Genomic DNA, 121896 nt, shown 5'->3' with positions numbered 1-121896 from the left:
GTGGGCCAAGATAACTCCACAGACCTGTGCCGGCCTGATCAGGTCTTATAAAAGACGATTATTAGCTGTAATTGCAAACAAGGGTTATTCCACAAAATATTAAACATAGGGGTTGTATAATAATTGACCCACACTTTTCTGTTTAAAATTTAATAAAATTCAACTGAGCAACATAACTTTTTGGTTTGTAAGATTTATGCTGCTGTTCATAAAACCTACTCTCGTTTGCAGTTTGAAGGCTCTAACTTATTTGCATCTTATCAAACCAGCTAAATCTGCAGGGGGTTGAATACTACTTGTAGGCACTGTATATACAGTTATATGAAAAAGTTTGGGCACCCCTATTAATCTTAAGCTTAATGTTTTATAAAAAGTGGTGTTTTTGCAACAGCTATTTCAGTTTGATCTATGTAATAACTGTTGGACACAGTAATGTTTCTGCCTTGAAATGAGGTTTATTGTACTAACAGAAAATGTGCAATCTGCATTTAAACAACATTTGACAGGTGCATAAGTATGGGCACCTCACCAGAAAAGTGACATTAATATTTAGTAGATCCTCCTTTTGCAAAAATAACAGCCTCTAGTCGCTTCCTGTAGCTTTTAATGAGTTCCTGGATCCTGGATGAAGGTATTTTTGACCATTCCTCTTTACAAAACAATTCCAGTTCAGTTAAGTTTGATGGTCGCCGAGCATGGACAGCCCTCTTCAAATGATCCCACAGATGTTCAATGATATTCAGGTCTGGGGACTGGGATGGCCATTCAAGAACATTGTAATTGTTCCTCTGCATGAATGCCTGAGTAGATTTGGAGCGGTGTTTTGGATCATTGTCTTGCTGAAAGATCCATCCCCAGCGTAACTTCAACTTTATCACTGGTTCTTGAACATTATTGTCAAAAATCTGCTGATACTGAGTGGAATCCATGCGTCCCTCAACTTTAACAAGATTCCCGGTGCCGGCATTGGCCACACAGCCCCAAAGCATGATGGAACCTCCACCAAATTTTACTGTGGGTAGCAAGTGTTTTTCTTGGAATACTGTGTTTTTTTGACGCCATGCATAACGCCTTTTTGTATGACCAAACAACTCAATCTTGGTTTCATCAGTCCACAGGACCTTCTTCCAAAAAGAAATTGGCTTCTCCAAATGTGCTTTTGCATACCTCAGCCGACTCTGTTTGTGGCGTGTTTGCAGAAACGGCTTCTTTCGCATCACTCTCCCATACAGCTTCTCCTTGTGCAAAGTGCGTTGTATAGTTGACCGATGCACAGTGACACCATCTGCAGCAAGTTGATGCTGCAGCTCTCTGGAGGTGGTCTGAGGATTGTTCTTGACTGATCTCACCATTCTTCTTCTCTGCTTTGCTGATGTTTTTCTTGGCCTGCCACTTCTGGCCTTAACAAGAACTGTCCCTGTGTTCTTCCATTTCCTTACTATGTTCCTCACAGTGGAAACTGACAGGTTAAATCTCTGAGACAGCTTTTTGTATCCTTCCCCTGAACAACTATGTTGAATAATCTTTGTTTTCAGATCATTTGACAGTTGTTTTGAGGAGCCCATGATGCCACTCTTCAGAGGAGATTCAAACAGGAGAACAACTTGCAAGTGGCCACTTTAAGTAGCTTTTCTCATGATTGCATACATCTGGCTATGAAGTTCAAAGCTCAATGAGGTTACAAAACAAAAAAAAGTGCTTTAGTAAGTCAGTAAAAAGTAGGTAGGAGTATTTAAAACAAGAAAATGATAAACGTGCCCATACTTATGCACCTGTCAAATCTTGTTTGAATGCAGATTGCACATTTTCTGTTAGTACAATAAACCTCATTTCAAGGCAGAAACATTACTCTGTCCAACAGTTATTACATATATCAAACTGAAATAGCTGGTGCAAAAACGCCAATTTTTATAAAACTTTAAGCTTAAGATTAATAGGGGTGCCCAAACTTTTTCATATAACTGTATATATATATATATATATCTATATATCTATATATATATCTATATATATATATATATATCTATGTATATATATATATATATATATATATCATGCAACGTTAAAAGTGTTCTAACCTCCCATAAAGGGAAGATTGTTTTCATGTTTACAAAAACTTTTAAAAATTGAATGTCTGTACCAACTTTTTACTCTATTGCAGCCCGCGGACGTGCTGTGTTTCACCGGGGGGGAATGTAGCGCCCCTGAGGGTTCAGTCGCCATAGGGGTACCTCACCTCAGCCCGAGGTGTGGTATCTCCTCTTCCAGGTAAGGATGGAGCATCTCTCAGGACACCACTTCACCATTCAACACTACACCGCTCCTGTCCTGTAGGGGGCCTAAATGCACCAGGGTGCTGCTCCGGCCTGGGATAGAGGAGATGGGGGGAACCAAAGATAGGGGGAACCATGTAGTGGGTGAGGGTGGAGGACACACTTTTAAGAAACACTTATTCATTCATATTTAATCTACGGCCATCTTAAGTTCAAGGTCTTTGATTGTGATCTTCGTCTTTGATTGTGGTCTTCTGCCAGGGTCCAGCAAAAGTCTGCAGCTGACTGAAGATACACGGTCCTCGTACACTGGCCTTGAGACGAGGAGTGGGTCAGAGTTAACCACTGTCTCTACCCGGTCAAGGTCCTGACCTAAGAAGGCCTTGGAGGGGAGTGGAGGAGATAGGCTCCACACGCAAAAGGATCCCAGGGGATTGAGACGGAGCGGCCTACGCCACCTGTATTCCATATTCTGGCCTAGTCAGAGGGATTCCTGCTGCAAGAGGGGTGACCGGCCCCCGATATCTGACTTTGTTACTTCAGGTCTCAGTCAGCGGGGTCTCGATAGATGCTCCTGATCTACCTGGGAAGTGCTGGACCCCCTTCCTGGTGGCCGCAGTACGCCGTGAGTAGCAGAGGGAAGCTTTGCGGCTAAAGTTCATCTGAATGTGAGTAAAAACCCTGGATGACTTCACACACCGCCTCAGCCTGTTATTTCCTGCGCGGCACTGCACCCACCATTCCTTCCTCACACTGCCCTGAGGCCTGCTCCACCTGCGGGGAGCCGTCCCATCTTAGCTGCCCGTAACACCGGCCTCTGTGGACTGAAGCAGCGCCGGTGCCCATCACCGGAAACCGCAGGGGGCGTAGTCGGAAAATACCACTCTTACTTGAAAGCCCATATATTTTTATGTGACGGCCCTGGGCACGGAACGGGTCCAGGCCACGACTGCCTTCCCCGCTACCCCTACACCGACCCAGCTCTGAGTAACCCCATTTCCCAGGGAGGGCTGTGAGCGTCACAATAACGTGCAGCAGCTCCTCCAGGTATGATGATGCCGGAGATCAGACCCGATCCCCCAGCGGCATCACCCTTTTTCCTTTATAGGCTTCATCTTCCTTTCACCTGACACCAATCACAAGCCGTCACCAGGGCAGATAAGCTAACCTGCCCCTGCGACGGCCACCTGACTGGCCAGCACCATCCACCAATCCAGATGTGTAAACATCTGGTGGACCTGCAGGGACAAAAATGTGGCACCCCAGGGGTCTGGTTGCCACAGTAATAGAAATATTATGTCTGAGAGCAAGTGGGAGGTTTCTCTGGTCAGGAGCCCTAAGCATGCAACACGGCCCACCCAGACCTGGGAGGGGAGGAATCTGCCCTTATAAACTGGGTCTGGGGCGGGATTAGGTGAGACAGAGCCTGCAGAACAAGCAGAGCAGTCAGAGCCTAGAGTGAAGTCCCAGACAGAGACGCAGTCAGGTCTGGAGGACAGCAGACAGAGGGAAAGCAAGAACTAGGAGCTCTGTAGGAGCAGGAGCGAGTGCCAGAGGATGGAAGCTAGATAGCTCGCCTTGGCTGAAGACACTAAACCCGGACACGGAGTCCCAGGCTGTGGGGACATCCAGGTCCAGCAGCAGAATCCAACCGGCAGGGGATTCCATGTCCTCTGGCCTTAGAAGCCCGGAGGCACGGTCACAAGCTAGGGACCAGCACCGCCATCGTGAAGCGGAGGCTAACGGAAGGCCCCAAGTCACCGGCCATACGGGTGAGCACCACACGGTATACTCAGGGACGTGGGCTACTTCTACCCGCATAGAGCAAGGTAGCCAGGAAAGAGTGCAGATAGTCGGGGAGGCCTACAACTCCACCTGGCCAGGGGAGATCCTACTTGCTTACAGACTGACCAGGCCCCTACTGCTAACCAGTACTCCTGGGGGGGTCTGCGTTATTCCATCAGTAAAAACCCTGAACTGCACCACACGTCTCTGTGTTTCATCGCCGCACCAGCACCATCAGTACTGGGACGCTCACACCATCACTCCCATCATCTACACTAGCTGCCCTGAGGCAATACTTCTCCCGTGGGGAGTTATCCCATACTTGGCTGCGCATACAACATCAGCCTCATCGGTCTGCAGTGCAGCGGCGGTCCCCACTGACCGCAATCCACGGGTGGCGTAGTCGGACATTTGTTATCACACTCAGACTGTCACTGGTTTGACCGCCCTGGGCACGGACCGGGTCACAGCCACGGAGGACTACAACCCCCAGCGATCCGGCTCCGGGTATCCCCTGCACAGCACAGGCCCAGGGGGCGCGTCAAAAACAGCGGGAAAAAACTTTTCCTGCCATTTAACCCCTTCAAGAGATAAAGCAGATATACTGGTAATGCCATGAGTCTCCCCCTAAGTGTCCGGCGCACACCATTAAACATTTCCTCTGACTGTTCCACTCCTGGTTTTGGCTTACAAATACTGAGGTAAGAAACTCACCAAATAGTTGACGTGTGCACATGGCCACTCTACTGGCATAACTTACTCCAGAAATGTACTCCGGAGGCAGTGCATGCCATTTAAGCTACAGTATGTGCCTAATTCACTAATTGGCATGCACCTCGTAAAGAATTAGGTGCATCATACTCCAGCGGGCCCGTTTATTATGGCGTGTGCAAGGCTAGTCTTAATGAATCGGCCCCATAATATTTCTTATGGGATGTGTGCCTTAACTTAATTAATTTCTATATTGCAAAAATAAACATGACCAACATTTGCTGTGTTTTAACATGAAACAAGAAAGTCTCTTGCACCTGGTAATTTTTCCAACATGATACTGAATGTACCAACAAGGCTATTTGCAGGACCCCAAAGTGTGAGACAGAACACAGAGCTGCACTATCCATATCCATTGATCTGAATGGTCACAAAGTCATACCTTTTTCCTGCAGCCACAGCTTGGAAACTGCTTTCCTTGGCAAACTCATTGGTATATCACTGGTGTCTGGTGAATGAGGCCGCTGACATAAGGAGCAAGGTATGGTAGGATTGTGCACGTCATTTAGGCTCCGACTGTTATGTTGATGTATCCTTTATTTTTTATGCTTTATTATATAGGGCTAACATATTCCACAGTTCTTAACATACATTGTCATCACTCACTGTCCCCATTGGCTATAGTATTGGAAGGGGCTGGGAAGTGCCCTGAACAGGTCAAAACTAATACATGTTTAAATGGTGCTCTGTATAAAGCAAATTTCTTCGGTTTGGCATAAAGACCATGTAGTGTGTCATAAAATATTTTTTTTGTGTTGGTTGGAGAGGAAGTGCCCCTTAGGGCTTATTCATGTGTCAGTATTTGGTCAGTATTTTTCATCAGTGTTTGTAAGCCAAATTTAGGAACTTGCAGAGAGAAACTGTATTTGACACCCATGTGTTTTGTAGACACTCCTGGTTTTGGCATACAAATACTGATGAAGAACTGATCAAAAAATACTGATGTCTGAATTAAGCGATAGAACAGTGAATAAAAGCAAGTTTCCTATGACATGAGGTCAGTCATACAGGCAAGTGAGTGAGTCGAGGTGATGTGACCTTGGTGCTAAGCATAGAGAGAGTTTGGCAATTGATAGTTCACCTCAGCTGACAAATTGTCTTGGGCTTGGAACTAGAGAAACCACAGATGGAATAAATCAAATACCCGCCTATGTATGAAAGTGGGGGTGAGGGACCCTGTGAATGCATCAAGAGTGAAAGGCAACAGGAGGCAGAAAAGTCCCATGTCGGCAGTGTGAGGACGTAGAGGGGAGCACACGGGGCCGTTACCATCAAGCTGTGTGCCAAAACTCTATTCCCTTCGCCCAATGCCCCCTCTATTATTAAGGATCGAGACAGCAGTGTGTGCTGCACCAAAGGATTTACTGTACTCGCTGTTACACCGTCCATGGGACTGGAACCGACTTCAAACAAGACAGGAGATTGTAGATCCGGGTTAACAGACTCACTTTTACTCTGCAATTCCTCCATACACGGCTGCCGTATACAGATCAAGACAAGTTCTTTGGTTAGTGAGATACCTTTGGTTATGTGCCTTTCCAGTGTTCGTTCTTGTCCTGTTATGAGACCCAACATCAACCACTTCTTCTGCGACCCAGCTGAGAATCTCCCCTGAAGGGATATGGAGGCCTCGCCTTGAGCACCTCTAACAGGATGTGAGCCTAGGACTGTGCTGGTGTCCAGATTCAGTATCAAATGTGCCCTCATTCTGTTCTGACAACTTGCACCATTAAAACATTAACTGCTATTGGAGTCTGTTTTCCTGTCTGCTCAGTCTTCCTCCAACACTCTGCTCTTTCTCTAGTACGGAACAGGACCTACACCGGTCCTGTGCATTCGGGTCGTGAACCCTAAACTGGGGTGGCCTTGCCACAGACCTCCCCTATTGGCAGTCTCATTGCCTAAGTCTCTCTGACTAACTCTCCACCCGACTGTCTGTTTTCTGTAAAAACTGTTCTAAGCCCCTCTCAGTTGATGATGTAACCCCTGAATTAACTCTCTAGTGTCTAAGCAGTGTAGTGTAACTGAATCCTTATCTATTGTATGGTTCCCCTCTGGGCAGATCTCCCGCATCCCAGGGACAGCCTTAGGCAGAGCCTATGGAGAACCGGCATAACGGCCATAAGGATTACACACAGCAAACATTTCTTTCTCATATAAATAACACAAAGACATAACAAATATGAAACAAACTTAGTAACCCACTTGTTGACTCGGCGTCTACTTCACCCGCCACCCTCCTACAAGGGATGTGAGAACACCGCCAACTGGTGAGAATACCTAGCGATGTGAGTCAGGTCAGAAGGACTATACTGCCTTAGAATTTTGTTGGATTAAAATAAAAAAAAACGGACTACTCGGGAGCTGTGGGAATAAAATAAGAACAGGACCTGGCCACTTTAGGCCTGGTGACAGGTCCTCTTTAAAGAATGAAGTGGTCTGTATTGTTTCACTACACAGTGCCGCCCCAGATGACTCCGGTTTTCTTTATATTTTTTTGGTAGTCTGGTCTTTACCATCTTGGCTTGAATTACAATACCAGGAATGCAGAGGGCATAACTACAAAAGGTGCTGGGGTTGCAATCGCTCCTGGGCCATGGAGCCTAAGGGGTCCCAAAAGTCTCTGTGACCTATATGAAAAGACCAATACTATTAAAAATTTGCAATAATTGGGGGCTCCATTAAAGCCTTTGCATTGGAGCTCATGAGTTTCAAGTTACGTCACTGCAGGAATGTAATGTTTTGGAACATTGTTTTCTTGTGTTGTACTCTAGAAAAAAAAAGGCAGAACATTCAGTTAATATATAACATACCAGTGATCAGTGATTTGCTAATAATCTTCATCTCGAAAATGAACCCTTAGATATAGAGAGATCACAAACCAGTAGATATACATATTTATCACCTGCAGATATATAATGTGCACTAGTGCACAATATACTGTATATACATGTAATATAAATATGAGACTTTGACTTTTTACAGGTGCCTCTTGAACAGGGGTTAAATATTAATTTCTATCTGCTTGTCTTGTGTTTTTCATGACTTTGAATCAGATGACAATGACGGACTTTGGTGAAATCCTAAAAAATGTTGGGGAATTTGGTCGTTTTCAGAAATTTTTGGTTTTCATGTTGTGTTTCCTTAGTTTTTTCAATGCCTTCCACATGTTTGGGCAAGTGTTTATGGCAATCTCTGTACCTCACCACTGCAACACCAGCTGGATCCTGGAAAACAGCCCCAATATCACCGAGGAGGACCAGCTGAATTTAACTATCCCACGTAATGAACTTGGAAGATACGAACAATGTGTCATGTACACTCCTGTGGATTGGGATATAGAATCTATTCAGACGTATGGACTAAACGACTCGGAGGATTGCCAGAATGGATGGGTGTACGACACGTCACAGCAAAAGTCAACACTGGTCACGGAGGTCTGTAAATTTTTCATTAATTTGCCAAAATGCTGATCACATGTAATCCATAACCTCCTTTGATATAATGCCAAACTAAGTTATTTTGAAGGCACATCGCATGTACAGACAACCTTTGTCACTCTGTTTGCTGGGGCTGAACTATAACTTCAGCTTGCTGAGTCACATAGATCCTTTATTATATTCTACGCTTAATACAGAAGCAATAATAGAAATATATTGTATCCATATACAGTACAGACCAAAAGTTTGGACACACCTCATTTAAAGATTTTTCTGTATTTTCATGACTATGAAAATTGTACATTCACACTGAAGGCATCAAAACTATGAATTAACACATGTGGAATTATATACTTAACAAAAAAGTGTGAAACAACTGAAAATATGTCTTATATTCTAGGTTTTTCAAAGTAGCCACCTTTTGCTTTGATGACTGCTTTGCACACTCTTGCCATTCTCTTGATGAGCTTCAAGAGGTAGTCACCGGAAATGGTTTTCACTTCACAGTTGTGCCCTGTCAGATTTAATAAGTGGGATTTCTTGCCTTATAAATGGGGTTGGGACCATCAGTTGTGTTGTGCAGAAGTCTGGTGGATACACAGCTGATAGTCCTACTGAATAGACTGTTAGAATTTGTGTTATGGCAAGAAAAAAGCAGCGAAGCAAAGAAAAACGAGTGGCCATCTTTACTTTAAGAAATGAAGGTCAGTCAGTGCGAAAAATTGGGAAAACTTTGAAAGTGTCCCCAAGTGCGGTTGCAAAAACCATCAAGCGCTACAAAGAAACAGGCTCACATGAGGAAAGCCCCAGGAAAGGAAGACCAAGAGTCACCTCTGCTTCTGAGGATAAGTTTATCCGAGTCACCAGCCTCAGAAATCGCAGGTTAACAGCAGCTCAGATTAGAGACCAGGTCAATGCCACACAGAGTTCTATCAGCAGACACATCTCTTCAACAACTGTTAAGAGGAGACTTTGTGCAGCAGGCCTTCATGGTAAAATAGCTGCTAGGAAACCACTGTTAAGGACAGGCAACAAGCAGAAGAGACTTGTTTGGGCTAAAGAACACAAGGAATGGACATTAGACCAGTGGAAATCTGTGCTTTGGTCTGATGAGTCCAAATATGAGATCTTTGGTTCCAACCACAGTGTCTTTGTGCGAGGCAGAAAAGGTGAACGGATGGACTCTACATGCCTGGTTCCCATCGTGAAGCATGGAGGAGGAGGTGTGATGGTGTGGGGGTGCTTTTCTGGTGACACTGTTGGGGATTTATTCAAAATTGAAGGCATACTGAACCAGCATGGCTACCACAGCATCTTGCAGCGGCATATCATTCCATCCGGTTTGCGTTTAGTTGGACCATCATTTATTTTTCAACAGGACAATGACCCCAAACACACCTCCAGGCTGTGTAAGGGGTATTTGACCAAGGAGGAGAGTGATGGGGTGCTATGCCAGATGACCTGGCCTCCACAGTCACCAGACCTGAACCCAATCGAGATGGTTTGGGATGAGCTGGACCGCAGAGTGAAGGCAAAAGGGCCAACAAGTGCTAAGCATCTCTGGGAACTCCTTAAAGATTGTTGGAAGACCATTTCCGGTGACTACTTCTTGAAGCTCATCAAGAGAATGCCAAGAGTGTGCAAAGCAGTCATCAAAGCAAAAGGTGGCTACTTTGAAGAACCTAGAATATAAGACATATTTTCAGTTGTTTCACATTTTTTTGTTAAGTATATAATTCCACATGTGGTAATTCAAAGTTTTGATGCCTTCAGTGTGAATGTACAATTTTCATAGTCATGAAAATACAGAAAAATCTTTAAATGAGAAGGTGTGTCCAAACTTTTGGTCTGTACTGTATGTCAGTGTAAATGCAGGGATTGAAGATGTAAAAATAATTCTACAATCTGATGATGTTATTTTTTAGACTGTTCATTTAAACATTCTGATCACAAGTTCTATGTGAACGGAGAAAAGTAAGAGTATCTTCACATGTGTCAGACTCATCATTGAAATGTCACCATTTCCTTATATGATTGCGGTTGTTTCAAACGAGTTTCTGCAAGTTCCAATAACCCCTTCTCGACATATGACATAATAATAAGTCCTATGTGGGGCGCTGGGGTACAGAGCGGACTCAGGAACTAAAGAAGCAGGGGCCAGCTGCCAGGATCTGCCTGAGGCTCGGGTCAGACGGCCGTAGATACCCTGATCTGAGAGAATTGGGCCAATTATATAAATTACACTCTGATCAAACTCTGACCAGAGTTTGATCAGAGTGTGAGCATAGTGCGATTCTCTCAAATGAGGAGATGGAGAATAAAATTTCTCTATCTTCCCCATTCTGTGAGTGCGCGGAAATCAGACAGCACTCAAATGTCATCCAAGTGCAGTCCGATGTTTTCCACGCACTCATTGACTTGCATGGCCGAGTGTGATCCGAATATCCGAACATGCTGCAATTTTTTCCTTGGACCGGCTCGACTAACATTGGTCCTATATTTTATTAGATCGCATTAGAATGGATATTAAGGTGGTGTGAGCGAGTCCTAAAACAGAAGTGGCTGGAGCTTGCATTAATTGCAGCTGTTTAACCGTTTACATGTTGATGCTGCATGTGATTCTCTGGGTGCCCATTGCCCACTCCTATCCCACCGCAAAACTGTATGGTGCAAATGGGAATCACAGCCTACTGAAGGCTCTAGCAATAGCTAACTTTGTACTATCATGAAGCCCAGATATAAAGCAATCCCAAACTCAAGTCCCCTAGGGGGACTAAAAAAATATATGAAAATGAATAAAGTTTTTAAAAATATAAGAAAACTGAATAAAACATGTAAAAGTTAGAATCACCCCCTTTTCCTAATATAAGATATAGAAAATTAAATTGGAAAATCCCAATTTACAAATTGTTATAGCTGGCTAGGACCAACCTTGTATGATAGCCTATAGTAATTATGTCATGCTCTGCTACGTACAGCCTTAGGCCACGTTCACACGTTCAGTATTTTACATCAGTATTTATAAGCCAAAACCAGCAGTGGGTGATAAATTCAGAAGTGGTGACGTGTTTCTATTATACTTTTCCTCTGATTGTGCCACTCCTGATTTTGGCTTATAAATACTGAGGTAAAATACGACCAAATACTGATAGTGTGCACGTGGACTAACTCTTCTGCTCATACAGGGTCATGAGCAGATTACCCCTGACTAAACAACAATGGCAGAAGTGTCATATTATTCTGGATGTCACTATGATTGGGAAAGGTAGCTATGCAGGCGAGAGCAGTACCCACCATCCTTAGTACAGATCATTGGGCTTCTATGAAATCTGTATAATATACTGCTCGTCTATCTCATGTCACATCACTCTTCCTCCTGCTAATCTTTGTTCCACTAAATATGATAGATTTTTCATGTTGTATTAATAATGATTCAATATGTCTTTTTGTGTTTGCTTTAAGTTTGACCTGGTATGTCACAGGAAAGAGCAGACAGAATTATGTCAGTCCATTTATATGCTTGGGCTCCTTCTTGGATCTATTATATTTGGTCATTTAGGAGACAGGTAAGAAGGAATACTTTATAGTAATTACTGTGCATGAAATGACAAAACTTGCGTAATTCCCCGGTGGCCCTCTGAGCAGGAGTAGACCTCCCAACCCCTATATGAGCAGTGTTTGGCACAATACACTTAAAGTTTGTCTAGTCTCCTGTGACTGCAGACTTGTAGTTTTAGACCGGACAAGCCCTTCAAAGAGTGGCCATAACTGTTTTATTGATGGCCTTTCCTTAAGATAGGTCATCAATATCTGACCAGTGGGGGTGCAACACCCGGCAACCCTGACAATAACCTGGTATCGGCGGTGGTGTCGGAGCTACTGTGTTGCGGCAGCATCCAAGAACTTCCCGATGTCGCTGATAACAGCTGATCGGCAGGGTTGCCGGGTGTCGCACCCCCACTGGTCAGATGTTGATGACTTATCTTAAGGAAAGGTCATCAATAAAACAGTAGTGGTTAACCCCTTTAATGCAGCAATCAATACAATCATATACAAATTTGTCAATGAGGGTAATGTAGTATTTGCATACAGCTAAACAATGGCCCCCCCATAATCCAGGTCAATGGTGGGCCCTTGGCACCTCAGTCCGACACTGCTTAGGAATAATATTTTAAGGTTAGTGTAATAATTAATACTTATAGCATGAATTTACCATCAGGATCCTTTTAAAATGAAATATATGCAAGTGATGTAGTAAAATTAGAAAAATGGGAAATCGTAGTTTTAGAGAACCATATGTTGGGGATCACTGATCTAGCTAAAAAAATTGAATATACTGATCTGTTATCTGCTCCTCTTGATGATTATACATATTTTTTCTCATATGCCAAGATGTAAATGACCATTCCTCAATTATGCGATAATAATTCCTAACAATATGCCATGGGATAGATACGGCTACATGTTGCCTATATTGCAACTTTTAAAAATATTATTTAATTAAAGGAGTAATAACATCGTAAGACTTTATGGCATATCCATAACATATTCATGGAGCATACGTGTAATTGGTAAAGAAAAGTAAAAATCCAATGTTATATGTAGAGGTGCTGTAAATCTTCATGAATGCAGTTTGCAAGTAAATGAATATTTGTATCACTGACCTTAATTCTTACCAATGTAATAATTATATCTTTCGTTAATTTTTAAAGGATTGGGAGGCGTCCAGTTATATTAATCTCCACTTTATTGATGTTGGCTTTTGGTCTTGGAGCCGCATTTGTTGCAGATTTTTATGTATTTATGGTGCTGAGATGTTTTGTGGGAATCGCTATGGCTGGGGTCCTGATTAACAATGTAGTACTAGGTAATATATTTCAGAAACTTTATAACAGTAGTAATTATTCAGAGATTTTTTTTTTTCAAGCATCGCCTTTCTGTTAACACAAAAGCAATTTCTTACATTGTATCTCACACTTGTGATATCTTTTGTGATTGAGAACTTATGTTTTTTTTTATAAATTTATCTTTATTAAATGGCAACATTTTTTAACAAACTTTGGATTTTTTTTCACCACTTAAATAAAAAAGAGCCTATACATGTTTGGTATTTACGAACTTGTAATGACCTGGAGAATCGTAATTGCAGTTCAGTTTTAGCATTTAGTGAACATGGTAAAAAAAAGCAAACCCAAAAACTGTGTACTTTTTTTGCTATTTCACCGAAGTTGGATTTTTTTTTCCCGTTTTCCACTACACGATATGGTAAAACCAATAGTGTCGTTCAAAAGTACAACTTGTATCGCAAAAAATAAGCCCTTACACTGCCATATTGACCAAAAAATAAAAAAGTTAAGGCTTTGGGAAGACGAGGAGCAAAAAACGAAATCGTAAAAATGGAAAAGGGCTGTGGTGTGAAGGGGTTAAACTTAGAGTTATTACATAATCAGATAAATTAACGAGGTGGATGAGAAAAAAAAAAGAGAAAAAGTAGAAGATGGAGCTGAACCATAAACACACAAAGAAAAAGGAATGGAGGGAAGGCAAGTACAGGAAAGAGGGTAAGGGGAACATATATTTCAACTATAATGTCGAGGCAGTCAGCAGAGGATCTAAACTCCAGCCAATAGAACCATATTTTGTAGAATATGTCATAGGAGTTGTTAATCGTGGCGGTAAGTTCCTCCATTAGCATAATCTCATTTATTTTGGAAAACCAAAGCGAGATTGTCGAAGTGGACTATTTTTTCCATAACAGAGGAATGCATGCTCTAGCAGACGCAATTAGGTGTCTCAGTATCAAGTTTTTGTAAGCTTTTAAAGGGATATCACTGTGATGGCGAAGGACGAGAGCTGTGTAAATATCTGAGACAAGATCAGTGAATTTACGTATCACTAGTTATACTTTTTCCCAGAAAGGTGAAAGACATTTGCAAAATCAAAAAATATGTAATAGGACACCTTCTTCTTCCCCGCATCTCCAACACATGGGATTGACATCTGGAAATATAGAGTGTAGGTGAGTTGGGACCTGATGCCAACTGGCCTCCCAAAATTGAGAGCTGATGGAAGAGTTATGTGTTAGGGTGAAGACACCCCTCCACTGATCCCAAACGTCTATGTTTTTCAAAAAATCCTCATGTCATTAGTCTCCCTGCCCTGATCCCCTATAATGAGACATCTCGTACTGTACTATACACACATAGGGAGAGACTTGTCAGTCTAACGGAGCAGGGCATGGAGAAGCCACCAAGGACCTGCCAGCAATAATGCAGCCAGAGTCTGAAACATGTTGCTTGTGGTACGGGTAGCATGAATCTCAGGTTCCTTTTAATGTCTTAAAATGTCCACAAGTTCCAAAGTTTTATCAATTGAAGAGCTTCTTATTGTCACCCCACTAGGTATGATGTGCCTAAAATTCTAGATTAAAGGTAAAATTTTAAATTAATGATCATATTAAATAGCAATTATTAGATTTTAGGCTCATTAATTTCTAAGACATAACATAAGAGAAAAACTCAATGTCCCAATACATTATTTGAATTTTCAAATATTAATAGGTAATATTTAGAGATGACCAAAAAGATTTTGAATTACCCTGTGGCACCCAGACCAAGGCAGTGATCAATTCTGTGCTGGAAATCCTCTGCTGGCATTGTGGGCACCTCTGCCACTCACTAAAACCCCTGCGACATTCTTACTCACCTGTCCTGGGTATTTGGGGCTCTGTTTCCTTCTCCTGGGTCTGCTGCCCTCTGCTGTGCTTCACATCGGGTTTTGCATGTTGTTCAGAGTGGATATATGACATCAACACCCTGGGTACATGTGCCCACTCAGACCTGAGGCTTAAAGGATCCAGCTCACCTAGTGAACCTAACAGAGATTATAATGCTGTGGCACAATCCACATCATTGTCTGATGTGATTGTAAGGGGGAAGACCAGGGTGTGAGTGCTTTCAGAGCAAGGGATCCGGAACTGCCGGGCCGTACCTCTTGTTGCAGGGGGAAGACAGACTGCAAGCAAAGGAGTCATGTGACAGAGAAGCAGGGGGTGTGTCGAGACAGAGAGCTGGGAGGTCAGGTGACAGGGGAACTCCTGGTGTGACAGAAGAGAGGAAGAGACGAGTTTTGCGTGGGAAAGCGGAGCTGGATCCGGCTCAGCAGAGCAGCGTGAGAGGGTCCAGGTTCCTGGCTCCAGGACTGGGAGCAAGAGCCGAGTGCAGTGGACCGGAGGAGTCAGGCCGACTAGAGAAGAGATGCCGGGTCGGTGGAGCTGGGCACGTGAGGTGCCATGTTATGGACTAGGGGCTCAGCTGGTAAAACCGGAGACCGCCCGCTGCCGCCCGAAGACAGAGCATTGTTTGGGCGGGGACGCCTGAAAAATCAACACCGGCATCAGCTGGCAACTGCCTTGTGAGGAGCGAGAGTCAGCTAAAGTGAAAAAAACTATTGATTCTGCTACATCCAGTTAAACTGTGAACTGTCAGTGATAGACTTTGACCTGCTTTTCCCTTGTTTTTCCCCCATATTTTCCCCTGATACTCCCTGTGTGGAGATTTACCCTGTTATTATAAACTTCCCCTGTTTATTAACCCCGTATTGGTTGCTCTGTGTTTCTGTGTCGCTGCATCTAAAGTACCTGTGTTACATGATTACTTCATGGGAGCTTAGCATGCGGCAGAGGTGCTCAGGATGGCATGCGGAGGATTGTCGGCATAGAAGTTCATGCTGCCCGAGTCCAGCTGCCATGGAACATTTTATCTACATTTGAACCAGGGTAGGTTGAATCTTTTTGCTCATGTCTAGCAACTCTAATTCAAAGGGGACAATCCCTTTCAGTTTGTTCTTGCCTCAGCGATCAGCTGCTCTTTTACAGGTACAACTCTTGGCAAGCCTTGTCCAGCCATTAGAGGGGAAATATAAAGGGCAATGACATTACATTGCAAGGCAGACAATCGGATGGCTCAAATCGCTCTTACCCCTTTACAGGCCTGACATACTGAGATAGATATCTTTAGAAGTCAAAAATAAATTACTGTTTTACTACATACTATATACATGAATATTTACATGGTGACCATTAAAATGAATAGGTGCCTGTGAATTACATTGTAATTTTGAGTCTACAAAAGTGTTAACTGGTCCTTGCAGTGGCCCTCCTCCTGGAATCTGAAGGGGGGTACTTTTGCTAACAGAATATTCATTTTACAATGGTCACATTTTTAGGTTACAGTAGTGAAGGGGGGCACAGGGCCGGTTGCTGTTGGCCGGAACTGAGTTCTCTTTGCCCTGAAACCCCTGTGTTAAACAGGGCTCTGACTTGTGTGTATTGTGCTGTGGGATTCATTCTGTACTCACTTGTTGTTCGGGAGTCCTTGTTACATGGGACTGGATACAGCTGCACACATGACATTAGATCTTAGGTCCGATTTAACAGGTTGAACTTTAATGTGCAATTCTGATACATGCGATTGCTGCACACAGAGTGATACAGAATCCCCTCCGGATGATGTTCCCTCTGTCCAGTGTACTATCAGTCCTTGCCTCCATTCTGCCCAACCTGCCCCCATCTCAACAGCTCCGGTTGGTACCAGGGACCGTCTATCCAGCATAACAGCTTCTCTGAGGCCTACCATCTTTCCCTCTTGCTGTGACCCAAGGCCTGAGACTGCCTCGGGATCTGTGCGAAACTTCTGATGTGTCCTCATACTGCTTTGGAGACTTGGCACTGACAGGACCCTGACGCGCCCCCAGGGCCGTGGGGGTACTCGGTGCCGGGCCGGTGGACGCTGAGAAAAGGGATATGTCACGGCGGCTGGCCGGGTCCGTGGCCCAGGGCGGTCAACAAAAAGGGGAATGTTATTTATATGGGGTTTGTAGTTTTATAAAGTGTTTGTGACGCCACCTGTGGTACCTGGTAAGGATTACCAGCGCTGCTGCAGTCCTCCGGGGGTGATGGGATGGCAGCTGGGATGTTTCTGCTCCCCACAGGCGGAGCGGGCCCCCGGGGCAGTGTAGGTGCAGATGGTGGTGATGCTGGGCGTTGTAGTGCAGAGGGAGAGATGGTGCAGCTGAAATAACTGATGGAGGCAGTGCAGTGCAGTCATCTGAGTTTTTACTCACAGTTCTCATGTAAGTTCCACAGATACACTGCGCGGGTGCCAGCCTCCCACGTCGCGCTGCGTCTACCAGAACAGGGGTTCAGCTCTTCCTCAGATAGGTCAGGAGCACTTGACGGAACCGCGCTTTCTTATGTTCCTCACTAGACTGACTTCTCACGCTGGGTCTTCTCCCTCCTGCCCTGAGCTTCCCCATACGCAGTCCCGATCAGGTGCTCTGAAGTCCCTCTGGGCAACTTGGAGTTCCCGGACCTACTTGACCCTCACGGTGACTAAGATGAGGCTGTGGCAACTGCACCATAAAAGTCAGAAGCCTCCGGTTTTTCCAGCCGAGACCTGGAGTAACACGGCTGGTCCAGAGGCCAGTCCCCTTCTTGCGGCCTGATCCCTCTGACACCTGGAAGATTCGGGGCGTACGGGTGCCGTCCTGCACTCGCCGTACCCCCTGGGATCCCTTCTATAGAATGGAGCCTTTCTCCTCTGCTCCCCTCCTGGGCCTCTATCACTAGGCCCCACTTGTGGAGCAGAGCTCCTGACGATACTCTGCTCCCTGACTGACTGTCCTCTCTCACTCATTGAACTGTTCTGCCACCCTAAGATGGCTTCCCTTTATATACCTCCTACAATGGTGCTCCCCTACTCTACTTCCTCCACCCACACCCACTACTGGTTCCCCCTACCTTTGGTTCCCCCCACTCCAGCCAGGGACAGGGCTCAGCAGGAAACACATTGCATCTTGCCCTTCCAGCTGGCCTGGAGCAGTGTAGTGTTGAATGAGGGTGTTGGGGTTTCGGGCAGCACTCCCTCCTTACCTGAGAGAAGGAGACACCACACCTCTGGGTGAGGTGCAGTACCTCTGTGGCGACTGAACCCTCAGGGGCGCCACAACCCTTCACCGCTGCTGCATCCACTGTTATGGAACCTGTCAAACACTGTCACTGTCTAGCACTTGTTTTGACTGAACTTCGCTAGCACGTTACTCTGCACTTGACTGAACTCTCCTCAACTGACTAGGAGCAGGAAGTGCTTCCCTTATTATCTGATCTACCCCTCCCATGTATGGGCTAATCCCAAGTTATTAACTATATACTATGCTGAGTGAAGCAAACTGAATCCCTATTCCTTGGAATGGTTCCCCTAGTGGACAGACCACCCCAATCCCTGGGAACGGCCTTGAGGTAGAACCTCCAGGAAAGCCGAGACACAAACCGGCCATGAGGATAAAATGCAACTCTTTATAAAAACATGTAGCCATAAAAAAAATTCATATTCATTCCTGTTCACATTAACTTTTCTTGACCTGATGTCTTCTTCTACCTCACTACAGCAGGATTAGGGCAGGACCGACATCAGCGTTAGAAAAGCCTGACAGAGGTAAATTCTCCCATGCCTGTCATTAATAGGATTGGGTAGACATGGGGAGTCACGGTGATGATGCTGCCATAGAGCCTACATATACCCAGGGAACTATCTCAGGATTAGGGTCATGCAAGATTTAAAAGTTTCATGGAACTTTTGGGATTTACTATGGTAAAGAAAATGGTTACCACTTATAATTATTACAAAAGTCTCCAGCATGGTATTTGTGTCTGTGGACTATTTGCTTTTTCTAATTTCCTGCAAAGTGATCAGCAAATATGTGGAAAGCAGGATATATTGATAGACATATTCTTTTCTTTCAGTTGCTGAATGGGTGGGACCATCACAACGTGCTTTTGCCACTATCACTGGCCATGTATGCTTCGCAATAGGACTGATGGTGCTGGCTGGAATTGGATATGCTATACGGAACTGGAGGTTACTACAGATCGCTTGCGCTGCACCCACAGCTTTATTGGTCTTTTATATTTGGTAAGTAGAATCCACTCCGGCTGTGCACCCGGGACCGGCCACCTGCCCACAAAGTCCATCGACCTCGTGATGTCAGAAGGCCAGGTCTGCTCCTTAGTACTTGGCCTGAGCCCTAGGCTCTGGATGCTTTAGGAATATCCATCGGGGAACTATACTTGGCCTCCCACTGCCTCGAACAGTTGGCCCATGCTGCCCCTTTCAACCCACCACACCTGAACTTGACCTTCACTATGCACTTCTCTAACTAACACTGAACTCCCTCTAACCAGGAAGTGCCCCCCTTTTATTGACACTAGTGCCCACCCACTGGGCTAGTTCTATTCTTAACTATTTCCTATCTTGTATGCTAAACCTATTATCCTTATTCTAAATCTTATGCTATCCTCACATTATGCATTGACAATTTACATACTGTACATCACCATAATACATTACATTAGACACACATTACTTTTACATATAAAACAGCACAACAGTATTCACATGGCGTGTTTGTTGTCTTCAGGGGCAGGAACAGGGTAAGACAGTCCACATCCCTACAGACACACCCACAGGCGGATTATAATGAGGGCAATCTGGGCTACCGCCCGGGGCTCCAGTGGGCCCAGGGCTCCGGTGGGACCATGGCCAGATTGCCCTCATTATAATATGTGCAGCGCCGCGGCACATACCGGCAGTCAGAGGTGGGGGGGGGCCCCGGACCGCTCCCCCAGCAGCGGCGCATGGCCGCTACTTCTTCTTCGGCCGGGCCAGCACTGCACCTGTTAACTTCCCTGTGTGCTGGCCCGGCCACGTCACTGTTAGGAGACACGGCCCTGTGCGCGGCCGTGTCTGCTAGTGCAACGTCACACAGTGCGTGCTACACTGCTGCACCGGAAAGGAGCTGGAGGACTGGAGAGGAGCTGGAGGACTGGAGCCGAGCCAGGGGATGGTGAGTGTGTGTGTGTGTGTGTGAGTGAGTGATTGAGTGAGTGAGTGTGTGTGTGCAGGCAGATATCATTGTGTGATTATCTGTTTATATGTATTTTTGTGTTTCAAATGTGTTTATGCGTGTATGTATATGTCTGTATATGTTTGTGTGTGTGTGTGACTGCGTGCGGCCTCCCACTGTGTATAGATGGCACCATGCGGCCTCCTGCTGTGTATAGATGGCGCCGTGCGGCCTCCTGCTGTGTATAGATGGCTACATATGGCCTCCTGCTGTGTATAGATGGCTACGTGCGGCCTCCCGCTGTATATAGATGGCTACGTGCAGCCTCCTTCTGTGTATAGATGGCTACGTGCGGCCTCCTGCTGTGTATAGGTGGCTACGTGCGGCCCCCTGCTGTGTATAGGTGGCTACGTGCGGCCTCCTGCTGTGTATAGATGGCTACGTGCGGCCTCCTGCTGTGTATAGATGGCTACGTGCGGCCTCCTGCTGTGTATAGATGGCTACGTGCGGCCTCCTGCTGTGTATAGATGGCTACGTGCGGCCTCCTGCTGTGTATAGATGGCTACGTGCGGCCTCCTGCTGTGTATAGATGGCTACGTGCGGCCTCCTGCCTCTTATAGATGGCTACGTGCAGCCTCCTGCTGTGTATAGATGGCACCATGAGGCTTCCTGCTGTGTATAGATGGCTACGTGCGGCCTCCCGCTGTGTATAGATGGCTACGTGCGGCCTCCCGCTGTGTATATATGGCTACGTGCGGCCTCCCGCTGTGTATAGAAGACTACGTGCGGCCTCATGCTGTGTATAGATGGCTATGTGCGGCCTCTCGCTGTGTATAGATGGCTATGTGCGGCCTCCCGCTGTGTATATGCGACGCCCTCCCTGAGCTGTGGGGTACTCTGTGCCGGGCCAATGTAGGGCGGTGGTGCGGGGTGTCGTCGTGGCTGTGACCCGGTCCGTGCCCAGGGCTGTCACATGAAAATAATGGGCTTTAGGATGAGTGGTTGATCGACTACGCCACCTGCGGTTTCTGGTGAAGGCCACCAGCGCTGCAACAGTCCTCTGAGGCTGGTGTTCTGGCAGCACAGTTGGTACTACTCCCCACAGAAGGAGAAGGCCCCAGGGCAGTGTTTGGAGGGACTACGTGGAAATATGGTGGGTGCAGTGCCGCGCAGGAATAAACAAGCAGAGGTGGTGAATGAAGTCATCCGGGTCTGTACTCACTTTAGATTAACTTTCAGCTGCAAAGCTTCTCTCTGCTACACACTGCGTACTGCGGCCACCGGGAAGGGGGTTCAGCACTTCCCAGGTAGATCAGGAGCACCTGCCGAGACCCCGCTGGTGTGTGTTCCTCTCCTTTGTAAGTTCTCCCAATAAGTCTCTTCCTGACTGTGTGTGGTACGAACGTGGTGTAAGGCCGGGTCCCACTGGATAAACGCAGTTTGAGAGATACAGGTGGCGACTCCGCTCCGTCCGTATCACCTTGGGATCCACTAAGCCTCCGGGCTTTTCTGACTGAGACTTGAAGTGACAAAGTCAGATATCGGGGGCCGGTTCCCCTCTTACAGCAGGAATCCCTCTGGCTAAGCCAGAGTAGAGAATACAGGTGGCGACTCCACTCCGTCCGTATTCCCCTGGGATCCTTTTGCCTGTGGAGCCTATCTCCTCTGCTCCCCTCCAAGGCCTTCTTAGAACAGGACCCTGACCGGGTAGAAAAAGCAGTTAACTCTAACCCGCTCCTCGTCTCAAGCCAGAGTACGATGACCACGAATCTTCAGCCAGCTACAGACTCTTGCCCGACCCTGACAGAAGACCACAATCAAAGACCTTGAACTTAAGATGGCTGTAGATTATATATCAATCAATAAGTGCTTCCTAAAAGCGTGTCCTCCACCCTCACCCACTGCATGGTTCCCCCTATCTTTGGTTCCCCCCATCTCCTCTATCCCGGGCCGGGGCAGCACCCTGGTGCATTTAGGCCCTCTACAGGACAGGAGTGGTGTAGTGTTGAGTGTAAAGTGGGGTTCTGAGTGATGCTCCATCCTTACCTGGAAGAGGAGATACCACACCTCAATCTGAGGTGCAGTACCCCTGTGGCGACTGAACCCTCATGGGCGCCACATATATATGGCTACGTGCGGCCTCCCGCTGTGTATAGAAGACTACGTGCGGCCTCCCGCTGTGTACAGATGGCACCGTGCGGCCTCCTGCTGTGTATAGATGGCAACGTGAGGCTTCCTGCTGTGCATTAATGGCACCGTGTGGCCTCCTGCTGTGTATAGATGGCTACGTGTGCTCAATATTAAGCCATACAATTAATGTAAGGCTATGTGCCCACGATGCAGAAATGCTCTGGATATTTTTGGAGCGTTTCTGCATCTCCCTGGCAGAAAAAGTGCATGTGGATTGTACATGCGTTTTTCCTGCCAGGGACAAGCGGATGTGAAGCGTTCTTCACATGCATTTCCGCATGCGGGTTGATAAGCGCTTTTCAAGCGATTTTAGCATCACTTGGAAAAGTACTTGACAACTTGGTCACACTATATAAATCCATGCAACCGGCACGGTCCGTAGCCCAGGGCGGTCAACAAAAAGAAAGGGGTTTTTGGGTTTATATGGGGTTTTGGAATAGTTCTTGACACCACCTGTGGAATGCGGCCAAAGGGAGCCGCTGCTGCGGAGCAGTCCTCTGAAGCTGATGTTACTGCAGCAGGGATGGTATGGCTCTCCACAGGAAGAGCTAGCTCCAGGGCAGTGTAGGGGTTGTTGGTTGCGCTGGGTGTTGTAATGCAGGGAGAAAGATGACGCAGATGAAATAATGGATGGAGGCAGTGCGGTGCAGTCATCCGAGTCTTTACTCACAGTCATTAAGTTCCTCAGGTTGCACTGTCCAGCTTACAGCCTCCCACGTCGCGCTGCGTTCACCGGAACGAGGGTTCAGCTCTTCCTCAAGTAATTTGGGAGTACCTGACGGAACCCCGCTTTCTTGTGTTCCTCTCTCTAGACCGTCTTCATGCTGCGTCTTCTCCCTCCTGCCCTGCGCTTCCCCACTCTCAGTCCCGCTCGGGTGCTCTGAAGTCCCTCCTGTCTCACTGGAGTTCCCAGACCTGCTTGACCCTCACGGTGATTGGAATGAGGCTTTGGCAACTGGACTATGAAAGCCAGAAGCCTCCGGTTTTTCCAGCCGAGACCTGGAGTAACACGGCTGGTCCAGGGGCCGGTCCCCTTCTTGTGGCCTACGATCCCTCTGTCTTCTGACAGATTCGGGGCGTACGGGTGCCGTCCTGCACTCGCCGTACCCCCTGGGATCCCTTTAACAGAACGGAGCCTACTCCTCTGCTCCCCTCCTGGGCCTCTAGGACTGGGCCCACTTGTGGAGCAGAGCTCCTAAAGAGTCTCTGCTCCCAGACAGTCTTCACTCTCTCCTCTGAACTAACCTCCTGCCACCCTAAGATGGCTTCCCTTTTTATACCTCCTTCTATGGCGCTCCCCTAAACTGCTTCCTCCACCCACACCCACTACTGGTTCCCCCTACCTTTGGGTTCCCCCCACTCCAGCCAGGGACAGTGCTCAGCACTGCGCATACATCTTGCCCTTCCAGCCGGCCTGGAGTAGTGTAGTGTTAAATGTGAGTGTTGGGGTTCCGAGCTGCACTCCCTCCTTACCTGAGAGAAGGAGACACCACACCTCTGGGTGAGGTGCAGTACCTCTGTGGCGACTGAACCCTCAGGGGCGCCACAGAGTCTCCTCTTCTCCAGACCCGGGTACCATCCACACATTGAAATGCTTGGATTCCGCATGTGCAGATGCAGTGATGCGGATTCCATGCGTTCCAATGCAAGTCAATGGCGGCGAAAACGCCGCGCTTCCACAAAATAATTGGTAGTGCTGCGGATTTTTCCGCAGCATGTGCACAGCACATGCGGATTATCATTGGGGAACATGGCAGACCTTCTACCAAGCGTTTTTTAAGCGTTTCTGCAGCGGAATTTCACGTGAACTATCACATGATCTATCACAGGGGATCATGTGACATGTGATACATCAGGTGTAGGTGTGTGTGTGTGTGTGGGGGGGGGGGGGGCGCCTTGCTACTATTAATCCACCCCTGGACACACCAATAATACAATCTTACCTAGTACAAATAAGACTACCTAATAAACTAGGGTCATTATTGTGGGCACAAGTGTGGGATTATGGATAGAAGTACCGAGTGCCAGGTCATTAAAACCAGTGGCATTCCCTTCATTAATGACCTGTTATAGTTTGTATGATTGCACAAGTCACACACCCCTATGGTTGGCCTCTGTACTGTCCCCATACAACTTTAGAATCAACAGTATTTCCATCTTGAAGGCAGTCATGTAATGATAGTCTCAGAAGGGATTATACTTATTTCAGCTTTTCATGGGACTAACTCTTTAAGGGGCACATAAATGTATTGCTGTCCTGTTTCTGCCCCAGTGATGCTCCTTCATGTGTTGTCCACCACTTGTATTGTCTGGCAGGCCGCTGTATGCAGTGACTTGCTGAAGGAGCTGCCCATTGTCAGCTAAGGCCCATGCTGGCCTAATGCTAACATTGGGTTGCAATGTTATAGCACATACTGTTGTTCCACGAAGTTGTGGGGAAAGAAAAGTCCAATAGAAGTTGGGAATGCATGAGTAACTGTATATAGTGCTTGTTTCTTACACATTCCTCACATGTATTAAAGCTGTCAAACAGTCGTAAATCATGCACACGGGAGTGATTCAAACATATCACCGAGCACGCTGAAGATACTTGGTACTCACACAAGTATACTCACCGAAAGGGTTAACTGAACATACTTGCTCATCAATAGGTGTAGGAGCTGCGAGAACCTGTAAATATGCTGAGCCATTCCCAGGCAAAGTGGCTGATGCAACTCCATGAGTGGCCAATTGAGAGTAGCAGAGACCCATAGTGGAAAAGTAGGTGGAGATGAAAGTCACACTGGTGAAACACAGCTTAGTGGGACCTCCCGGAGAGTGTGAGGTGCCACTATTGTAAAAATAAAATATTTGCTCCAAGCAATTGCATGTGGGCGTCTTACACACATGTTGAGAAAATAATTACCCTTCTATTGATTTTATATGTGCTGTAGATTTATTGGATCTATTTGCATTTTTTCCTATCCCCTATTACACCATCCATATTACAATACCACAAAGGTTTCTTCCAGAATCTCCCCGTTGGCTTCTAACTAAAGGCAAAAATGAAGAAGCCAAAGATCTCCTCCAGAAAGCTGCGCACATGAACAAACGAGAGTTACCGGAACATATACTGAAGCAGGTAAAGCAGTCACTGTCATCCAATGAATCCACCTATTTATAATTCACTTTTGTTAATGTGTGGCCCAAAATCTATCGTCCCAAGATGTAAAGGTGACTATATAGTGCTTGGCAACGTTTCCAGGTGACAGGAGTCTGGGACGAGTTTCCTTATGGCAAGCAAAGTAGATCGACAAAAATGAGCATTTCATTTTGCAGGACATGTGCCTCCAAGCCCTATTTACTACAATTAGATGCCGGGGCTCTTTCTAATGAGAAACTTTGCAGAACCAATGGTTTTAGGGATGTTTTGGGAGCCTTGGAGATTTGACAACTTTTCCAGGAGTCTGGGAGGTCTTCCAGTTTTTCTTGGGCCTCTAGGACATCCTTAGGGAGTTGGGAATTATACTATAAATCATTATATATTTTTTATCCTCTTTAATACATTTAATGCAGTATTTTGGATACTGTATGTCATAAAGTCAGTTGAATAAGTTGCACGGGAATCCTTGCAGAGAGTGCCCACTGGCTAGGTTCTATCATTACCCTTTCTTGTCACTAATATCAAACACATATTGTTAAAGGGGTTATTCAGGACTATATTTTTTTAACTATGCGCCTAAAAACTAAGAGGCAGGTAGTTGCTATCTACCTGCCTATTGTGCCTGGCTCCGATCTCTGCTGGCACAGAGCAGTCAGAGAGCGCTCCTGTCGACGATTCAACTGCTTCCACAGATCTCATGTCAACAGAACAGCGGCTTTTCTTGTGCTCTGCTGACGGGGTGTGACTGCCAACATCATGCTGATTGACAGCCAGCTCCCCGCTGCCCAACTGCAGCGGTCCAGAAGAGGAAGCAGCCCGGAAGAGGAACAGTTGATCTGCTGATGTTGAGTAGCTGAATCACCAGCAGTAGCAGTCGGTGACAACTGCTTTGTGCCGGTGCCGAGTAGCACAGTTAACAACTACATGCCTGTTAGATTTTAGGCCCATACCAAAAAAAAATAGTCTTGGTTAAACCCTTTAAGTACTTGGATTAGTTTTGGGTTATTGATACATATTGCATTACTACATTCCCTTGTTATTTTCTATTCTTTCTTTTTTAAGTTACAAGAAGAAAAACGGGCAAAATCTGGCAACATAATCGATCTGTTTAGGACTCCAACTCTCAGAAAAAGAACACTCATTATGTGTTTGGTATGGTAAGTTCCAATAGTAGTGTCCTAGAGATAGCCAAAAGACAATTGTAAAAACCTCTTATATACAGCATTGATCTATAGACCTATAGAGGTGCTGAAGGGTATTGGGTCTGATGTTTTAGACAATACCTTGACACCAGCTCATCTCTACGTACTTGCAAGAATTGGCATTTCAATTCATGCTAAAAACATAAAATAATACAATTTTACTTTATAGGGGGAAAAGTTATAAGGTAAAGAAATTGAACATACATGGACATGAGGTGGATTCATTCACTGAAGGGAATGTACTCCATATATCCGTCTTAAATAGGAGACTGTTGGAGTAGGAAATGCCAAGACGCACCTGACTCAATAAATTTAGAACATTTTTGGATGACCGCAGTTGGCCAAGCTGCCACCTCTTAGCCCTGCTAACTTTTTAGAAATGTGGCATAGTAAAATCAAAAAAAGAAGAAGCACACTTTGCTCAAAACAGGTGTGCACCAAAATGTGCAATTATTTTCACTAGAAAATTGCTACAAATAACTTACTAAATGTTCGCTAATACTTCCTATGAGAATCAAGCATATTGTAATAGCATAGAACAAACATTACAAGGTCTACTGACTAACGAGATCATGAAAATACCCAATCCTTAAAGAATAACCTTGTTTTAATTTTTATTTCATAAATCAATAGTACACATGAAAATAAGCAACTATATAATAGACAAAATTTCTTCTTTTGCTTCTTAGAATGATCTTTCACTCTCAATTCATGGATACAATCTATATTCAGTGAATACAGAAATTCTGAATCCTGAGATAGATGACAGTTTGTTTCTATGAGGAGCTAGAGGCAGACACCGACGTTAAACTGTAAATTATCCCGAAACAACAGTTACAGTTCTCCATAGAACTTTAAGAGCACCAACTGCCGTCTCCTATCTCAGTAATGGGAAAATCTGTGTTCACTTAAGACAGATTTTACTCGAGAATTGAAAATTTTGAGAATGAATGATCGGTCCTTGAGGAGAAAGAATCACATTTATCTGATAAGATATATTACAAAGTGGCTTATTTTCATGAGTACTCTGGATTTTAAAAAAAAAACAACGGTTACTGTTTAAACTAAACTTTTTTAAATCTTTTATCTAATAAAGCAAATTTAAACATAATGAAATGTTTTTGTGTGAAGTTTTTACTTCAATTATGTTCACAAGGGACAAATACGCTGCAGATTTTTCATTTATATTTTCCAAGCAGAAAATTCCTAGCATATTACAGTAGAAGAGTAAAAATCCATCTGTAATCTGAATGGATATTGACCTATAGTGCAGATGTTAAATACTCACATTGTTAATTTATGCTGAAAATTTTTACGACAGATTTGCATAGGGCAGATCCATATAATATGTGAATTACAGCAGAAAAAATCCACTGCAGATTTTGCAAAATTTGCACTGCAAAATCTGCTGCATAAATTGACTTTCTGTAGATTTTAAATTTGTACCACTGGTCAATTTTTGTACAGATTCCTACTTTAATATGCTGCCGATCTTCCACCTATAGACTACAGACAGAAAATCCTTTCATCTTCCCTATATTAGTATGAATTATTGTGAAATCCATTGCAGATTTGCAGTAACTTGTGTGGATTTTGCCATGTATTAATCAAATATTTTTTTCTGCTCAATTTACTTCCTGAGTGGATGTATTCTTAAAAGGGGATGTCTCATCATATGCAACTAAATGCAATCAGCTGATCATGCCGCAGCCACTATAGGGGTAATGAAGCATTACATGCCGCCATTTAAATGACAAAGTCCTTCTAAGCTAGACCCATTGCCCATCAACCAAGTTCCTGTCTCATGAAGGCTGCATGTCTTTGCATAAACCAAATAGTCCATTCAGCTTGCTATAAAATACACTTGTGTAATCTCATAAAAATGGCTTAAAGGTAAACTTTCTCTGTTTTCAACATTTTTTCCTAGGTTTGCGAACAGTTTAGTGTATTATGGCCTCAGTCTCAATGTCGGAAGCTTTGGGCTCAACATTTATCTTACTCAGCTCATATTCGGAGCTGTAGAAATTCCTGCTCGTATTGGATCTATGTTCGCCGCACAATTTTTTGGAAGAAGGTTGAGTCAATCATTGTTTCTTTTATTGGGAGGAACTGCTTGTCTCATTGTCACTGCAATACCAAAAGGTATTGATTGACCCATGTCCATTTGTTTTTTTATAAATATATTTTGCATTAATTTATGTTCTCGCCAGTCTTGATGAGGAGGCGTGCTGGAGTCAGTTGCTCATGATTCATGGAAAAGTGCACACCTCCTCATGAATCTGGAGCATCTGATGAGTAGTGCGCGCCTCTGTGTGCTACATCAGAAATCTCACTCCACTCAGGTACTGGAGTGAGTTTACTGGCGTAAGGAACACCACAGCTGGTCATGAATTAGTCGGTCTGTGGCATCCTGCCAGGTCTCATCCTGCTCCAGTTCTGCCCATTTTGGTGGAGCTGAAAGAAACTTGTTGTGAAGATGCCAAAAGTCACAAAATTAAGGTGCAACTCTGAGTTGCGCCTAATTCTTAAGACTTTTTAAAGCTTTTATGACAGAATTCTGGCATGAAAGCTTTGATGAATCGGGCTCTGTGGGTTTGTACCAGAACATGAAGGGGAGACCCCCTTGAAGCCATGGTATCGGTCCATGTTCACAAAGAAACCTTGTTTATAATAATGTTTAACTGTAGTTATCTTCATCAAAGGGAACCTGACAGCTGACACATGCTGCCCGATCCACAAGCAGTATGAATCAGGTACTGGCTGTACGATTTCAACCATATATGTTTGACTCTTTGCAGCGTTTCAGAGAAAAGCATACTTAAAAAGCTGGTGGGGACTGAACTGCATGGGAGACTAGTCGGACAAGCAGGTCCTTTACAGCATCTTTCTGCCTGCTCCCCTTGAGTGACCGGTCTCTCCCTGAGTCTATGTATAAGGATAGACCTATCAGTCATTGGCAGCGGATGTGGAGAAGCCGCCGGCGACTCGTCTATCTGACTATTAAATAATGTTTTTATTGGCTGAAATCATTCAACCAGTGTCTGATACAATTGAAACCAGAAGTTTACATACACTATATAAAAAGACACATATGCATTTCTCAATATCTGACATGAAATCAGAATAAACCTTTCCCGTTTTAGGTCAATTAGGATTACCATCATTTTTAATATTTGCAAAATGCCAGAATAATAAGAGAGAGAGAAAGTTTTAAGGCATTTTTATTACTTAGTATTTGGTACCATTGCCCTTAAACTGAATGACTTGGGTGAAACGTTTGGGATATCCTTCCACAAGCTTCTCACAATAGTTGGTCGGAATTTGGGCCCATTCCTCCTGACAAAACTGGTGTAACTGATCCAGGTTTGTAGGTTGCCTTGCTCGCACCTGCCTTTTCAGCCTTGCCCATAAATTTTCAATAGGATTGAAATCAGGGCTTTGTGATGGTCACTCCAAAACATTTACTTTGTTATCCATAAGCCCCTTTGTTACCATTTTGGCAGTATGCTTCAGGTCATTGTCCATTTGGAAGAACCATTTCTGCCCAAACTTTAACTTCCTGGCTGATGTCTTGAGATGTTGCTTCAGTATTGCCACATAATCTTCTTTTCTCATTATGTCATCTATTTTGTGAAGTGCTCCAGTCCTTCCTGCAGCAAAACAACCCCACAACATGATGCTGCCACCCCCGTGTTTCACAGTTGGGATGGTGTTTTTAGGTTTCCAAGCTTCTTCCTTTTTCCTCCAAACGTAACTATGGTCATTATGCCCAAAAAGTTCAATTTTAGTTTCATCAGACCACAGGACATGTCTCCAAAAATTAAGGTCTTTGTTCCTGTGTGCATTTGCAAACATTAATCTGGCTTTTTTATGTTTCTTTTGGAGTAATGGCTTCTTCCTGGCAGAGTGACCTTTCAGCCCATGTTGATACAGCACTCGTTTCATTGTAGATATTGACGCAATCTTACCAGCTTCCGCCATAATCTTCACAAGGTCTTTTGCTTTTGTCCTTGGGTTGATATGCGCATGTCGGACCAAAGCACGTTCATATCTGGGACACAGAACCCGTCTCCTTCCTGAGCGGTATGATGGCTGAACATTCCCATCGATGTTTATACAGATGAATGAGGCGCCTTCAGGTATCTTGAAATTGTACCTAAGGATGAGCCAGACTTGTGCAAGTCCACAATTCTCTTCCTGTTTATCCTGGCTGATTTCTTTAGACTTTCCAATGATGCTACACAAAGAAGCAGTGTGTTTCAGGTGTGCATTAAAATACATCCACAGGAGTGTCTCTAACTCAGATGTTGTAAAAAAAACCTATCAGAAGCTTCCAGACACATGATATCATCATATGGGCAGTCCAGAATTGGTTAAAGGAATAGTAATCTTAGGGTATGTAAATTTTTGACTTTGCAGTAATTAATAAAAATGCCTTAAAACATTCTCTCTCATTATTCTGGCATTTGGCAAATATTAAAAGTTATGGTAATCCTAATTGACCTAAAACGAGAAAAGTTTATTTTGATTTCATGTCAGATATTGAGAAAAATATGCATGTGTGTCTTTTTATATAGTGTATGTAAACTTCTGGTTTCAACTGTACATGCTGCCTGTGGATCAAGCATCATGTACCAGCTGTCAAGTTCTCTTTAAATAAAAAATATTGAATGGGTTTAAAAAAGGTTCATTTCGTTGGATGTGCTGCCTCACTGTCCATTTTTCTTGATTGTTGGTGACTGTTGGATCAAGTCCATAGAGGTGTGCACCCCCTCTGTCACAATGCCAGTGCTGCAGCTGTTAGTTATGTGTATTCATGTACAGCTTCATACACTGTGTATACAGTTTCAATCAAAACGATACATTCCCCAATGCAAGTTAAGTTGATTAATCTCGTTTACAACGTACAATCTTTCAGCTGTTTGCTATAAACAAATCAAACAAGAACAATTGAAATATCTCTTAACAATGTGTGGTTTCTAAAAATTCAACATAAAATGCACATTTTACTGACTACTGCAAGCTCAGAACTATTCAACCACTTAATGACAAGTGTCTTTAGTACTTTAGGGCAGCACGGTGGCTCAGTGGTTAGCACTGGAGTTTGTATGTTCTCCCTGTGTTTGCATGGATTTCCTCCCACATTCTAAAGACATACTGATAGGGAATTTAACTTTGTTCTTCCAACTGTATCTTTAGGGACTTTGAATGTCATTGTTATTTTTTTGGAAATTTTTTTCTTGTTTTTATAAAGCAATGGTCTCTTCTCTTTTAACTTTTTGGGCCTCTCTCCTGCCATATTTCTAATATGCTATCAAACGTCTCAGTCAAAAAAACCCTAGTCCAAGTGTTTGATGTCTTTTATGAAGCCCTTGATTGGTTGCATCGTTCTATGATAATTTTGGGACTGCAGTAATCATAAAAGGGTATTTTATGTGAAATTTGGAGAAACTACTTGTTATATTTATTGTGTTGAGGTATCTAAATTGTTCCTTCCGGAAAACAGCAGAAGGTTTTCTAAATTGTAATAATAAATCTAAATTGCAATGGGGGATGAATAATTTTGATTGCAACTGAGAAGAAGGACAGACAGTAGCAAAATATTCCCCTGCCATAGTGTTTTTTCCACACAGGACAGATTGTTTGATGCTTCTTTTGCTCCTCTAATCTTTCCCTAGATCTTAGGGTCACCTCCTTTTCCCCTCACTCTTTCTTACAAGTAATGCCGTTCCTAAGGAGAGAGGGGTCTCACAGCTGTCACCTCACTGCAAACACATGGTCGGCCTCTATGGAATGAATGACCTCACTCATTGAGAACCCCTTAAGCCCCAGCTGATTATATGTAGCTCACTGATGAAACAATACATGGGTAAAGATACGATTTCCAAATTAACTTTAATGCTGTGTTTGCCTTTAATGTGCTCTCAATATAAAGGCAGTCTAATGAATATCACTCTGTGACATTTTCAGAGTTATCTGTTGGGATCACAGTGCTGGCAGTAATTGGAAAATTTGCAACTGCGTCTTCCTACTCAATTTGTTATATATATGCTGCTGAGTTATTCCCCACAATCATCAGGTGAGATGTCTGTAGGCAAAGAAACGCATTATTAAGGCTTTCTTACCCTAGGGCTTATGCACATGGTCGTATCACATGTCTATATTGTACTGATTTGTAATATGGAAACCATATCCCTGCTGCCGGGTCATACATTACCTCTATGTTTCTACAAGTTTACAGTCATGTGATGGTATCTTAATTTAGATTCCATGAGAATCTTTGACTAAAAAATCATGGCCGCTCCAGTACATGCAATGATATGGAGCCATCCTCCTCTTGTACCATTACTTCTAGCAGTGAACATGGTGCCTCATGGATGAGCGGATCGATTCGTGGGACCCTGGTCCATCGGCTTGGTCTGTAGTCTCTATATGCTAGATAGCAGGCTTGTGAATCTCTTACCTTCCGGAATCCCCAAAGCGGCTTTTGATTAGCCGGGTTGTCGCAATGTCATCTATGTGTCATGCTGCAATGATGACGTCCTACCAGCCCGGCTAATCTAAAGCCACGCCGATGATCCCTGAAGGGAAGAGATTTGTGAACTTCCTATCCTGCGGCTTTACTGAAACACTTTTCAGTAATCCTACTCACAGTTGATGAGAGAATATTTAGGAAGGAAGGAACAAAGGTCCTTGTGACTTGTTACAATGTTGGCGTCATATTTCAGGACCACACTGGAATCCATAAGCTTTTTAGAATGACCCATTCTTTCACAAATGTTTGAAAAGGCAGACGGCATGGTGAGGGGCTGGATTTTATACACCTGTGGTTATGGGACTGAATGATAATCCTGAATTCAGTGATTTAGAGGGAAGTCCCAATACTTTCGTCCATATAGTGTATGTTTAACATTATGATTGTTTAGCTCAACACCAAAAGAAAATCCACACTTACCAGCTCCCCTTCGATCCATTTCTGTGGTGCAGTTTTTTAGAAGAAGGCAGTCACTATATCTTTTGAAGAGCTCATGTAAATCCAAGCAGGTTATGGATGCCACAACCCCAGTTCTCAAGGCAGCATAGCACTATGTACCCAAGTACATTTTTATGTTGTTTATCATTATTTCATCATAAAATACTATTGTATATTTTTGCTGTAGTTTTTTTGTTTCTATATTCCAGGCAGAATGGAGTGGGACTTTGCTCTATGACAGCTCGGTTAGCTGGGATCATAGCACCACTCATTAGTCTTCTGGATAAATATCACTCGGCTATACCAATGGCCATTTATGGAAGTGTGCCGATCATCGGAGGTCTTTTTTGCTTCCTTTTACCAGAGACACTGGGCAAGAATCTTCAGGATCATACATTTGAAGTCAATAGTATTCCAAGGTAAATTTTTCCTATAGATATAAACTATTTTAGATTTGACAATAATGAATGTTTTGCTCTGTATGTCAGAGATTTACTAGAATGGCATCAACAATGTTAATAATATTCTACTTTGCTGATCACTGCATGAATGGATGTAGAATTGGGGACCCCGGGACTGAATTTTACCAGTGATACACCAATATCAGGCTTTATGTTCATAGATTTATTTTGCTGTGTTCTCTAATGAAAGCAAATGTTTTCTTTCAGGTCAGACAGTTTGTCAAAGGACAACTTAAGTAATTCACACACACTGCATGGTGAACCGGATGAGAAGAGCACGAAATTGTAAAGAACAAATATCTCCATATCTTTATGTAGTGAGAAGTATTTCTTCTACAAGGACCCAATAACTCCACTAATAACATTAATGGAAGAATTGTATTTAGAATCCATTCTATAAGTTTTCCCTGTGAAAAACGAATCTGCTAAATGGCAAAGTCAACGCAACTACTGTACATTTGAAGGGTGTTTGTAAAGGACCTATTAAATAAAAAACGCTACACAAATATACAGCCTGGATGGAATTAAATATTATATGAAACTTGGGCTCTGTTCATACTTTTTGTTTACCTGTTCTTTTTTTAACAAACAATTGCAGAACTTTTTCTTCCGTTCTAAAAATAAACACGCGAACGTAAAAGAGACAGTCCCCATATAAATCAATGGGGCCTCTTTGCTTCTGTATGAAGCAGGAGTTCACAGGATCCTAATTCTGCTTATATGTCTCATTTGTCTTTTTAAACCGGAGCCGACAAATTGAGAGGATAAACGGATGTGTGAACTGAGCCTTAGGGTGTACTTACAGGTGCATCTCGCTAAGTTAGAATATCATCAAAAAACTTAATTTATTTCAGTTCTTCAATACAAAAAGTGAAACTCATATATTATATAGAGTCATTACAAACAGTGATCTATTTCAAGTGTTTATTTCTGTTAATGTTGATGATTATGGCTTACAGCCAATAAAAACAGAAAGTCATTATCTCAGTAAATTAGAATACTTTATAACAACAGCTTGAAAAAGGATTTTAAAATTCAAAATATTGGCCTACTGAAATGTATGTTCAGTAAATGCACTCAATACTTGGTCGGGGCTCCGATGCATCAATTACTGCATCAATGCGGCGTGGCATGGAGGCGCTCAGCCTGTGGCACTGCTGAGGTGTTATGGAAGCCCAGGTTGCTTTGATAGCAGCCTTCAGCTCGTCTGCATTGTTGGATCTGGTGCCTCTCATATTCCTCTTGACAATACCCCGTAGTTTGCTGGCCAATCAAGCACAGTGATACTGTTGTTTTTAACCAGGTATTGGTACTTTTGGCAGTGTGGACAGGTGCCAAGTCCTGCTGGAGAATGAAATTTCCATCTCCAAAAAGCTTGTCGGCAGAGGGAAGCATGAAGTGCGCTAAAATTTCCTGGTAGACGGCTGCACTGACTTTGGTCTTGATAAAACACAGTGGACCTACACTAGCAGATGACATGGCTCCCCAAACCATCACTGATTGTGGAAGCTTCACACTAGACCTCAAGCAGCTTGGATTGTGGCCTCTTCTCTCTTCCTCCAGACTCAGGGACCTTGATTTCCAAATGAAAATTGTAACTTTGGGACCTTGTGGAGTGTGTCAATGACTGCCTTCTGGACATCTGTCAAGTCAGCAGTGTTCCCCATGATTGTGGAGCCTACTGAAATAGACTAAGTGACATTTTTAAACGCTTAGGAAGCCTTTGCAGATGTTTTTTTGTTAATTATTTTCCTTTACTGAGACTTTTGTGTTTTCATTGGCTGTAAGCCATAATCATTAATATTGACAGAAATAAACAGTTGAAATAGATCACTCTGTTTGTAATGACTCTATATAATATATGAGTTTCACTTTTTGTATTGAAGAACTGAAACAAATTAACTTTTTGATGATATTCTAATTTTGTGAGATGCACCTGTAGTTACGCTTGCGTCCGAACCCCCCTGCAAAATGGGATTCGCACACATGTGCCGACAGGGCCATAAAGTATAATGGTGATGGTCATCTCTGTTATGTCTAGCAATTTTACTCAGTTGCATTGTATAAGTAAAATGCAATGATTTATTTATAAAAGGGGTTATGCACTTAAATTAAACTGGTCACAAAGTGCTTGCTAATGAAATGCACCTACTTTGGATCAAGGTGTTTTCTTTCTCTGCAAGAGAGAACATTTTCATCTAGACTTTAACTTGTCCACTTCCACATTTTTCTAATGCTTCAGAATGGGTTAAACTAATTTAAGAAGCAATACCGACCTCACCAGTTTCATGCCACTTCTGATCCAGGGCTGCAAAGTCCCTACAGTGATGACGTCCCATCTCAGGGACTGTTGGCCAGCTGCAACAAGTCATTGGCTGAGGTGGGTCACTGTTGCGATCAGCTGAGGGATCATTGGAGAGGGAATAGGAAGTACAGAATAGTTTCGCACTTGGGAAGCACTAGATTGGGAACAGCAAAGTGAGTAGTGCTCTTTTTTATGATATTCTTACAATTTTTTTTAAATTTCCGAAATGGAAAACCTCTTTATTAGTAGTGGACGCGGGATATACATGGATCCAATGTAGCCACTGATCAACCAATAAACACTATAGTATTTTCTTTGCTTTCAGGACATGGATCGACAACAGGGCATGAAAGGTGACAAAAAATAAAGACTTGGCATAATGGAATAAGTCATTTTTGTTTATGGTACATTAAGCTAGAGGATGATGCCCACTTTAAAAGCATTGCTCTTTACTTTTACCAGGAAATCCCCTTTTTAAATGAAGCAAACTTTGTAAAAAGTAAAAAAAAGTATTGGGCATATGCACTCTTACTTCCATTGCATTAATGTTGTCCAAACACAATAAGTGAGAGTGCAGCAGCCCAATAGTGTCTGATGATTGGCTTCAGGACTCATGTGGCATAACAATGTTATGCGAACCCCGGCATACCGGGCACCAACATATCCAGAACAGCGCCAGGGCGTGAGGTGAGTATATTTTATTTTTATTTTACAAGATCTACAGTACTTCATTTAAAATCATCCAGGTTGTGGCCAACCCATTTTAATTCTGTTCATTGAGGATATCTTTTAAGAAAGGTTACAAAGCAAAATCGCCAATTACTCTTTTGACCAGAATATGAAAATGCCAAGCTGTACTAGATCAGGACACTTCTACATTGACTTGATCTGGTCAGGACAAAAACATTGAATACAGATGTAATGCAAATACATATTTATTACGCAACATTAAAAACAAAGGCCTTATCACAGACAGAGATGTATAAGATTTATAAAAGACTTTCATGAGGGAAGAATTACAATACAAAGGTAATATATTGATAGATTTCACATTTTATGCATAAATTCTAAAAAAAAAAAAAAAAAAAAATTTTACAAATAATAAATTACAATGTTGAATATTTTAAAATTCTAAAATCTGTTAAGAAATGCATAGAAAATCTTATAGATTAAGAAAGAAATATAATCAGTGTTGTATCTTTTTCAAGATCTTTCAGTTATAAGACACCATCATGTGCTCTAAAAAACATTCTATGGGCAAATTCCACCCAATTTAAATCCACTGTGACCCATTAATAGCTGGGTTAAGCTGGCCATAACATAAAATTTGTCAGCGCCTGGCCATTTTCGTGGAAGTGGTTAATAATCTCTGCCTCCCTATGGCAGATTTCAGAGGTTTTTTAACATGGCTGTTCCATGCCTCCAATGGGTGATACAATAAGCCACTGCCAAGAGATTCTTCCCCTTGGCCAAGTGTGCACGTTTATATTAGAGGCTAGCTATTTTATACTTACTTATAGTGACTGAAACAGTTGAAATTTAGCACTAGCACATTATTTTTTTTCATTTTGTTCCTTTACTTGCACTTTTTTAGTGCCTAAGATGATTTTACCAATGCTCTGGCCAAGAGACATTCATAGAACAGGTCATGGAGACAGTACATGTGTAGTGAGATTTCATTGATCTATATTGTTGGCCTTTATAATGCAGGCTGACTTTGCATTATTACAGGAGACACTTAAGGAAATAATCATTTCTGAGTTGGTTTTGAATTACCAAAAGTGACAAATACCACACCCGTTTCATTTCCTTTGTTATTGGAGTTGTCTACAGATGAGATCACATGTCTTCTAAGAAGAGGAGAAGCAGTCACCTCATAATGAGGAGGAGCAGATACAAACTGAAATGTTGAAGAACTTTGAGTGTCAGATTGTTTAGTAACCGTTGTAGATGTCTTGGACCTGACAATTTTGTTGCCGTACTGATCAGATTCTTCATATTTCTCAGTAACTATTGTTGTTCCAATTAGTTTGGGACCTTCTTGCCCAGTTTTCAACTCTAAGACACTTTTTTGCCTTTGAGAATTGGGACTTGGTGGCTGGTTGGAGTTTTGTTCACAAACCGCTGGAATGTTGAGTGATTCAGATGACAATGATTGTCCATTGTCACATGCACTCCACTTAAGAAAAGGATCTACACACTCTAGAGAATTTATTCCATTCTGGTCTTTACCACCAACACCTTGTTTGTGCAAATTTTGAGGCATGTCTCCATTCTGGTTTGAAATTAAGGCTGATGGCAAAGAACTACTGTTTTGCTGAGAAGTCTTTCTGGCAGCAGACTCTATGGTAATGAAGGAAGGAGATGTTGGAGAAAGTCGGCTGGAGACACCAGTAGTCACATCCAGTTCTGATTTTTTGTTTTCTGTTTTTTCTTGATTTACAACTTCTCTATTCTTTTGTTCAAAAAGTTGTGTTGGTTTTTCTGCTTTTGCTTTACTAGAAACAATACTAATTTTTCTTATGTTGTTCGAAGTGTTGGTAGATGTTCCTAAAGATTCACGGAATAGACTTGAAAGACTTACAATGTCAGAATCTGATTTTAAGTTGGAAACAGCATAAAGTGCTTTCTTAATTGTTTCTTCGATTTCTAAAATTTTTGTTAGGGTTTGCTCTTTTAAATGTTTGATTTCTGCACTTGCCCTTTCAAGGTCCTCAAAAGCAAGTTCCACTGATGAGACACTTTCAGAATCTTCCTTCTTGAGCTGAAATTTTTCATCCTTTTGACTTTCTTCTTCCTTGGGAAGAGAAGAGGCATTTTCTTTTGAGTTTACCACCCAATCTGGAACAGTTTGAAATAATCCCCTCATGGATTTTACATCAACTGTGTGGGTGTTTTCTTCAAATTCTTCTACTTTTTTCAAAATCTTCTCCAACTCATCTTGTTTTCTCAAATTTTCAAAAATATCTGTTGCAGTCTTTACATTGTCCTTCATTATTTCATCCATATGAATTGATAACCGTTGGCGTTTTGCATCTTCTGATTCCTTTTTTCGCTTGATCCTCATGACTACATTCTTGTTATCGAAATGACTAACATTCGTTCTTGATTGTTCTAAATCAACTGAGTTTTTTAATGACGTGTCTGCACCATGTAAATTTTCAAATAGTCTCTGTTTGTTTATGTCTCGTTCAGAAATTGAGCTTAAATGATCTTCTGGCATTGTATACATTGTCAGGTTAGGATCTGAATAAGCACTGCATTCATTTAATATGTCTTCTTTCTTTTTCTGATGAAGTTTTATCACACTTTCTTCCTGGCAGGTCTGATCTTTACTTGTAATTAGATAGTTTTGGCTGCATAATTTGGAGTCTTTGTGAAGAAGCATTTCCTTCTCAGATTCAGGATTTATATTTGTAGAAGGATACATGCAAGCATCTAGGACATTGCTTGGAGCTTGGATGAGCATTGTCATATTGGTTGGTTCTAGTGTACCTTTAAAACTACATTGATCAGATCGAGTTGAAGGGTTAAAAATTGAAGATGATGGTGTAGTTAAGGAGGCCTTGTTTTTCGGTCTAGGTGGTGGGCGTACACCTGGTAACAAGTGTTTAGGTTTTGGTGGCAGTGCTGGCTTTTTTCTTTGTATTACTTGGCTAACTTGAGAGACATTAGCATTTTTTTCTACTGTATCTTCACAGGCCTTTTCAATGAAACCTATAGTATTTGTCATGGGATTATTCTGCTTTTCCAAGTCATCTTTTGTTGCTTCTACATCACTTGGGCTGGGAACTTGGCACCTTTCTTGTTCGGTCACAGGAGCTGGAGAAGGAGGAGAGTCATTATCAGATGATTGTATTGACTTTGCCATATCCTGATCTTTTCTGTTCTGAACATCAGAATTCCTTTTACATGCAGCATAGGATTGCCCTGCATTTCGGTATATCATAGCGGCTTTAAAGTCACCCTTTGATACATTTACATTAGACTTTTGGAGAGATTCAAGGGTGGATGTTAAATTACCTTTTATAACTTCCTCCTTTTCTATTTCTCTCTGCTCTTTTGAAGCATTCTGCAATGCTCTAATAGCTGCCTTTACATCTCCCCTGACAATATCTTGATCCCTTTCTTCTTGTACTATGTGTGCCTTATAGTCACAATCATTAAAGGGATTTAAATAGTTTTTTTCTTGTTTGGGGGGCTCAACATCATCTTTAATGTTGCTAGTTTCTGCTCTAGTGATTTCTTTATTCTCACATGAAGTTTTATCTTCCTCAGAAACACTGACCTTTTTCGTAGATGTGTGAAGACTCGCATAGGATGTCCGTTTGTCTTTAACAGTGGTTGCGACGCTTGCCATTTGCTTTACTGCTGCATGTTCTTCCTGAAATGCTGCTTGGACTGGTTGGATGATAGTGCTTTCAGCTTCTTTGTTGGTAACTTGGATTTGTTGAGGATTGTTTTGTATCTTGCATTGTACTTGTTTTTGGATAGTCCTAGCTTCAGCTGTCACCTGTCTCAGATCCAGCAATGCAGACTGTAGATCGGTGCTAGTGGCACTGTTATTTTGCAATGTATTAGAGTTGGAACCCACAGCAAAAAATCTTTTATCCAACGTAGAGGTATCCTGTTCTTCAGATGTTTGCTTAGTGTCTGTGCTCTTCTTAACTGTTGTATTGCTTTCTATAGCACTACTCAGACTTATGTTTCTTTTTTCTATGTTGCATCCAGATAAAGGTTTCTGGGCATCTGAGCCTGTTATGGTTTCATCCACAGCACAATCTTTCACACTCTTATGAAGTTGTACAGGGTGGAACACAGGAGTAGACGTAACAAACACACATTCTGACCCTGCTTTGCTTTCATCAGTTGACTGCTTACATTGCTTGGTAGTAACCTTTTGCTGTATAGATTCACTCTGAGAATTTGTAAGAGGATCTAATTCTGATTCTACTTGAAGACTTTTTAAGTATCCAAGATCACCTTTTTCAATGCAGCTTGTGAACAACTGGACGTTTCCTTTTTCATTCTGCTCCCGAGTCACTGAGGTTTTTAATTTGTTTTCTTTGCCACATGCAAGGAGATTCCCAATTGTGGATTTGACATTTCCTTTGAGAATATCCTGCTGTACCATATTAAATTGACAGTGTACTGACAGAGCATAGATAATAATTTTTACTGAACCACTTTCTGATTCCTCCATAATGATACCAGTTTTTGTAGAAGCATCTTCATTTAGCAAAATTTTAAGGGCTTTGGCTACATCATCTCTGACACTTTCTTCCTCCTGTTCTGCTGACTGGACAGGGTTCAGAAGATTGAATTTAGTTGCAATGATTTGTCCGCTTCTGCTTTCTTCAACCAATAGACCATGAGCTTCTACATCAGTTCGGTGGAGAAGCTGTAACAGGATTCTTTGAAGGTTACCTCCAACAATTTCTTCCTTTTGAATTTCTATCGTTGTCTGTGTTGCTAACTGATATTTTATCATCTTCACATGCCCACCATTATTATTTTCAATGACTATTCCTTTATGCTGAATTATATTATGGGAAAGGAAAGCATCAAGTGTGTCTTTTACATTTATCTTTTTCTGTTCCATGTTAGATGAGTGTTCGAAGTCAAATTTATCTAGCGGTGTCCTTTCAAATAGCCAGGTTGTACTCTTCACATTGGCTTTGGGAATTCCTTCTGTAGCTTGAGCAGCTACTGGGCTTTCTTTCAGGCTGTCTAAGGGTTGAGATTCAAATAACCATGTACAACGCTTAACATCACCTTTTTGATTGTCTTCTCTTTGTACTTTTACAATACCGCAATGTTCTTGATCATCTCCTTTCAAGCAATCGATTGGTTGGTTTTCAAAGAGCCAAGTAGAAGTTCTAACATTTCCCTTCTGTGCATCACTGACACTAACTAATCTAACATATTTCTTCTGGTTGGCTTCTTGTGATTCAAATCGTTGCTTATTAAATTTGACATCACCCTTATGTACATCATCAACTGTTCTAGATGGGCACTTTTCAGTGTCAGTAATAGAATCCAACGGTTCCGTCTCAAACCTCCACCTGGCAGCCTTGACACAGCCTTTTTCAATATCTTCTTGTGTAACAGCTCTAATGACAAAAACTTCTTCATCCCTCTTGATCATGTCAAGTGGTTTTGTTTCGAATAGCCATTTTGCACCCCTGACATCTCCTTTTTGAACTTCTTCCTTCTTTACTGATTTTACTTCATGGTACATCCCTCCTTTGTCTTGGATTGCATATAATGGCTTGGTTTCAAAAAGCATAGTACAGGACTTTACATCTCCTCTTGTAACAGTTTCTTGCACCTTGTTTATTTCTTTCTCATCAGAATCCTTGTGGATCTGATCTAAAGAATATGTTTCAAAGATAAATTTTTTCCCTCCAACATCTCCGCCTTCTATATCTTTTTCAGGAGGTAATTCTTGAATCCCATCTTCTTGACTTGTCATAGAGTCAATTGGACAATTTTCAAAAAGCCAAGTGAATTTATTTACTGAACCGACTGGTATATTTTCTTCTACAGAAGTTTTCGTGTTTTGGAATGGGGCGCACACATTTTGCTTTGACTCAAAAATCTCTTTCACCCTCGAGACTTCACCTGATTGAATTTCAACACGACTAGAATATCTTATCATTTTTTTCTGTTCATTAGTAGAAGAAAGACTATCTAAATGTTCTGTCTCAAATAAATGCCTGGCTGTTTTTACATTAACACCTTCCAGATTGTCTGGGGAAGCAGTGCTTACAATTATATGACGCTCTTTAGAGTCTGTGATAGAGTCAAGTGGTTGAGTTTCAAACATCCAAGTGTAAGAGTTAACATCACCTTGAATGGGAGGTTCCTTCTCATGCCTTTTCTCTGATTTATCATATAACATGTCAATAGGCTGGGTCTCAAAGAGCCATCGACATTTGGTAACATCACCTTTTTGTGGGTCTTCTTTCTGGGCTGTGAACTGTTCATTTTTCACATTGTTATCCGGATGAATGACGTCAACAGGTTGTGTTTCAAACATCCATCTTGCTGTTTCCACATCACCAGACATAATTTCTTGTTTTGTGATGCCCTTAATGATATCTACCTTTTGGTTACTTTCACTAAACTGATCCAATGGTTTTGTTTCAAACATCCACTTGTAATTTTTAAAGTCACCACTTATTACTTGTTCCCGACTGACAGATGTGACTTCGTGGTAATTGCCCAAACTATCTTCTATGGCATAAAGTGGTGTGCTTTCAAACAAGGCTTGATTTGTTTTCACATTCCCTAACTTAATTTCATCCTGACTGGAGACTTCAACACTTTGACGGTTTCTATTACTCTCATGTGGAAGTGTTTCAAATAGGTTTTTGAACGACTTCACATCTCCCTTTATAATTTCCTCTGTGCTGGTTACATATTGTTCTGTTGACTTCTCTTTTTTGGTAATTTTGTCTAGAGAACATGTCTCGAAAGCATGTTTCCTTTGTAGAACATCTCCTTTTTCTTCATTTAGTAGCTCAACTTTTTTTAATTGTCCAACTTCTAAGCTGCCTTTTAGTGCGTCTATTGGTTGTGTTTCAAAGAGCCATAGTGTTGACTTCACATCTCCAGGCAATATTTCTTCTGTGGCAGCTAATTTACGGTCGGTGTTATCATTTATGGAATCAAGAGTTTGCTTTTCAAAGATACTGCACTGTTTGCCAACATCTACCCCTTGAACAGCATCTTCAGAGGGATGAAATAGTCCTTCTACAATGTTCTCTTTTATTGTATCTAATGGTTGAGTTTCAAATATCCATTTGGTTGCATTCACACCTCCTTTCGCTATTTCTTCCAATGATATTCCTCTAATAACCTTAACTGTAGACGTATCCTTATGAATTGTGTCCAAAGGTTGAGTTTCAAACAACCACCTGGCTGTTTTTACGTCATTGTTCTGAGTTTCTTCCCTACAAATAGATTTAATTTCATGAACATTTCCATTTTTATCTCTTATTGCACACAAGGGCTCAGTCTGAAAATATTTGATTGTTTTATTCACTTCTCCTTTCAGTTCTTGTATTTCAGACTTAAGCTGAAGAATATTATGTTCTTCTATAGAGTTGCAGCGACCAACTTCATCTAGTGACTGTGTCTCAAAGAGAATTTTGGTTCCACTCACATCACCTTTTTCAACTGGGTCTTTTAAAACTGCTTGCTGGACATCGGCATCTTCAGGAAATATTTTATTTAATGAGTCAAGTGGTTGTGTTTCAAATAACCACAAAGCTGTTTTCACGTCTCCCTTAGTCTGATCTTCTCTGATTGGGGCAGATGAGGACCGTTTACCACCATTGCTTGTCTGGCCTTGAAATTTCAAAGATGTGTTTTTAACATTGCCACCAAGTACAGCTTCTTCTTCTGTCAGTCTTCGGTTACCCTGGTGATCTCCAATGGTATCCAAATTCCAGTTTTCAAAGATCCAGCGCATGGACTGTACCTCTCCTGGTAAAACTGCATCTAGGCTAACTGAAGCCTGTTGATTTGGCTCATCAGTAGTTAACAGTTCGGAAATGTCTCTGGATACAGCATGCTCCAAGTTCTTTCTTAGCTCTGGATGCATATGGCGATAGAGTCTTTTTAGCTCATTTACTTGTCTCAGTTCATAGAACTTGGAAAATGACTCTTTCGGTGGTGGCGGAGGCATGAAAGATTGCTCTTGTACTCCAGGCACTGTAACAGAAAGATGTGCTGTGTCGGGAGGTGGTGGTAAAGGTAGTTCAGCCTCATGTTTCTTTTCGGTAACAGCATCCATTGATAATTTCTTGATATTATCTGCCATCTTAAATAGTAATAATAAGAAAATAATTTAAGCAACGATTTTGGCTATAAATTTCTCATTTTTAACCAGATTAAAGTGAGCCTCGTGGAAAAAGCAAAACATCAAGCTGTGGCCTTATGTGGATGCATCTATAATAAGTCCAAAGTTTACTTTCCAGATTTTTATTGATTTAGTGATTCATGAGGGTTTCTCTCCAAGCCACTTCTGCAGTGTGTTTATAGTACACAAATAGATACCAAGAGCCTATGTGGGCCTTGACATCATCTTCTTTCAACTTGAGCACTTCACAAGATTGCAGGCATTCAATAAAACCCCAATGGATCTCCAGATCAGTGCAGTCGAGGTTGTGTAACTTTGGATTGTATGTTTTAGCTTTTGCCTGGAAGTTCACTTTAAATTAATTACGATATGTAGGGTAATACCTAATATGCTATAGATAACATTGATAAAACTCATGATGTAATAAGAGACCAAAATATAAATTACCTAAATATACATAATTAATCAAATTAATCTTTATTTTAACAATAAAAGCCTAAAGGGGTATTTATTTTCCCATCTTTTCATGGTTGAGACAGGAATAACTTCATACAGGCTCTGACTACTGTAAGTGGATCTACAAAAACAGCTCAGAGCGGCTAATCTTTGCTGTTTCTGTGACTTCTATTCCTTTGGGAACATTTTATACCAGTAGCGTATGAGCAGCAAAATGTCCCCACAATATGCTAACCTATTTATGGCTAAACTAGAGAAGGAGTTTTTGCAATCTTGCTCTATTAAACCTCTAGCATACTTCCGCTATATTGATGAGCTGCTAATAATCTGGACAGGCTCAAAAGATGATCTGCTGACCTTCCATGATAACTTCAACATGTTCCACCCAACCATCAAGCTCACCCTCAACTTCTCACAGTCCCAAATACATTTTCTGGGCACGAACATAAACATCAAAGACAACACCATAAAAACATCAATTTACCATAAGCCCACAGGATGTCCGGTGTATCTTAGATGGAACAGCTTTCATCCAAGACACACAAAAAAAATCCATCATCTACAGTCAAGCCTTGAGGTACATTTGAATCTGTTCAGACACTAAGGACAGAAAACTACAGCTGTTATCACTGAGGAATACATTCCTACAGCAAGGATACCATCTATTGATAATAGATGAACAGACCCACAAAGCAACAAGTATCCCAAGAAGCAGCCTCCTGGATTACAAACAGATGGAGGACAACAACAGGGTGCTTCTTGTGGTCACATACAACCCCCACATGAGCATCCTAAGGAAAATCGGTGCTGATCTCAAACCCATATCCACAGAGACCTCAAACTGAAAGAAATATTCCCAGAACTACCACTTCTTTCCTACAAACAGCCCCCTAACTTAAGGAATCTCCTTGTCAGAAGTGTCCTCTCATCACCATCAGTGACGGCACATTCCCATATAACAATAAAAAATGCAAAACTTGTACCCACATAATACCAACAAATACAGTCTGCATACCAAGGACTATAAAATCATGGATTTCTTTTCATGTACATCCTCCAATGTGGTGTACATGATACAATGTACAAGGTGCCCTGGAGGTATCTATATTGGGGAAACCATGCAAAAACTACAAACAAGGATGAATCTACACAGACACACAATTAAGAATGAACTGGACATGCATGTAGGAAAACATTTCTCTGGACCTGGACACTGTATGACAGATTTAAAAGTCTTAATACTAAAAGGTCATTTTAAGGACGACAGACAGAGAAGAACTTGGGAATTCAAACTGATAAGGATTTTCAATTCTTTGATAATATGACTCAATTTAACACCTGGATTTATGACTCACTACATGAGTACAATTCACACCTTCACCAGACGGACTCTAGATAACTAAGAGAACATTCCCACTGCCTCTCCATTTGTAACAAAATCCCTAACTTGGTTTCCTTGGCTTATTTTTAAGAGGCATCACCCCTTCCACCTAATGAACAAATTTCTTGTTGCAATATATCTTAAATGTTGTGCTCTTATCTTATTAATTCATTTTTAATCCCGCCTGAAGAAGGAGCCCGTGTGCTCTGAAAGCTTGCAAATATATATTTTGTTCTGGTTAGCCAATAAAGGTATCACTCCAAGAATACTTTTGCCATCTTTGGGCATAAAAAGTATTTACAAACAATGTGACTTCTATAGAAATTAAATAGAAGTTAAGGAAAGGAGAGGTGGTGAGTTCTCCTTCAATGGAAGTCTTCAAGCAGAGGCTGGACAGACATCTGTCTGAGATGGTTTAGTGAATCCAGCAATGAGCAGGGGTTTCAACACGATGACCCTGAGGTCCCTTGCAACTTTAACATTCTTTGATTCTATGAATCAATTTAGCAAGTGACATTTGCTCTCTTCTTAAATCTTAAGTTAATTTTGTTCATGTAGCTTCACAGTGTGTGGTCAGAGCCTGGAAAGAGTTATTATCTACTGAGCCGTGAAAGGATAAGATAGGAATAACCCTAAAAAAAAAAAAAGGAATCGCTTTAAGTCAGGCTTTCCACTGTCTAACTATTTTGGCAACAGACTTCCAGCTTCTGAACAGAGAGATACCACTGTGAGGGTGGAAACAAGAGGGATCTGTGCTGCTGTATTATTCGATATTGGATATAATCATATTAGCAGGAATGTTAGATGGATTCCTGTGTATTATTGATCACCAGGAGGAGAAGGCTAGAATCAGCATTAACAGAGATATTCCCTGTGACATCCTTCTTCTCAGTGTGGTATGGCTGCCACTGCCTCTGTGTGTATGTAGTGAGAGACCCTTATTAACCTTTTAGAAACAGCTGTGTACACCTATAACAGATTAACCCTTCATATGCATCAGTGTCTTTATTCTACCTTCAATAAATTAGTTCTGTAGAAGCAGCTTTGTCCTCCTCTTGCAAATTAGAGAAGCACTCCCATCAAAAATTTTATCCTTTTACTATATTGCAATCATCATATTACATAGCACTGTGTACTTACAATTGCTCATTTTGCCTTTCTACCCAACTAATTCTTCTATTTTCCATTAGGTCTATGACATCACGTGATTAAAAACTGACTAGCTGAATCCTTCTAGGCTTTATGTAGAAACAGGAGGTCAATTTTCTCTGCACAAGTCATGAGTCACTGGAAAAGTCTATGGCAGGGGGGAGGGAGCAGCTGGGTCACAAATTGAAGAGGGGGATGAGTCACACAGGGACAAGAGACTTACAGTTTCTACATAGAGCAAAGAAAACAGTAGAGTACCTGGCAGAAACGCAAAATGACCAATTGTAAGTACACAGTGCCATATAATATGATGATTGCAATATATTAAAAGGATAAAAACTTTGATGGGAGGAGGAGGAGTGCTTCTTTAATTATTTATAAGCAGATGTATTTTCCTTTTTTTATCCGGGCTGCATAATGCACAGTGGCAACATATTACATAGCTAATAAATAATATTCTATATGTGGTAATGTTTAGGTTGCTGGCAGGAAGTGAGGAAAATGTTCACCTGATTTGCTTTTTGATGATTTGTTTTGAGTCGAAATGCATTGGTAAATTAATGTACTAAATTTGTAATTCACATTTTGCTAATTTATAAGAAGAAAGGTGAATAGATTCTCTTATAGTCTGTGGACCAGCAATTCCACGCAAATATTTTAAATTCCTTAGATCTTAAAACTCTATTTACCATGTTACCATTCAGATGTATGTATAAAATCAATTCTACCCTTACAGATGGTACCTCCCAGAGAGGATCAAAGTCTCACTTAGCTTAAATGAAAGTAAAACCTGCATCCCTTTTAATAATGATGGAAATTATGAGATTTGCTAATGATATCTATTTAAGAAAAAGCTTACAATTTGATTTACTGTCACTTTATGTGCTTTGCATAAAATACATACTTTTTTTTAATAGTTAATGTGCTCATTGCCTGCAGATGTCACTTATGGGGATATGGAGCTTACTGCATAATATACACTGCTCAAAAAACCAATGGAGGCCTGGAATTGGAGTCACCCGGAAAATTAAAGTGGAAAAGCACACTACAGGCTGATCCAACTTTGATGTAATGTCCTTAAAACACGTCAAAATGAGTCTCAGTATTGTGTGTGGCCTCCACTTGCCTGTATGACCTCCCTACAATACCTGGACATAGTCCTGATGTTGTTGCGGATGGTCTCCTGTGGGATCTCCTCCCAGACCTGGACTAAAGCATCCGCCAACTCCTGGACAGTCTGTGGTGCAACGTGACGTTGGTGGATGGAGCGAGACATGATGTCCCAGATGTGCTCAATCGGATTCAGGTCTGAGGAACGGGCGGGCCAGTCCATAGCTTCAATGCCTTCATCTTGCAGGAACTGCTGACACACTCCAGCCACATGAGGTCTGGCATTGTCCTGCATTAGGAGGAACCCAGGGCCAACCGCACCAGCATATGGTCTCACAAGGGGTCTGAGGATCTCACCTCGGTACCTAATAGCAGTCAGGCTACCTCTGGCGAGCACATGAAGGGCTGTGCGGCCCTCCAAAGAAATGCCACCCCACACCATTACTGACCCACTGCCAAACCGTTCATGCTGAAGGATGTTGCAGGCAGCAGATCGCTCTCCACGGCGTCTCCAGACTCTGTCACGTCTGTCACATGTGCTCAGTGTGAACCTGCTTTCATCTGTGAAAAGCACAGGGCGTCAGTGGCGACTTTGCCAATCCTGGTGTTCTGTGGCAAATGCCAAGCGTCCTGCACGGTGTTGGGCTGTGAGCACAACCCCCGTTTGTGGGGGTTGGGCCCTCATACCGCCCTCATGGAGTCAGTTTCTAACCGTTTGTGCAGAGACAGGCACATTTGTGGCCTGCTGGAGGTCATTTTTCAGGGCTCTGGCAGTGCTCCTCCTGTTCCTCCTTGCACAAAGACGAAGGTAGTGGTCCTGCTGCTGGGTTGTTGCCCTCCTAAGGCCCCCTCCACATCTCCTGGTATACTGGCCTGTCTCCTGGTAGTGCCTCCAGCCTCTGGACACTATGCTGACAGACTCAGCAAACCTTCTTGCCACAGCTCACATTGATGTGCCATCCTGGATAAACTGCACTACCTGAGCAACTTCTGTGGGTTGTAGTGTCCGTCTCATGCTACCACGAGTGTGAAAGCACAACCAACATTCAAAAGTGACCAAAACATCAGCCAGAAAGCACTGGTACGGAGATGTGGTCTGTGGTCCCCACCTGCAGAACCACTCCTTTATTGAGGGTGTCTTGATAATTGCCAATAATTTCCATCTATTGTCTATTTCATTTGCACAACAGCATGTGAAATTGATTGTCAATCAGTGTTGCTTCCTAAGTGGACAGTTTGATTTCACAGAAGTTTGATTTACTTGGAGTTATATTCTGTTGTTTAAGTGTTCCCTTTATTTTTTTGAGCAGTGTATTAGTTGTTCAATGGATAGAAATACCTAGTAAGAGCTCCCTTGCTTCTTCTAGTGACAGCTGCAGGTAGGCAGTAAGTGATTTAAAGGGAAGCTATCATCAGAAAATTACCCACTGTTTAAATGTGTTCAATATATTTTTTTAAGTAAATGTTTATTTTCCAAGCCACAATTTTAATTAAAAATAAAAAATAGAAATATTGATATTTTCCCACTGGCCACTGGAACTTTTTTTTAGATATTAAAGGGGTTTTCCCACAAATAAAGTTAATTTTAACCAACATTTTAATCAATAGATCTTTGAATAATAATAAGTTCCACAATTGGATGTGTTTAAATAAAATGTTCCTGTTCTGAGATAATCTTATAAATGTGCCCCTGCTGTGTACTGTGTAATGGCTGTGTCTGACCATGCAGGAACATGGTCTGATCATACCACATCTCCTGGGCAGGGGAGGAAGCAAAAGAGCATACAGACAGGATAGCATTGGTTCGCAAATGATTCATTCTTTCAGGTAAAACTTTGCTTGCAAACAGGTAGTGAAATGTTTTGCCTCACAAAAAGAATCATTTGTGATCTCGTGCTGCAATGTCTATATACTTTTTTGCTTCCTCCCCTGCCCAGGAGCTGTGGTATGATCAGAGCATGTGACGCGCCCCCTGGGACATATTCCTTTTTGAGGGGAATACCCGGCACCGGATCAGATGGGGGGGTTGTAGTCTCCGAGCGGCTGTGACCCGGTCCCGTGCCCAGGGCGTCAAGCTCAGTATTATGTGGCAGTCCTTACTGATGTTATTAAAGTTCGTTGTGTCGACTACGCCACCCGTTGTGATGCGGTCACTGTGGCCGCCGCTGCTGCAGGGTCCGCTGAGGCTGATGGTGGGTGCGCAGCTTGGTGGGATAACCCCCAACGGGAGGGGTATAGCCTCAGAGGGGACAGGCGCAGAGGATGGGGGTTGTGGTGGTGCGGTGCAGCCGGTAATGATGACAGACTCGGGTTGTGCAGTTAAGGGTCTTTACTTACTGCAGATGTTCCTGGTCACTCTAGCTCCAAGTGACCTCCCGAGCCGTGCTGCGTCCACCAGGTCCTGGATCCAGCCAACCCCCAAACAAGTCCGGAGCGTGGCCCTGAGCTCTCCCTCTGTCCTTTCTTCAGCCGTCCCCACCAGTGATTCACCTAAATCCAGCTCCCTCGGGCCTTCTGTTGGGCAACCTTTGGCCTCAGGTTCCCTGACCCTCCATGTGGTGTGCCTTCAGGGTGAATGTAGTGGGTGACCGTGACAGACACTGCCCACGGTCTCCGGTCTCTGGCTGGGGAATGTCTTTGCCCCCACCAGCTTGGGTTCCGGTACCCTTCTGCTGACTCCTCACCCGGTGTTCTTATTTGGGTTCTTGGGTCCCTTCTTTGTCCCCCTCTGGGTCTTTCTGCACTCCACTCTCTCTCCAGGGCTGTTGTTTCTTTCTCTCTCTTGCTGCAGGCTTGTCCTCTGCATCTGACTTCCTCACTGCGTCTGACTTCCTCTCTGCGTCTGACCCTGATCTTTGATGGTGCCCACCTTATATACACCCTCTATGTGTGAGCTCAGGTGACCAGCACCCAATGAGCTCCTATCACTACCCAGACTGCTCCCCCTATCTGCCCCTACACTACATGGGATGTTCCTCCCCCCTCCCACTCCAGCCAGGAACAGGCTCGGTCGCACCTGCACATTTCTAAGTGGGAGTGCCGTCGGCCTGCTCCTCTGGAATGGGATGTATGTAGTGCATGCAGTCTATCTGAGCTCAGTTCCACACTCCTTCCTTACCCGGGAGTGGAATATCACACCTCTGGGTTGAGGTGCAATACCCCTGTAGCAGCCGAATCCTGAGGGTGCTACATTCCCCCCTGGTAAATCACAGCACGTCCTCGGGCTGCAAGACATAAAACACCAAAACATACAAATTTTTATAAACATGTAAAACATATAAAATATATATATATAAAACTTTCTCGTCGTCTTTTTCTTTCTTCCTCCTCTGGTCACCGTGCAACTCGTGACCAGGTAAAGTGCGACAGTCTTTTGAAAAACAGTTTCTCATATAAAACCGGTAGGGGGCGCTTTAGGAAGCGCAACTATGTACAGGGAAATTTTGGCCGTTCTCAGTCCCCGGCCAGGTAAAGGGAAAGGGATGGCTGCTCACAGTCCTCAGCCTGGTATGGAAGGGGTCACACAGGTAAACAGTTCACTGGTCCCAACGGGGACTACTTTAGCAGCAACGGTTGCTTGGGTACCCCGACGGGTAACTATGTACAGTCCTTTGTACTATTTTAGTCATAGTACCTTCTAGCCTTGAACCCGTCCGGGTCTTCTGGCTCCTCCTCCCTACACCGCAACTCCTCCTCCGTCAGGCGGTGCACGTGGAGGGCATAAGGTCCCTTGGCACACTTGTGCCGGGTGAACGTTACCTCATCACCGACGTAGAGGTCACGGCCTTTGTGACCCTCTGGCAGGTGGGACTCGACGTCCCGTCGAGTAACGAAGACGTCACCCATGGTGTTCCGGTCCCTTATGAAGCCCCACCCATGCTGCGCATTAAACTTTATTACCGTCCCGATGGTACGGGGACGATCTGCTGCACGGGGGTTCCTTCTGGTCCGACTCTTTTGCTCCGCGCTGCGGGTCTGGGCCCATTGCTCTCTGGCCCGCCTCTCCTCCCTCTCTCTCTTGAACTCTGCCAGCTGTTGACGGCAACACTCGGTACGCTCTGCTGCAGCTGCCCGAGTTTCTCCGGTGAACCCCATCAAATCTTCTCCCGTGGGGTCCCACACGAACTGGGCTTCCTCGAGTGGAGGCGAGACCCGAGCCACGGGCTTCGGAGCCGGGATTAGGGGCGCACACAAGGGCCCTAGACTTTGCTGCCGCTCCAGCTCAGGGTACCCTTCGGGCCAGATGAAGGGCCGCCCGTCCGGCCATGTGAGCTGGCCGAAGAGGTCCTCCCCCAGGTGTGGCACCCTAGGTATTACGGGCGCGGGCGCGGTGGTGGTGGCGCCCGGGTTGCCCAGGCCTTGCGGCCAGGCCTGGGGCACCTGGAAGGTGAAGGGCACCGTTAGGACGGCGGCGCCCTGGGTTACCTGGCCTTGCGACCAGGCCGGAGGCTCCGCGGAGGTAGATGGCTCTGCTTTGGATGCAGCGCCCGGAAACGCTAGGCCCTTTGACCAGGCCGGAGGCTCTTCTTCCTTCGCCACGCTCCGGGTCACGACGCGTGACGTCACCGGGGTCGCGACGGCGGCTTCCGGTCGGGGCCTAGTCGGTGGCGGTGTCATGGCAGTCTCGGGTACGGCCGGGGGACCTTCGGGCTCTGCGACGGGGAGCTGGGGCAGGTAAGCGGTCTTCCGGTATGGGGTATAGGCATCCCCCTTACCTGCTGCCATGCGTCTCGCTCCCTCTTCTGCGCCGTCTCCGGCCTTGGGTCCTCCCGCGTCATCCGCAGAGGCAGTCGATGTCTTCTTCCAAGGGAGCGGGTTAAGTGGACGGGTTCCAGCTTGCTGGGACATCTCCCGGCCCCACTCCGCCAGGATCTCCCTCTGCACTCGGGCCATCCTTCCCGCGAGGCCCTCCAGGGCACTCCGCGCGCACTCCCGATCTCGGGGAAGTTGCGCCAGGATCTCCGCTAAGCCTAGCGGGGTTGTTGACTCCAGCAGGCTCCTGACCATCGGGTCGGTGCTGCTCTGCTCTCCTCCTTCTTCCTCCAGCAGGCTCCTGGCCAGCGGGCCGGTGCTGCTCTGCTGCCGCTCCATTCCCGGGTCTACTCTTTCTCTCCTCGACTCCGGGTGCTCTCGCTCTAGACACCTTGCCTCCGGGTGCGCTCGTTCTAGACTGCTCCAAGCGACACCCATCTTTGCTCTTTTCTTTCGTCTCCTCCCACTTCGAAGGCGGTCCCGGGGCAACTCGGTGACTGTCAGCTCCAGGGGGAGTTCTTTCACGCTGACAGACACCTCCAGCATCACAGTCTCTGTTGGTGGGGGCGGTTTCCACTTTTGGCGCCATTTTCTGTCCCGGCCCACGATGGGAGGTGGCCTCTTGCTCTCCTTTGGCACGCCCATAATGGCGTCCGCTGCTCTTCCAAGGCGGGAAATCTGCGGTTTTGGCGGGAATCGCTTCCCAGTGGCGGGAAACTCTGCAGATGGCGGGAACAAGCTGGAAATGGCGGACAATCGGCGGGAAACGACTGGTGATGGAGTCCGATGGCGTGGACCCTCCGGAACCGGCAGGAGTCTTCTTTCTGAGGTAAACTTGCACTTTTCTTCAGGCACGCAGTACCCGGGTGTTGCGGGCACGTAATCCTGCCGACTACGCCAAAGTTGACGCGCCCCCTGGGACATATTCCTTTTTGAGGGGAATACCCGGCACCGGATCAGATGGGGGGGTTGTAGTCTCCGAGCGGCTGTGACCCGGTCCCGTGCCCAGGGCGTCAAGCTCAGTATTATGTGGCAGTCCTTACTGATGTTATTAAAGTTCGTTGTGTCGACTACGCCACCCGTTGTGATGCGGTCACTGTGGCCGCCGCTGCTGCAGGGTCCGCTGAGGCTGATGGTGGGTGCGCAGCTTGGTGGGATAACCCCCAACGGGAGGGGTATAGCCTCAGAGGGGACAGGCGCAGAGGATGGGGGTTGTGGTGGTGCGGTGCAGCCGGTAATGATGACAGACTCGGGTTGTGCAGTTAAGGGTCTTTACTTACTGCAGATGTTCCTGGTCACTCTAGCTCCAAGTGACCTCCCGAGCCGTGCTGCGTCCACCAGGTCCTGGATCCAGCCAACCCCCAAACAAGTCCGGAGCGTGGCCCTGAGCTCTCCCTCTGTCCTTTCTTCAGCCGTCCCCACCAGTGATTCACCTAAATCCAGCTCCCTCGGGCCTTCTGTTGGGCAACCTTTGGCCTCAGGTTCCCTGACCCTCCATGTGGTGTGCCTTCAGGGTGAATGTAGTGGGTGACCGTGACAGACACTGCCCACGGTCTCCGGTCTCTGGCTGGGGAATGTCTTTGCCCCCACCAGCTTGGGTTCCGGTACCCTTCTGCTGACTCCTCACCCGGTGTTCTTATTTGGGTTCTTGGGTCCCTTCTTTGTCCCCCTCTGGGTCTTTCTGCACTCCACTCTCTCTCCAGGGCTGTTGTTTCTTTCTCTCTCTTGCTGCAGGCTTGTCCTCTGCATCTGACTTCCTCACTGCGTCTGACTTCCTCTCTGCGTCTGACCCTGATCTTTGATGGTGCCCACCTTATATACACCCTCTATGTGTGAGCTCAGGTGACCAGCACCCAATGAGCTCCTATCACTACCCAGACTGCTCCCCCTATCTGCCCCTACACTACATGGGATGTTCCTCCCCCCTCCCACTCCAGCCAGGAACAGGCTCGGTCGCACCTGCACATTTCTAAGTGGGAGTGCCGTCGGCCTGCTCCTCTGGAATGGGATGTATGTAGTGCATGCAGTCTATCTGAGCTCAGTTCCACACTCCTTCCTTACCCGGGAGTGGAATATCACACCTCTGGGTTGAGGTGCAATACCCCTGTAGCAGCCGAATCCTGAGGGTGCTACACATGTCCCTGCATGGTCAGACACAGCCATTACACAGTACACAGCAGGGGCACATTTATACGATTATCTCAGCACATGAACATTTTTTTAAACAAATTCAATTGTGGAACTTTTTTTTGTTCCAAGATCTATTAATTAAAATGTACTTTGTTCATGGGAAAACCCCTTTAACTTGCTTTTGTTTCAGGAAACAACACATGTACATTAGTCACTATGAACAGACTCTAACTCTATCCTTTGTATTGAAGCATCTAATGAGCGTGTGCAAAGGCCATTGTGAAGGGCGCTGAGCAGGATCAGCTGTGACATTGCCTTTTGTGATTGGTGGATCCTGTGTTATTAGCTGTGTGTAGAGGTGTTACCTGTCATTATAATCCGGTCTCTGCTGATAAAGAGCCTTGCTTAAAACTCTTCCTGAAAGGACAGAAAATATGTGTCTAAAAAAGCCCCTGTGGCCAGTGTGAACATTTTAAGATTACTCATCTTTTTTTTTTTTTTTTTAAATGAAGGTCACCTCTTGAAAAAAAAACATTGCCATAAATTATATAATACACATGTAACACAAAAATCTGATTTAAACAATAGGTCATTTTCTGATGATAGCTTCCATTTACACTTTTGCAAACGTAGGGGCTGTGGCGATCTATATAAAAAATGGATATCTAACGACTACTAAAATAAACACTTTTATTAGTGCAGAATTTTGAATCTAAAAATTAGAATAGTATTCAAGAAAAGACATTTGCTGACACTGAAATTTCATGAGGAGACGTAAGAAGTAATTTAGAGAAACTGTTCCATAAACTACTGATAATCCAATAATGTTTAACAAATCAAATTGATTACTTTCAACATTGTGTACAATGATTTCTTACTTTTGAGCAATTTCTTACACTAGATATGACCCGCTATTTCATTCCTTAGTTCCATCCAGTAAAGACATGATCATATGTTCAAAATCAAAAGTTAAACCTACCTTTTTGTGTATATCAGGTTTTCTACTCTTTTTCTGATTTCTGTTTAGTGTATCTGAAAACAAAAATAAAAAATCATTGAAAATTGTAATTTTTTTATTAAAAAATATAATTTACTGTATTGAAATCTAGTTTACTTCTTGGTAAAATCTAATTGTGAAAACAACCCAATTTCCCATAAAAAAGATTTTGTAATTTTAGACAATCCTTTTGAGTTGGGAGGGTGCCGAAGACCAGAATGTCAGTTTGCATGCACAATGTGTACTCCCTCCCTGATCAATTAGATTCCTAAAGCCTTTAGTTAAATATTATTTCTACTTTACTTTCGTAGTTCATGATCCTGTTTTCTGATTTTTGGGTTTCCGGATTCCCCCAACATATTATTTATCCATAATCTCATCTTGTCTATTGGTTCCTTAATAACTAAACACTGCTGACTTGCCATCCAAATTTTGTTTATAAATAGATGCCTGATTTGGTGCCACGGTCCCCGCAGTATCTCAACTGTCCCTGTCTTTTATTTTATCTTCCAATTAGTTAGTAATCACTTAGGTAGTTCACCTTACAGGTTATAACTTGCACTGGAGGGTTAAAGGGGTTTTCCCACGAACAAAAGTTCATTTTAATCAATAGATCTTTGAAAAATAATAACTTCCACAATTGAATGTATTTAAATAAAATGTTCCTGTGCTGAGATAATCTTATAAATGTTCCTCTGACATTACAGCAGGGGATTGCAGCTCATTCTTTCTTTGTTTAAAAACAGGCAGTGAAATGCTTAGCTCACAGAAAGAATCAGCTGTGATCCCTTGCTGTCCTGTCTGTATACTCTTTTGTCTCCTCACCTGCTCAGGAGCTGTGGTATGATCAGACCATGTTCCTGTACGGTCAGACACAGCCATTACACAGTACACAGCAGGGGCACATTTATAAGATTATCTCAGCACAGGAACATTTTATTTAAATACATTCAATTGTGGAACTTATTGTTATTCCAAGATCTATTGATTAAAATCAACTTTCGTTCGTGGGAAAACCCCTTTAAGGCCCACCTGATATTGATAGTTTCGGCCGACAGTCTAATGTATATGGGGGTGCCAGATGACTGATTGCTGGGCGAGATGTCGATCAGATATGTGCGATTTCAAACTTTCGATTGCTTTGTTTCCCTGGAGATAAGCCGCCAACCAACGTGTCAGTTGGGGACTTTATCATAGAGAACACAGGAGTGCTTGGCCAAAAGAGTGCTCCTGTGTATGGGAGAGTTGGCTGAGAAGTCTGTCGGCTGAAAGATTGGCTGAAGCATCATTCAGCTGACGGCCATCTAATGTGCACGGTCGGCTTTACTTTCCATTGGATCCAATTGTTATTTAAGAAATAGACCTAGGCAATATAACTTTTTACTGAAGTCTTATGACCCAAACCAAATGCTATAGAAAAAGAAGCATAGGGAAAAGTGTAATCTGCCGGTATATTTCCATTTGTAGGATCAGATGCATTAAACCAATGGACTGAAAACATCACGGATATTCAAGTATTATGACTGAGCACAGAGTAAGAGAGAATAATAAAACTTCACTGAACGTCTAAGAATTGTTTTAACCAAAATCTCCGACCATTTGTTAAGCAGACTATTGGAATTTTTTAAGTTCTGAGGTATAAAATCTCATAATTGTTGGAAACAGTATCCAGTGTCACTTTGGTTTAAAATGTAACATTTAATTTTATTTAAAGTCGCCACAAGTCTTCTGCCTGGAAGGCTTTTACTGGATGCTGGAGATGAGTGAGAAAAAAACAATGGAAAAATGAATGGGAAATTTACAATTTAAGTTTTTGGAAAACACTGCTTACAATAATTTTGGAATCACTCACCGCTTACAGGTTACTAAGTTGTCTGTCCGCTTTTTAATTCATACACCAATGCAGATGACAAAGACGTCTATTCCAATGAACTGACTTTTTTTTCTTTCAAATAAATCAATAATCAATAAAAGTTTATGAAAGTAGATTTTTGATGTAAAATCCTACATTTAAAATTTATATTTTCTTGTTAAAGGGAATCTGCCAGCAAGTTTTTGCTACCTTATCTGAGAGCAGGATAATGTAGGAAAAGAGACCCTGATTCCAGCAATGTATCACTAGGTTTACTGGGTGCAGCAGTTGTGACACAATCAGAGCTCTTAGATGTAGCATATAGCAGAGCTCAGAAAGCTGCCCCTGACCACATCAGGCTCTGTATGTACATTGTCTATTGACAGCGAGCTGCTTATCACAAGAGGGGAATGCGGTCATAAGAATGCTCATGCACCAGCCAGTCATGGTAATGATAATGTCCTGGTGATAAAACCTTCACTGTAAGTAAACAACAGAACACAGCCTAATAAGTGACACATCATTGAAATCAGTGTCTCAGCCCCTACCTCATGCTGCCCTCAGATTACATAGCAAAAACCTGCTGACAGATTCCCTTTAAGAATAGTTACTATAGAAATAATATGGAAAAGTTCATATAGATACTGAGGGCTTAGTAATCTAGTCAGGAAGCAGAATATTTTTATTTAATTTTTTTAGAAATCTGTTACTGAGGATAACCAGGGCACCATGGATGGAGCATTTATATCCTAATGTTTTGATGGGTAATAATTGCTGATGTTCAGATTATCTATTGTCCAACATCAACCTACACACAGGTTTCTGGATATATGACATTTTGTGTTTCCATTCATTTATTTTCGGCCAGAATAGTAATAGGTGAAAATATCATGGAGCAGGAATGTAGAGAATGCAATACATACTGTTTTGTATTTCTGGTATTGTCCTCCGCAGACGGCAGCTGTCTTGACAATTTGTAGCTCCCTCACGGAGGGTAAGATCTACTTGTCCTTGATGAAACTTTCCAGTGACGTATCAGTCTGTATCAGCGACAGCGTTCTTCAACTGAAATAAAACATTCGCACTGCTTATTGGAAGTCATTAGTAATGTTTTTTACATTTTGAGCTTTGACTAGCTCCTGACTTCATTGTCCTCCTCATATTGTGCGGCTTCATAGTTTAAAGGAATGTTCCCATCTTGGCCATTTATATCATATCTGAAAGATATGTCATAAAGGTCTGACAGATGTAGTCTACAGACTTATCAGAAGAATGGCGCCACCAGAAATGGAGAGATGGCTGTGCAAGGCTCTCTCCATTTACATCTTGAGAGTTCTCAAAATAGCCCAAAATACCAAGAGATCCATCAATTAAAATCTTAAATGATTGTCACTAATGGTTTGACTGTAATGAAAAGCAGGTTCATGCCATGTTTACCTGGCGACATATCTCCTTAGTCAAAGTGATAGAGTTATCATCTATGGAACCATAGGTGTAACTACAGCCATACCAGTTGGGGCCTACAAGCTGAGGGGCCATTATAATTGGCAATGTGAAATAAGGGAGCTTTTAGTTTTGCAATTAATTCATTATCACGTAGAATTATACCTATTTACAATTGATAAAATAAAGTGATAACCCCACTTGAGTCTTTATAGCCGGTGACCATCGATGATGTTACTTTTAGACCCTTAACCACCATATTAGGTGTTATTAACACTAGTCTTTATATTAGCCCACAAATTATTTAAAACATGAATGCTGGCACTATTGCCTCCGCCATTCTAAATTATGTAAATATCTCCAAATCCTCTCTTCTACACCACTAGGTGTATGACCAGGGATACTATGACCTACTACTAAGATACTACATGTAGAAAGCTGACATATGGTGTACAATGGGAGGCATTTGTGTCATTTTCACAAGGGCGCCAAATGTTTATAAACTTTTTTTAAATATGCTGCATTTGTCTTTGAAAGTTGATCTTTTTGGTATGAGAAGGAAATACAATTGTGACTTTCTCTTGTCTAGCTCCACTTTGTTGATTTTTCAGGCCTATAAATTCTAGTTATGAATAAAACTGTATTTTCTGTGCAGGACATAATGGCCCCATACATTTTAGATAAAACTTAGCCGAACCCGTTACTATTGGGGCCTTCTGACACCCTCCCAAAAGATTGCGATGGAGAATAGTAGGATCAGGCAGTATCATCTCAAACACCAGGTCCATTTGTGTTAGTGGGAGATATTCTCCTCTCTCTTCATTGAAAGGAGAAAGGAGCATAAATGTGTAAGTAGGAGTTTGGAAAGATGGCTGTTAGCAGAACTAGATCAGCCAACAGCTATTTAAGGCATATGGGTAGTATTTAAGGAGTCCCTAACATTAGGTCTAATCCTTAAAGGAAACCTATCACATCAGAAAATGCTATTTATCTGCAGATATAGGGTTAATCTGCAGGTAAGTGGCATTAAAATGCTTCCCGACTGTCTCACTGAAAGTGGGGCTACCGGGAGAATATGAACTTATTTCCTCCCTGGAGCCACAGGCTTTCAGTCATAGGGGAATGCATGGTGTGGATACAGTCACGGGTCACAGTGCTTTGATGGACAGTTCACTCTGCACATACACGCTGCAGAGCAGGCTGTCAATCAAACTTCTTACAGCTTCTACTGGTGATTGTAGTTGCCTCGTGCATATCCCTATGACTGAAAGCCATTGGCTCCTGGGAGGAAATAAGTTCATTTTCTCCTGGTAGCCATACTTCAGTAAGGCAGTCAGGAAGCATTATGACTCTATTTTCTAGCAAATTAACCTTATATTAGCAGGTAAATAGCTTTTTTCCGAGGTTCACTTTACAAGAAGAGAGGGCCACACTAATCTCAAATAAATAATACATTTCCCTGACAGTAGATACCCCAGGTATCCTGTTCTTAATCACATCATGCTCACAGGAATCTACAAATTTGAGTTTAATCAAGTCGTACTAAGTAGTTGAGCTGGCGCTGTGCCTGCCTGTGCAAGGGGCAAAGAGGGAACATTCAGGAAAAAAATCAATGGGGACTTCCAGCTATTCCAGATACTGCTCAGGTTATGTTCCTTTACGAAGCTCCATCACAGATTAGTTAATTTTTACTGGAAAAAAATAATACTGGTGCACTATTTTTTTGGGGGGGAAAAATGTTTACAACTCTGACAGAAACTTAGGGGTCTCCATTATTAGTCAATGAGGTCTCTCTGGGTCTGATGGGGTCCATCATGTAACAGATCTGTTCCTGCCAAGCCCAATAATTCTGCTTTTCTGTTCCTAATACAGAACAGAATAACAGCATTCACAACGCTGGTGTGAGCCAAGGCTAAGTAGTCAAACGCTGATTCTGGAACTTTTTTATTGACTCGCCATAACTTTACTATACTCTCCTATAAAAGAATGAACTTATGTAACCAACTTTGTAATAGCGTCTTTATATTACCCAAAACTTTTTGTAAATCTTAATGTAGTGCATGCACCTTCATGTTATCATTGGCTAGTCTTTTTCTTTTTGGTTTACCAGCCTGTACTACACACATTCCTCCAACTGGAAAACACTTTTAGAATGACTCCTTATCACTATTCACAAGATAAGTATGCCTAAAATAAGCAGCATGTGCCTTTAAAATATTCGAAATATGCATTTTCCCAGCCAGGATAGCTATGGGGATCTCTAAAACAACAGAATAAACTCTACTGAATTGTACAGATCTGGACATCTGCTCTTTTATGGCAGCCTTAAAATACTATGGTAATCTCTCTACATGGACTGTGGCATTGTCTAACCAAATGCATTCAAAAACATGGACCATCGTCACAAAGGAGTTGTCGAATTCTCACATTGAAATGTGCATTATAGAACCACCATCCAATGAAAATAGGAAAGCAATATATGTTCTGCTGTTCAACAAATCTGCTCGTACCCGTACAATTATTAGTGGATCAGCATTAGTACTAACCTGTTGAAGAACTGAGACCATAGCTTCAGATCTGATTAGAGTAAAATCTGGACAGAGTTTATATATTTTTCCAAAAACATTCTTAGTTAAATTAGTATCCAATGAAAATGGTCTCAAAGCCGGGGTCTGAGATAAAGAGATGCTACATAGTGGTGGTAAACATAGCTAATAAAAATACATTTTAGATTTATTGGAGAGCATATGACAATTACTTTACCATCTATGTGCATAGAAAAATGTGAAGGAACCTCAAATTGTTAAATGGATGCAAAATAATCTGGATTTTCGTATCCAAATAATTTGTAAAATTGAAAAATACTGTCCATTCTCTTATAGTGACATGAAACATAAATAGACAGCTATAGATTGAGACAAAGTGATAAATAGAGATGTGATAGATAGATAGATATGTGATAGGTAGATAGGTGGATGGCTGTGAAAATTAACCCCATGAACACAGTGTTATCATTGTCCTTTTTTATCTATCTATCTATCTATCTATCATCTATCTATCTATCTATCTATCTATCTCTATATATCGATCTATCTTTAGATAGCTTATATCATAAGTTAGATTAATGCATTAAAAGCCCCACATATGATATTTTAATGAGTAGTGCAAAATGACAAACAAAATTTGTATAATGAACAAAATCAATTGTATCTTCATTAATAATATAGTCGTAATTATGTTAATAATAAATTGAAACATTACTATTTCATGATATTTCCTCAACCTCATTCAGCAATCTCTCATGCTAGAAGTTGTTATTTAGTATATGAAAACTGACCAGCAACTCCAAAAATAATTAAGCAAGTGTGAACAGGTGCGAGCTGCTATATAGCTGTAATGAAGTTCAAATTTTACTTATTCAGTGTTTGCATACATCTTAGATCACACAGGATGTTGCTGTATTCTTTGGTTTGAGTACCAGGTAAAGTGATTAGAAAAGTGAGACGATGATATTATGCAAAAGTAAGTGATCTGTAGCATGATGAGTGGTTTTCCATATAGCCCCCCATTGTGCAATGTTAAATATTCCCATGAAGAACATCCACCCACCTGTTTAGATTCATCGTAGTCTTGTGTTTTTGTAGTGAGACTAAGAACACCAACAGTCCTGCCCTGCCTGTGTCTATAAAGCAATATGCAAGCTCAGCACCAGCCCATCCAGACAGCGCAACCAGAACCTGTCTACAGGCAGCTCTTGTAATCCCCATCTCAGTGACTGCACATGCTGCAGCCCTGCCAAATCCATGTTATTATTCCTTGTGACTTCATGTCCAACCCTGTGTTTACCCACAATTTTTCCATGGAAAGAATTTGGTTTAAATTGTAGAATAATCCCAGTAAATATATTAAAAAGATTTTCAAGAATTGAACAAGATGTGCCCAAGAGTATGGAATTTTATAAAATAAATAAATAATTTGTTTGTTGGACCTCTTCCAGCTCCAGCACCACCTTTATTGTGGTCTCTGCTGGTCCAGCAATGATGAACTCCTTTCTTTCATTCAAATGACTACTGTAGCCAATCATTGGCCACAATGGTCACATGCTATTGATCCAAACATTATTGCGGGTGATTGGCTGCACTGGTCATGTGAGTGATGGATAAGACAAGATCACTGCAGATCTGGCAAGGAACAGTGTAGTGCTGGAACTTCAGGAAGTTAGGAACAGGTAAGATTTTTTTTTCTTTTTTTACATTGTTTTAAAGCATTCACTACTTTTGGAACAATCCCAGAAAATTCCTTTAAGCAACTGGAATATTGAGTATATACATCCATTCCTCATGCCCACTTACAAGGATGAGTTTTATGGAATTGTGTAAATACAGATGATTACTGGTGGTAATGATATTGTCATTTTCTTAACCATAATTTGTTTTATTCCAATCAATTGTAGAAAGATACCTAAAATAATGTCACCCTGCCTCGGGAATGCTATGACATCTACTAAGTTCTGTCTAATAATTCCTAGCAGTTACTAAAGTTACTAGACACTGTTTTTACATTCACAGGTATATGTATACCTGATACATAGAGGCGCACCGATAAAAGCGGCAGACCATGCTGCAGCCATGGGGACCATGAGTTGGGGTGGGGGGTAGGGCTTAGAGCCAAATGGTACTGCATTCTCCTTCCACAGTGTCACATTTTTCAGTAGTATCTTCATCTGTATATACAGTTGAATATAAAGGTGGTACAGGGAGATGTCAGCTCCCTGCTCCATCTTTCAGCCCGTGCATCTATTTTTTTTATCAGTTCGTGCTTGTAGAGAGATGTGAGGGCCATTATACAGTGTGTTTGTTGGGTTGGAGGTGCAAGGATTATTTTATTGTGTAGGGTAGTGTGGAGGCTATCATACTCCATCATACTGTATGGTGGCTGTGGGGTAATCATACTGTGTGGCGGCAGTGGGGGTATCATATTGTGTTGGGAGGTTAGTGTGGGGGCCTCATAATGTGTGTGGGGGAACTGTGGAAACATCAAACTGTGTGGGGGGCACTGTACAGGCATCTTACTGTGTTGAGGGAACTTTAGCAACATCATACTGTTTTGGTAACACTATTCTGTGTTGGGGGTGCTGTGACAATATCATACTTATGTTGGGGGCACTCTGGGGGCATCATACTTTGCTAGGGGCACATGGATGTAGGTAGAACGGTGGAGTAATTCACTGTGGAGGGCATTATTCTCGATGGGGGGCCATGAATGGGGTATCTTTGTGAGTGAAAACAATAAGGGGCTTCAGTAGGGACACAATCACTATGTAAGTGGTGGAATGCATATCCTTTTTCTTGTCTTTAAAAATTAGGAGGTATTCCCTTAAGTGACTGCACCAAATATTTATTTTTTCTGGGGTTTGAGGGTAGAGCGGTTTAATTAGTACTTTTGCTATGGGACCCCATGATTACACATGTCGAATGTGCTCAATTTTCATGTAAATATCTATGAATTAAAAATGTAAATGGCCGTCAGTGTCGGAGATGATGAAATGACAACATTTGCTCTGTGTAATAAATGGACACAGGCTGCTAACAGCGCTCCTGCCACTGACTGAAAATATCTGCTCTGACAATAGACTGGTAATCTCTGGCGCCTCTGACCTGCCCTGTCTTGTGGAATTGTCATAGATGGCTAGGCACTCATAATAGCTGGATGAGAAGCCAGTGTGTCTGTCTAATCTATTTCACTTTATATTTGTCAGCCATTGACAGCAGGTCCAACTCACGGATATAGTATCTATTGTACAGTGACATGTGGAATTCTGATGTCTGCTACAGATGTAGCAAATATATGAAATTAATATCAGGCGTGACAATAGGCTAAAATTTCTGTACATACAAAGATAAAGGTTTTAACGTAAATTTGCATTTTTACCTTTTCATATACGGTTTTATTTTGGTCAATGATTACACATTAAAGGGGTTTTCTGGGTTTACATTCTTTATCACATAATATGCACAAGACCGCTGAGACAAGTGATTGACTGCAGCGGTCAACGTGATGTCAATAAAGACTGAGAGCAGCAGTGGAGAGGCAGTATTCATTTTCTTATTTTTGTACTTTTATGCAATAAAAACATTTTAAACCTGGAAAACCCTTTAAAAATAAACTAAATACAATTTAATCAAAAAGTGTTGCTAAAAAATATTGTGGCAGAGTATTAACGGTACAGTATATGTGAGAGGAAATACTTTTATGTCAAAAAAGCAAAATGAGTGTTATTAGAGTTGAGCAAAAAAAATTATCAGGACCCTGGTCCAGCGGCCATGGCAGTGGTAGCTAGACCAGAGACCTACAAATTTCTGTATGCCTGCAGCATCCCTGGCACCTCTTCTGATTAGTAGCCCCTTGCGACATCGTGCTGCAATGATGACATTGTGCCAAGACTACTAATCACAAGAGGCACCAGAGATAGCGCAGAATGTAAAGGTGCTGGTGGCCGTGGACTGCTGACATAGCGGCTGGACCAGGGTCCTGTAAATCGTTTTGCTCAACTCTAAGTGATATACAGTACTTCAGTCATTCCTTTGCAAACGAGCCTGATAAAAGACCTTCTGTTTTCTGAAAGCTTGCAAATATTTTTCTGCTTAACCAATGTAATGTTTGTCTTTTTGATATAAAAACATTTACCATCACATCAAAAAGTGTTGTAGATTTATTATGTAGAAATTTAGGTATAATAAACCATATATATAGGGTATTAGGCTATACAGTTGAGGAGTTGAGGAATAGGTAAAAAATTGTACACAGATTTTGTTAAGAAATTCTATAAAAATTATTTTTCCCCCCAAATCCTGCCATACTACAGTAAGTAAACACTGGACACTGCCGGTTCTGATCACAGACAGAAGACATCACATCGTAAGCTGTGCACAAGCCCTGAGTAGATAATCAATAGACTTTCGACTACATGTAAATCATCTAAGCTCTCTGAAGCTGCATTTACACTGCACTATTATCGTGAATGATTAGTCCTGAAAATGTTTATTTCATGATAATTGTGCAGTCTAAACAGGCTGTGGATCACCAGTTGAACAAGCAAAATGCTCTTTCATTGTGTGAAATGACCTATGGGTTTTCCCAAAAGATCATCATTCTTGCCCGCTCATCGTCCTGTGTAAACTGGACTCGCGCCGCTGAGAACATTTAGATGATCTTTTGGCTGTTTTAAAAGATCATCGTTCTCGGCAGCACATTGTCCTGTCTAAACAATCTATTACTGATCAGTTCAGTGTGCATCTGGAGCGCGGTCTGGCTGTGTAAACAGATTTTTAAATGACCGCTGATTGGTAAATATTTACCTATTGGCGGCCGTTTAAAGTGAACCTGTCAGCTGATACATGCTGGCCAATCTGTGGGCAGCATTTAACATAGTAACAGATTTTTTAAGGTTGAAGGAAGACTAAGTCCATCTAATTCAACCCATAGCCTAACATGTTGATCCAGAGGAAGGAAAAAAAAACCCATGTGGCAAACACTAAGCTCCATATTGGGGAAAAAAATTCCTTCCTGACTCCATACAGCAATCAGACTAGTTCCCTGGATCAACGCCCTATCAAGGGATCTAGTATATATAACCTGTAATATTATACTTTTCCGTATCAAAAGCTTTTGAAAAGTCCATATACACAACATCCACTGCATTTTCTTGGTCCAGTCCGGAACTTACCTCCTCATAAAAGCTGATCAGATTAGTTTGACAGGAACGGTCCCTCGTAAACCCATGTTGATATTGGGTCATGAGGTTATGCTTCTTCAGATACTCTATTATAGCATCTCTTAGGAAACCCTCCAGGATTTTACCCACAGTAGAGGTTAAGCTTACCGGCCTATAATTTCCAAGTTCGGTTTTTGTCCCCATTTTGAATATTGGCACCACATTTGCTATACGCCAGTCCTGTGGTACAGACCCTGTCTTTATGGAATCTTTAAAGATTAAAAATAATGGTCTATCTATGACGTTACTTAATTCCTGCAGTACTCGCGGGTGTATCCCATCCGGGCCCGGGGATTTGTCAACTTTAGTGATTTTTAGATGCCGCCGGGTGTCAGGCATTGGCTATATTATCTGTGCTACACATGTATCAGCTGATGTTGGTATTGCTCGGCGCTTCGTGGCACCGCATTTTGAATATGCTATTGGCCTATTATGTTCACGTGTATCAGCTGACAGGTTCACAATAACACTGCAAAGTCATTAAATATAAACGTACCCTTAGTGATACTTGCATCATTTTCAAAAAATGTCACATTCTATTTATTTAATTTTTTTAAACCTTACACTGTATTTTTATTGCGTGGACTGACTTCAAAAGTCATTTAAAGAGTAACTGTTGTTTTAATTTTTATTTCATAAATCAATAGTACATGTGAAAATAAGAAACTTTGTCAGATATCTTATTACAAAGATCTGCTTCTTTCTCTACCAAAATTGATCAGTCATTATTAAAAAAATTCTCAATTATGAGGTAAAATCTGTATTCAGTAAAGACAAGTTATTTATTACATTACTGAGATAGGAGATGGCAGACAGATATCTAGATAGAAGGGGGAGGGGCTCTGCCTCTAGCTCCTCCCTCATTCCATCTACAGAGAATTGTATCTGTAGCAACTGTCATAATGGGAAAGTCTGTCTTCACTCAATACAGAGTTTACTTCAGAATTGTGAAGTTTAGCAGAGAAAGAAGCTAATTTTTCTGATGAGATATACTGTATTACAAAGTTGCTTATTTTCACATGTACTATTGATTTGTGGAAATGAAGGCTACGATTTAAAAGTCATTTACTATGTTGTAGTAAAAAAAAACAATAGGGCAGATTTATCATTGTCTTTATGTATTCATGCATTGAAAAACATCTTGTTTGTGCTGAATGTGAAAAAAAAGTGGCCAAGACTTTGGATCCATTCACATGGACTGACCGGCAGCACTAAATGACCTCCAATCTGGAAACATTTACTGAGTGGAGGTTGTTTAATAACCTATTTGCACCTGCAAACCGCGCTAAACCATGTAGTAGATCGCTCAGTGCGCATAGGCTGCCAATGTTCTAGGCAGCACGAGTTCTGTTTACACACGAGAACAATGATCCTTTGCGCAGCACAAAAGATCATTTCACCCAACGAAGGAGCATTTTGCTCGTTATTTGCAGCCTGTTTACCCCAGCGTTCTTATGAAAGTTCTTAAAGCAGCTTCATTGTGTTGTTAATCAGAGTATCAATGTGGAAAAAATCTTTAAAAAGAATGTTAGAATAGACCTTGTGTTGATTGAAGTCTAAAGCCTCTTTTACACGAGTGCATTTGTCATCCGCATTTCATCAAGGATTGAAATACGGTGCTTATGTAAACCAATAGACTATTCACATCGATTTTTTTCCCCAGATCCGTTTTCCCAAAATGCAGCATGTGTTATTTTGATCCATTTTACAAATAGAATAGATAGTTAATGTCTATTAAGAGTGCAGTAATTCGTAAGAAAGACATAATAAAACATGGTCCATCAGTATTTCATCAGCATTTGATCAATTTTTGTTAACTTTTTGTGCACCTGTGTTTCCATGTATTGCTATTATTTTGCACTGGACAAAATCAATCATTATGTGTTCAATAAAAAAATAGCAATAAATGAAAATACAGATGCAAAAGATGATCAAATACTGATTCATCCTGTTTCATTTCATTTCTTGTGGATCCGTATTACAGATGAATCAAATACGCTCATGTGAAACAGTCCTACGATGAATCCGATGCACAATGGGAAGAGACTTGTTCACCATTCAATAGTAATACATCTCCCCCCAATGTTGGGAAAGTTCATTGAAGTTTTCCATTTAATGACAATAGCACCTAACAACTACAATTGTTCCTTCCCATCAACAACTGGTGTTTACGGCTGATTGCAGTAAAATAGATCAAACTATGTTGTATTTTGGTCTTTGAGAAATTATGTCTGCTCCCGGAATGTGGTAAAGTATTCTAAGAACAGTATTGTGGTGAAGTCCTGTGCAGCTGTCCCCTGGCACCAGGAAGCAGACCCTTCTACCAACAGGCAGCTGTCTCTAGATGATCTCCTCTTCTTCAGGGAAACATCTCAGGTATGTTAAACAGAGCTTTATTCCGTGCCCTCCGCACTGTATTTACAGCACCCCTGCCCACTTCAAATTGATACTTTGCCTGGTGTGAAATATAGGATAGCTAGAGATGACCTTAAATATATCCTATGGGGGCTTGTAGTATGCTGCAGTATCCTAGATATTTCCAAGCGGGGCTTAGCATAAGATATATTTGTTGGGCTGGAAAAGTGAATACACAAAAATACATTGTGCAAACACATTTTGACAAACTCTATAGCAGCTATAAAATCAAGGGTATTGACAGGGCCGGCTCCAGGTTTTTGTGGGCCCCGGCCAAAAGAGTCTCAGTGGGTCCCTTTAACACATACCACGATTCATGATGCAAAGATACGGCAGAGAAATATATATATAGTACAATGCCAAATATTTCACTTTCTTCTGACATTACATGAGTGATATCTATGGTATATTCTACAATATCTCAGAAACCGGTGAGTCCGTGCAACGCACAGTGCAGACCGGACAGTATAGTCCTCCATAGAGCATTATGGGCCCCATATAATGCTCCATACTGGATACTGGCCCCCCTATAATGCTCCATACAGGATACTGGCCCCCATATAATGCTCCATACAGGATACTGTCACCCATATAATGCTCCATGCAGGCTTGACCCCATATATTGCTCCATCCTGTATGGGCCCATATAATGCTCCATCCTGTATGGGCCTTATATAATGCTCCATCCTGTATGGACCCCATATAATGCTCCATCTTGTATGGGCCCCATATAATGCTCCATCCTGTATGGGCCCCATATAATGCTCCATCCTGTATGGGCCCCATATAATGCTCCATCCTGTATGGGCCATATATATTGCTCCATCATGTATGGGCCATATATATTGCTCCATCATGTATGGGCCCCATATATTGCTCCATTTTGTATGGGCTCCATATAATGCTCCATCCTGTATGGGCCCTATATAATGCTCCATCCTGTATGGGCCCTATATAATGCTCCATCCCGTATGGGCCCCGTAGATTGCTCCATCCTGCATGGCCTGCATCCTGTATGGGCCCCATAGATTGCTCCATCCTGTATGGGCCCCATAAATTGCTCCATCCTGTATGGGCCCCATAGATTGCTCCATCCTGTATGGGCTCCATCCTGTAAGAGCCACATATAATGCCCATTTGCCTCCATACTTAAGAAAAAAAATAAAAAAAAATAAAATACTCACCCCTGCTGCTGCCACTGCTCTGCTCCGGACTCCTCAGCGTCGCTGGCGTCTTCCCGCTCTCTGCACTGTGACTGCTCAGCAGAGGGCGTGCTGGAAAGACGTCATCGCACCCTCCGACCTGAGACGTCACAGTCAAGAGACGGAAAAGGCCAGAGCTGCGGAGGCACGGGGAGATGTAAGTATTGTGCCAGGGCCCTGAGCAAGCTTGGGGGCCCACTCGCGGGCGCTGGCACCGGCACCACACTCCTCCACTCATGGGCTCCATAGAGTGCCAAGGTGCCCAACAGCGATTGGGCCCCCACGTCTGCTCAAGGCCCCCGGCACTAGCCCGGGTGTGCCAAGTGCTGACGCCGGGCCTGGGTATCGATATGCTCCCAATGTTCAACTTTCTATCTGCGCTGATGCTGATGTGATCACAGAACTGTATTAAATAGAACATTTTCTCTATAGACACACGCATTTGTGTAAGGTAGTCTATCTAATCTATCTATCTTTCTATATATATATACACATCTAGTCTATCTACCTATCTATATTTCGATTAGTGTTTCCTTTTTATATAGCATCTGTAGACAATGACATTTCAAGACACTTTCAAGATCAGTTTTATACATTTGGATTGTCTGTTGAATTATATATTAATCCCAAATGAGATTTATTAAAAATGAGCCTACAAGACACCAATCAATTATATTGTATAATGTATAATTCTAGTGCTCCTATCTTCCATTTTGCCACTCAGCCTCATAGATTATACTGTTTTTACAGTTATATGCCAAAAGGACAAAATTATATAAACTCAATCTAAACTACAACAATAAAACAATATAATTTTTAATTTAAAAAAACTTCTATAGACACCACTACTGCTAATGATGTAGACTAAGACTAAAAAGTCACATTATAAATTATACTGTACAATATAAATATTACTCTTTGTGTATTAGAATATATAGAATTAACTTACGAGAAAAGAGGCGTTGAGATAGTGAGTAGAAAGTCCGCAAGTGGGTTGCTGAGTTTCCCGGTGTCCGAGGCAGGACTTGCGTCCCTCTGTGTCTGGCTGGAGCAACTGGTAGCTGTTTTTAACAGGGAGCTGAGCTATGTTGGGACTATGATACTACAGGGCTATTTTTAGGGAATGGCAAGTGCTTCTTCATTCATTTGAGTCAACCATTACTGTGCTGTAACTATAGGAGGGTGAAACATCACATGTAGAGATAGCAGTAAGTCTATTCAGTCATGGGCTGAGTCACTTCAGACACCTTGGTAAATGAAGTCACTTTTTTGACGTTTCTTCTCAGGGGCGGACATACCATTGGTGCCACCTGTGCTGCCACACAGGGGCCTAAGAAGTAAGGGGGCCCATTTCTACCTCCAAAGCAGATGGAATTGTGCATTATGATGAGCTATCGGGCTGAAAAGGGCCCATATATTGTTCTTCCACAGGGGCCGTCTTTTGTCTGTGTCCGATCCTGTTTTCTCTGTTGACAATACAATGGGAAGAAGTTGAAAAAGTGCTGAAGTTGAGGGTCCGGACATCTACAGCCACATCCTATTTTTCAAATCTAATATTTACAGTCGTCTGATTTAGACTCCCATGTTATACTGGATGTAGAAATGTATCATTAAAGTGTTTACCATTCAACAGTTTATGTATCATTACCATAATATTCTTATTACAGGGGTTGTTCACTACACGGACAACCAATTCTCAATCACTATGTTCCCCCTTATAAAATTACAACACCTTATACTCATCTCCAGTGCTGGCGCTGTTCCAGCGGTAATGGCATTGGCTCTCATTTTGCTCGCATGACATTTTTATGTCACACGATCCCTGTGGCCAAACAATGCTAGCTTCACTCTCCCCTCTTTCAGACAAATAAGACATCTGAAGGAAGTTAGAGCTGTGGCTGCTCTCTTACTTAAAGGCCAGTGCTGATTGGCTGCAGGGATTACGTGACAATAACAATGTCACGCAAGCATAGGGAGAGCCAGTGCCAAAATCACTAGAAAGGTACTGGAGGGGAGCATAGGTGTTATTATTTTACTGGGGGGTAACATAGGGCTTGAGAAGGGGTTGTCCGAGTAGTGTACAACTCCTTAAATTGAACTTAATTAACTACATATCATGCGGGCACCATACAAGTACAGGTATGTATTATTGTGTTATTAGCTAATTATGCTTAAAGGGAACCTGTCATCTGATACATGCTGCCCGACGGCTTCTCTCCTCCCGCTGACAGTGATTGACAAGGAGTCTGCCTATTAACGCACACAGGCAGAGGCTTGTCAGTCACTGTTAGCGGGCAGGGAGAAGCTATTAAACGTATGTTTTTCTCTGAAACACTGCAGCGTTTCAGAGACAAACATACAAGGTGTTCAAGGAAGCTTGCAAACTGTATTTTTAACTTCGTCCTTACTCCTCCGGAGATGAGGAGCAACGAGTGGGAATTGTGATCTCACTGCTGCAAGGAGTTCCTCAATCCTGGGATTTCTCTTTGCCGCAGGGTTTGGTTTGTCTCCAATTTGTGGAGTTTTTTTTGGGGCCCTAGCCCTCATTTATGATGACCCTGACCGGATCTGCTTGGCTGAGTCCAGGTTGTGTCGAGTTCATCAGGGGAATCAGTCAGTGGAGACGTACAGCTCCGAATTCCGCAGATGGGCAACTGATACAAAATGCAATGACTCAGCTCTTAGAAGCCAATTTTGTCAGGGCCTTACTGAAAAGTTGAAAGATGCTTTGGCAGTGTATGAAACATTTTATTGGGGTCTGTTCTTTGATTTCTAAGCAAAAGGAAACTCAATTAACCCTTAGTAGTCTGGAGTTGGATAAGCAAGGGGTGCATTTATTGTCAAATTGCAGTTACCGGTTTGTCCTGACAGCAGAGGTGGTGCTAGAGAGCAAAACCAAGAAAATTTTTGTGTTTGTTGACAGTAGAGCTGGAGTCAGCATGGTCGATGCTGAGTTTGTGAGAACTCATGGTCTTGCTTGCTGTATTTTAGCTAAGCCTATTCCCATCTTTACTACTGACTCAGCGCCACTTGCAGAGAGAGCTCTGACTCAGATTTTCCATGGTGTAAAACTGAGGGAGGGGGTCAGTCCATTGTGCGATAATTTTTTGCTATGTCCTGGACGGTCTTCCCACCCCAATTGTTTTGGGTCTACCTTGGTTGGTGAAACATAATCCGTAGTCTGGAGAAGGGACATATCAGACCCCTCCGTGGTGGCAGGGTTCGTCTTCATGAAGAAAAAAGATGACAGTCTATTCACGAAGAAGAACCCTGCTGCCACGGGCGAAGATGAGGGACTGATATGTCCCTTCTCCAGACTTCCCACAATGAAATCCTTCATGGCTTGTCTCTCAGGGCCAGAAAGATTATACAGTCTGGACTTAGGTAGTTTAGCTCCGGGGTTCAGGTTAATAGGACAGTCATATGCATGATGAGGAGGCAAATCCTGACATCCCCTCTCAGAAAAAACATCCTCAAAACCAGACAGAAAAGCAGGTAAGATTTCCGTAGAGACTGTAGAAAGGGAAATATCTAAACAGTTCTCATGGCAGTAATCTCCCCATGCAATGATCTCACTGGCTTGCCAATCCACCAACGGATTATGTTTCACCAATCAGGGTAGACCCAAAACAATTGGATGGGAAGACCATCCAGGACATAGCAAGGGATTATCTCACAATGAACCGACCCCACCCTCAGTTTTACATTATGTACAATCTGAGTTAGAGCTTTCTGTGCAAGTAGCGCTGAGTCAATGGTGAAGATGGGAATAGGTTTAGCTAAAGTACAGCAAGCAAGTCCATGAGTTCTCACAAATTCAGCATCAACCATGCTGACTCCAGCTCCACTGTCAACAAACACAGAAATTTTCTCGGTTTTGCTCTCTAGCACCACCTCTGCTGTCAGGACAAACTGGGAACTGCAGGTTGATGATAAATTAACCCTTGCTTTTCCAACTCCAGACTACCAAGGGTTAATTCAGTTTCCTTTTGCTTAGCAACCGAAGGACAAGCACCCAAAAAATGTCCCTTTTTCCCACAAAAAAACATACGCCTTTTTTTTCTCCAGAGTCAGACAGCACAGCTGCTCTGCGAGCTCTGCAACCGAAACCATACCAAGCATAGCTCAGTTGTTGAACCAGGTAGCTGAGCTCAGTTGCTGATCTGTGTATAACCCCACCTAGACCACAGCTTTCTGTGTACATTGTACAGTGACGGAGCTGCTAATCAGTGCTGGGGTTGTGGTTGGACTAGCAGGCACCTGCTAAGTTGTCCTGTAATGATAATCTCTTGCTGATAATACACGGATTGTATTGAAACAGCAAAACACAGCCCAATAAGTGACACACTGATGTTATCAAGGAATCTGCTCCTATGATATGGTGCTCTCAGATTACATAGAAAACCTGCAGACAGATTCCCATTAACAAATGGGAAAATCTAAAAAATGTTCCAAGGTGTATTTTTTTAAATCTTAAATTGCATCACTACTGTACAGTTTGCTGGATGAGATACAGTAATTTCTGATATTGCTGGTATTAACTATAGAATTGTATTATTAACAAAACAATATATTTCTCATGTTATGACCACATGTCAACATCTTTCCTGTTGTAAAAATGACTCTGAAGTGTGTAGCGCATGCCATTAGACACTGGACACCAGCTAAGTGACATGAGGATAAAACAACATTTCTTTTACAAGATATGTGGCGCCTGTGTCTGTAACGCCACAAAATGCCTGCATGTGTGATATACTTTTATATATATATTGTCAGCTATGGTGAGGACTGGTTTCTCTGCTGGGAAAACTGCATCCACACATTCTACGTGATCCCTTACTGGAGGATTGTGCACTTTTGCCTGAACAAGGAAGTGTGCACGATCCTTCAGAGGGGAGGAGGTGCTTCTGAGCAGCGAAGATGTGAGAAGTAGCAATATGGAGGTCCGGATAAAGAGGAGCAGCGTGCTCTCTTCAAGGACAAGCTGTATGAGGCAGGGTATCAGCCCCTACAGCCACAGAGACTTCTAGAGTCCGTGGTGAAACTGAGAGACTGCTCGGTCTTCATATAACAAGCAGTGAAGCGCTTTGCCCAGGAGCTCAGCAGCGCATAGAATCAGGGACATTGCTGCAAGAGAAAGTTAGGGTATGTGCACACGATCCTTTTCACGCAGGTGAATCCTCATGTGTTCATAGATCACATGCGGATTCACCGCATCCTATACATTGCACTGATAGAATTTCTCTAGTGGAGACTAGTGTCTCCACAAGAGAAATTAACATGCTGCGGTCTTTGATGATGAACCGCATGTCCGTCTCCGTGGGTGAGCCGCATGAGCACGAAGACACATAGTGGGCATGGGATTTCTTGAAATCCCATCCACTATGCTCTAACATCTGCAAGTGCGCTCCGTCCAATCCGCAGCGTTTACTGACTGTGTACAGGCACCCTAAGTGTTTTGTTACATGCACACTCCTAGGTTCAGATAGGGGCGAGACAGGTTACATGAATTCTTTGGAATCCTGGTGGAACCGTTACTCAGGGCGACCATAGACCATGTGCTGCAGCTTCTCTCAGGCACACAGGGGTATTGACCCTCAGGCACAGACACGTAGTTTGTTTCACTTGCTGACCAGACACACTTGACAAGAGTCCTCATAAGCGGTAGAACAATAGCATTTAATAAGAAGCCGCACAGCCAGTGCAAGTTAAGTCTTATGAGCAACAGGCTCCAGTGACAAACAGTACACTTTCCTTAGCAGCACAGCAGTTCACAGTCTTCCCAGTAGTACAGGACAGCACAGTTCTAATGCAAAGGCACAATAATGAACACAGCATTCTTTACAGCACAGTGAGATGGAGGAGGGGGGAAGGTTTGCTGAGGGAGATGATCCCTGTGACACCATTTCTTCCAGTCCTTATCTTTATGCCTGACAATACTCTGCACTGCTAGTTCAGGAACTCTACCTGACCTGTGCTTAGCTTCACTCCTGACTTGAATCCTTTTCACTTGCAGGGGCACTTCTGTGAGATACAGAACACACACACCACCTTTCTCTTTGGCTCAGTTGTTTTGGTAAACAACTTCCCCACAATCCCCCTGGGGCTCTGCTAAAACACTCCCCTTCTCCTGTGACTGTGTTAACCCCTCTAGTTGCTGGATGCTTCTGGAGCACAACACTTCCTGTCTCATGTGCTTGTGTTACTTCTAATAGTTGCTGAATGCTTTTAAAGAAACAACACTACTTCTGCATGTCACACTTTGCAACAGTACTACTTCTGCATGTCACAGTTTTCCACAGGATTCGAGCTGCCTGCTCGCTGGAAGGGATCATGGATCCAGTACCTGTCTATCCTGAATCCCTGCGGTCCAAGGAATATTTTACCAGAAATATAATTAGCAGCAGGATGGCTACACCACATCACAGCAGAGAAACTGAACCCTTACCGTGCAGGTCTGACCAAAACCCTTTGTGTGAGTTGTATGGGATCTTCTGGAACCGTTTGCAGAACTTCAGTAAAAAGGTACAATCTGATTATTACCCCGTCTAACGCTGATTATTCTCTGCTGCTCCATTCCTTTTCCAATTTCCCTGGGAGCAAGCCCTGGTTGGGAAGGCTACCTCTTGAAGCTCATCAAGAGAATGCCAAGAGTGTGCAAAGCAGTCATCAAAGCAAAAGGTGGCTACTTTGAAGAACCTAGAATATAAGACATATTTTCAATTGTTTCACACTTTTTTGTTATGTATATAATTCCACATGTGTTAATTCATAGTTTTGATGCCTTCAGTGTGAATGTACAATTTTCATAGTCATGAACATACAGAAAAATCTTTAAATGAGAAGGTGTGTCCAAACTTTTGGTCTGTACTGTATATACAGTATATATATATATATACGTGTGTATATTATTGTATGTTTGTATGTGTGTATATACGTTATATGGTATGTGTGTATATCTGTATAAATATACACTGCTCAAAAAATAAAGGGAACACTTAAACAACAGAATATAACTCCAAGTGAATCAAACGTCTGTGAAATCAAACTGTCCACTTAGGAAGCAACACTGATTGACAATCAATTTCACATGCTGTTGTGCAAATGGAATAGACAATAGATGGAAATTATTGGCAATTATCAAGACACACTCAATAAAGGAGTGGTTCTGCAGGTGGGGACCACAGACCACATCTCAGTACCAATGCTTTCTGGCTGATGTTTTGGTCACTTTTGAATGTTGGTTGTGCTTTCCACACTCGTGGTAGCATGAGACAGACTCTACAACCCACAGAAGTTGCTCAGGTAGTGCAGCTCATCCAGGATGGCACATCAATGCGAGTTGTGGCAAGAAGGTTTGCTGTGTCTGTCAGCATAGTGTCCAGAGGCTGGAGGCGCTACCAGGAGACAGGCCAGTACACCAGGAGACGTGGAGGGGGCCGTAGGAGGGCAACAACCCAGCAGCAGGCCTGCTACATCCACGTTTATGCAAGGAGGAACAGGAGGAGCACTGCCAGAGCCCTGCAAAATGACCTCCAGCAGGCCACAAATGTGCATGTGTCTGCACAAACGGTTAGAAACCGACTCCATGAGGGTGGTATGAGGACCCGACGTCCACAGATGGGGGTTGTGCTCACAGCTCAATGTAGCGTCGGCGTCCCTGCCCTCTGCTAGGCCGGGACGCTGTTCCCCTCACCTCTCCGCTCCGAGCCCGGCGTCCTCCTCCCGCTCTGCTGGGCCGCGCGCGCCGTCCTAAGGAGTCCCCGGCCAATGGCCGGAGGACTTCACCATATATAAGGCACCTCCTCCAAAATGGAGGTGCCCGAGCAATGTTGTTGCACTGTTCACTACTCTGCTTCAGCCCTCAGGTCCCGTTTCCAGTTACCTGCCAGTTACCAGCCAGTTTCCTGCCAGTTTGCTGTCTGATTCCTGCCTGTTATCCGCTTACCTGCTTGCTAGCCTGAGTTCCGACGGTCTGCCTTCCGACATCTGTCAGTCTGTCTATGGACCAGCTTGCCCGCTCACCTGGGAGCACTCACCTGCTACCTGTCTGCTAGCCTACCTGGAGGCTCCGCCGTCACGTGCTGTGACCACCTGCCAGTCCAGAGACTCTTGCCCGCTCACCTGGGAGCGCTCATCTGCTACCTGCCTGTTAGCCTACCTGGAGGCTCCGCCGTCACGTGCTGTGACCACCTGCCAGTCCACAGACTCTTGCCCGCTCACCTGGGAGCGCTCATCTGCTACCTGCCTGTTAGCCTACCTGGAGGCTCCGCCGTCACGTGCTGTGACCACCTGCCAGTCCAGAGACTCTTGCCCGCTCACCTGAGAGCGCTCATCTGCTACCTGCCTGTTAGCCTACCTGGAGGCTCCGCTGTCACATGCTGTGACCACCTGCTTATCCAGAGACTCTCGCCTGCTCACCTTGGAGCACACATCTGCCATCTGCCTGCTAGCCTACCTGGAGGCTCAGCTGTCACAGGTCGTACCTACCCTTTACCCAGAGACTGTCCCGGTCACTTGCCGTGACCTCCTGCCCGTTCACCCAGAGACTGCCCCGGTCACTTGCTGTGACCTCCTGCCCGTTTACCCAGAGACTGTCCCGGTCACTTGCCGTGACCTCCTGCCCGTTTACCCAGAGACTGTCCCGGTCACCTGCTGTGACTACCTGCCTGTCTTCCCTGGTCGCCACCCGCTTCCTTACAAGGACCGCCCCCTTGTATAAGTTGCTCAGAGGTTCCGCCTCCCAGACCCGTTACAGTTTGCTCGGGCCATGGAACCCGGTGGCACCCAAGCTCCCTCGTTCTCGGACCTTTGTCATGAACTGTCCCGTCAGAGGTCCCAACAGGAGTCCATCCTGAGTCACCTGCGGAATGTCAATTCTCGCCTGGACACTCTGACTGCTCCACCAGCAACCACCGCTAGTGTCTTGACTCGCAACCCGGCAGCTCCGCTGCCCACCAATACCATGGTATCCTGCTCCGGACCCCGGCTTTCTGCACCTCCTCGCTTCGGAGGCGACTCCGCTCTGGCTCGGGGCTTCATAAACCAGTGCACCCTGCACTTTGAACTCCTGTCACACCAGTTTAACTCCGACCGGGCCAAAGTAGCCTTCATCATGTCCCATCTCACGGGGGAGGCACTGGCTTGGCTAAATCCTCTATGGGAGAGAGGAGACCCCCTGGTGTCCGACTTGCCTGCCTTTCTCACGGCTTTCCGGAAAGTCTTCGACGAACCCGGACGGAAGACCTCATCCGCATCGTCTCTGCTACGCCTCCGTCAGGGAAGTCTCACCGTGGGCCAATATGCCATACGGTTCCGTACCCTTGCCTCGGAGCTGGCCTGGGATAACGACGCTCTGGTGTCTGTCTTCTGGGAGGGTCTGTCCGGCCGTATTAAAGATGAACTCGCCGGTCGGGACATTCCTACCACTCTCGATGACTTAATAACTCTTGCCACCCGGATTGACCTACGGTTCCAGGAGCGTGCCAAAGAGGTCACCCGTGAGAGGAGGTTTCCACGTCTAGCTCCTACCTTCCAGAAACCCTTCACTCCCTCCGTTTCTCCCCAGGTACACTCTCCTAAGCCTATGCAGGTCGACCAGACCAAGATGGTCAAAACCCATCAGGACTTACGCCGTGCCGAGGGGAGCTGCTTCTACTGTGGCAGCAAGGAGCACCGGATCCGTACCTGCCCGGAGAGGTCGGGAAACGCCTGTGTCTAGGTTCGCTCAGAGAGGTCGACCTAGACAAGAATAAATCCTCTCCATCTCTGCTGCTCTCAGTCTCAATTATCTGCGGGGAGAACCGTTTTTTCGAACTAGCCCAACTTGACTCTGGAGCAGCCGGGAATCTTATTTCACAGTCCCTGGTAGAAAAACACCGCATTCCCACCAAACCTCTGGCTGTACCCTTATCTGTCGCTGCCGTGGATGGGGGCCTCTTACCACGTCTCATCCAACTCATCACCGAATCCATTACTCTGCAGGTGGGAATGCTGCATTCTGAGAGCATCTCTTTTCATGTTCTGCCTGGACTCTCTCACGCCCTCTTACTAGGCCTACCTTGGCTCCAGAGACATGCACCCGTGCTTGACTGGAAGACCGGAGAAGTCCTTAGTTGGGGACAGGACTGCCATAAGACTTGTTTGGTTCCCGTTCATCCCGTCCGTCCTTCTCCTACCCCAACTAATCTACCTGGACTTCCGATTCCTTATTGGTCATTTGCTGATGTCTTTAATAAAAAGGAGGCAGAGACATTACCCTCTCATAGACCATACGACTGTCCTATCGACCTGTTACCCGGTACTACGCCTCCCCGTGGGCGTATTTACCCATTGTCCGCTGCTGAGACCCGGTCGATGTCCGAATATATTGAGGAGAATCTGGCCCGGGGATTCATCCGGAAATCTACCTCTCCGGCGGGAGCAGGCTTCTTTTTCGTTAAAAAGAAGGACGGCTCTCTCCGTCCCTGTATAGACTATAGAGGCCTTAACCAGATCACGGTGAAGAATAAGTACCCCCTTCCGCTCATTCCGGAGTTATTTGATCGTCTGAGGGGGGCTAGAATCTTCACCAAACTGGACCTCCGTGGGGCGTACAACCTGGTCCGTATCCGTCAGGGGGATGAATGGAAGACTGCATTCAACACCCAGGACGGCCACTATGAATATCTGGTAATGCCCTTTGGTCTCTGTAATGCTCCTGCCGTCTTTCAAGAGTTGGTCAATGACATCTTCCGGGACCTTCTCTACTCCTGCGTAGTGGTGTACCTGGACGACATCTTGGTCTTCTCTCCGGATCTCCAGACTCACCGGAGGGATGTTCGTCAGGTCCTGCTCAGGCTCAGGCAGAATCACCTCTTCGCTAAATATGAGAAGTGCCTCTTTGAGCAGACCTCGCTTCCGTTTTTGGGCTACATTATTTCTCAGACCGGCCTCCGAATGGATCCAGAGAAACTGTCTGCCATCGAGAAATGGCCTCGACCGGAGGGGTTGAAGGCTATTCAGCGGTTCCTGGGCTTCGCCAACTACTACTGCCTCTTCATACCGCACTTCTCTTCCCGGACTGCCCCAATTTCCGCGCTCACCCGTAAGGGCACTAATCCCAGAGAGTGGCCGCCCGAAGCAGAGGAGGCCTTTCTTTCCTTAAAACAGGCCTTCTCTTCCGCCTCGGTGCTGCATCGCCCGGACGGCAACAAGCAGTTCTTCCTGGAAGTTGACGCCTCCTCCTCTGGAGCCGGAGCGGTACTTACCCAAAAATCGTCTTCCGGGAGAATGGTAACTTGTGGCTTCTTCTCCAAACTCTTCTCCTCTTCTGAGCGCAACTATTCCATAGGAGACCGAGAGTTATTGGCCATCAAGCTGGCATTGGAGGAGTGGCGTTACCTACTCGAGGGGGCTCTTCACCCGGTAATAATCTACACTGACCACAAGAACTTGGCTTACCTCCAGCATGCCCAGAGACTTAACCCGCGCCAAGCCCGGTGGTCCTTGTTTTTTGCTCGCTTTGATTTTGTTCTTCATTTTCGCCCGGCTGACAAGAACATCAAAGCAGACGCCTTGTCCCGATCCTTTCTGGTGTCCGATCTCGAGGAAGAACCCAAACATATCATCGATCCCGCCAGAGTAATGCAAGTGGCTCCCATGAGTCTAAATCGTCTCCCTCCCGGTAAGACGTTCGTGTCAGTACCTGATCGGGAGAAGATCCTACACTGGGGCCATTCGTCTAAACTAGCTGGCCACGCCGGTCAGAAAAAGACCCTCCAGCTTATTACCCGGCACTACTGGTGGCCTACCCTGCACAAGGACGTAATAGACTTTGTTTCTGCCTGTGTGTCCTGCGCCCGCAACAAAGTCCCGAGACACCTGCCAGCCGGTCGCCTCCTTCCGCTTCCTGTGCCTGCTGCCCCCTGGCAGCATATTGCTATGGACTTCATAACTGATCTCCCCGTCTCTGCCGGTTGTACGGTCAATTGGGTGGTCGCTGACCGCTTTTCCAAGATGGCTCACTTTATTCCCCTGCCAGGCCTCCCGTCTGCACCCGAGCTGGCTAAAGACTTTATCCGCCACATCTTCCGTCTTCATGGCCTGCCCCTCCACGTCGTGTCGGATCGTGGGGTACAGTTCACCTCACGTTTCTGGAGAGCCACTTGTAAATTGCTAGATGTCACCCTGGACTTCTCCTCCGCTTACCACCCACAGTCTAATGGTCAAGTGGAGCGGATCAATCAGATCCTGACCAGTTACCTCCGGCACTTCGTTAATGCCCACCATTCTGACTGGGTGGATCTCCTGCCATGGGCCGAATTCTCTTACAACAATCACGAGAGCGAATCTTCCTCCAAATCCCCGTTTTTTGTAGTCTTTGGTCAGCATCCTCGGATCCCATTTCCCGTCTCCACCTCGGTGGATAATCCGGCTGCGGAATCTCTTGTTAACAAATTTTCCTCCTTGTGGGAGAGTACCCGGTCCGCACTCCTTCAGTCGTCCGAGCGTATGAAAAGACATGCTGACAAAAAACGTCTGGATCCTCCTCAATTCCGTCCAGGGGATAAGGTCTGGCTCTCGTCCAAGTATGTCCGGCTCAAGATTCCTTCCTATAAGTTAGGGCCTCGGTTCATCGGTCCTCTGGAGGTCATCAGTCAGATCAACCCGGTGGCCTATAAATTGAAACTCCCGGCCAACTTGCGGATCCCTAACTCCTTCCATGTATCTCTCCTCAAACCCGTGGTACTTAACTCTTTTTCCAAGTCTACAGGTACGCCTCCTGCTCCGGTTTCCGCTGAAAACGAGTTTGAGGTAGAGAACATTCTGGCCACAAAAAGGGTAAGAGGAAAGACCTTTTTTCTAGTAGATTGGAAGGGGTTTGGTCCTGAAGAGAGAACGTGGGAGCCCCGGGAGAACATCCATGCCCCTCTCATCCTTGCTAAATTTCTGTCTGGCCTAAAAAAGGGGGGGCCTAAAGGGGGGGGTACTGTAGCGTCGGCGTCCCTGCCCTCTGCTAGGCAGGGACGCTGTTCCCCTCACCTCTCCGCTCCGAGCCCGGTGTCCTCCTCCCGCTCTGCTGGCAGCGCGCGCTCCTTCCCGGCCACGGTGCTTAGGGCGCGCGCGCGCTCCCCCCTCTTAAAGGGGCCGCGCGCGCCGTCCTAAGGAGTCCCCGGCCAATGGCCCGAGGACTTCACCATATATAAGGCACCTCCTCCAAAATGGAGGTGCCCGAGCAATGTTGTTGCACTGTTCACTACTCTGCTTCAGCCCTCAGGTCCCGTTTCCAGTTGCCTGCCAGTTACCTGCCAGTTTCCTGCCAGTTTGCTGTCTGATTCCTGCCTGTTATCCGCTTACCTGCTTGCTAGCCTGAGGTCCGACGGTCTGCCTTCCGACATCTGTCAGTCTGTCTATGGACCAGCTTGCCCGCTCACCTGGGAGCGCTCACCTGCTACCTGTCTGCTAGCCTACCTGGAGGCTCCGCCGTCACGTGCTGTGACCACCTGCCAGTCCAGAGACTCTTGCCCGCTCACCTGGGAGCACTCATCTGCTACCTGCCTGTTAGCCTACCTGGAGGCTCCGCCGTCACGTGCTGTGACCACCTGCCAGTCCACAGACTCTTGCCCGCTCACCTGGGAGCGCTCATCTGCTACCTGCCTGTTAGCCTACATGGAGGCTCCGCCGTCACGTGCTGTGACCACCTGCCAGTCCAGAGACTCTTGCCCGCTCACCTGAGAGCGCTCATCTGCTACCTGCCTGTTAGCCTACCTGGAGGCTCCGCCGTCACATGCTGTGACCACCTGCTTATCCAGAGACTCTCGCCTGCTCACCTTGGAGCACACATCTGCCATCTGCCTGCTAGCCTACCTGGAGGCTCAGCTGTCACAGGTCGTACCTACCCTTTACCCAGAGACTGTCCCGGTCACTTGCCGTGACCTCCTGCCCGTTCACCCAGAGACTGCCCCGGTCACTTGCTGTGACCTCCTGCCCGTTTACCCAGAGACTGTCCCGGTCACTTGCCGTGACCTCCTGCCCGTTTACCCAGAGACTATCCCGGTCACCTGCTGTGACTACCTGCCTGTCTTCCCTGGTCGCCACCCGCTTCCTTACAAGGACCGCCCCCTTGTATAAGTTGCACAGAGGTTCCGCCTCCCAGACCCGTTACACTCAACACCGTGAAGGACAATTGGCATTTGACACAGAACAGCAGGATTGGCAAAGTCGCCACTGGCGCCCTGTGCTCTTCACAGATGAAAGCAGGTTCACACTGAGCACATGTGACAGACGTGACAGAGTCTGGAGACGCCGTGGAGAGCGATCTGCTGCCTGCAACATCCTTCAGCATGACCGTTTTCGCAGTAATAGTATGGGGTGGCATTTCTTTGGAGGGCCGCACAGCCCTCCATGTGCTCGCCAGAGGTAGCCTGACTGCCAATAGGTACCGAGATGAGATCCTCAGACCCCTTGTGAGACCATATGCTGGTGCGGTTGGTCCTGGGTTCCTCCTAATGCAGGACAATGCCAGACCTCATGTGGCTGGAATGTGTCAGCAGTTCCTGCAAGATGAAGGCATTGAAGCTATGGACTGGCCCGCCCGTTCCCCAGACCTGAATCCGATTGAGCACATCTGGGACATCATGTCTTCCTCCATCCACCACAGACTGTCCAGGAGTTGGCGGATGCTTTAGTCCAGGTCTGGGAGGAGATCCCACAGGAGACCATCCGCAACCTCATCAGGATCATGCCCAGGCATTGTAGGGAGGTCATACAGGCACGTGGAGGCCACACACAATACTGACTTGTTTTAAGGACATTATATCAAAGTTGGATCAGCCTGTAGTGTGTTTTTCCACTTTAATTTTGGGGGTGACTCCAAATCCAGGCCTCCATTGGTTAATAAATTTGATTTATTGATGATTTTGTGTGATTTTGTTGTCAGCACTTTCAACTTTGTACAGAACAAAGTATTCAATGAGAATATTTCATTCATTCAGATCTAGGATGTGTTATTTGAGTGTTCCCTTTATTTTTTTGAGCAGAGTATTTATGTGTATAATATACTGTATATATACACACTATATGTGTAAACATACTGTATATAACCTGAATATATGTGTTTCTGTGTATACTGTATATACTGTATACTTTGTGTACACTTTATGTGTGTGTATATACATATATAAATACATTACATACTGTGTATATATACAGTATATATATAAAACACACACATATACAGTGTAAAGTATATATAAAATATGTGTGTGCATGTACAGTGTATATATAGTTTTGCTGCATACAGTGGTGGCCAAAAGTATTGGCACCCCTGCAATTCTGTCAGATAATACTCAGTTTCTTCCTGAAAATGATTGCAATCACAAATTCTTTGGTATTATTATCTTCATTTAATTTGTCTTCAATGAAAAAAACACAAAAAGAATTGTCCTAAAGCCAAATTGGATATAATTCCACACCAAACCTAAAAAAGGGGGTGGACAAAAGTATTGGCACTGTTTGAAAAATCATGTGATGCTTCTCTAATTCGTGTAATTAACAGCACCTGTAACTTACCTGTGGCCCCTAACAGGTGTTGGCAATAACTAAATCACACTTGCAGCCAGTTAACATGGATTAAAGTTGACTCAACCTCTGTCCTGTGTCCTTGTGTCTATCACATTGAGCACGGAGAAAAGAAAGAAGACCAAAGAACTGTCTGAGGACTTGAGAAACCAAATTGTGAGGAAGCATGAGCAATCTCAAGGCTACAAGTCCATCTCCAAAGACCTGAATGTTCCAGTGTCTTCCGTGCGCAGTGTCATCAAGAAGTTTAAAGTCCATGGCACTGTGGCTAACCTCCCTAGATGTGGACGGAAAAGAAAAATTGACGAGAGATTTCAATGCAAGATTGTGCGGATGGTGGATAAAGAACCTCGACTAACATCCAAACAAGTTCAAGTTGCCCTGCAGTCCGAGGGTACAACAGTGTCAACCCGTACTATCCGTTGGCATCTGAATGAAAAGGGACTGTATGGTAGGATACCCAGGAAGACCCCACTTCTTACCCCAAGACATAAAAAAGCCAGGCTGGAGTTTGCCAAAACTTACCTGAGAAAGCCTAAAAGGTTTTGGAAGAATGTTCTCTGGTCAGATGAGACAAAAGTAGAGCTTTTTGGCAAAAAAACATCAACATAGAGTGTACAGGAAAAAAAAAGAGGCATTCAAAGAAAAGAACACGGTCCCTACAGTCAAACATGGCGGAGGTTCCCTGATGTTTTGGGGTTGCTTTGCTGCCTCTGGCACTGGACTGCTTGACCGTGTGCATGGCATTATGAAGTCTGAAGACTACCAACAAATTTTGCAGCATAATGTAGGGCCCAGTGTGACAAAGCTGGGTCTCCCTCAGAGGTCATGGGTCTTCCAGCAGGACAATGACCCAAAACACACTTCCAAAAGCACTGTAAAATGGTTTGAGAGAAAGCACTGGAGACTTCTAAGGTGGCCAGCAATGAGTCCAGACCTGAATCCCATAGAACACCCGTGGAGAGATCTCAAAATGGCAGTTTGGAGAAGGCACCCTTCAAATATCAGGGACCTGGAGCAGTTTGCCAAAGAAGAATGGTCTACAATTCCAGCAGAGCATTGTAAGAAACTCATTGATGGTTACCGGAAGCGGTTGTTCGCAGTTATTTTGGCTAAAGGTTGTGCAACCAAGTATTAGGCTGAGGGTGCCAATACTTTTGTCTGGCCCATTTTTGGAGTTTTGTGTGAAATGATCAATGATTTGATTTTTGTTTCATTCTCTTTTGTGTTTTTTCCTTGCAAGCAAATTAAATGAAGATAATAATACCAAAGAATTTGTGATTGCAATCATTTTCAGGAAGAAACTGAGTATTATCTGACAGAATTGCAGGGGTGCCAATACTTTTGGCCACCACTGTATATATTACTGTAATTTATTATTATTATTAATTTATTTTACTCAGTTATATAGCACCATTTACCCCTTTACCCACGAGGGTGGTTTGCACATTAATGACCAGGCGAATTTTTACAATTCTGACCACTGTCACTTTATGAGGTAATTACTCTGGAACGCTTCAACGGATCCCCCTGATTCTGAGATTGTTTTTTGTGACATATTGTACTTCATGGTAGTGGTAAAATTTCTTCGATATCACTTGCGTTTATTTCTGAAAAAAAGGAAATTTGGCGAAAATTTAGAAAATTTTGCAATTTTCAAACTGTGAATTTTCATGCCCTGAAATCAGAGAGATACAGTACAGACCAAAAGTTTGGACACACCTCATTTAAAGATTTTTCTTTATTTTCATGACTATGAAAATTGTACATTCACACTGAAGGCATCAAAACTATGAATTAACACATGTGGAATTATATACTTAACAAAAAAGTGTGAAACAACTGAAAATATGTCTTATATTCTAGGTTCTTCAAAGTAGCCAACTTTTGCTTTAATGACTGCTTTGCACACTCTTGGAATTCTCTTGATGACCTTCAAGAGGTAGTCAGCGGAAATGGTCTTCCAACAATCTTGAAGGAATTCCAAGAGATGCTTAGCACTTGTTGGCCCTTTTGCCTTCACTCTGCGGTCCAGCTCACCCCAAACCATCTCGATTGGGTTCAGGTCTGGTGACTGTGGAGGCCAGGTCATCTGGCGTAGCACCCCATCACTCGCCTTCTTGGTCAAATAGCCCTTACACAGCCTGGAGGTGTGTTTGGGGTCATTGTCCTGTTGAAAAATAAATGATGGTCCAACTAAATGCAAACCGGATGGAATAGCATGCCGCTGCAAGATACTGTGGTAGCCATGCTGGTTCAGTATACCTTCAATTTTGAATAAATCCCCAACAGTATCACCAGCAAATCACCCCCACACCATCACACCTCCTCCTCCATGCTTCACTGTGGGAACCAGGCATGTAGAGTCCATCTGTTCACCTTTTCTGCGTCGCACAAAGACACTGTGGTTGGAACCAAAGATCTCAAATTTGGACTCATCAGACCAAAGCACAGATTTCCACTGGTCTAATGTCCATTCCTTGTGTTCTTTAGCCCAAACTTGTCTCTTCTGCTTGTTGCCTGTCCTTAGCAGTGGTTTCCTAGCAGCTATTTTACCATGAAGGCCTACTGCACAAAGTCTCCTCTTAACAGTTGTTGTAGAGATGTGTCTGCTGCTAGAACTCTGTGTGCCATTGACATGGTCTCTAATTTGAGCTGCTGTTAACCTGCGATTTCTGAGGCTGGTGACTCGGATAAACTTATCCTCAGAAGCATAGGTTACATAGTTACATAGTTTATACATAGTTACATAGTTTATAAGGCTGAAAAAAGACAAGCGTCCATCCAATTCAGCCTATTTCTTGTGCACTGCAGCTATTCCGCAGCGTTGATCAAGGGGAAGGCAAAAAAAAACCATGCGGTATAGGCCAATTTACATCATTGAGGAAAAATTCACTTGCCGACTCCAATCTGGCAGTCAGATTAAATCCCTGGATTAATTAACTATCACTAAGCATAAGATGTAATTTTATTGTTCTCAAGAAAGGCGTCCAGGCCTCTCTTGAACTCATTAAGTGAGTTGGACATCACCACTTCCTCTCTCAGAGAGTTCCAGAGTCTCACGGCTCTGACCGTAAAGAATCCCCTTCTATGCTGGTGCAGGAACCTCCTTTCCTCCAGACGCATAGTGTGCCCCCTCGTCTTTGTCACCATCCTTGGTATAAACAGGTCATGGGAGAGATCTCTGCACTGCCCCCTGATGTATTTATACATGTTTATGAGGTCTCCCCTAAGCCTTCTCTTTTCCAACGTAAATAGGCCTAATTTTGACAACCTCTCTGGGTATTCTTGTCCCTCCATTCCCTTTATTACCTTAGTCGCCTTCCTTTGTACCCTCTCTAGCTCTAATATGTCTTTCCTGAGCACCGGAGCCCAGAACTGTGCACAATATTCTAAGTGTGGCCTTACCAGCGCTTTATACAAAGGAAGAACAATGTTCTCATCATATGCCCCTATTCCTCTTCTGATGCATGCCATGACTCTATTTGCCTTCGCAGCTGCTGCCTGACACTGGGCACTCCAATTTAATTTGCTGTTAACCAAGACGCCCAGGTCCTTCTCCATGTCAGATTTCCCCAACGGTTTCCCATTTAATATGTATGGGTGACTGCTGTTTTTCTTTCCCATGTGCATGACCTTACATTTATCGTCATTGAACCCATTTGCCATTTTTTGGCCCAACTCCCCAATTTATCTAAATCCTTCTGTAGCTGTGCCCTATCCTCATCTGTATTAACTACTTTACAAAGTTTAGTATCATCTGCAAATATTGCTATTTTACTATGCAACCCTTCCACTAGATCATTAATAAATATATTAAATAATATAGGGCCCAAGACAGACCCTTGAGGCACCCCGCTAGTAACCCTGACACACCCTGAGCTTACTCCATTGATAATCACCCTCTGCTTTCTATTACTCAGCCAGCTATTTACCCACTTGCACACATTATCCCCCAGACCAAGCATTCTCATTTTATATGCCAACCTTTTGTGTGGCACGGTATCAAACGCTTTGGAGAAGTCAAGGTATACAACATCCACTGACTCTCCCCGGTCCAGCTGTGAGCTCACCTCCTCGTAGAAGGCGATCAGGTTTGTTTGGCAGGAGCGATCCCTCATGAATCCATGTTGATGTGGAGTTAGACAGTTATTATCATTAAGATATTGTACAATAGCATCTCTAAGAAATCCTTCAAACAATTTACCCACAACAGACGTTAAGCTTACTGGTCTATAGTTCCCAGGGTCACTTTTAGACCCCTTTTTGAATATTGGTACCACATTTGCTTGGCGCCAGTCTAGTGGGACAGTCCCTGTCCATAAAGAGTGCTTGAATATAAGATACAGCGGTCTGTCTATCACATTATTTAATTCTTTTAGTACCCGGGGGTGTATGCCATCTGGGCCTGGTGACTTTTCTATTTTGATATTATTTAGGCGTTTTTGAACTTCCTCCTGGGTTAGGTGGGTGATATTTAGCGGAGGGTTTACTTTATCACTCTGCATTTCCTCCGATAAATTGTTTTCTTTTGTGAAAACAGTGGAGAAGAAGCTATTGAGTAGGTTTGCTTTACCCTCATCGCCCTTTATGATTTTACCCAGGTTATTTTTCAATGGGCCAACTCCATCAGTTTTAATCCTTTTACTGTTTATATAGTTAAAGAACAGTTTGGGATTCGTTTTACTTTCCTTGGCAATTAGTCTCTCTGTCTCCTCTTTTGCTATTCTTATTTGTTTCTTACAGATTTTGTTTTTTTCCCTATAAGATATTAGCGCTTCCTCGCTGCCTTCTTGTTTAAGTTTACCGAAAGCCCTTTTTTTGTTTTTCATTGCCCTCTTGACTTCCTTATTTAGCCACATTGGCTTCCTCCTATTCCTAGCCCTTTTATTCCCATAAGGTATGTACCTTCTACAGTGACTATGTAGGACTGTTTTGAAAATTTCCCATTTTCTATCCGTGCTCCTATTACTGAAGATACTATCCCAGTCTACAAGGTGAAGGGCATCTCTTAGCTGATCAAACTTTGCCCTCCTGAAGTTCAGTGTTTTTGTGACTCCTTTGCTGGGCACCCTACTGAAGCACATGTGGAATGGTACAATGTTGTGGTCACTATTTCCCAGGTGCCCCCCGACCTGCACCTCAGTTATTCTGTCTGGCCTGTTAGTTAATATTAAGTCTAAAAGGGCCGTCCCTCTAGTTGGTTCCTGTACAAGTTGTGACAAATAATTGTCTTTGATAATTGACAGAAATTTGTTTCCTTTCTGAGATCTACAGCTTTCGGTTTCCCAGTCTATATCGGGGTAGTTGAAGTCCCCCATAATAATCACCTCGTTATTTTTTGCTACTTCATCTATTTGTCTCATTAATAGACTTTCCGTGGCTTCTGCTATATTTGGTGGCTTATAACAGACTCCTATGATAATTTTATTATTGTTTTTTGCCCCATGTATCTCCACCCATAAGGACTCGACCTCCTCATTTCCCTCCCATACATCCTCCCATATTGTAGGCTTTAGACACGTCTTTAGATATAGACAGACTCCACCCCCTTTCCGATTTCTTCAATCCCTTCTAAACAGACTGTAACCCTGTAAGTTAACTGCCCAGTCATAGCTTTCATCTAACCATGTCTCGGTTATTCCCACTATGTCATAGTTACCTGTAGATATTTCTGCTTCCAGTTCATCCATCTTGTTTGTCAGGCTTCTGGCATTTGCTAGCACGCAGTTTACACGATTTTGCTTTGTTCCAATCTTCTCCCTGTGGATTGTATTAGCAATTTTCTTACCTCCCTTCCAAGTATCTTGTCTTGGACCTTCTTTGTCGCACTTCATATCTTTCATTAGTATGTTCTCTGGTTTCATGTTCGTGTCCGGCGTTTTTCTTCCCATCCCCTCTTCTTCTAGTTTAAAGCCCTCCTGATGAGTGTTGCGAGTCTCCTGGCGAATGTGTGTTTCCCGGGTTTGTTGAGGTGTAGTCCGTCTCTGGCAAGGAGTCCGTCATAGAGGTAATTCACACCGTGGTCCAGGAATCCAAATCCTTGTTGTCTGCACCATCGTCTCAGCCAGTTGTTCACATCAAGGATCCTGTTCCATCTCGTGACGCCATGCCCGTCTACTGGAAGGATAGAAGAAAAAATTACCTGCGCATCCAGTTCTTTTACTTTCTTCCCCAATGCTTCAAAGTCCTTGCAGATTGTCGGTAGGTCCTTCCTTGCCGTGTCATTGGTGCCAACATGTATCAGAAGAAATGGGTGGACATCCTTGGAACTGATGAGCTTCGGTATCCTATCGGTAACATCCTTGATCTTCGCACCTGGGAGGCAGCATACTTCTCTTGCGGTTATGTCCGGTCTGCAGATAGCTGCTTCTGTTCCTCTCAGTAGTGAGTCTCCCACCACCACCACTCTTCTTCCCTTCTTGGCTGTCCTTTCTCTTGTCGCTTCTGGGTGTTTCTGGGTGCTCTTTTCTTCTTTGCTTGCTGGTAGTGCCTCATCCATAGGTGTGCCATCTTCGTCCTTGGAATCTGTTTCTCAGTTGTGTGGTTGGTGGTGTCTCCATGGTCTTCTTGCTTCTTTTGGTCACTTGCCTCCACTTGTCTGCCTCTGGAGGTTCTCTGATGCTTCCTTCACTTTCCGTGACCAGTAGTGACGCTTCTGTTCTGTCCAGGAAGTCTTAATTTTCCTTGATGAGTTTTAATGTCGCAATTCTTTCTTCCAGTCCCCGCACCTTTTCTTCTAAAAGAGCCAGTAGTCTACACTTCTGGCAGGTGAAGTTGGTTTCATCTTCTGGTCGATCTGTGAACATGTAGCACATGTTGCAGCTCACCATGTAGGTTGTCACATCTGCCATGCTGCTCCTTGTCCCTGCTGACTTGATGTCTGTCTTCTTTCTTGTGATACCGGTTTGGCGATGCTTTCCAAGCAGCTGGTCCCGGCTGTACCCAATGATCTTCTAGCTGAGGAAGACTCTTCGCTTTTCCCAGAAGGCACCTGGAATATGCAAATTGTCCTCTTCAAGCTTCAATCCCTGGTTTGGCGATGCTTTCCAAGCAGCTGGTCCCGGCTGTACCCAACGATCTTCTAGCTGAGGGAGACTCTTTGCTTTTCCCAGAAGGCACCTGGAATATGCAAATTGTCATCTTCAAGCTTCAATCCCTGGTTTGGCGATGCTTTCCAAGCAGCTGGTCCCGGCTGTACCCAACGATCTTCTAGCTGAGGGAGACTCTTCGCTTTTCCCAGAAGGCACCTGGAATATGCAAATTGTCCTCTTCAAGCTTCAATCCCTGGTTTGGCGATGCTTTCCAAGCAGCTGGTCCCGGCTGTACCCAACGATCTTCTAGCTGAGGGAGACTCTTTGCTTTTCCCAGAAGGCACCTGGAATATGCAAATTGTCCTCTTCAAGCTTCAATCCCTGGTTTGACTCTTGGTCTTCCTTTCCTGGGGCGGTCCTCATGTGAGCCAGTTTCTTTGTAGCGCTTGATGGTTTTTGCAACTGCACTTGGGGACACTTTCAAACTTTTCCCAATTTTTCGGACTGACTGACCTTCATTTCTTAAAGTAATGATGGCCACTCGTTTTTCTTTACTTAGCTGCTTTTTTCTTGCCATTATACAAATTCTAACAGTCTATTCATTAGGACTATCAGCTGTGTATCCACCTGACTTCTGCACAACACAACTGATGGTCCCAGCCCCATTTATAAGGCAAGAAATCCCACTTATTAAACCTGACAGGGCGCACCTGTGAAGTGAAAACCATTTCCGGTGACTACCTCTTGAAGTTCATTAAGAGAATGGCACGAGTGTGCAAAGCAGTCATCAAAGCAAAAGGTGGCTACTTTGAAGAACCTAGAATATAAGACATATTTTCAGTTGTTTCACACTTTTTTTGTTAAGTATATAATTCCACATGTGTTAATTCATAGTTTTCATGCCTTCAGTGTGAATGTACATTTTTCAAAGTCATGAAAATACAGAAAAATCTTTAAATGAGAAGGTGTGTCCAAACTTTTGGTCTGTACTGTACGTATTAGTACACCTTGGGCCAGAAAGGGGTTAACTCCACATCGCTTTACAGACATTATCATTACCCTCCCAATTGGGGCTCACAATCGAAATTCCCTATCAGTATGTCTATGGAGTGAGGGAGGAAACCCACACAAACACGGGGAGAGCCAGGAGGCAGAGGTCCAAGTGGAGGAGGAGGTGGACGTGGCGGTGTAGGTGGAACAGGCAGAGGATGAGGTAGCCAACATTTTTTTTATTTTTTTTATTTAGGGATGCCCCAAAATGAAACAAATGGAACATATAGTTGAACAATGGCTGGGTGAGGCTGGTATAGTTTTCTATTTAGCCAAAGGTACAGACAAGTCCTTTGGGATCCACGCCTGGTTCATTTTAATAAATGTTAGCTTCTCCACGTTGGCTATGAAGAGGCGGATGCGCCTGTCCGTGATCACACCCCCTGCCATGCTAATCACACGTTCAGACAGTACACTTGATATAGGGCAGGCTAGAACCTCCAAGGCATAAAGGGCAAGCTTGGGCCATGTGTCCAATTTGGACACCCAGAAGTTAAATGGGGCAGACCCATCAGTTTGTACGTGGAGACGTTTGAACAGGTACTCTTCCACCATGTTGTTGTAACACTGCCTCCTGCTAATATGGACCATATCAGATGGTGGTGCCGGATTTTGTGGTGTGCTGAGAATGTTTTGCCACATTTTGGCCATGCTAACCCTGCCTTCCAAGGTGGTGGAGATGCCCCAGCTGCTTTGGCGACTTCCTCCTCCTCTGCCTTGTTCTTCCAGTGAGCCCCGCTGTCAGGTGGGAACGCCGTCAGTGGTGCCTCTACTAGCGTGCGCTTGTATTCACACATTTTACAATCCCAATCCAGTGACGGAAGTAATGATGATACGTTGTCCTTGTAGCCGTGATCCAGCAGGGTGGCCACTCAGTAATCAGCAGTTGTAACAATTCGGGCAACTTGGTGGTTGTTGCGCAGGCACAGTAGCATGTATTGGCTCATGTGTGACAGGCTGCCCAGGGGCAATGACAAGCTGTGCTCAGTGGGAGGTGTATGGTCTGGGGCATCTGTATCCCCCCCAGCCATGCTCCAGTGATGCTGGTGGGATGAGCTGAGTTGAGTCTCACCCTGCTGTGAATACGGTTCCTCCTTCTCCTCCAAAACTGTCCCCTGGCTGGACAGTTGTGTACCTGGCCGCTGTTGGTACAGAAACCCACCCTTCGAGGCATGTGAGGATGACAGGCCTGATCACATTGTGAATGGTCCCTGTTCCTCCTGCTCCTCTTCCTCCTGTGCCACCACCTCATTCATCTTCGTCTGAAGTGTTTTTTCCAGCAGGCATAGAAGTGGTATAGTAAGGGTCATGATAGCGTCATCAGCGCTGGCCATGTTGCTGGAGTATTCGAAGCAGTTCAACACGGCACACAAGATTCGCATAGAGGCCCACTCATTGGTAGTGAAGTGTTGTTGTTCCGCAAAGTGACTCACCCATGCGTGCTGCAGCTGAAGCTCCACTCTTGCCAGCTGTTGCTTGCACAGTCTCTTCAGCATATGCATAGTGGAGTTCCACCTTGTTGGTATGTCGCCTATGAGGCGGTCAGCCTGAAGGCAGACGTGATGCTGGGACACAGATAAGCGAGCAGCAGGGCGAGAATGTCGAAAGTGCGTACACACTGCCCGCACTTTCAGCAGAGGCAAGGGATGTGCGTCAATCCGATTAGGTCAAGAGCCACTATGAGATTTCGCCCATTAACGCACACAACCAGGCCGGGCTTGAGGTTTCCCGGCACCAACCACTCCACTCATCTGTCTGCTGTTCAATCCCCATACACAGCTCCTGAGCGATGTGGAATTTGTCCCCCAAGCAGATGAGTTTCAGAACAGCCTGCTGTTGTTTCCCCCTGGCTGTGCTGAAATTGGTGGTGCAGGACTCATTGTGACTGGATGAGGAGGTGGTGGAGGAAGCAGAGTAGGAGGAAAAGGCAACCTGAACAGAGGAATGTCCAGCAGTTCTCGGTGGTGGTAGGACATGCTCTAGAATGCCTTCCACCTCAGACCCACTGCATCACTACATGGGCAGTTAGTGAGATGTAACATCCCTAGCCATGCTCACTGGTCCACATATCGGTGGTTATATGTGTTGCACAGCTTCTGGATATCCACAGTTGCAGTAGAAACTTCACAGAGCAGATTACATGGGATAACAAGCTTTTACTTCTCAGAACATGAGGTAAAGGAAAAAACGCACAGTCACACAGTACTGCACCAGGAAGTAAGAACAAAACAGAAAATACAAGAGAGACTTTTTTCTTTTTTACAATACAGTAACCAAGGAAACTTTACACAACATCGCCATCTACTGTCAGATCAGCATAAAGTCCTCCTTCACACAAACAAAGAAGTCCACAACTGTTGCATATACCAACACCCTTTCTCAACAGTAAGGACTTATTCATTCAAAACCAATTTCTTCACTAGTCTCTGATGTTTTTCAGCATTCAATGCCTTTGTGAAAATGTCTGCTGTCATATCTTCAGTTGGACAATATTCTAATTTCAGGATTCCTTGTTCCTGGTGGTCCCTCAAGAAATGATACTTCACATCAATGTGCTTAGTTCTTGGGTTAACGCTTTCCATCTGAGCAAGAACAAGACATCCCTGATTGTCCTCATTTATTTTTGTTGGTTCCAACTGTGCTTGTCCTAGGTCTGTTAGCAATTGTCTTAACCATAGAACTTCTTGACTCCCATGCTCTGCTGCAACATATTCTGCTTCTGTTGCTGACAGCGTTACTATTGATTGTTTTTTACTAGTCCAACTAATTGGTCCACATGAGAGAAAGAAAAGATAGCCACTGGTAGATTTTCTGTCAGTTGGATCTCCAGCCCAATCTGCATCAACGCATCCACTTAAAATGCATTTATCACTTGTAGGCAGTTTCAGTTTAACATTGCTGGTTCCTTTCAAATAATGTATTACTCTGTTCACAGCATTCCAATCCATTTTATTTGGCTTGGACACATTTCTACTCAGAATTCCTACTGCTACTGCAATGTCTGGCCTTGTAATAGTCGCTAGATACAGTAATTTTCCTATCGCCATTCTGTACTCTTCATTATTTGGTAACACATTTTTCTCACTACTCATCTCTTCAAGATAATTAGTTTCCATTGGAGACTTTGCTGGTTTTGCATCCTTCAATCCAAATGTTTCGGTTATGTCTTGAATCATGTTATTTTGATTAAGTAGGAAACTTCAATCTTCTTCTCTTTCTATCTGAATTCCTAAGTACTGTTTCACATTTCCCAAGTCTTTGATCTCCAAATGTTGATTCAGGATTTTTAGTATGTCCTCTTTATCCCTTTCTTTTTCAAAACAAACTAAAATGTCATCAACATATATGAGTACATAGATCCATCTGTCCATTAGTCTTTTTGTGTACAGGCAAGGATCAGCTTTGCTTCTTTTAAATTTTTCATTTGTGAGCACCTCCGTGATTTTATCATTCCACGCTTTAGCAGCTTGTTTTAAACTGTATATACTTTTCTGTAATTTGCAAACCTTGTTTGGGTTACTTTCATCTTTGAATCCTGGATGTTGTTTCATGTAAATATCTTCTGTTAAACTTCCATTCAAAAATGCTGTCTTTACATCTAGATGTTTCAGTTCCATTTGTTTCATTGCTGCAACTGCAAACAAAGTTCTTATTGTAGTATGTTTGACAACTGGAGCAAATGTTTCATCATAGTCTTTTCCATATTTTTGAAAATAACCTTTAGCTACGAGTCTTGCTCGGTATCGTTCAGCTGTGCCATATGTTCGGTACTTTACTTTAAAAACCCATTTATATCCTATAGCTTTTCTTCCTTCTGGTAATTCTGTTAGTGTCCATGTTTTTGAGTCATGCATGGATTTTATTTCTACTTCTGTTGCCTCTATCCATTTATTGGCTTCTTCTTCAGGAAGTCGAGATATGTCTTCCCAAGAGGTAGGCTCATAAATTTTACTTGTACTTGCCTTGTATGAAAGGCGTATTGGTGGTTTTCCTTTGTTTTCTATTATTGAACGTCCTGGTTCTGTGTCTGTTTGTAGTTGTTTCTCTTCACTTTCAGTATTCAGTTTTTTTTATTAATGTCAACTTCTTTTTCATCAGATATTTCTTCAGCTCTATCATTGTTGTTTTTCTCATTTTTTGTTTTCAGTGAAATCATAGTGTCTTCATTTAGATCCTCAATGAATGTCACACTGTTACTCACCATAACTCTGTCTGTTTTTTGATCTAGGTTTCTAAATCCTTTGCAATTTTTACTATATCCAACAAATATTCCTTCCATGGACCTATTTTAAAGTTTGGAACGCTTTTCTGTTGGAATGAATGCAAAAACTTTGCAACCAAAAACTCTTAAATGATTTACACTTGGTTTCATGCTTTGCCACAGTTCATGTTTTTTTTTTCAGTTTTCTAGAAAAAAGTCGGTTCCGTAGATATGTAGCTGTCATTGCTGCTTCACCCCAATATTTCTCTGATAGTTTGGAATCTGTCAGCATACACCTTATCATTTCAGTCAGAGTTCTGTTTTTCCTTTCTGCTACTCCATTTTGTTCAGGTGTGTATGGAACAGTCTTTTGATGCTCTACTTCTAATGACAATTGGCTTCCTCTGAAATTTGTTATTCGACTTTGTCACGTAGTCTACTAGTTTATTGAAAACTTCGTTTTTGTTCTTGATCAAGTATGTGACTGTGTATCTTGAGTAGTCATCTATAAAAGTCACCATATATCTATTGCCTCCTGATGTAGTCACTTTCATGGGTCCACATACGTCAGTATGCACAAAATCAAGTGGTCTTGTTCTTTTCGTTTCACTTTCTTTAGGAATAGATATCCTTGTGGCTTTTGATTTTATACAACATTCACATCTTACGGTAATTGAGCAATCAGATATCAATAGATCCTTTGTCAATTCTTTCCTTTGTAGCTCCATTATACTTTCAGGATGTCTGTGTCCTAGACGTCTATTCCACATGTGAATACAATTCTTGTGATCATGTGTACACAACTTCATCTGTTCCTTTAATGTGTCTAGATGATATAATTGTTCATCTGCCTTGATATTGGTTATTACCTTGTTTCCTGCTAGGATTGTACACTCATCATCTTTGAATTTTACAGTAAGTCCTTTAGCTGTTAGACGTTTTACAGATAACAATCCTTCTTCTAATCCTGGAACTTATAACTCATCCTGTACAAGTATTTTTGAATCATGCCCAAACTTGTTAGAACAGTTTAGCATTCCTTGTCCAACACCTTCTGTGGTTATTTTGCTTCCATCTGCAAGATAAATGGCTTCCTTCTTATTTAAATTAAGTTCAGTAAAGAATTTTTTATTACTTGTCAGGTGACTTGTTGCTCCTGAGTCAATAAACCAACCCAACAATGATTTCTTATCAGTCACTTTAAATGTGCCATTCCAATTATTTTCACATGAATCAGAAATTGGGTTTTTCACCTTCTGTGTATTCTCTTTATGATGTAATTTCTGTTGTTATGCTTTCCATATAGTACAGTCTTTCTTTAAATGTCCTTTTTCTTACATCTGAAACATTCTCTTGTCTCTTTATTATAGGGTATTTTTGATTCTGTAGCTTTAATAGCATTTCCATTATCTTTTTCAGTAGAAAAATCATTTGTTTGTTCTTTCCTTCTTTGTTATTCATCTATGAGTCTGGTCTTCACAAACTCTAATGTAATGTCTGTTTCAGGTATTGTCTCTAGCGCATTTATCAAAGCAGTTTATGAATTCGGTAAACTGTACAATAATATTGCTGCTACATGGCTTTCCTTAATATCTTCAGCAATTGATCTCAGCTGTGATATCACTTCTATAATAGAGAATATATGCTTCTGCATGTCATTGTCTGCACTTAGTCTCATATTGTAAAGCTTTCTTAGCAGAAATAACTTGTGATTTAAGCTGGGTCTTTCGTGTAGCTTTCTTAGTGCTTTCCACATTCCCTTTGCTGTATCCTCATTCCTTATGTGGATTAATTGAGCATCATCCACTAATAGGCTGATGGTAGCTCTTGCTTGTCTATTTTTCTTATCCCATGTCTGATTATCCTCATCAGGTCTATCTGTAGTGATTACTTCTCATAAATCATCTTTAGACAATAACATTTCTACTTTAAACTTCCATAACTGACAATTCTCATTATTCAGCTTAGCTACAGTGAGTTTTAGCTCTATGCTACTTGTCATCTTTAACTTGTCTTACTTGTTTGTAGAGAATTGTACTGAAGAATTCTTCTGCATTCACCAGGGTCTTGCTGAGAGTTACGGTGTCCTGGGTGTCAGGGGTCCTCGGTGCCTGGGCCCATAACCTGTTGCACAGCTTTTGGATATCCACAGTTGCAGTAGAAACTTCACAGAGTAGATTACATGGGATAACAAGCTTTTACTTCTCAGAACATGTTGTAAAGGAAAAAATGCACAGTCACACAGTACTGCACCAGGAAGTAAGAGCAAAACAGAAAATACAAGAGAGACTTTTTTCTTTTTTACAATACAGTAAACAAGGAAACTTTACACAACATTGCCATCTACTGTCAGATCAGCATAAAGTCCTCCTTCACACAAACAAAGAAGTCCACAACTGTTGCATATACCAACAATATGGACCTTGCCACTGATGGCGTTGTTCAGTGAATACCTGATTTGGTCCGCAATATGTGTGCGCAGGGCAGGGATGGTCCACCTAGAAAAGTAGTGTCTGAGAACAACGTACTGCCGGACAGCCAACCCCAATCAGTTTTTTAAAACTAAAAAAGAATGCAAGGATGCACTGCAATGCTACTCATATATAAAAATGTTACACAAGTGGTCCTACTTGTCACCCGAAATAGCTGTACACAGAAAAAAATGATGAGCCTTCCAAACTCTGCAGTAAATGCTCCAGACAGCAGGGGAGTGCAACACAATGCTTGACACGGCCTGTCTGTGCACTATCCACCTGGCTAGCTGCTCAGGACTGTGAGCATGCAGACAATACTGCTGTGGATAGGAATAGCATTCAGGGTGCTGGCAGGAGATCTGGATCTGTCACTGCTGGATGATATGTGGATGTCCAGGGCTGATGAAGCAGGATCTGCTGTGTGCCGATCAGGCTGATGTGGCGGTACAATTCAGATTCTTGCTGCGTGCCGGTCAGGCTGATGTAGCGGTAGAGACCAGGTAGTCAGCAGGGAGTCCAGAATGGAGAGGCTGCAATATTCCTGTAATAGCTGAATAGTAGGTGTGTGGTTCAAGGCAGATGAAGACAGGGGGTGCTGCCCAGTGTCTGACCAGGAATCTGCACAAGGAGATGAAGGTATCCACCTAAAGCCATTGAGGTGTGCCAGCCGGTCACATCTGTGTGGCAAATAAGAACAAGGATGTGTGCGCTCTGTATCAGTGTGACAAGTGTGATAAGGCTCATCATTTTTTCCTGTGTACAGCTATTTCGGGTGACAAGTAGGACCACTCGTCTAACATTTTTATATATGAGTAGCATTGCAGCGCATCCTTGCATTCTTTATTAGCATTTTGTTTTTTAGCACTGGGGCACATAGTGCTTTAGGATTGCACCTCTTTTGCTAACTCATTAGCACATTCCTTAAGGCAGCAGCGCTATTGCATTTCATTTACATATAATTTTTTTTAAAACTGTCCATCTCAACCAGTTGGAATGGCAGCATTTCAAAGGCCAGTAATTTGGAAATGCTGTCATTCAGAACCATGGCTCGTGGGTGGGTAGGTGGGTATTTCCTCTTTCTCTCGTTTGGGGGATGGAGAGCTGAACTCTTCCATGGGACGGTGTGGAGATGCTCGGTGACACTGCTGGTGGTGGTGATGCTGTCACATCCTCCCTTTACGGGGAGGCAGGTGGCCCTGTTGATCGTGTGCGGGCAGTAGAGGCCGAGACAGCAGCAGAAGAAGGAGCAGAAGGAGGCTCAGAGATGTCATGCTTTTTAAGGTGTGTACTCCACTGCATCTCATGCTTGTAATTCAGATGCAATAAATTAAAGTAGTGGGCACTACCAAAATCCAATAGGATCTAACCTAATGCATACCAAATGAACATGAAAAGGATAACAACAAAGAAGTATGCATATAAAAGGGATCACCAAAACAAAAATAAAATAGTTATTTTTATTAAACATGTAATAAACCAAGACATATAAAACCATTTAAAACATTTAAGAACCATAAAGCACATACCAAAGACAGACAAATACGGATGAAAATGGAAACTGTCAAGATCCAACTGTATGACAGAATATAGCGAAATGAATGGGAGTAAAATACAAGAACTGCCAATGAATAATAATCACCTATTCATCCTCGCTCAAAAGATATATATGAAATCAATATATTACCCCCCAAATATGTAACATAGGTCATTAGAAACACTTAATACAAGGTCTTGTGTAGACTAAACAGACAATGACTAATAGAAAAAAGTGCAAAGATCAATATATATCACAATCAAGTAAGGCATTCCATATAAGGCAAGGGCATATTAAGAAAGATACTCAGCAGTCCATAGATAGCCGCCCCCAAAGAATCAAGGCATAAAGTGGATGAAAAGAGAAGAGGCTAAACACCACACGTATCGACATAGTCGTGTCTTCCTCAGGGGTAAGTATGCCTCAGTGTGGTAATTACATGTATTTATATACAACAAAATTAGGGAAATGCGTACCGGCTGGCAGCAGTGACGATTCCAGGCGTGCGGCGTCCCCAGAGTCATAGTGCGCAGACGCTGATCAGGCAAAAACCGTTAGTCACTCGGTGGATGAGAGTGCACAAGTGTGGATTTGGCGCCGGCCGGAAATCACTGAATTAAGAAAGAGCAGTGACTATCAGATTGATCAAACTGAATATTTTGTTATCAAAAATAATAAAATAAAATATGACATGAAAATATTGATATACAGGGGAGACATAAACATGTATGAAAGAACTGCTGTAATAATTAACAAAGAATGCCAATAATTACAATCCCACAATAATGTGAAAAACAATATGATGATGATCAAATCCTATTTAAGGAACTAATCAAAGAGGAGTATACATTATCCAACGTGCATAAGGAGACACAAAAGGTCCATGACAAAACATGAAGTGGGTCCAGTGGACGAACAACCATAAAGGTAAGAAGGGGCTTCAGAAATCCTCCAAAACAGAGAGTGACAATATTTGATTGCAGTCTGGAACTCATCCATTATCCGAGGTGCAGAAGGGGACATAAAGGGTCCATAACACAACGTGAAGAAAAAACTATAAAAACAATATAATGTCGTGAGCACAAAATCCCCCAAAAACACGTGACAATAAGAAATAGGATTACTACAGTTGTTTGTAGAAGCCGGTAAACAGAAGCTCTTCATTAAGACCATTAGCTACAAGACAATTCAAATTATAAATCCATTTAGACTCACACCGTATCAGCGAACTGGTCACTTTACCCCCCTTATATTAATGTTGATCATCTCAATACCCATAACCTGTAAACTACTACATGAGCTAGAATGGATTTCCAAAAAGTGTTTATCTACTGGGGAAAGTATTTTACCTTTTTGCTGATCATTCCTTGCTGTTGTTATATTGGAGACGTGTTGCTGCACTCTGTGTCTCAACTCCTAGGTGGTTTGACCAATGTATATCTTCTGGCAACCGCATATCAAAGCATAAATTATGTGCCTTATGGTTCTTAAATGTTTTAAATGTTTTTTTATGTTTTGTTTTGTTACATGTTTAATAGCAATCATTTATTTAAATTTTGGTGATCCTTTTTATATGCATACTTCTTTTTTCTTGTAATTCAGATGCCTTATCATGCACTTGAGGCTCAAGTTCAGAAGATTTATGACTCGCTTCAGGCTCTGATGGCACAGCGTGCAAACCACCTTTGTCTTGTTGTCAGCTCATTGGCTGAAGAAATGCATGCCAGGGAGCTCCTTTGAGCTGGCTTTGTTGTTCTCATTTCCTTGGCACGGTGGCCAGTAGCAGCCAACGTACTGGCTAGGGGCCGCCGGCTGTGCTTTTTCACCTTGATCCCTCTTTTACTGTTCTGCTGGGGCATAACCACCTCTTCTTCCTCCAAACTGCGCACTTCACTAGAATGGCCTTCGCCCCATGTGGGGTCTAGAACCTCATCATCTTCCAATCAGTCTTCACCCCCGTCCTCCTTGCCGGTCTGCACACTGCAGAAGACACAACAGTTGGCACCTGTGTTTCGTCATCATCAGAGATGTGCTGCCGTGGTCTGCTAAATGTTGTGTGCTCTAACCCTCCCACATACTCATCCTGCAACTGAACAAGTGGTAGGTCATCAGTGCACTCAATCTTTTCTACTTGTGGAGCATGGCCAGGTGGATGGCCGACAGAACCCCAGCCAGCGGAGTCATCAATAAGCATGAGTGACTGCTACATGACTTGGGGCTCAGACTGTTTGGCTGATTTGCAAGAGAATGAGGTGGAAGCCGGATGATCATGGTCCTCATGTGCCAACTCTGCACTTTCTGCAGGGGACTGGGTGAAAGATAATGCAAAGAAACTGGAGTCACTCTCAGCCATCCAATCTAACACCACCTCAACATGTTCTGGCCTCACCATTTGTGTAGCGGCATTCGTATTCGGTACTACAAAATGCATGCACCAGGGGAAGGTGTTGTATTTGGGCATGTAGCAGGCACAGAACGACCATGTCCTCTCCCTGCAGCAGCTACACCACTACCACCAGCAGCAGCCACACCAGCACCACCGCAGCCACGTCTTCGTCCCCTCATTGATGTTCTCCTCACTTTTTGAAGTGGTTTTTAGGCAAGCTACTCATACAAACATGGCTGCAGAGTATAATTATTTTTTAGGCACACTGCTCGCAAAGAGACGGCTACAGAGTATAATTATTTTTTAGGCCCACAACTGGCACCGAAACACCAGCAGAGTATAATTATTTTTTAGGTCCTCAATTGGCAGAGATACAGTGGCAAAGTATAATTATTTTTTAGGACCACAACTTGCAGAGACACATTGGCAGAGTATAATTAATTTTTAGGCGCACTACTCCCAAAGAACCGGCTGCAGAGTATAATTATTTTTTAGTCCCACAACTCGCACAGACACAGCGGCAAAGTATAATTATTTTGTAGGTTTACAACTGGCACAGACACAGCAGCAGAGTATAATTAGTTTGTAGGTACATTGCTCGCAAAGAGACAATACTTGGCATGGCTATGATGGCTCCGGAAGTGCCCACAGTCTAAAAAGTTTGTTGATTGGCTGTGCTGCAGCCTTTCAACAAACTTTATTAGGCATCCGAACCTGAACAGTAAACCGGACTTCCGTTAAAAAGTCTGTGTTCGGGGTTCTGTACTGCAAACAGATCGTGTTCACTCATCCCTAATCATCACCTGACTCCATGGCAGTAAATTAACAGCTAATCCCTTCATCCAAAGTTTAAAGCGTAACCATCATTTTAATTTTAATTTCAGAAATCAGCAATACTCATGAAAGCAAGCAACCTTGTAATATATCTTATCAGATAAATCTTCTTTCTCCCCCAAGACTGATCATTCATTTTCAAAATTCTCAAATCACGGGTCTAAGGAGGAACATTTCTCCTTGGGGAGAGTGCCATGCCGGCGTAAGGAGACTTATAGGTCATACATGCTCCTCTGGGAAATTAAATATGCAAATAGCCTTTTGATAGAGGAAGAGGACTAGAACTCTATTGACACCTATTGGCTGTAGCAATCCTAAAAGTCAATATTGACCTTTTAATGAGCCTTGCTATATTACTTAGGACTCATTCAGACGTCAAGTTTTTTTGATGTACGAGAAAAATGGCTTGAGTTTCATTAGTCATTTTCATCAGCATATCATCAGAGGTTAGTCAGAGTTTTTATAATTTTTTTACACACACATACTGTATATAATAACTACTCTGCAGGCAAACAGATTTCTTCATTCTGTATGATCTTCCTATCAGCAGGGGATTTAGGGTCCTGTTGTTAGAAACCATGAGCTACAGAAGGGGTTGTACACAGCAGCCTGAGCCCTCCTGTCCTGCTCTTGGCCCTGCATGGTCCTAGCACTGATCCTCCAGCACGCTCTCCCGTCTCGGCTTCTGATGACATTACAGCAGAGGAAGGAGGAGTCCAGTGCTGGACTCTTCCGTAATCTTGTTCGTCTCACAGCTCTGGCCCCGCCCACCTCCTCTCATTGGTTTCTGCAGTTTCACTGCCTGATTTCATTGGCTGGAGGCCTGAATCTGGTGCCGCCTCTTAGTGAGATATGTAAATTATCCGTGCCAGCTGTGAGCAGGAGCTGGGGGACCGGCCCAGGGTTCAAGTACTTTCCTGCCCCTCTGCCCAGTCCGCCCCTGAATATATGCATACACACTGTATTTACCTCCTCTTGGCCAGGTTCCCATTTAGCGGACATTGAGCGGCCAGTGCAGATGTGAGGCTTGGCAGCACAGCATCCACTTCATAAATATCACAGCAGCTTTATGCGGTATCATCAGAAATTAATATATTGATAATGCCCCATTGTTTTGCAAAACCATGTCATTAATAATGTGCAGGCATTTGTAAGGGATCTATAATGATGAAGTGGAAAGCCGCTGCAACGTTTATGAAAGGCTGTTTGGCTAGCCACATATTGACCAGTACGTGGGACCACAAAGTTATCATAAGAGCATTCACACATGCAGTTTTGGTGCATTTAAGAAAAGAATGCTGACGTTAGTTATTAAAAGTAAGGCTACATTCACAAGTTCAGTATTTGATCAGAATGTTACATCAGTATTTGTAAGCCAAGACCAGAAGTAGGTGAAAAATGCAGAAGTGGTGACGTGTTTCTATTAAACTTTTCCTCTGACTGCTCCACTCCTGATTTTGGCTTACAGATACTGAGGCAAAATATGTGGTCTTAATCTGTTTTTAATTATTTTTATTTTTTTTACATTGATACAGCATAAGGTCACAGGGCGTTCTCACTCCCTGGCACCTCACAAATAAACAGTGTCCCTGTCCATCAATGTTGTGCTGTGTACAGTGCGGTGTACTCATTTTCAGGCCGGAGGCCTCGTCTGCATCCTTGGGTTCAGTATCAGCCGCACAGAAATCAGGGGACACTCACTTCTTAACAACTGGTTTAACTTTACTGAACAGTCTGAGTTCAATTGATGATACAGCACAGTACGTTTCTGTGTTCTTTGTTAATTTAGCCTGAGCTATCCCTTCGCTTACTGGCTCCTTCATCCCCGGGATACTCCGTCCGCCACCGCAGTATTAGAAAAACCCGTCCTGTCTCCCTCACTAGTTTCACTGTCAGGCTTCTACTTGTTGGAAGAGAATAAGGCACATTTCCCAGTGCCATAGGCCCCGGACGTTACAGGAATGAAGATCGTTGCTGACTATCTCATACTGCCAGAACAGTGCGTACTTCTCATGCCCTCCAGCCATCTGGCCTTGAACTCTTAATAAAACTTTATCTATCTTCAATCTAATCTAACCATATAAAAATGCTCCCCTTTTTCTATGACCTAAACCCCTCCCATGCTGGACTGGTCCCAAACATATTAACTGTATCTAACTTTGTGCTCCACTTCCTAAACCTAATATGCCCGCCTCTGCATATTTCCCTTTCCTAAATCTATCTATCAGCCTTATACTATACCTTATGTCCTCATCTAACTAAAGTCACTAGCTATCTCTAACCTAAGCATTAAACTGTATCCTATTTTTCCCTATATATTATAAACAAGTAACATTGTACATTAATCACAATACGTTAGAAGAACCGCATACATTAGTGCCTTTAAAATTCTATGCAGTTTCACATTTCACAACAGTCACAAAAGTGAAATCAATTCACATATAAGAACACACTCCTTTACAAATGTTGTTTTAAAAGGGGAGAGGCATATGACAGTCCCTGTCACACCCTTACAGCTGCATGATAATAAAAACAGGGTATTAACAAATATTGAGTTCGACGTCTATCAGACCTAAAAGGAATTATTGTGTCCTGTCCTACTTTTCCAAGTGTCTTCTCCTCCCTTCTGCTGTATTCATACAACCTTGGGAGGTGTCGGTGTGCTGCTCAATTTTTATTACAGACCTATTGTGTCCTATTGTGGTCCTTAAAATCGGAATAAGAATAGGACATGTTCTGAGACTCGCGGATCTCACACTCTGATCTGTGACTTTCACGGACGTGAGAATAAATACATAAAACTCTATGGGTCCATGTGCCGCAGGGTTGCCAACTTGATTTTCACTACTTCTGGACAGCTTATCAAAAATCACAGAAAGTCAATATTTTTTCAGGATACATTGTAAAACCATAGCAAATCATTAAGATTATACTGTAAGTGATCCATGTCTACAGACGAAAATGTTGATATAAACACATTAGTTGCATTCACTGTGAAATGTAAAATGATGATAATTACAGTCAATTGTTTTTACGAACGGGGGAAAAGTGCCCTATTTTTAAGTACTGTCCAGAAATTTCTTGATGGTTGGCAACCCTGGTGTTCCGTATGGTAAACAACCGGGCAGAACACTGACATTTCACATAGATGTGCGAATGAAGCATAATAAACTAATCTCCAGTGTCCTGTCTGTGTAAGAATCCTTTTTTATGAGATTTACCTGCTTTACTGGATATGGCCAGCAGAGGGAAGCATAACTCCAGAACAATATAAAGGAGTTTGTTGTTCCATAAGAATGAGGAGGTGATAAGTCTTGGCCTCTGTGATGGGCAAATTTCAACTATTATTTATCGGCAAAAATATGACCCTCTCCAGCCACTGTTTGGCAAGGTAAATGAGGGTAAAATAAGTCACTCAGCATCTCTATTATATAACCATGTGGACTGTATTTGGCACTATGCTAAATCATTTGGCTCTTTGTTGTCAAAGTCTGAAACTATAAGTACTTTTAGGCTTTACATGGGTCCTGTATGATTGTTACACGCATGCTGCTAGGTTCAGATAGGGGCGAGATGGGTTTCATGAATTCTTTGGAATCCTGGGGGAACCGTTACTCAGGGCGACCATAGGCTGCAGCTTCTCTCAGGCACACAATAGATTCAATTGCTGACCAGACACATCTGACAAGAGTCTTTTTCAACAGTTTAACAGTGGAATTTAATCTGAAGCACGGCCAGTGCAATCCAGGAATATTACAGCAACAATCTTCATTACAGTACAGTCTGAGTTTCTTGAGCAACCGGCTCCAGTAACAATACAGTAGTTTCTTCACAAGGCACAGTATTATAGTTTCTTCAGTAGCATAATTCAGCATAGATTAGATCTCTTAGCAGCACACTTCTGTGCATACACAACCACAGGCTTTTCCTTCACAAGGACACAATAGTACACAGCATTCTTTATTCTGCATGGAGATGGAGGGGGGAGGGTTTGATGAGGGAAACGATCCCTGTGACACAATTCCTTCTAGTCCTTATCTTCCTGCCCGATAGCACTCTGCACTGTTAGTTCAGGGAGTTTATCTGACCTGTGCTTAGTTTCTCTCCTGATCTGAATCCTGCTCAGTTGACTTCTGTCAGATCCAGATAACATACCACCTTTCTCTTCGGCTTCAGCCAGACTATAATAATAAGTTCCCCACAATCCCCCTGGGACTCTGCTAAAACACTCCCTGTCTCCTGTGTTAACCCCTCTAGTTCCTTCTGAAGCACAACACTTCCTGTCTCCTGTGCTTGTGTTATTTGTAACAGTTGCTGGATGCTTTTGAAGCAACAGCACTACTTTTGCATGTCACATGATGCTAATGGGGCATTCTGGGCAGTACCCTGCCTAATCTGCTGTGAATGCATTATGGCATATGGCTATGTATAGCACACACAATCTGACGATCCCAGCTTTAAGTTCCTTAAGGGAAACGGTTAAATACAGGAAAAAGTTAAAAAAAAGTTTTCAAATATATGAAAAAAAACAAAATAAACACAAAAGTTCAAATCACCTCCAGTTTGCCCCTTTAAAAACAAAACAAATAATAAAAAAATATATATATTTGGTATCTCTGCCTTCATAAAAGTCTGATCTATCAAAATATAAAGTAAATGCCAGAACTACATTATATTGGTTGCTGCAACATTGCAATAAATGCAATAAGAGGTGATCTATCCCAAATTGGTATCATTAAAAATGTCAGCTCATGGCATAAAAAATATGCCTTCACATATTCAATTCACAAATTGAAAGCGTTACAGATCTCGGAAAATGGGAAAATGGTGACACGAGCAAAGGTTTTTTTTTTTATACAAATTTCCAATTTTCTTTCACCACTTAAATAAAAAAAAAAACTCTACATGTTTGGTATCTGTGTAATTGTACTGACCTGGGGAATCATATTGTCAGGTCAGTTTCACCGTATAATGAACATGATAATTAACCCCCACGCCCCCTCCCAAAAAAAATATAAATTGTGAAATTGCACTTTTTTTGCAATTTCAACATACTCGCATCCCCCCCTTCCTTCTTCCAACAGCCATAACTTTTTCATTTCTTCATCCATATGGCCATATGAGGGCTTATATTTTGCGGGATGAGTTGTTCTTTAGAATGATATCATTAATTTTATCTTGTGATGCACTGTAAAGCGGGAAAAAAATTCCAAATGCATTGAAATTGGAAAAAAAGTGCAATTTCACAATTGTTTTTTGGATATTTTATTTACTATATTAACTATACGGTTAAACGAGTAGTAGACAGATACCAAAGATGTATCGTTTTTTTTTTTATTATTTAAATGATGAAAAAAAATTTGGTTGCAATGTTGCGGTCGACAAAAAAACATAATTCTGGAATTTTGTTTTTTCTTTTCCTTGTTACGCTGTTTACCGATTGGATTAATTTATTTTATATTTTGATACATCAGACTTTTACAAATGCAGCAATGCCAAATATATGTATTATTTATTTTTTATTATTATTTTTTAATGGGGCAAATGGGGGTGATTTGTACTTGTGTTTTTTTTTAAATTTTTTACTTATTAAAAAAAACTTTTTTTCTCTCCCTTTTTACTTTATTTAATAAGGGGGCTTGAAGGGGATTGTATGATCGCTTGTGCTATACAAAACAGTGCATCAGCACTGCTATGTATAGTGAAAATCACAATCTCCTATGAACTAAATTTAAAAAAGCAAGAAGATAGACAGCAGAGGCAGCGGAGGGGCCATGGCAGAGCCAAAGACCCTACCCACAGTATCGCCCCACAGGCCCTCCCCGATGCACAGAGACCAAAACTTCTAATGATGATATTATAAAACCCAGGCTACAGATTTCTTCACTGAAAGTATGTATTAAATCAGTATTCCAGCTCCATTATGGCAATGCCTTTAGTTTAATATGTATAACCCTGATGACAGGTTTTCTTTAACCCCCAAAATGTATAATTTAAGCAGTAGCAGGAAAAAAATAAGGACTGTCTCCGAGCGCTGCCGACAAGGCTGATGAAGCTGTTGTATTAGAAAAAGGATGTAGGTTAAGTGCACACGTAGCGTTTTTGACGCGTTTTCGCAGCGGTTTTTCATGGCAGAAATGCAGAAAATGCTTGATAATAGGTCTGCCAGCTATTGCAATGGCAATCCTGATGTGCTGTGCACATGATGCGGAAATTTCCGCTCAGGATTGTCATTGCGGAAAAAAAACGCAGCATGTCATTTCCATGCAGCATTTCCGCAGCGTTTCCCGCCCATTGACTTTAATTGAAGCGCAACAAATCTGCAGGTATAATATTTATACCTGCGGATTTGCTGCGTTTCAATTAAAACCAATGGGCGGGAAACGCTGCGGAAACACTGCGAGTGGTACCTGGGTCAGCAGAGGAGGAGTACTACTCCCCTCATCTGACCACCACTCCCGCTGATAACAGCAAGAGCGGCGCGTCTGAGGGGAGCAGTAGTCTCCTCAGCCGAGCCGGTAAAAAAAAGAAAAAAAAAGTAAAAAAAAACCCCCAAAAAACATTATTCTCACCTGTACGACGGCCCCCGGTGATGTTATCCTCCCAGCGGCCGGCGATACAATGCCGCTCGCTTTGGGTGGGTCCCTCTCAGTGCAGGGCCCGATGTGACCGCATCCTCTGTCACCCCAGTAGTTACGCTACTGGTTCTGGCGATCAGGGTTTAGTAAATTTATCATTGTCACCCATACATCTAAAGGAAGCAGATGAGACTATCAAACTATGAAACTTGGAGTTTCCAGTATTATTGAAAGAGAAATTAATGAAGGAAGTAAAAGGAGGCTTGATATATGTCTGGTCAAAGGGATGTTTGTTCCATGTTGGGGAAGAAGGGAAGGATGGAATGATTCAGCACCTGACCTATCTGAAAGGGTGGTCAGCTAGTGCTGCCAAAGGGAAAGAATTTACTTAGTTTCACTATGAGTCATTTAAATCTGCAGTGCAATTGATTAGGACTTGGGAGCACTTATGCCAAAGGTGGACCTTGGGTCGGCTTTCCAGTTGCGGCCGCTGCACCCTGAAGGTTTACTGGTTGTTGGTTTAGAGGAACTAAATTTTCTTAATTTAATTGTTCTCCTCACTTTGCAAACTTGTGAATTTTTGTAATATACTTCATTAGCTTATTTTGCTTCTTTCTTTCCCAAAACCATGCTGAAGTGCTGCTTCAGACTCCCAGTCTAGATCCTTCGTTTAGTGGGTAATGCTGCCTATTTTGAAGGGATATGTTGTGCAGGAGTTTGACCCAAGGATTAGGAGAAAAAGGGACAGCCGAAGAATTTGAAGATGTTTGAGTTATTCCCAATTGTGGTGATAATCGAGCTTTGGAAGGAGAAATTGGCCCATAGTTGGGTGTTTTTTGGACAACCAATATTAGTGTAGTTGGAGAAGTGAATCATTTGGTAGTAGCTGTTAACCTGTGCTGGCCTCTTACACCACTAGGTATGGAGCATAAGAGCAATATTCTGGCGGAGCACATGCTTGAGGTGAACACATTATTAGCAGACATATTGTTTAGGTGAAAAAGTGAAACTTTCTTTTAATTTGTACCGAATTCTAATAAAGTCAGAGAGGAGCCCCCTAACAATGTTTGACAGGTATTGACTTGGTTCTAATAACTCTAGCTGAGAAGTCCTCATCACCGGGCACCTTGAGGAGATACAAGTCAGGATGGAAGAGGTGGAGAAGCTTCAGGTGTCACGGATGTGTCAGATGTGACAGACATTTCGCTCTGGATCCGGCTGTAGAAGGTCACTGTGCTTGGTATTGCACATGCCTTCTTGATCCTCTCATTTCTGTAGTATACTTACATCCTTCTTCATTTAGGACCCAGCAGCGACCTCCAGATTCTGCTGCTGATTGACACACCCTTGATTGGTAGTTAAAAACTCTCAGTTTCTCCAGAGAGTCGCCAGTGACTTGGAGGACAGTTGGCGTTATCTCTCTGGTGTCTGCTCAAGCTAAGTGTATCCCCTTTGTTTGTTTACCTTGTTTTCTTTATTTTGTAGTGGGACCTGACTAGTGCTCACCCTGTCCCCTCCCTATCTAGGGTCAAGCTCTAGGGACATTCAGGGATTAGGTTCCTGCACGGCGATAGGTGTGGAACTTATATAGGGATGATAGGAATGACAGGGTGATATTAGATCTGCCTAGGAGTTTCTACTCCCCTTTCCCTAATTGTTGGGCTTCCTTCCCCTCTTTCCCGTCATTGTACACGTGTGCTTTCCCTCACCTTGCGTGACATCAGGAGACAGCAAGAAGATGTGGGTCCAGAGATGATGGTTCATCGGACAAGCATTGTGGGGTTTGTAAGGTTTTTTATTCTTATGTTTTTCTTGCCAATGCTGCTGTAGTAATTTGCCACTAGTTTTTCCACAGAGTGGCTGCTATTATAGATTGTTAAAACAATTCTGCTTTGTAAATAGTGCCTGTGGTTTGTTACAAATGCTACTTCTTAATTCATAATTAATTTCCTCTCTTTGTGCAGGATATCAAGAAATGATGGAAGCTGTACTGGATTGATATAAGAACTTCTTGGCTGCGAAGAAAAGAAGTTTCATTATTTTATGAGCTGAAGTTCTTTGTGTCCAGTCGAGAGCTCCAATAGTAGCCCATTTTTTCATATTCGTAGACTTTTCAAGGTAAGTTTCATTGGGTCGAATGAAAAACTTTCATAAAACTTTTAATTTGAAAAAATAGTCTGGTTATCATCTGAAATACTTAATATCCGTCACTTGCCATAAATTTGTGCATTTTTTACATGTTCTAAAGTGCTGCTGATCTCTTGAATCTTGCTTCTTTTTTTTTTAAACCAAGTAAAAAAACTGCATATTTAGACTAGTCGTAGGTCCTTTTTACATCACATGTTTTGCAGTCTCTTTAATGCTACAACACTTTGGCTATTGTGGGTCTGTCTTGTTATTACATCACATTCATTTTTTTCCTTTCTTGTTTTCCTGAACTAAAGCCAACATATATCCAAGTCATTCTGAGCTCACAGCAAATCAAGAGCAGCTGCTGGCAGATGATATTGACCCTCAGGAGCCCTTCTGGTCTTCAGAATCCACATGAAGGGGAAGACAAAGAGCAAGCAAAACCTACAACAGTGGAGTAACCTGTCCGCCAAGAAGTTCCTGAAGAAGCAGCTCATCTGTTTGTTTTTTTTTTCTTAAATGTGGTTTATACTTTCACTGATTATAATTTTCTTGGTCAATACCAGCTAAAGTTTTGGATGACAACTGTCTGGATTTGTGTCTTCTTTTACATTACTCCTTTTACAAAATATTTCTTCCTGTATACAAGTTCTTACATTGCCTCTAGTGAGTTCTGGATTAGGTGATAAAAGTCTTTCTCCATCCTGCATTTTTGTATCAGGTTAGAAAATGTCTTTCGTGATGTTAAGCCGACCATAGTCTCAAAGGTGTCCATACACTAGTTGGCTGCTGACCAGACACTTGTCCACACAACACACACTGTATTTCTCCTGACTTCATCATGAATATGTTCACTTGTCTGGGTCTAGCGATCTTGTATTTTATATACAGAAGGGGCTATAATTTAAAATATCTCAGCCAGCTCAGCTCACTTGAGAACAAAAAGTGTTTGCTTTTTATTAAAATGTTCCATCCTTCTCCAAACCAACATAACTTGTAGATAGTTGGCCTGACCTCATACACATCAGATATTCATGCAGTCTTGAAATTTTTGGTTCCACAGACTATAAAAGAGATTTTCATCACTAAACGCTGCAGCATTTACATTTTATAAATCAGCATAATCACCTTATTGATTACCACCGCCCCTATACTTAAGCTGACGGCTTTCCTGCCAGTCTCTTTGATGGGCATGTGACTTCTGCAGCCAATGAAAAGTCATTGTTGTGGCACATTTGTCACGTCAGGGGTAACTTACCATCCCGGATGGAAGAGGATGCACTGCGACCGGGGAGGGATCCAGGCATTATTAGAAGAGCAGTGGCTAGGATCAGTAAGGTGAGTATACATTTCTGGACAATTTAAATCCATGATGCATATACCTGATGAAGGCTTTTGTAAAGTCGAAACGCGTTATATTAATATTCTATACCAATAAAGTGCATCCTATGTGTTTTCAACATTATACATGTTATATTTTAGTGGTAAAAGGGGATCTGTCAGCAGGTTTTTGCTATGTAATCTGATGTGTGCTGTTGTTTACTTAGAATGAAGAATTAATCACCTGGAGATTAACATTGCTGTGACTATCAGGCACATGGGCAATTGTATGACTCCGCCCCCTTCTGTGATAAGCATTTCACTTTCTATAGATACAAATAAGAATATCATCAAAAAGTTTATTTTTTTCAGTTCTTCAATTCAAAAAGTGAAACTCACATATTATATAGAGTCATTACAAACAGAGTGATCTATTTCAAGTGTTTATTTCTGTTAATGTTGATGATTATGGCTTACAGCCAATGAAAACACAAAAGTCATTATCTCAGTAAATTAGAATAATTAACAAAAAACACCTGCAAAGGCTTCCGAAGCATTAAAAAAGGTCCCTTAGTCTGTTTCAGTAGGCTCCACAATCATGGAAAAGATTTCAGACTTAACAGATGTCCAGAAGGCAGTCAATGACACACTCCACAAGGAAGGTAAGCCACAAAAGTCATTGCTAAAGAAGCTGGCTATTCACAAAGTGCTGTATCCAAGCAAATTATTGGACAGTTGAGTGAAAGGAAAAGTGTGGTAGGAAAAGGTGCACAGGCAACTGGGAAAACCACAGCCTTGAAGGATTGTTAAGAAAAGACCATTCAAAAATTTGGGGGAGATTTACAAGGAGTGGACTGCTGCTGGAGTCATTGCTTCAAGAGCCACCACACACAGACGTATCCAGGACATGGGCCACAAGTCTCGCATTCCTTGTGTCAAGCCACTCATGACCAATAGACAACGCCAGAAGCATCTTACCTGGGCCAAGGAGAAAAAGACCTGGACTGCAGCTCAGTGGTCCAAGGTGTTGTTTTCAGATGAAAGTAAATTTTGCATTTCATTTGGAAATCAAGGTCCCAGAGTCTGGAGGAAGAGTGGAGAGGCCACAATCCAAGCTGCTTGAGGTCTAGTGTGAAGTCTCAACAATCAGTGATGGTTTGGGGAGCCATGTCATCTGCTGGGGTAGGTCCACAGTGTTTTATCAAGACCAAAGTCAGCGCTGCCGTCTACCAGGATATTTTAGAGCACTTCATGCTTCCCTCTGCCGACAAGCTTTTTTGGAGATGGAAATTTCATTCTCCATCAGGACTTGGCACCTGTCCACACTGCCAAAAGTACCAATACCTGGTTTAAAAACAACAGTATCACTGAGCTTGATTGGCCAGCAAACTCGCCTGACCTTAAACCCATAGAGAATCTGTGGGGAATTGACAAGAGGAAGATGAGACACCAGACCCAACAATGCAGACGAGCTGAAGGCTGCTATCAAAGCAACCCGGGCTTCCATAACACCTCAGCAGTGCCACAGGCTGATCGCCTCCATGCCACGACGCATTGATGCAGTAATTGATGCAAAAGGAGCCCCGACCAAGTATTGAGTGCATTTACTGAACATACATTTCAGTAGGACAACATTTCTGATTTTAAAAACATTTTTAAAGCTGTTGTTATAAATTATTCTAATTTACTGAGAATGACTTTTGTGGTTTCATTGGCTGTAAGCCATAATCATCAACATTATCAGAAATAAACACTTGGAATAGATCACTCTGTTTGTAATGACTCTATATAATATAGGAGTTTCACTTTTTGTATTGAAGAACTGAAATAAATTAACTTTTTGATGATATTCTAATTTTCTGAGAAGTACCTGTATGTACATATAGAGCTTGGTGGGGGCGAGGTTAGCTTTCTCCGCTGTGCTGAATTGCTAAATCTAAAAGCTCAGATTGTGTCATAACGGCTGCACTCAGTAAACTAAGTGATACAATGTTGGACTCAGGGTCTCTTTGCCTACATCATGCTGCTTTCATATGGGGTAGCAAAAACCTGCTGATAGATTCCCTTTAAATAATTCAAACTCTGTGTAACAAAATTGGTATGTTTTCAATTTCTGAGACCATTTTTCCATCAATGGAGCTGTGTAAGGGCCTATTTTATGCACACCGAATAGTAGGTTTTATTGATATCATGTTGGGATACATAAAACGTTTTGATCACTTTTTTACCATTTTTTGGGGCATTTTTCAGCATTTAATGTTGATAGATTACATTTTTACACATGTGATGATACCAAATATGTTTTAGTTTTTACATTTCTATATGTTTTTAAGTTTGAAAAAGTGGTGGTGATGTAAATTATTTTTTCCTCTTAGTCTCCTTATGGAATTGGAACCTGGGATTGTTTGAACACTTGTACTATAACAGTAATACTACAGTGTGGAATTGCTGTATATAGTTCAGTTACTGATCTCATAGAAGCACCACCATCAGTAGGCCCCTGGCTGCTCTGACAATCCATCGGTTCGTGCGATCAATGCAGAATCAATTGAAGTGTCATTTAAATGGTTTAAAAAGCAGCATATGGGGCTAGCTTCAGTCGCTGCTATTAGCAGCAGGCACTGGCTGAGAGAAGCAGGGAGAGAAGGTTGTCGGTATGTGACTAGAAATATGAAAATCACATATGAATGGTGATGTGATGATCGCTTGAACTGGCAAGCAGAGATGAATTCTGGCAGTGAGTATATTACAGGTTGTTAGAACTTGGCATGCTGCAGTGCTTAATTTTACCAGTAATGTTCCTAACATAAATATTGATATAGTAATAATTAACATGTCAGAAGGTACAATACTTTAATAACATAACCATATATCACGTTATCTGACAAGTTATGGATTTCTACATGTGTACAGAATCAGAATCAAGAACAGTACAGAAATACATCACCACAACCACCATCAGTACATGAATACATCACCAAAACCACCAACAGTACATGAATGCATAACCAAAACTACCGTTAGTACATGAATACATCATCAGAACCATCATCAGTTCATGAATATATCACCAGAACTTAATGTGATCTCAAGCAAGTGTCTAAGGCACCATATCATACTTCCATACAAAACAAGAATCCTCATATGAATCAATACTAACTCACAAGTTCATAGGTGGTGCTTGCTAAAAAGTCCATGGTTTACAAATTTGCAAGATAAGAAGAAAGCAGCACTCACCGTTTCTTGCAAAAACAGACCTTTATTCAAAATATTGGGGCATAGTGGCGGCAGGAAGAGGGTACACAGGACGACCTTCGTTTTGCGCTCAACTGAATGCTTCCACGGGTCCAACATAAAGGGCTGTTTTTACAAGGAACGGTAAGTGCTGCTTTTTTCTTATCGTGCAAATTTGGATATTACCAGAACCACCATCAGTATATGAATACAGCACAAAGCTTGGTACAACAATGAATTGCAATGTCAAATCAGCCCTACAACAGAAACTTGGGCAGCAGCAGAGGCTAGTGAACTGTCCAAAAAGGACGCTAGCCTTATCACTACAGGAATCTTACACAGGGTAAGATGACAAACAAGGGACTGGCAGCAACTTAACTTATAAACAGCAGCAAAGCTCTGAATCTGCAGCAAAGCTCCAATAATGGCACTAGGGTACAGAACTCCTACTGCGGCTCCACACCTCCAACTGGTCTGCATAGAATGAACTCTATAACCGACGGTCAGCTGATGGGTCATGTGGGTATTTAAAGGGAGGTGGGAGTGGTACCAACCAACATCAGCTGACCGTCTTCAAAAAGCTGCCAGCAAGAGACTAACATTAACCCTTGCTGGACCAAAGAAAAAAAAAACTACATTCAAATTCCAGCATACCCAGAGCTGCCATGATTCCCCAAATGATTTGTGACAGTACCCTCTTTTCCATGAGGAATCTCAGAACCCTCAAGACCGGACTTGTCTAGAAATGATGTACGGCAGGGACACCTCGAAACACCAGTATTCACCTCCTTAGACCCTTGATCCTCAAGGTCACGGCCAACGCAGACTGACAGTGATGGTAATGACATTGTAGCATCGACGTCTCTGCCCCGTTCTAGGCAGAGACGCCGTCCCTCTCACCTCCCCGCTCCTGGCGCGGCGTCCTCCAGCGCTACTCTCCCCGCTGCTTCCGGCGCGCGCTCCTTCCCCGGCAGTGTGCTTAGGGCGCGCGCGCGCGCGCTCCCCCTCTCTTAAAGGGACCGCGCGCGCCGTCCTAAGGAGTCCCCGGCCAATTGCCGGAGGACCTCCCATATAAAGGGCACCTCCTCCAAAATGGAGGTGCCCGAGCAATGTTGTTTGCACCTGTGTCTCACCTGTGCTTCAGCCCTCAGGTCCCGTTGCCAGTTACCTGCCAGATTCCTGCCAGCTTGCTGCCTTTGTCCTGCCTGATATCCAGTCACCTGCCTGCTAGCCTGAGGTCCGACGGTCTGCCTTCCAACTCCTGTCAGTCTGTCTATGGACCAGCTTGCCCGCTCACCTGGGAGCGCACACCTGTTACCTGCCTGCTAGCCTACCTGGAGGCTCCGCCGTCACGTGCTGTGACCATCTGCCTTTCCAGAGACTCCTGCCCGCTCACCTGGGAGCGCACACCTGTTACCTGCCTGCTAGCCTACCTGGAGGCTCCGCCGTCACGTGCTGTGACCATCTGCCTTTCCAGAGACTCCTGCCCGCTCACCTGGGAGCGCCCACCTGTTACCTGCCTGCTAGCCTACCTGGAGGCTTCGCCGTCACGTGCTGTGACCACTTACCATTCCAGAGACTCTCGCT

The 121896-nt window shown here is 43.2% G+C and overlaps 2 protein-coding genes across 2 annotated transcripts; one reads left to right on the top strand and one right to left on the bottom strand.

Moving 5' to 3' along the window:
- Positions 1 to 7731: 7731 nt before the first annotated feature.
- LOC141264245 (solute carrier family 22 member 13-like) lies at positions 7732 to 34677 on the top strand. The gene is made up of 10 exons (XM_073676537.1): positions 7732 to 8266; positions 11732 to 11835; positions 12982 to 13136; positions 19071 to 19239; positions 25361 to 25481; positions 26565 to 26659; positions 28632 to 28846; positions 32675 to 32783; positions 33887 to 34096; positions 34346 to 34677. Exons 1-10 carry the CDS (start codon positions 7871 to 7873, stop codon positions 34425 to 34427), a joined length of 1656 nt encoding a protein of 551 aa, XP_073532638.1. The 5' UTR covers positions 7732 to 7870; the 3' UTR covers positions 34428 to 34677.
- Positions 34678 to 37177: 2500 nt separating this feature from the next.
- On the bottom strand, positions 37178 to 73062 carry LOC141265102 (xin actin-binding repeat-containing protein 1-like). The gene is made up of 4 exons (XM_073677753.1): positions 72923 to 73062; positions 60063 to 60204; positions 57270 to 57322; positions 37178 to 45273 (listed from the first exon to the last, which is right to left on the bottom strand). The coding sequence occupies exon 4, from the start codon at positions 45271 to 45273 to the stop codon at positions 38194 to 38196; it is 7080 nt and encodes a 2359-aa protein (XP_073533854.1). The 5' UTR covers positions 57270 to 57322; positions 60063 to 60204; positions 72923 to 73062; the 3' UTR covers positions 37178 to 38193.
- Between the last annotated feature and the right edge of the window lie 48834 nt (positions 73063 to 121896).

The sequence above is a fragment of the Phyllobates terribilis genome, unplaced genomic scaffold (assembly GCF_046119375.1).
Source record: "Phyllobates terribilis strain yellow unplaced genomic scaffold, ASM4611937v1 Scaffold_4__5_contigs__length_816908805, whole genome shotgun sequence".
Classification (NCBI taxonomy): Eukaryota; Metazoa; Chordata; class Amphibia; order Anura; family Dendrobatidae; genus Phyllobates; species Phyllobates terribilis.
This window is presented reverse-complemented; position numbering and strand designations above follow the sequence as displayed.

What these genes read in the sequence shown, in the direction of transcription:
- LOC141264245 (XM_073676537.1), top strand. Translation starts at nt 7,871, where the DNA reads ATGACTTTGAATCAGATGACAATGACGGACTTTGGTGAAATCCTAAAA. An exon ending in CGGAACATATACTGAAGCAG is followed by an intron (nt 25,482 to 26,564) that starts GTAAAGCAGTCA and finishes TTCTTTTTTAAG; the next exon opens with TTACAAGAAGAAAAACGGGC. An exon ending in GAAGTCAATAGTATTCCAAG is followed by an intron (nt 34,097 to 34,345) that starts GTAAATTTTTCC and finishes GTTTTCTTTCAG; the next exon opens with GTCAGACAGTTTGTCAAAGG.
- LOC141265102 (XM_073677753.1), bottom strand. Translation starts at nt 45,273, where the DNA reads ATGGCAGATAATATCAAGAAATTATCAATGGATGCTGTTACCGAAAAG.